At 42.9% G+C, this 144,179-nt stretch overlaps 1 protein-coding gene and 2 long non-coding RNA genes across 31 annotated transcripts; 1 reads left to right on the top strand and 2 right to left on the bottom strand.

Annotated features, from left to right (window-relative positions):
* Window positions 1-10,076: 10,076 nt before the first annotated feature.
* On the bottom strand, window positions 10,077-11,832 carry LOC311604499. The gene is made up of 2 exons (XR_014781522.1): window positions 11,500-11,832; window positions 10,077-10,727 (listed from the first exon to the last, which is right to left on the bottom strand). It is a non-coding gene; the product is annotated as an uncharacterized lncRNA (long non-coding RNA).
* A 56,461-nt stretch (window positions 11,833-68,293) lies between these two features.
* On the top strand, window positions 68,294-84,491 carry LOC311605221. 15 transcript variants are annotated; one of them, XR_014781830.1, is made up of 8 exons: window positions 68,294-68,381; window positions 72,099-72,176; window positions 78,020-78,119; window positions 79,481-79,545; window positions 81,279-81,309; window positions 81,911-81,965; window positions 82,569-82,664; window positions 83,709-84,491. It is a non-coding gene; the product is annotated as an uncharacterized lncRNA (long non-coding RNA). The 15 variants fall into 15 exon arrangements; XR_014781837.1 differs by lacking the exon at window positions 79,481-79,545 and adding an exon at window positions 69,248-69,358 and having other exon boundaries at window positions 68,357-68,481; XR_014781839.1 differs by lacking the exon at window positions 79,481-79,545 and adding an exon at window positions 69,248-69,466 and having other exon boundaries at window positions 68,357-68,481.
* A 2,716-nt stretch (window positions 84,492-87,207) lies between these two features.
* On the bottom strand, window positions 87,208-113,140 carry LOC311604373 (uncharacterized protein). Of its 15 annotated transcripts, XM_084794202.1 has the most exons (8): window positions 113,054-113,140; window positions 109,256-109,333; window positions 103,311-103,410; window positions 101,885-101,949; window positions 100,133-100,163; window positions 99,477-99,531; window positions 98,778-98,873; window positions 96,009-97,731 (listed from the first exon to the last, which is right to left on the bottom strand). In XM_084794202.1, exons 3-8 carry the CDS (start codon window positions 103,321-103,323, stop codon window positions 97,437-97,439), a joined length of 555 nt encoding a protein of 184 aa, XP_084650328.1. In that variant the 5' UTR covers window positions 103,324-103,410; window positions 109,256-109,333; window positions 113,054-113,140; the 3' UTR covers window positions 96,009-97,436. The 15 variants fall into 15 exon arrangements, 14 of the variants coding, with proteins under 14 accessions (XP_084650323.1, XP_084650329.1, XP_084650328.1 ...); XM_084794197.1 differs by lacking the exons at window positions 101,885-101,949; window positions 103,311-103,410; window positions 113,054-113,140 and adding exons at window positions 87,208-87,362; window positions 109,801-110,317 and having other exon boundaries at window positions 97,611-97,731; XM_084794203.1 differs by lacking the exons at window positions 101,885-101,949; window positions 103,311-103,410; window positions 113,054-113,140 and adding exons at window positions 94,647-95,024; window positions 109,801-110,317 and having other exon boundaries at window positions 97,611-97,731.
* Window positions 113,141-144,179: the final 31,039 nt, after the last annotated feature.

Genomic DNA, 144,179 nt, shown 5'->3' with positions numbered 1-144,179 from the left:
CACTAAAGAAGGAGTCTGACCCACAGCTGCACTTGCTCTCAACAGCAAGTGTGCTTGCCATGGAGCAGTTTACTAAATATCTCACAAGCAATTCCTCTTGGTGTAATTTTCATGGGTCAAGTTCTTAGCTGATTTCCTGCCTTGTTGATGAGCTATTGAGTCTGTGACACACAAATCCACATTGGAGGCCTTTGCTCTGGTAGGATTTAATCCCAGTTATGGGTAAAAGTTACAGTGGAAGCAGTAGCTATATTGGTTTCTGTCTCCAAACACTGAAAGACTCCATGGAGAAAAAAAATAGAACAACCCCGGATTTCAAGAATGATATTGTATCCTCAGAGTTTGATAAGCAGAAAAGAAGATGAACCCTGAGGCTCATAGTCTACCTGGGCATCATTTAATGTTAACTCTACGGAGTGTGGACTGTGAATAAGAAGATGAACCCTGGGGCTCATAGTCTAGCTATGGATCATTTGTGTTGTCTCCATGGAGTGTAGCAAGTCAACTAAAAACTTTATGCCAGTTGGAATAGCAATAATTATAGTGGCTGGTGTGAAGGAGACTCAGGTGTTTACTGTAAATATATGGTGGGCTCAAACAATAAATCCGAGGAAGCCAATAGATATAGTTCACACTCTTTCTGTATATCTGAAAGGCTCTTTTTTACCCGGATAAGCGAAGATATGTGAAATAATTCTGAATCCTATGAGCTTAAGGATATAGAGTTCTGGGTAACCAAAGAATCAGAATAAATGTTGATAAGGAGTTGGTCCACCCCATCCAGCAGGATCAGAGTAGGTTGTACAGGAGGAGGTATAGTAACACCTGCGGCTAATACTGGAAGGGAGAGTAGCCACGGTAGAGCTGTGATGAGTACTGGTGTTTGATACTGTGTTATGGCAGGTGGCTTTATAGTAATAATAGTGGTATAAAGTTGATAGCACCTAGGATAGATGAGACACGGGATAGATGTAGGAAGAAGACTGTTAGGTCTACAGATGCTCCTGCATGGGCTAGATTTCCAGCCAAAGAGCGAGATACTCTTCCTGCCCTGGCTTTTTATTTTTCATGATGACAGAAGCAGGAGAAATGAGGAGGTAGGAGTCAGAAAGTTAAATTATTTATTCATGCAAATGCTATATCAGGTACTCCAATTATTAGATGCAGTAATCAGTTTCTGAAGCCTCCAATCATTATAGGTATTACGATGAAGAAAATTATGGCAAATGTGTGTGCAGTAACGATTACATTGTTTATTTCTAATAGGGCTCAGGTTGACCTACTTTGGCTCAAATTAAAATGCTTAGAACTGTTCCTACTATACCTGTGCAAGCCCCAATGGTTAAGTATAGGATTCTAGTGTCGTTATGGTTTGTTGAGAATAGTCATAGATTTAGCTCAATTACAGTGATTGATTTGCATTCAATAGATGTAGGATGGAATCTTACAGTTCTTGTCAGAGTTAAACTGTATGTTTTCTTAGGGTTTTGAAGACTCTTGGACTATTATATCCTAAATTTATATAATTAGCTGAAGTATCAGGGGCAAGGTTTGTGTTACAATAGTTAGGGAAGGTAGGAGGTGGTGCTTTTGAGATTTGTTTGTTAGTGTATAATTTGGAGTTATTATTTGTTGGAAAAAGAGTAGGTGAAGTAGAATAAGCATGTGTAAAAGAATATGTTTAGTAGGAGCATCCTTCTGTTAGCCTTGCTTTCCCGCCTGTGGGCTGACAGCAGTGGAGCAGTCAGTACACAAGATGACCGTGTGCACATGCCTAAAGACCGTGGGGATTCATAGCATCCTGGGCATTCACATCCATAGAGTATGACCTGGGGCTCTGCACCAGGCGCTTTTTCTTGTGTTTCCTCTTCTCTTCTGGAAAGGGATGAAGGAGATAGGTCCCTTGCGAGAGACATGTTCTCCTAGGGAGCTTGTCACCGCCGGAAAGGCAGTTTTTGGTTTTTTGATACAGGGTTTCTTTGTATAGTTCTGGCGGTCCTGGAACTCCCTCTGTAGACCAGCCTCGAACTCAGGGATCCACCTGTCTCTACCTCCCAAGTTCTGGGATTAAAGTGTGCACCACTGCATCCAAATGCCTGTTTGAATTATAATGTGTGATTTTTTTTGTTTTTTTCGAGACAGGGTTTCTCTGTGTAGCCTTGGCTGTCCTGAACTCGCTTTGTAGACGAGGCTGGCCTCAAACTCAGAGCGATCCACCTGCCTCTGTCTCCCGAGTGCTGGGATTAAAGGCGTGCGCCACCACGCCTGGCTGTGAATTTTTTATTTATTAATAAGTAAAAGTTTTGCCCTGTATTCATTTCCAAAGATATCATTGTTAATGAAAGTTGGGATTTATTTTTTTAATGGTAGGGCTGAGAGTAGTTAAGAGCATGTTTTACACTGTGAAGGAATGGATTTGCCAGACCACTAGGGAAGAAGGAAACAGAAAACTGCAAAATCGAAGCTTTGAGCTGTATTGGCAGCTGTCACACGTATTCTACTTGTAAGCATTCACTTGCCTCAAACTAGTGACAATTTAGCCAAATGCAGTGGCCCACGCCTGTAATCCAGCACTCAGGGAGGCAGAGGCAGGAGGATCTCTGTGAGTTTGAGGCTAGCCTGGTCTACAAACCAAGTCCAGAACAGCCAAGGCTACACAGAGAAACCCTGTCTCAAAAAACCCAAAGCGAAACAACAGCAACAGAACTAGTGGCAACCTGAGATAATAACTGCAGAGGACATGAGCCAGGTCCCTTTTAGTCAGGGGAGATGCGCTCCGAGCTCCAAGCTCCCATAGCAGTCCTTGAAGCTGCAGATTGTTCAAAGCCTTAGTTACACTGTTTTTCATATACATTCATGTCGTTGATATGCAGTTAAGCACAGAAAGACATTGACAACAACTAGTAACTAATAAAACTTAAGGAAATTATAATAGAAAGGTATGAATCAATGTATGAGCTCAAGAACTTTTATTTCTCTCATAACTTGATTTTTCTCCTAACATTTCAGACCATGTTGACCACAGGTAAGTGAAACCATGGGGAATGAGCTACGGATGACAGGGAGAGCTACATACCTATTTGTTTTTAAGTCCAAATGCTGGGTCTCTGAAAGCATATAAACTCTATGGTGATGAGCCTTTTAAAAAACAAAAAAGCTCTTTCTAATGTACAGTCCACTGATTCTGTCCATCAGGTGGAAAAGGCCTTGAACTATGCCGAGGCAGCTTTGTCCTTCGTTGCGTGTGGAAACGCAATGGAACAAGGTCCAGTGATCTAACTCTCTATACTTCATGTACTCAGACAGTGGAGCTCATCAGGGAAGCTCTGCTTCCAGCAGGAGGGTGTGTGTGGGGGAAAAGAAAGTAATATACGTGAGTACACACAGGGAATACTAAGTAAGGAACGGCACCCACACTATCAGCCACTGGGAACTATCCCCCAAAATAGGAATGTTGAGTTAGAAATGACAGGATTTTTTCTGAAGCCTCACTGTGAGGGACATAAACTTCTTCTCTTCTACCTCAGCTACCCTACGCCTGACTCTCCTACACTGGCAGATGTTTGAAAAGGGACCACACCGTAAAGTATTTGAAAGAATGTTTCGACTATTTCAAGGTCCTGTTTAGCAAGTTAGAGCACCATGGCTCCTTGTGCTAGGCTCTCTCCCTGACAGAGGCTCCTCTGAGGGGCCTCATCCACCCATTGCCTTGAGGCCAAACCTGCCATCTCTGTTGTCCAGAATCACCCCATTTATGACACACTTGAGGCTTGCAAAGCTTGGAGAACAGGCCTTGAGAGCCTAGCTTATTGGTCCCCCTGCCTTTGTGTCCTTTTCTTTCTTTCTTTCTTTCTTTCTTTCTTTCTTTCTTTCTTTCTTTCTTTCTTTCTCTCTTTATTTATTTATTTATTTATTATTTTGAGATAAGGCTTCTCTGTGTGCCTTTGGCTGTCCTGGACTCACTTTATAGAATAAGCTTTTCTCAAACTCACAGGAGTTTGCCCCTCTCTGCCTTACTGAGTGCCCGAGTGCTGGGCTTATAGGGTGTGCACCACAGAGGCTTTTATTTTTACCACCTCTAAACAAAGAAAATCCAATTATTCTTCCCCAGTATCCCAGGAATCAGTTGGTGGTTTTGGTTTTGGTTATTCAAGACAGGGTTTCTCTGATAGCCCTGGGTGTCCTGGAACTCTCTTTGTAGATCAGTCTAGCCTTGAACTCACAGAGATCTGCCTGGGTCTGCCTCCTGAGTGCTGGGATTAAAGGCGGGTGCCACCACACCCGACTCCTGCAGCTTAACTGTGGGATGAATTGAACCTCTTATTATTTATTAATTTCAGTAGTATGTAAACTCCCCAATTGCTTTTGGTTTTTGTACATTAATGAGTAATGAATAATGAAAACAAGTCAGCTATTTTTTGTGCCATAGTCTCACTAGGTTGCATGTTCCTACATGTCTTGCCCTCCTCTAATACCCCACCCTACCCATCATCTACAAACACATTATAATCCAATAGAGTCCACACGCTTCCCTTGTCTTGTCCCCACAGAGTATGAAAATGGCATCAAGATTTGGAAGAAGCTGGGTATGGTGGTGCACGCCATCTCAGCAAGGCAGAGGCAGACAGATCTCTGTGAATTCAAGGCCATCCTGGTCTTCAAAGTGAGTCCAGGACAGCCAACGCTACACAGAGATACCCTGTCTCAACCTGTTCCCCCACCCCACCCTCAAATTTGGTAAAAGCTCTGCAGCCACAAAATGGCGCAGAATGAAAGTCTACACCTGTGGCACCAAGCCCTCTAGGCACCTGCATTATCTTTTCCTGCTGCTGTGACACTGAGGCCCTAGAGGCACCCAGCTGTTGGCAGTCAATACAGTTCATCCTTCCTTCCTTCCTTTTTTTTTGTTTTTTGTTTTTTTGGGGGTTTTGTTGTTGTTGTTGTTGTTGTTGTTGTTGTTGTTGTTATTTGAGACAGGGTTTCTCTGTGTAGTGTTGGCTGTCCTGAACTCATTTTGTAGACCAAGCTGGCTTCAAATCACAGCGATCTGCTAATTTTTTTCTTTCTACAATAGCTTTCCTACAACTTTTTTTTTTTTGGTCGAATGAAGCCATTGTCTAGAGTGTGCTATCCCTAGATTTGGCTGCTTCTTAGCAGACTGGGAGCCACTAGCTGTTCTGTTTGCCCGGTTCTTGCTTTTCTCATACAGTGTGCATGTGTATTGAGTGTATTTTGTTTTGGAGAATATTTTTCAAGCTTTTTTAACAAGCTGCATACAGTACATTCTTAGGCTGCATCAACCTCATCAGACCATTCCTTACCCATCATCAAGAATCCAACAGCTTGATGTCTTTAAAAATTGGTTGACATCTCTGTCTTAGGTTGGATATGGTCCTGATTGTGCATAATCCCGTCATTGGCTCTGGAGCCCCTGGTGCCCTCTATAACCGTCATTGGGTCCAAAGGTTGCTTTTTGGCCCTTGGCCCTGTCCTAGGCGGGGTCACCTGAGGTACGGCCTGCTATTCATCTGAATAGCCTTGGTCCTCAAGCTCCAGCCTGTGATAATGGGCCTGTATGGGCTTGGCCTGGATGACATCCACTTGCTGTTTTATGAATTTGGTCAGTTATTTAAAAGCCCAGGCCCAAAAGATAAAAGAAGTAACAAACCTATCATGAGTCCTAACAATGAGGGCAAAAGAGTGGTTAGCCAAGGAGTAGTGGAGAACCAGGTTTGGAACCAGTTTTGATCTTGTTCCCTCTGTCTTTTTCTATGCTCCAGGCCTTTTCTATCCTTAGCTGTCGGCGCCGCACTGTCCAGCAGAAATAAGACACCAACAACCAGACTTCTTCTCGAGATCTTTACTCAGGATTAAACTCAGTGGGAATGGCCCCGAAGAAGGGAAGGGCCAAGCTTAAGTACAACTCAAGGGCCAATCAGCTCATGCCAGGTGCCACCTCCTCATAGGTCCGCGTCAGAGAAGGACTGCTTGTCATCAGACCCTTGCACAGCCTTTTGCCATATGAGGACTTGTTTATCTTAGAGAGCGCTCACCGTCGGGATGGCGGAAGGCGGAAGCATGCGCCATGTTAAGGCGCAGCACCTCGCAGCTCTCCACACTTAGCCATGGAGTCCTTGACCACACCCGAGTGGTCCATGCAAAAGCAACACTCTTCTTTAAGAGCTGCACAAAGGCCTCCTTGATGGAGGAGAAGCAAGTCTAAACCTCTTCTATTTTGAAGGACAATCTCAGCAAGCGAAGTAAGGGAATTTTCAAGGTGGGAAATGGCAGATTCCAGCAAGGTCTTCATCGATTGACAGATAGTAATGCTTATTGGAAAGAACAAGAGAGGTTATACCCACCCCGGTTCCCACAGCCTCAAGGCCCAGCAATATCGCAAGGGTGACGGCTGTTATAGGCTCTCTTTTTGTTCTTAAGAGGCCGTGGTCATTTTTTGGATCCCAGGCTAGGGAAAATTGTTCTTCAGAGTAATAAGTTAGCCTGGGAATTAATTGGACCAGGACACAGTACATACTTTGATTTTTCTTAGTCAGATCTCTAGACATGCAAGGTGTCAGTCTGTCACTACAGGCCCACAATATAAGAACCTGTTTTACAAGTCTTTCTGGCAGCCATCTTGCCAATCCAGCTTTTATATCAAACATGCACATTGACCCTCGACCCCATATTAGCATTGGGTCAGGGCCAGACTATTTGTAGGTCAACAGATCTTTCCATAATACTGAGGCGTAATTGTCTTTTGATGAAGGATGTCGAAGATCTGCAGCTGATTTTTCCTTCACATCGAGATTTAAGAAGTTTAGAATAAACAAAACACGAGCAAGAGTACTCCTGGGAGACCCTTTAACAGGGTATGAGTCTCCCCTTTTTATCTTATTGATAGTGTTTTTGAGTGTCTGGTATGCTCTCTCCACAATATCTTGACCTTGAGGGTTATAGGGAATATCAGTGATATGTTTTATTTGTAAAGCAGAACAGAAAATTTGAATTTTTTTTTTACCAATATAGCCAATCCCATTATCTGTTTTAATTGTCCTGGGTTTTCCCATAGTAGCCAGGCAGGTGAGGACATGTGCAATGACGTGCTTACCAGCCTCACCAGTTTGCAGAGTGCCAAAAATAAACCCAATAAACGTATCAACAGTAACATGTAAATATCTGAGGTTTCCAAGTTATGGGATGTGGGTAACATCCATTTGCCAGATTTCATTAAGGAAAAGGCTTCTAGGGTTAACACCTAAATGAGGAGTGGGCAAATAGGTAACACAGGCAGGGCATTTTTTTTTTAACTATTTGATGAGTCTGTTCTCTAGTTATTTTGAACATAACCCTCAAAGTGTGAGCATTGAGATGATGTAAGGAATGTGCCTGTTGGGCCCCTTGTAAGGCTGAGTCAACAACAGGACAGACAGTACGGGTTACAAGGTCTGCAAGTGCGTTTCCTTCTGAAAGAGGATCCAGGAGTCCAGTGTGGGCCCGGAGGTGGCCTATAAAAAAGGGGTGAGATCTAGACCTAATGGCAGCTTGGATTTGTAGCAAGAGTGATATAGCCTTAGTAGAGGGTTTAATGAAGGCCACAGTCTCCAATAAGGGAGCAGAATAAGCAATATAAGCACTGTCTGTATATAAATTAAAAGGAATGTCAGGAAAGGTCTTAAAGACAAAAAACATAACATACAATTCTACAAGCTGAGCTGACATATAGGGAGCAGTCAAAACAGTGGTCTTGCCTTTAGCCATAAAGGCAGCCTTTCCAGTGGAGGAACCATCTGTAAAAATGGTCAGAGCCTCTGGTAGAGGTTCTAGGGAGGTATTCCTGGGAAAAACAAATGTATGGTATTTAATAAACTGAAGGAACTTATTAGCCGTGTAGTGGTTGAATATCTGAACAATAAATAAAGAGCAGGCAATTGGCCAGTCTTCTGTGGTTTGAAAAAGCCAATTAATGTGAGCTTTGGAGTATGGCTGTATAACATCTGGTTCCTTGCCAAAATAACCTCTCCCATGTTCTCTACCCTGAATAATTAGTTCTGCTACTGGAATGTAATAAGGGCTGACAACCGTTTGGGGGGAGGAAGGAAGATGAACCCACAGGAGTGGGCTGGATTGCCAAAACACCCCAGTGCGTGTATGAGGTGTAGCACAATGACAAAAAGAAGAGTTTCTTATAATCTATAAAAGATACAAATTGTTGGCTTATGGCTGTTTCTACTTTTATTAATGCAGCCTGTGCCTCAGGAGTCAGAGACCTGGCAGAATTGGGATCAGAGTCTCCTCTTAGAATGTCAAACAATGGTTTGAGCTCTCCAGCAGGAAGCTTCAAGTATGGTCTTATCCAGTTGATATCCTAATAATTTTTGAAAATCATTTAATGAAGTTAAATGATCAGTCCTTAATTGAGCCATTTGAGTGTTAACTTGGGCACCTCTTAATGTAAAGCCTAAATAGGTATAGGGATCCAGCCCCAATCCCATGTCATCTGTTTTTAATGATTTTTATTAAGTTACGGTTTATCCATAATCTTAAATACTTGTTAATGTTTTTTATCTGGACCCCTCTTTTATATAATTCAGAGCTTTTTGCCCAGAGTTTGGCAATGATTTCCAGTATTTGTCCTAATCCTCCACTGGGTGGAGTCTCTCAAAGAGCATCTATGTTGAGCTAATATCTACTTATAAGTAAATATATAACACCATTGAGATGTAACAAGAATAAATTAATAAAAAAATTTTAAAAATATATAACATTGTTTGCTAGAACACATTTTTTGTACTCTCAAATGTACCCATTTTTTTTACTGGAATGGCTTTGTTCTGAATGTAGGAAAACAGTAACAGCTGAGCAATTTTATCCTCTGCATTAATTTGCCTCTTCTGTTTTACACACCATAATTTTGATGTACACTAAGACCTTGAGAAGTTACATAACAGTTAACAGTAAAATGATAATCATTAAATTAGAGTTTTTTTTACTTTAGCATCAAGATCTATAGGGGTTGGAAACCTTTTTGGTTTCCATATGACATATCATGATAGAATACAACAGTTTTTAAAGAAAATTTATCAGTGATACTAATATATTTAATTTATAATTTATAGAAAAATTTAAAGTTATTAATACTTTATATTGACTGAATGTAATTAATACAAACGAGTCCTATTACATTTGTTTAAGAATGAAGTCATAGAGTATAACCATAACTTTTAGAACTAAAACCAGATTTTTACAGTGCTTTGAATTAGGATTGAATCACATAATATCTGTGTTACAAATGTACATGCACTCATATATTTTAAACAAGAGTTTGAACTTAAATTTTAAACATTATATTTAATAAGCAAATCATTAATCTTTAGATAAAAGTTTACAGATATATGCTGGAGATGCAGTTTTAATACCTTTAAAGTCAATAAGAAACAAACATGTAGTAAAACTGACAAAATGTTTTTTTTAATTTTATAACATAATTTAAAAGGATTTTACACCCAAATGTTTAATGTTTAAAGGCAGAACCTGTGAAAGATAATAGAGAAACTAGGAGTATCTGAGTTGGCATCCTGCCCAGGATGTTTTTACACAAGCCCCTGTTGAAAATGTACAGCTTCTATAGTGAATGTTGTTCAGAGCCTATCACCAAGGAGTCCAAGGAGTGACAAAGACTGAAGAAGACCTTACCAGTGGCTTTATCTGATCATTGCTTACCTTCAAGTTCCTGGAAAGACCCATCATAGTAGCTCTCATTTTTTAGCCACCTAATTTTTGTGTTTGGGTAGTGACCTTGTACTTACCATGTTTGAGGGATTTGGGCTGGTTGGATTTTAGAGCACATCATTAGGAGTTCAGGCAGCCCTAGGATTTCTGCCAGTTTGATCCAGGCAGCCTGGCTCCAAGGACAGATCTAGTCTATCAGTTTTTGTTGTTTCTTTTCTTGAGAATCATTGAAATGAGTTAGAGCTAATGGCCAGCAGATAAAATTTTGTTCTTTTTTCTCCAACAGATTATAATATATAAAACAACATTTAAACACCAGAGAAAGACAAGAGTAAAAATTGACGTTTGTCTTTTTTTACTATGAGGGACAAGTTATGTGCCCTAGTCAGTCTGTCCAGTGGTCTAAGACAACAGTCAAGGCGATTGATTCTTTTTGTCTCATAGTGAGAAAGTCCACACAAATAGACACAAATAAACAAAAACAGAAATTGGCACCAAAAGCCACAAAGTTTGGACTACACCAAAACCAGAATGAAGTGAGCGGTCAGACCCGATGATCAGGCGGGCCAAGAGTGCTCCCCAAATGGAGGGGGATTGACTCCCCCTCCTGGAGGTCAGGAACGTCTTCCAGTATCCTTATCAGGGGGGTACAATATCTCCTGGCACAGGCAAAGAGCAACCTTGACACTGTGAGTAGTTCAAATGTTTGAGGAGCTCCAAAGTGAAACTAATGAACATGGAGGGACAGAGAGACAAAGAAGACAGACAAAGAAGAGTAGCAGCTGCCTTACCTAATTCCTTGACTAGAGTCCGGGTCTTAGAGGGGACTCTTCAGGCAGAGGAGATTTACAGACTTTAGCCTTAATTGTGGTCCTGAAGAGAGAACTGGATAGGCCAGCTTTTACATTTTCCCAGACTTTTTCTAAGTTCTTCTTTAAGAAAATTTTTACCTTCATCTAATACTGATTCGTCCTGTTGTGGTCTTCAATGAGTACCTGTGGAGGGGGCAGACAAATGGGGGGACAGGAGATACAAAGAAATGAGGGCAGGTCTGGATTCTGGACAAACCTCATTTTTTGAAAAATTTCACAGTTTATATAGGCACAGAGGCATGAGTATTTGTGTAAGCAAGGGTTGTTATGGATACCTAACTCTGGAATGCTCCAGCAGGTGTCTACCTTTACAGCTGCTATAATTGCAGAGAGAGAAATTCCAGGAAAGTTGTGAAGGATCTGGTTAGTCAGGAAAAGGTTCCCGGAACTGCTGCTCGCAGGCAGCTGGTCTTTAATCTGATCTTATCAGTAGTCTTACCGGAAAAGGAGTAACTCGGGGGTCTAGAATGACCAGCCCCCACAATAAACCACAACAGGTGTCTAACTGCGGAACCTCGACAAGGTCAGCTGGTTTCTGGTAAATGGCAGACTGCTAGAGAAATAGGAACCTAAGCTCTGATAAGATGGAAGAATATTGGCCATATAGCCCGTCCCCTACATAATACATTTTAATAGCCTCATGAAAGTATCTAACACACAAGATTTCATTAATCAAACTTAGTCATTCAAAGCAACACCCACTCTTTTCCATCTTTTTTCATTTATGGTTCCTTCCTGCGGGAACCAGGGACAAATGTCCTTGAGAAAAAGGAAAAAATGAACTAAATCTTTTTTCTTAACCCTAGTTCTTTGTGCCTTGAGAGAATCTTTAAGTACACCTATGAACTTCTCATGTACACTAATTCCCTGTCCCATAATATCACCATCTGTATACCTCGGATCTTCTTTCACGGAGTGGGCGCTTCTCCGTGGTGATCTCTCTGCAGGTCTTCACTTACAGAGTGGGCGTTTCTCCATGGCGACCTCTTTGCGGGTCTTCACTCACAGAGTAGACTATCTCTGTGGCGACCTCAATGTATGATGCGACTGCAGTCTTCAGACGGTGCTTCTTGCATGATCCCATGTGCCTCAGGCATCACGTCTGGGCACCAATTCTGCCCTGGCCCTGCCCCGGGGTCTTCAAATGGAACCTGGGAGGGGGTGCCGAAGTGAAAGTAAAGGACAGGAGACATGAGGGCAAGTCTGAACACTGATCAAGGCCTGTTTATTGAAAATTCTTACAGGGTTTATATAGGCAATATCTAGGGCAAGGAAAGGCAGGGCTGCTGTGGGAACCTAATGGCAGATATCCAGCCATCCGTCCTTGGTAAGAAGAACTCCAAGATTAGGGATTGAGCTCTGAGGGAACGCAGATACGGAAGCAAGATAAGCAAGCAGCCTCCCAGGATCTTGAAGAGCCCGCTACGTGTCAGGCAGCAGTTCCCAGGGTCCGGATGGAGTGGCCTGGGCTGACCTCATCCTGCTATGTACCAGGCAGAGGTATAGAAAATGGAATCTACAGACAAAGTGGAATTGGGCAATGTTTTAAGCCAAGAGCCGCTAAAGGCAGCTCCCCACAACTGTGCAAGCTCTCTAACACTGAGCTGTATCTCCAGCCCTCACTAATGTTTCAATGTAGCTCCCATGGGATAACATTGCTAAGTTTAATATTTTTTCAATAGAATTGTAGTTCAATTGACCCCACTTGCACGTGCCTGTGCGCATACACACACACACACACACACACACACACACACACACACACACACACACACACACACACACACACTTTCCCCTCTCTCTATTTCGTATTCCAAAGACTGATGATGAGGAAACCAGGAAGTTTCCTGTTAATGACTACGCAGAAGGATGCTTGCCCAAGTAGCATCCCTGAAATGCTGCTCTAATGGACAATCTTCAATGGCATAAGTCAATTCCCTGACTACTTGTGTTAGAGTTTTCCAACTTAAAACAACATATTGGAATAATGTTTGCAGTACTTGCTTAAGGAAGTAAGAGAAGTCTGGATGAAAGAGCAGAAATATTAGAGCGGTGGTCATGACATGACCAAGTGCCTCTGTAGGTGACGGTCCGTCAACCTTATTGTCATTCTTATCTCTCTCCCTCTTCCTTTTCCTTCCCAAGCTATAGACGCAGAAATAACAGAAGTGAAATGACTTCTTGACCTGATGCAGTCTGTGTCCTCAGGGTCAGATATCTTTCCCCACTGACCATCTGACACAATCCACATAGTCTGGAGATAAAACAGATAAGGTTGGACAGTTGAGTTCAGTCCTCATAAACTGAGCAGAGAGCTACAGAATAGGGTAGATGGTTGCGTTCAGTCCTCATAAACTGAGCAGAGAGCTACAGCAAAGGAGCCCACCTGGTCCCCAGAGGTGCCTAGGACAGGGCACTTGTCCTTAGTAGTTCCAGAGACCACTGAGAGGATGCTTTTTCAGAGGTGAGCTAAGAAATGCTCAGCAACTTTCCAAACAAGACATGCCTTTATGTTGGATAACTTGTTGGCAATTCCTTTAGAGTCTTTTCATATGAAAATTGTGTTTTAAAATGCATTACACTTTCAATCAAGCCTAGAACAACTGGAGTCTTTAAAGACATCTTTAATAGGTGGGGGGTGATCACATAAACTGTGTCTCAACTATTTGGATCCAGAATTTGTTTCCTCTGTTTCCTGTTCCCAGAAACAGCACAGAGATGGTCCAATCTGAGAACCCTGTTCTCCTTTTCCACATCACTGTGTGCATCTTCAGACAGGTTAATTTGTTTGCTTGGCATGGCATGATGTGCATTGTAAAACTCTATTCTCAAACTAACTACATCTGACCAATGTTTTGGTTTTTATTACTTAATTGGCACTTTTAACATCAAGGGGTAAATCTGGGGTCAGCTACAGAGGGACCTACAGTCACAGATCTTGGTGGTAATGTTCATCAAGGTGTTAAACCTGTTGTTTGGAAAGCTCAATCGCTTACAGCCAATTTCTGAATCATTTTCCAGTAGACAGAGTGATGTCGACACTGATTATTCATCCCTTAGAGTTCCAGGGCTTCCAATCCAATTCCAAAACGGCCCCATTTGAGAACTGGGTTTTGTTCTTATTTTTGAAGTGTAAATTCCCTAAGTTAGATTTACTATCTCGTCCCTTTAGTAGAGCACTTCCAAGAGACAGTGAGATTTAAGGAAACAAAGCTGCAAAGCAGGAAGTCACTGATGCTGGAGACGCAGAAGGGCAGTAACTGGTCCCTGAGCACTTTCCTGCAGCTACACAAAGCCCTTGCAGAAAGCTGCCCTTCCCGCCTCAGTGGCTCAACATGTCAACTCCCCTGCTTAACAAGCATGCAGGTCACTAGATTGGGATGCACACATTCAGGTCCACTGCTGTCAGTCAGCAGGGTTCAAGCATTACCATATACCAGAAATACAGGGATAGCCCTATAATCCCAGCACTTGCAAACCTGAAGTAAGGGAATTGTGAGTTCAAGACCAGCTTGGGCTCCATAGTGAGTTTAATGTCACCTCAGATACACAGCAAAAGCATTATCATAAGAAGAGGCGAAGGAAATACACTGTTCAGCCATCAGGTGCATGATGAGGAATATAGGACTTTCTGATGGGATTGAGAGTTGACAGCAGGGTAGCCACCACCCCACACTCAAGCCCATAAGAGAACAGCAAGGACATCCAGGGAAGGCAGTTGCTATGGAACTCCGCATGTGTGCTGTCAGGATTAGGAATCCTTTCTGGTTGTAAGCAGTGCTCACCAGAACAGTAAGCTCAGCTCTGGCTTTAGAAATCAGTGGTATCCAGAAAGAAAGGGAAAAAACCAATTTTAGGTTCCTGATCTGACATCTGCCATGAAAACTACCTTAACTACTCAATGCTACAGTTCAGGAATAGTGATGGAACCCAAATCCACAGGCCAGTGTCATACATACCCTGTGCTCTTCCGCTTTTCCCCTGGAGGTGGGGAGACTGAGCTCTCTTTATGTATATCTTACATCTCTAGTGTCTGCCATGGATTGGGTGCAGTGGCTCTGGGAGGCCCATCATCCAGAAAGCTCTGCCATAGGGGACTTGGAAAAGGTAAACTTCTCACAGGGAAGGGGATAGTTTTGTTTAGTGGGCTAGTGGCTGTTCAACATAATCACTTAATTGCAGGTGAAACCTTAGTCGGAGGCAGGAAAGAGAGGAATGCCAACACGCATGAGAACTCACTGCTTTTTACGACAGCCAATGAGACACCAAACACTCTGCTCCGCAGCATCTGGGTGACCCATGCAGATCCAACTTGTACTTCCCATGACTAGGGTCGAAGCCCCAAACACAGGGAGTTTTAGTTCTTCTCAAACATTAATTAGACTCAGGGCCAATGTATCTCCCATGTGTCTCTAAACCAATGCTTTGAGCTTCACCAAAATTTTCAGGAGCCAGTCATGCAGGAGTGGACTTGAGGCAAGCAAGTGAGCTAACTGGAGGTGGCTTGCTGCTGCAGTATCTGTGATGTGTGACCTAGTAAGTGAAGACCCTAGGTAACTCATCTCAAGATTGTTTCTTCTGCTGATTGCCTTTCCAGGCTTGTATTTCCTGTACCATTCATAGAAATATAAATATATGTGTGTATGTACAATATACATAATGCCTGTGCTCTGATGCAAGTGCTTTTCTCTGCCAGGAAGATTCTTGCAGAGACATAATGAGGATGACGTCATTATTCTTGAGAATGAGTCCTAAGTTGATCCAAGTGGCTTTTTCAGCCCCTCATACAGAATAACTAAATCTGCCAGGAATTTTGTGTTTTTCACTTGTCACTGACACATATACTTCACTAGAATAGAGACAGGCCTGAGAGAGGTTTATCACTCAGGTATGCTTTCACTCTAGAGCTATAGATAAAGTCCTCGCTCTCTGTGTGCACAGAAAATAGACAATTAACTAATCTTGGAATGAAAGACAAATAAAATTATTGTCCTGATGTCGATAGAAACTAAGAGATAGCTCCAAAATGTGTAGCCAGATCAATCCTAATTGAAAAGACATATATCTTGTTGTAACTTCTTGGACCCTGTTAACCTTTAGACCTTGTCCACCTTTGTCATTCTGAACTTATTATGAACTTATGTAATGGATACATAGATAAGAAATGTTTAATTTTAATGAAAAACATGTAACCTATTATCCTATTGCACTCATCTGGTTTGTATATGTGTGTGTGTGTGAATAATTGCCTTTTTTGTCTATGAGGTAGTTCCTTTTCTGATGTAGAGAGCTTTTTCTCAGAAATATAAAACTAGTACCACTGGAATTTGCTTCATCATGAGTTGTAAATATGTAAATATGTTTATAGATACGTGAATGTATCTGTCTGATTTTTGTACATGTGTTACATACGTGTATGTTAATTGTCTGTCTGTATGTAAGGAGCTCCTTTTGTATCATCCATTGAGTATATGTATGAATATGTACAGATCTATATGTCTGATCTTTTGTCTATGTGTACATACAGAGTTGAAGTTTTTAACTTCATTTACCTTTCCTCTTGGATGCGAGCATGCGTGCATGTGTGCGTGTGTGTGTCTGTATGTGTGCTCTGTTTTCTATCTCTTATTTTTTAATTCCCTGTAGATTCACAAATAAGTTAACAGACCTAGGGCCTTACCATCAGCCTTCTAAGGCAAGCAGGTCGAAGTTTACTGTAGCCAGCAAGCTCTCTACAGTGGCCTGCTTCTGCACAGGAGCTGACCTCAGATCTAAGAGCCTTTTTATGACCCGCTGCAGTTTGGGGATAGAAGCTGCTTTTACAGCTGTAGCTACAAGAAAAAAATGTGGTCAGTTTAAGTTTTCCTCCTTAGCAGTAGCACATCCATTCCCAAATGGCTAGAGAAGGAAGCCCTGTCTCTCTCCCCTCTCCTTTGTCCTTACTGGGTACTTTTGCATCCTCAAAATTTAAAAGCTTTTGAATTTTGGTACAGAACTCGAGAAAAAGACACCAGTCACAAGCCTGACTGGCCCTAATTAGCAATCTACATTCACCTGCCTCAGTTTCTCCAACTCCCGACAAAGACACAAAGTAAGCATGAAATGCTCAAGAAAGACCTCCTTTCCTCTTTCTAGGAATCCCCTCCCCTGTGTACAAATCACTTTTTCCTCTTTCTTCTTTCTAGGAATCCTTCCATTATGTACAAAATCTGGGTGCTGTGAGGCTAATCTAGACTCGAGTGCTTTCTCTTGCTTATTTGCATTTCTAGCCCAAGATTTAGATGGTCAGTAAATGAGTCCAAGGAAAGATGGAGGACAAAGAAGGTGCAGGAGATGAAAGCAGCTGTGACTTCTCTAATGTTGCAAGAGTAAGGGATATGGGGCTGGAGAGATGGCTCAGAGGTTAAGAGCACATCTGTTCTTCCAAAGGTCCTGAGTTCAATTCCCAGCAACCACATGGTGGCTTACAACTATCTACAGTGAGATCTGGTGCCTTCTTGTGGTGAGCAGGCACATGTGTGGGCAAATATTGTAAAATAATAAATAAATATAAAATAAAAAGAGTAGGAGATATAGTAGATGTCGCTCTCTATATTCCATTTTTGCTTCTAGAAGTCCACTATACACCTTACAAATAGATGACAGTCCACCTTAAATATGTAGGATCTCATTAGTGACTGGCCATCACCATCAGTGCTCCCCCTCCCCTACACCCTCTCCTCACAGCAGATTTGTGCTTGGCTCTCAGCCTGGCCCCTTTCCTCACTGCCCTATGAGCTGTATTGGCAGTTCACTGTCTCCACCAGGTAAAGTGGATGTTACTACAGCAGAGTGCTCTTTCCTTTGCCTGCTCACCATCCTTGTGGGAGTAGGGAGCTGTCAAGCATGTTCCTGGGAGAGCTGAATTTAATAGAAAAGAGACGTTTAATCCCTGCCTTCCCTGAGCTAGAGTCACCTTCCTGTGGGATGTGATGTAATAGAAAAATACAAGTATGGAACTCAAGAGACAATGTTTGCCTAACATGTGTAAGACCCTAGAAGTGATGCTCAATATCACAAAAAATACATAGAAAAAAAGTATTCAGAAAACCAACAATGCATTAGATGTAATCATCCCTCCATTCCATATCCATGACTCAGCTAACTATGGCTCAGTGGTCAAAGTGCTTGTTGCACAGACATGAGGACCCGAGTTCAGATTCCAGCAGTGTGGCCCTTTGTGATGGTCACCCAAGCACTATGAGATTCCAGCAATGTATCCCTGTGTGATGGTCACCCAAGCACTATGCGATTCCAACAGTGTGGCCCTGTATGATGGTCACCCAAGCACTATGAGATTTCAGCAGTGTGGCCTTGTGTGCTGGTCACCCCAGCACTATGAGAGTCCAGCAATGTGGCCTTGTATGCCGGGCAACCCAGCACTATGAGATTCCAGCAGTGTGGCCCTGTGTGCTGGTCAACCCAGCACTGTGGGATTCCAGCAGTGTGGCCCTGTGTGCATGTAACCTCAGCACTAGGGTAAGATGCAGCACCTGCGCTGCAAAAAACCCGACGTATTGAGCGAGGGACTGCGGGATGAAGAATCACTCCAGACAACAGGTCATCCGTTCTAAGAGAATGCCGTTTAATGAAGAAGGGCAAATGCTTTTTACACAGTACAGAGGCAGGTGGAAAAATACAAGACGATGTAGGTGGGAAGTCCCCAGGACAAGAGGAACCATGTAACCAAGGTAACCAGGGTGAAAAACAGGAACTTGTGGTCATCTTAGTGAGGCACAATTTTCACAACAGGAAGGTGCCAGGATAGAGTAACAACTGCATATGGGCCAAGGCATGGTCCCAGGGGGCCCAAGCCTAACAGTTCCCAACAGGTCCCTCCTTTATATAAATTAAATGAGTTTCTGTCTTAGGTTGCCAGGACATTAGCCCTCTGCCTTACCAGTCCTTGGCACGGCTGTCTCAAAACACAATCACTCTGTCTTAGGTTGGCAGGGGCCTCCATGGTCTTAGCAGTCACTGGATACTCATTTATCAAGGCTAAACCAATTTTGGGGCAGTGGAATTATCCAATGACAGGGATGCAAGGACCTGTTTGGTGTAGAACTGTTGAAGGGCCTATTCTTTTTTCATGTAGAAGCATTGGTCACCTTAGCTAGGATAACGCAAGCATGATGATACATAGGATAACAAATAAGCATATGAACATCCCACAAAATATCAATTTGTTCTTGCAACAAGGCTGTCTGCTGATTAAGATTCTGAACAGTCAACTGAATCATGAAGTTCATTGAATTTTGAGTAGAGAGGGCACTAACCACCTCCTCAAAAAGTTTGTCCAACGTCTAAATTCTGAGAGATGGCAATTCTAGCAGCTGTTCCAGTGGTGGTAGCTAACGCGATGGCTCCGATAATGGTGACAGTGATGTCCAAGTCTCTCTTCTCTTGAAAGAGGATCAAGCCACTCTCTCCTGTATGCTCCACCAGAAATGGAAGTACTCCAGGCATGCGTAACTCGTTATCCTCCTGCCTCTGCCTCCTTTAGCAAATCCTACGGGTGTGTGTCACCACAACCAGGATCAGGATCAGGGGATTCTTCACTAGTGCCCGTACTGTCTCCTGAAGGCTGGTGGGCAGATGGATGAGAGACAGGACAAGCCTTAGGCCAAAAATTATGTGAAATTACATCGATATCAGCTCCAGTATCCAAAAGTCCTTTAAACTCTTTGCTGTTGATTGTGAGTATCATCATGGGGTGACTATTCATGGCAGCCACCCAAAAGGCTGCAGGTCCAGTGGAACCAAACCCTTGTCCTTCTCTTGCGTCTTTTAAGAAGGGGTTGGAAGTTTTAAATTGAGGCAACAGGACAAGTTGAGCCACTCGGCAGGGCACTCTGAGGTATATCAAGGACACCCTTAGTGGTTTCCATCATTATTTTTATTTCTCTGATGGTATCAGGATCAATGACTCCTGGTATGACCTTGAGGCCTCTCTTGACTGCCTGTACTTCTTGTCATCCACATGCACAAACAATTACTGAAATGAATCTTGAAACAAAAAAATAAGGGGTAGAGTCTAGTCCAATGGTACTGTCAACAGCAGCAGGAGATACAACTCAGTGTTGTGTCAGTACAACCTGTGGACCCCCAGAGCGTCTATGTGTATTTGTTGCATGCTAGTGTTGCAGGCTAGTGCTAAAGCCTGCATGGCCTTGGAAACCTGACTAGGGTGATGTAGGAATGAAGAAATGACAGATATACAGAACAGCTGGGTCGTGTAGGATGTAGTCACTCTGATGGGAGCACCTACTACAATCAGCACAAGGAGAAGGGGAGAGCTAGTCTCACTAGGAGGGCTCTATTGGGGAGAGGTCATCCTGGAGGAGCAGGAGAAAGCTGTGGTTGCTGGCTTTTTGCACAGGCTGGCCCATCATTCCTAAACAGTTGCACCAGAGGAAGGCTTCATTATTCCTGGGTGTCAGTTGGGGGAAAGCTTTGCCATTTGCATGTTCCTGAGTCATTGGCATCTTTGACATGGCTATGACCATGTCAATAATACACCTATGGCTTCATCTAAGAACTCACATTGTGTGTGTGTGTCTGTGTGTTTCTGTGTATCTGTGTGTGTGTGTGTGTGTGTGTGTGTGTGTGTTCCCCAACAAGTAGTTTCAGGATGACCAGAATAAAGCAGTTAGTATTGATAAAGCAGAGAGATAAGATACCTAAAGTCTCAATAGGATGTCCTCCCCTCTTACCCATTTTCCTGGTCGGTACAGTTTTTCATGGGGACATACACCTTGGACTAGTGTCTCGATATAAGTGAGTATATACCATTTAGCTCTTTTTGCTTCTGTGTGAACTCACTCATTATGACAATTTCTGGTTCAATCGATTTGTCCACAAATTTTAGAAAATCCTTGTTTTTAATAGCTGAGTAAAGGATCCAAGATGGCGGCAAGCAGTGTGGACCGTGTTTGGAAGCTCCAGTGAACAATTCAGGGAACTGCACAGATTTCTGAGCCAGGAACACCAAGGTTCCCACACCACGGCAGCAGAAGTGCTCCACAGTTCGGAGGGACCAGGGTGCGGAGGACCTGCTTGCCCCTGCACACGGGAGGAGCTCTAACTTTCTTGGATCAGAGCAGCAGCAGCAGAGACAGCAGTGTCACCAGTGGCACCAGCGGCGGTGGCTGAGGTTTGCAGCTCAGAGCCTTCCAGTGGAGGTGATTGGTGTGGTGGATGTTGGGAGTTGCTGGGGAGAGGGGAGTATAGACAGGATTTGGGTCTCATGGTGCCTTGGGACCCAAACTGGACTCGGCAGACAGTTCAGCCCCAGAGTCCTGGGTTTGCTCAGTGAGCTGTGCCATGGAGTCACTGGCTCAGCTCAGCAAGCAATTCTGCCCAAGGCACAGCTCCCCTGCTGTGACACAGGCTGAGCCGAGTACTCACTTCCACCCTAGGCACCAGCTCGGCGCAGCCGCAGTTCTCCTGCTGTGACGCAGGCTGGGTGGAGCGCTCACTTCAACCCTAGGCACCAGCTCAGCGCAGCCGCAGTTTTCCTGCTGTGACACAAGCTGGGTGGAGCACTCAGTTCCACCCTAGGCACTTGCTCAGCGCAGTCGCAGTTCTGCTGCTGTGGCAGATGGTTCAGGCCCTGAGAATCTAGCTGAGCTCGATGCGTGGTTCGGGTCCAGTATCCTTGGCTGGACTTGGCAGGGGACCCAAAAGGCTGTGGATACCTTGGCCTGATCCAATGCTCATTCAGAGACCCAGAACGATTGCAGGACCCAGAGCAAAGGGGAGCTGAGGATTACTGGCTGTGAGAGCCCAAAACAACAGGGCTAACCTCCTGCCATCCACACCAGTGAAGTATCAGGGCTTACAGCCTACGGAAATCGTGAGAAAACAAGTGAATCTATCATCAGACTCCCTCCACCCAAATCTGGAAGTTACCCAACAAAAACAGAGACAGTAAGATGTCTAAAGGACAGCGTAAAAGCATACGCAAAAAAAACCCAAAACAGTTTCCAACTATCCGAAAGAAAACAATGCAGAGAACTCAAATACAATGGAAACACAAAAAAATGACCTCAAATCCTTGGTAATGAGGATATAATAAAGGAGACAAATAAAATTCGAAATCAGATGCAGGAAGATGCAGTCAAGCAGGTGCGAGACATAAAAGAATCACATAGAGTGGAACTGGAAAATTTTCAGGAAAATGTAAACAACCAGATGAAAGAAATAAATAAAACGGTTCAAGATCTGAAGACCTATAAAGCGACAATGGGAGAAGCTCAGGAATATACAAAAAGTCAAATGAAAGAAATAAAAAAATCTGTTCAAGATATGAAGATGAAAATGGATTCAATGATAAACACACAGACAGAAGAAAAACGAGAACGTGAGACCTCAGAGAAGAAGACAAATGACACAGTGCTGAGCTTTTCTAACAGAATCCAAGAGATGGAAGAACGAATCTCAAGTCTAGAAGATACAATCACAGATCTTGAAGCAACCAGTAAAGAAAATGCCAAATCTGGAAAACTCCTGACACAAAACATCCAAGAAATTAAGGACACCATGAAAAGAAGAAATCCGAGGAAAATAGGCATTGAAGAAAGAGAAGATATCAGACTCCAAGGCCCAGAAACTATTCTCAACAAAATCATAGAAGAAAATTTCCCCCATCTAAAGAAAGAGATGCCTATAAACATACAAGAGGCATACAGAACACCAAATAGAATTGACCAGAAAAGAAAAACTGCTTGTCACATAATAATCAAAACACAAAACATAGAGAACAAAGAAAAATATTAAAAGCTGCAAGGGAAAAGGGCCAGATAACATTTAATGGCAAACCTATCAAAATTACACCCGACTTCTCAGCAGAGACCATCAAAGCCAGAAGGGCCTGAACAGAGATCCTGCAAACTCTAAGAGACCACAGATGCCAGGCCAGACTACTTTACCCAGCAAAACTATCAATAACCATAGATGGAGAAAACAAAATATTCCATGACAAAACCAAATTCAAACAGTACCTATCCACAAATCCAGCTCTACAGAAGGTACTAGAAGGAAACCTCCATCCCAAAGGGTCAAGCTACAACCAAAAGTACTCAGGAAATAGATAACTATACCATGACAAAAACACAACTACACGCTCGACTGGAACCAACATCAAAATTAAGACTCTTAACAGTAACTGGTCATTAATATCTCTCAACATCAATGGTCTCAATTCTCCAATAAAAAGACACAGACTAACTGAATGTGTGCATAAACAGGATCCAACATTCTTCTGCATTCAAGAAACACATCTCACCCATAATGATAGGCATTACCTCAGGATAAAAGGTTGGAAAAAATATTCCAAGCAAATGGTCACAAGAAGCAAGCAGACGTAGACATTTTAATCTCGAAAAAAATAGTCTTTCAACCAAAATTAATCAAAAGGGATGAGGACAGACACTTCATACTCATCAAAGGTAAAGTCAACCAAGATGACATCACAATTCTGAACATCTATGCTCCCAATACAAGGGCACCCACATTTGTAAAAGATCTGCTAAAAAGGCTTAAACCACACATCGATCCCCACACAATAATAGTGGGAGACTTCAACACCCCACTCTCACTGAAGGACAAGTCATTGAAACAGAAACTAAGCCGAGAAATAACATCATTAACCAATGCCATGGGTCAAATGGATCTAACAGATATCTATAGAAACTTTCACGCAAACAAGAAAGAATATACCTTCCTCTCTGCACGCCATGGAACCTTCTCCAAAATTGATCACATCATAGTTCACAAAGAAAGCCTCAACAGATACAAGAGGATTGAAATAATACCCTGTATCCTATCAGATCATTATGGGCTTAGGCTGCAATTCAACAACAACAGAAATAACAAAAAGCCTACATGTACGTGGAAACTAAACAACTCTCTGCTAAATGACACCTGGGTCAGGGAAGAAATAAAGAAAGAAATCAAGGAGTTTCTGAAATTCAATGAAAATGAAGGAACAACATACCCAAATTTGTGGGATACATTGAAAGCAGTGCTAAGAGGAAAATTCATAGCACTAAGTGCCTTTAAAAAGAAATTGGAAGCATCGCACATAAGCACCTTAATGACACAACTGGAAGCCCTAGAAAAAAAGAAGCAGAAACACCCAAAAGGAGTAGACGTCTGGAAATAATCAAACTCAGAGGTGAAATTAACAAATTAGAAACTAAGAAAACAGTCCAAAGAATCAACAAAACCAAGAGCTGGTTCTTTGAGAAAATCAACAAGATAGATAGACCACATTAGCCAAACTAACTAAAAGGCAGAGAGACAGTATTGAAATCAACAAAATCAGAAATGAAAAGGGAGACTTAACAGACACTGAAGAAATACAAAGAACCATAAGATCCTACTTTGAAGGCATATATGCCACAAAATTTGAAAATCTAAGGGAAATGGATGATTTTCTTGATCAATTTCACTTGCCAAAGTTGAGTGAAGAACAGATAAATAAGCTAACTAGTCCCATTTCCCCTACAGAAATTGAAGCAATCATTGATAGTCTCCCAACCAAATAAAGCCCAGGGCCAGATGGTTTCAGTGCAGAATTCTACCAGACCTTCAAGGGTGAGCTAATACCGATACTCTTCAAGCTACTCCAAAAGATAGAAAGGGATAGAACATTACCAAATTCATTCTATGAGGCCATAGTCTCACAAAGATTCAACAGAGAAAGAGAATTTCAGACCAATTTCCCTTATGAACATCGATGCAAAAATACTAAATAAAATACTTGCAAAATGAATACAAGAACACATCAAAGATATCATTCATCATGACCAAGTAGGCTTCATCCCAGGCATGCAGGAATGGTTTAATATATGGAAATTCATCAATGTAATCCACCATATAAACAAACTGAAAATAAAAAACCACATGATCATCTCTTTAGATGCAGAGAAAGCATTTGATAAAATCCAACATCCATTCATGTTTAAAGTTTTAGAGAGATCGGGAATACAAAGCACTTTCCTCAACATAATAAAGGCTCTATATAGGAAGCCAATAGCCAAAATCAAAGTAAATGGTGAGATACTCAAGGAAATTCCTCTAAAATCAGGAACAAGGCAAGGCTGCCCACTCTCTCCATATCTCTTCAATATAGTACTCGAAGTTCTAGCCAGAGCAATAAGACAACAAAAGGAGATCAAGGGTATTCAAATGGGAAAGGAGGAAGTCAAATTATCCCTATTTGCAGACGATATGATAGTGTACATAAGTGACCCTCAAAATTCCACCAGAGAACTCCTACAGCTGATAAACACCTTCAGCAAATTGGCTGGATACAAAATTAACACAAAAAAGTCTGTAGCCTTCCTATATACAAATGACAAGCTTGCAGAGGAAGAAATTAGGAAAACTACACCCTTCACATTAGCCACAAGCAATATAAAATAATTAGGAGTTACTCTAACTAAGCAAGTGAAGGACTTGTTTGAAAAAAATTTCAAGACTCTAAAGAAAGAGATTGAAGATGACATGAGAAAATGGAATGATCTTCCTTGCTCATGGATTGGGAGAATTAACATAGTAAAAGTGGCCATCCTACCAAAAGCAATCTAGAGATTCAATGCAATCCCTATCAAAATACCTACACAATTTTTTAAAGACATTGAAAGTTCAATTCTGAACCTCATATGGAAAAACAAAAAACCCAGAATAGCTAAAACAATCTTGTACAATAAAAGGTGCTCTGGAGGAGTCTCCATCCCTGATCTCAAACTATACTATAAAGCAATAGTAATTAAAACAGCATGGTACTGGCACAGCAACAGGCTGGTTGATCAGTGGAATTGAATCGAAGACCCAGATATGAATCCACACACATATGGTCACTTGATTTTCGACAAAGAAGCCAAATCCATTCGATTGAAAAGAGATAGCATCTTCAACAAATGCTGCTGGTCTAACTGGATGTCTATGTGTAAAAAATTGAAACTGGACCCATATTTGTCACCTTGTACAAAACTCAAATCCAAGTGGATTAAAGACCTCAGCATAAAACCAGAGACACTATGTCACTTAGAAGAAAAATTGGGGAAGAGCCTGGAACATATTGGCACAGGAGACATCTTCCTGAACAGAACATCAACAACCCAGGCCTTAAGGTCAACAGTTAATAAATGGGACCTCATGAGGCTAAGAAGATTCTGTAAGGTAGGAGACACTGTCAAGAGAACAAAACGACAGCCTACAGACTGAGAAAAGATCTTCACCAACCCTATATCTGACAAAGGCCTAATATCCAAAATATATAAAGAACTCAAGAAATTAAACAGCACCAAACCAAATAACCCAATTGAGAAATGGGACTTGGAACTAAACAGAGAATTCTCAAAAGAGGAATATCAAATGGCTGAGAAACACTTAAAGAAATGCTCAACCTCCTTAGTCATTAGGGAAATGCAAATCAAAACAACTCTGAGACTCCATCTTACACCCATCAGAATGGCTAAGATCAAAAATTCAAGCGACACCACATGCTGGTGAGGATGTGGGGAGAGGAACACTCCTTCATTGCTGGTGGGAATGCAAACTAGTACAACCACTTTGGAAATCTATCTGGTGCTATCTCAGAAAAATGGGAATAGGGCTTCCTCAAGACCCAGCTATTCCACTCCTTGGAATATACCCAGAAGATGCTCCAGCACACAACAAGAAAATTTGCTCAACCATGTTCATAGCAGCCTTATCCATAATAGCCAGAACATGGAAACAGCCTAAGTGTCCATCAGTAGAAGAATGGATAAAGAAACTGTGGTACATATACACTATGGAATATTACTCAGCTATTAAAAACAAGGAATTCCCAAAATGTGTGACCAAATGGGTTGAGCTAGAAATGATCATAATGAGTTAGCTAACCCAGCAGCAAAAAGACTCAAATGGTATATACTCAGTTATATCTGCATATTAGCCCAAGGGGCATGTCCCACGAAAGCCTTCACTTACCAGGAAACTGAGACAGAGGGGAGGACATTCTAGTGGGACTCTAGATGAGAGAAGCATGGGAGAATGGCAAAATAGAAGTATCCAGAGGGTCCTAGAAACCTACAAGTAGAACATTACGATAGGCAGATTTGGGCACAGGGGTCCTGCTCAAACTAAGGCACCAGCCAAGGACAATACAGGCGGTAAACCTTAAACCCCTACCCAGATCTAGCCAATGGACAGAACACTCTCCACAGTAGAGTGGAGAGTGGGATATTACTTTCTCACATACTCTGGTGCCTCACCTTTGATCATGTCCCCTGGAGGAGGAGACCTGGTGGCACTCAGAGGAAGGACAGCAGGTTACCAAGAAGAGACTTGATACCCTATGAACATATACAGGGGGAGGTAATCCCCCTCAGGAACAGTCATAGGGGAGGGGAATAAGGGGAAAAGAGGAGGGAGGGAAGAATGGAAGGATACAAAGGATGGGATAACCATTGAGATGTAACAAGAATAAATTAATAAAGGAGAAAAAACTAAAAATAAAAATAAAAATAAAAAAGTAGCTGAGTAAGCTGAGTAGTATTCCATAATGTAGATGTACCACAGTTTCTTTATCCATTCTTCTACTGAGGGACACGTAGAGGTGTGAGAAGCCTGGGAGAATAAGGAAATAGAAGAATCCAGCGGGTCCTGGAAAATTACAGGTGAGTCTGGGCCCTGGGGTCCTCTGCAAACTATGGCTACAGCCAAGGGAAATATAGGCAGTAAACCTCGAACCCCTACCCAGACTAGCCGATAGACAGGACATTCTCCACTGTTGAGTGGAGAAGGAGATCTGACTTTCACACAAACTATGGTGTCCCATATTTGAACATGTCCCTTGGATGGAGATGCCTGGTGGCACTCAGAGGAAGGATAATAGGTCACCAAGGAGAGACTTGATACCCTATGAGCATATACAGGGGGAGGAGGTCCCCCTCAGACACAGACATAGGGGAGGGGAGTAGGGGGGAAGTAGGAGGAAGGGAGGAATGGGAGGATACAAGGGATGGGCTAACAACTGAGATGTAATATGAATAAATTAATAAAAATACATAAAAAAGAAAGATAAGATACATTTAAAGAGTCAAGTATGGAGAGAAACATGCTGAAGTGACTCAGTAGCAGCTGTATATGTGACTGACAGACTTGAAGCTACTCCTCTTCCTCCTCCTCCTTCTCCTCTTCCTCCTCTTGCTCCTCCTCCTCCTCTCTCTCCTCTTCCTCTGCCTCCTCCTCATCCTCACCCCCTTCTCCTCTTCTCCTTTTTTGGATTTTGTTCCAGACAGGGTTTCTCTGTATAGCCTTGGTGTCCTGGACTTGATTTGTATACCCATCTGTCCTCGAACTCACAGTGATCCATCTATCTCTGCCTCCCTCAATGCTGGGACTAAGCACCTGGCTTGTCCTTTTTCTTTCTTTTTTTTTCTTTTTTCTCTTTTAGGTTTTTGAGACAGGGTTTCTCTGTATAGCCTTGGCTGTCCTGGACTCACTTTGTAGACCAGGCTGGCCTCAAATTCACAGAGATCTGCCTGCCCCTTCCTTGAAAGTACTGGGATTAAAAGTGTGCACCACCACAGCCCAGCAGTCCTTTTTCTTATTCCATAGTAATCTGTCTTTGAAGAGAAGCCTTTTTTAGGCACTTGGTGCTAACTTATACCTGGAGAAGGGAGAGAGCTAGGAGAGATGAAACTCAGGTCGAATGTCAAGTGGCTTAGTCAGTTCTGTTAAAATTCTTTGTGTTACACAACAAGAGACAAAAATTAGAACTAGAGGACAAAAGAGGATCCTTTCCCATTTCTACGAACGCTACATGAGACTCCCTGGACCTGAGGTAGGTCCTGTGCTTGGAGGCAGGATGCTATGGGAGTCTGAGGCAAGAAGGCTTTGGATGCCTAGTTCTTGCTGGGCTTGTGTAAGCCTCATTGTAGGGTTAGCTGTATCAGGCTCTGTGTAAGGCCTGACAGGGATAGTGAATTAGCTGTATCAGGCCCTATGTGTGGCCTGACAGAGATAGTGAGTTAGCTGTATCAGGCCCTATGTGTGGCCTGACAGGGACAGGGAGTTAGTTGTAACAGGCCATATGTGTGGCCTGACTGTGACTCTGTCAGGAATAGAGGGCGGGTCATTTGGAATTTAGGGCTAAATGTGTGTGTGTGTGTGTGTGTGTGTGTGTGTGTGTGTGTGTGTGTGTGTGTGTGTGCATGCGTGCACAGAGAGAAACATGAGCAGAGAAAACATGAGAAACAAGGTGGGTTGAGGCCTCCCAAATATGTAATTCTCTAGCAACTGATGAAGAAGAAAATTTTATTGATGAAATTACTGACAGCAATTTTTAAAAGGTCGGGAGATTGTTGTGGTAAAATGCTTGGTGCTCAAGCATGAGGAGCTGAGATTAGGTCTCCAAATTCTACATAAAAGGCAGACATGGTAGTGAGACTGGAACTCCAGCACTGCTGTGGCAAAGATGAGAGACTTCCAGAGTCACAAATTAGCAGTCTAGTGTGCACTGTGTAAACCAAAATTTCAGTCAAACAAGGTGGAAGGTAAGGACAGCCCCTTAGATTGTCTTTAACCTCCACACGCATACCTAATGCTCCTGTGCTGACACATGAACAGTCACACAGAAAAAAAATTAGAGAAGCTTCTTGTTGCTGTGAGTTAGTGCAGAGACCCCCAGTTCCTCAGAGTGCTGAGAATAAAGGATTACAGGTGCTCACTCATAGGTGGGACATCTGTAGCAATGCCCACTCCCACACGGTTCAGGGAACATTTCACAGGAGGAGGCAAAAAGAGTGTAAGAGGTGGATAATGGGGAGGAGCACTGAGAAATGCATCTTCTGGACTTCACATGGTGGTTGCATTCATGAACTCAACAGCAGCTGCCATTAGCTGCACTAAAAAGCTGCATTTGAGAATCCAGCCCTGATTCTGGCAAGATGGGGAGGTGCTCTCCAAGTCCCATCCCTTACCCAGGGGTTATTGAAGCTGTGGCCACTGATGGATTTCTCATGATTCAGTGGGTGACTCCATACAGAACTGGGTAGCACTTGCAAAGAGTTCAAGGAGCCTGGTTGAGGGCCTGAGTGAAGGTGTTGTTGGCATAAGCTTAGCTATATTAAGGGCCCCATTGGAGTCATCAAGCTCAGAGGGAGGGTAGAGCCCTCCTGGGGGTGCTGAGTGTGAGTGTTAACAGTGCATGCAGAGAATTCTCACTGTGCTTTTCTCCCCCCACCCTTGTTTGTGCCTGAAGACTACCCACCAGAGACTGCTCCTCCTACCAAGAGATTCCAATCCCAGCATTCTGTCTGTGTCTGTGTGTGTTTGTTTTTATCTCATTCTGTTGCTGTGCTCCAGGCAGGTCCCTGGAGCTGTGCACGAGTGCAGCAGTAATTTGACTTAGTATGTAACAAACAAACAAAAATCCTACTGTGTTCTTCCTTATTCTAAGATACATCTTCTTTATGATAACACATTTTAATTTGGGGTGCACCTTAAAATTGATGTTATCTTTGCACCCATCAGATTTTGACACTATTCTTCTTTGTCATTTGTCATAGAGTCCTTCTCTGGTTTCAGCATATAAAAAGGAGGGAAAAGTGACAGTCCCCTGACTAGCATCAGGTGTAAACATTTTCTGTCTCTCATACCAACATCTGTGAAACAGACAGGTCTCCTGCCTTCGCCAGTTCCACCATTCACCTCATACACATGCAGCTACTCTAGACCACATTTTCCCTTCACCTCCACACTCTGGCCCAGTATCCCTTTATTGCCTGCCTTAGGGAGCAGACATTTTCAGTCTGAGCTGGCTTCAGAAGCTCAGGGACTGGTCCCCAGTGGAGACAGGAGACTGACCTTAAAGTGGCTGTGGGAGAGGCAAGTGTGAGGTTTTCAGCCAGACATGGCCCTGAATAGATTTGCTGAGCGACAGACAGGGTCACATTCTAAGAAATGCATTGGCAGGTGACCTCATAACTATGCAGACATCCCCGAGAGTAGGGACAGGACCTAAGCCAGCTGTGCTGCCACTGGGATCATTGTTGAATATGCAGGATTCATTAGCTAGATGGTCCTGCCTCAGCCTCCTGTGCTGAGATTATAGGTGAGGACCATCAGGCCCAGCTTCCACAACATCTTCATGGATCAGTGACAGTGTTCATTTGGTTCAGCTCTTTTCTTGAAATAACTAGAATCTACCTACCTGTGCCTCACTTGCCCTGTTAGTCTAGAGGAAATAGTTTCCAAGATAATGGATGAGACAGCCTAAAAGTGCTAAAGCACTGAGCTTCTGTGGCTTCCAATTGGAGTGTTTTAACAATAATGTCTGATGTGAGAGTCCTAGACTGACAGTGCACACTAGACCAACAGCTATGTGAGCTTCTCCCTGGACCTGTTGTGAGCCTGAGCTGTTCTGCTTCCTGTCTCTCAGCTCTCAAGTTCCTTTTCTGTACTGGTTACCAGTCCCTGGTGATTTTTTTCACTGGATGAATTTATTTTCACTTGGTAATGTATTCCTGGCCCTGAGGACGAGGTGCATTGTGCAGTATTTACAGTGTCCCCAAGATGCTCTGCTGCCTCCTATTGCTGTAGTGCTGCAAACTGTAATCTCTTTAGAAGTCCAGGTTCTCTTTGTATGTCACTTAGAAATGTTTTCAGCCCAAGTCTGATTTTTAGTGGTTCTGGATTGCCGCTTGACAGAGAGGTAACTCTGTATCAGCTTGAGATTATAACATGTTAGCTTATTTTATTTGGTGTGTCTAGTGTGCCTTTTAAATAGCCATGGTAGAGAAATCCATGGGTCTCCTGTTGCTGGTTGCATGATCAGTTGTGTTTATATTCATTTAAGATGACTAGTTGAAGGCAGTTGCAAATGTTTTCGAGACTTCTAGTTGGTGTTGACCTTCAACGCAGGCCCATTCTTTCTGAGCAGAAAAACAAAATATCAATTCTCCTCAGAATCTATGGACTGTCTATGTGTAGATATTAAAGAAAACAATCAACAGTGTTGCTGTGCTTTGAGTTCTAGATTACACCTCTGGAATTTGAAATAGGAAAGTTGGAATAATAACAAGAAGACTGTGTGTTATGTGTATATTCCTGGTGTATCTGATTAGACTTTATACACTGTGCTATTTTATTCTCATATTTCCCTTTTAGGTAACATGAAACAAATTACACCAGGTTCTGGTCAAGAGAAAGCATCTTACTATTTTACTAAAATGAATAGTTTGGTGCAAAGTGCTCGACTGAAACTTTGCCTTCTTAATTCACCTGACTGTTGACATTAGTATTCTTTCTCTATCATTAGAGTTACTAGTGCAGATTCTTGCATGGTAGTCAGATTTACCATTTGGTAGGGAAATAAGAAAGGTAATGTTTCAATTTTTATGGACATGTATTCTCTGCACCGTAGAAGCATAGATAGATAAGTTGATTGACTATTTTTGTTTCTTTAAGGTGAGGTTTCTCTGTGTAGCTTTGGTTGTCCCTAAAGTCACTGTGTAGATCAGTATGGCCTCAAACTCAGAGATCCATCAGCTTCTGCTTCCTGAGTGCTGGGATTATAGGCATGCTCCACCACCACTAGACTGGAAGAAACATTTTTACAGGGATTCTCCCACCCACAGTTTCTCTTCTCTCTGCAGGCCCTCTGGCCTCCAGCAGCCCCCCTCCCCAGGCCTGATAGCCATCCTTATTTTTCTCTCTGCTCCCTCTCCTGTGTTGTTCCCTCTCTTCTACTGCTTCTGCTGTCTATTCTACTTCCTTTTCTGAGTGAGATTTAAATATACTCCCTTGGGTCCTTCTTGTTACTTAGATTGGTGGGGTCCATGAATTATAGTATGTTTATGCTACACTATATGTCTATATGCTTATAAGTGAGTAGATACCATGTATGTCTTTCTGGGTCTTAGTTACCTCATTCAGGATGATATTTTCTAGTTCCATCCATTTGCCTGCAAATTGCATAATTTCCTAGGTTTTGATAGCAGAATAGTATTCTGTTGTATAAATGTACCAGTTTCTTTATCCATTCTTCCATTGAGGGACATCTAGGTTGTTTCCAGTTTCTGGCTATAATAAGTAAAGCTACTATGGTCATAGTTGAGCAGATGTCCTTGTTGTATGGTGGAACATCTTTTGAGTATATGCCCAGAAGTAGTATAGCTGGGTCTTTGTTCTGAGAAAGCACCAGACTGATTACAAAGTGGTTATATAAGTTTGTACTCCCACTTGCAATGGAGGAGTGTTTTCTTTGCTCCATATCCTAACCAGCATGTGCTGTCACTTGTGATCTTGATTTAGCCATTCTGACAGGTGTAAGATGGAATCTCAGAGTTGTTTTGACTTGCATTTCCCTGGTGATTAAGGACATTGAACATTTCTTTATGTGTTTCTCAGCCACTCGAGATTCCTCTTTTGAGAATTATCTGTTTACCCCTGTACCAAGTTTTAAATTAGATTATTTGGATTGTTACTTTTTAATTTCTTGGGTTCTTTATATATTTTGGATATTAGCCCTTTGTCAGATGTAGGGTTGGTGAAGATCTTTTCCCAGTCTGTAGGTTCTCATTTTGTTCTGTTGACAGTGTTAGCAAAGATTTTCAGTTTTCGGAAGTCCCATTTATTAATTGTTGATCTTAGAGCCTGGGCTGTTGGTGTTCTGTTCAGGAAGTTGTTTCCCTTACCAATGAGTTCAAGGCTCTTCCCCACTTTCTCTTCTAATAGATGTAGTGTATGTGCTGTTATGTTGAGGTGTTTGATCCACTTGGACTTGAGTTTTGTGATAGATATGCATCTATTTGCATTATTCTACATGTAGACATCCACTTAGATCAGCACCATTTGTTGAAGATGATTTCTATGCCTGTACCAGGAAGCATTTATTACTATTGTTCTGTAGTACAGCTTGAAGTCAGGCATGGTGACACCTCCAGAAGTTCTTTTATGGTACAGGAATGTTTTAGCTGTTCTGGATTTTTTTGTTTTTTCCTATCAAGTTGAGAATTGTTCTTTCAAGGTCTGTAAAGAATTGTGCTGATATTTTGAAGGAATTGCATTGAATCTGTAGGTTGCATTTGGTAAGATGTCCATTTTTAGTATGTTAATTCTACCGATCCATGAGCATGGGACATCTTTCCGTCTTCTGATAGCTTCTTCAATTTCTTTCTTCAGAGACTCAAAATTCTTGTCATATGGGTCTTTTACTTGCTTGGTTAGAGTTACACCAAGATACTTTATATTATTTGTGGCTATTGTGAAGGGTGTTGTTTCCCTAATTTCTTTCTCAGCTGGTTTGTAGTTTGTATATAGGAGGAATACTGATTCTTTTTAAAAGTTAATTTTGTATCCAGCCACTTTGCTGAAGGTGTTTATCAGCAGTAGGAGTTCTTTGGTAGAATTTATTGAGTCACTTATGTAAACTGTATTAACATCTACAAAATCTACAAATAGCGATACTTTGACTTCTTCCTTTCAAATTTGTATCCCATTGATCTCCTTTTATTGTCTTTTGCTCTGGCTAGGATTTCAAGTACTCTAATGAAGAGATACAGAGAGAGTGGGCAGCCTTGTCTTGTCCCTGACTTCAGTGGAATTGCTTTATGTTTTTCTCAATTTAATTAAGTGTTGGCTATCAGATTCTGCATATCACCTTTATTGTGTTTAGGTGTGTGATTTTTGATTTGTATCCCTGATCTCTCCAAGACTTTTAACATGAAGAGGTATTGGATTTTTTTCAAATGCTTTTACAGAATCTAATGAAATTACCACTTTTTCCTTCAGTTTGTTTATAGGGTAGATTGTGTTGATGGATTTTTGTGTATTGAACCACCCCTGCATCCCTGGAATGAAGCCTACTTGATCATGGTGGATGATATTTTGTATGTCTTCTTGGGTTCAGTTTGTGAATATTTTATTGAGTACTTTTACATCAATGTTCATAAGGGAAATTGGTCTGATATTCTCTTTCTTTGTTGGGTCTTTGTGTGGTTTAGGTATCAGGGTGACTGTGTCATCATAGAATGAGTTTGGCAATGTCCCTTCTGTTTCTATTTTGTGGAATAATTTGAAGAGTATTGGTATTAGCTCTTCTTTAGAATTCTATACTGAAATTATCTGGCCCTGGGCTTTTTGTTGTTGTTGTTGTTCAGAGACCTTTAGTGATGCTTGTGTTCCCTAAAGAGCTATTGGACTATTTAACTTGTTTACCTGATCTTGATTTAACTTTAGTAAGTGGAATCTATCAAGAAAAATGTCCATTTCATTTAGATTTTTCCCATTTTTAGAGCCTAGGGCTTTGAAGTAGGATCAATGATTCTTTTGATTTCCTCAGTATCTGTTGTTTTCATTTCTGATTTTGTTGATTTGGATATTTTCTCTGTAACGAACTAGCTCGTGCCTTCTTTGATTTTTTTTGTATTGTTTTCTTTGTTTCTAAGTTATTGATTTCAGCATTAGTTTGATTACTTCTTTCTATCTACACTTCTTGGGTGTATTCATTTGTTTTTTCCTAGGTCTCTCAGGTGTGCTGTTAAATTCCCAGAATGATATCTTTCCAATTTCTTTATGAAGGCACCTAGTGCTATGAAATTTCCTCTTAGCACTGCTTTCATTGTGTCTCTTAAGTTTGGGTATGCTGTGCTTTCATTTTCATTGAAAATAAGTCTTTAATTTCTTTCTTTCTTTCTTTCTTTCTTTCTTTCTTTCTTTCTTTCTTTTTTCTTTCTTTTTTTCCTGACCCAATGGTCATTGAGTAGGGAGTTGCTCAGTTTCCCTAAGTGTGTAGGCTTTTTGATATTTCTGTTGTTGAAGTCCAGCTTTAGTTCATGGTGGTCTGATAAGATACAAGGGGTTATTTCAGTTTTCTTGTATCAGTTGAGGTTTACTTTGCAACCAACGATGTGGTCAGTTTTAGAGAAGACTCTGTGTGGTGCTGAAAAGAAGCTATATTAAAAAGTTCTGTAGATATCTGTTAGGTCCATTTGATTCATGAAACTGGTTAGTGTCATTATTACTTGATTTACCTTCTGTTTCCTTGACCTCTCCTTTGGTGAAAGGGGGAATGTTGAAGTCTTTCACTATTAGTAGAGATTGATGTGTGCTTTTAGCTTTAATAATGTTTCTTTCACAAATGTGGGTGCTCTTGTATTTGGAGTATAGATATTTGGAATTGGGATGTCATCTTGGTTTTTTCCTCTGGTGAGAATGAAGTGTCTTTCTCCATCTCTTTTGATTAATTTTGGTTGAAAATCTATTTTATTAGATATTAGAGTGGCTACTCTAGCTTGATTCTCGGGTCTTTTTGCTTGGAAAACTTTTTTTCTAGGCCTTTATTCTGAGGTAAAGTATTTTGTTGCCAAGGTGTGTTTCTTGTGTGCATCAGAATGATGGGAGCTGTTTACGCATCCATTCTGTTAGCCTGTGCCTTTTTATTTGGGAATTGAGTCCATTGATGTTGAGAAATATTACTGACCCATGACTGTTAATTCCTTTTAGTTTGAAGTTGTTGGTAGTGTGTTTGTGTGCTTATCTTTTTTTGGTTTTGCTGCAATGGAGTTCTTTATATCCTGGCTGTTTTTTTTGGGGGGGGTGTAGTTAACCTCCTTTGGTTGGAGTTTTCCTTCTAGTATCTTCTGTAGGGCTGGGTGTGTTCATAGATATTGTTTAAAGTTTGGTTTTGCCAAGGAATATCTTGTTTTCTTCATCTATGGTTACTGAAAGCTTTTCTGATGTAGTAGTCTGGGCTGACATCTGTGATCTTCTAGGGTCTGCAAGACACCACCCAGGCCCTTCTGTCTTTTAGAGTCTCTGTCGAAAAGTCAGGTGTGATTCTGCTAGATCTGCCTTTATATATTACTAGGCTTTTCCTATTGCAACTCTTAATGTTTTTTTTCTGTACATTTAGTGTTATGATTATTATGTGACAGGATAAATTTCTTTACTGGTCTAACCTATTTGTTGTTCTATAAGTCTCTTGTATGTTTAAAGGCATCGCTTTAGGTTGCAAAAGTTTTCTGCTATGATTTTGTTAAATATTTTCTGGTCCTTGGAGCCAAGAATAGTCTCTTTTATTTATTCCTATTTTTCTTGTGTTTTGTCTTTTGATTGTGTCCTCAATTTCTTGGATGTCTTGTGTCAGGAATTTTTTAGATTTAATATTTTCTTTGACAGATGTATTAATTTCAATTATATCTTCTATGCCTGAGAGTCTATCCTCCATCTCTTTTACTCTGTTGGTAATATTTACCTCTGTGGTTCCTGTTCTCTTCCCTGAATTTTTCCTATCCAGGGTTTCCTCAGCTTATGTTTTCTTAATTGAATCTATTTCCGTTTTCAGGTTTTGAACTGTTTTATTCATTTCCTTCACCTGTTTGATTGTTCTTACACAATCAACAAAATCCAGCGCAATACGACAATGCGCTGGCATTGGCTGGTTGTTCCTGGTGCCCATTTGACTACTCTGGGATGGTGGGTGGGGCCATGGGTTTGAGGCTGGAACTCAGCAGCTAATAACCCACAACTCTCCTCTGCTGGCTATGTTCCAGCTGGACCTACAGTCAGGGGATTAGGGTGAGGGTGTCTTAACCTGTATGATCCTCAGATCCGGCAGGTCTGCTAATGAATGCTAGTAGAGCCATGGACCATAGGCTGGGACTGGGCATCCCTGGAACCTGGGCAGTGTCCTTGGGAAGGCGGTAAGTGCTGGGCGGCTGAAGGGTGGAGCTACAGATACCTGGAAGCTGGGATCCCTCTTCATGCTGGGGAAACAGGGACACTGGCGTTTTGGAGTCAGCAGCACGGCCATTCACTTGCTCCGAGTCATTAAGCTCCTGCTACCAAGACACCATGTGTGCTAGGTACTGCCATATTGGAGTGAGACCCTGTATGATCCTGTTGTCAAACAGATCTCCTCAGGGAGATGGGTGGAGCCATGAACTGGAGACTGGGACTGTGCATTCCTGGAACTCAGGATCTGTCTTTGGGAAGGCAGGAGGAGCCCGGGGCCTAAGGGTGAATCCAGTGCTTTCCTGGAATGCTGTCCTTGGGGAAAGGAGGGGAGAAGAGTGGGGGTGCCTAACAGCCCTGACTGTCCTGGAACTCTGTAGTCCAGGCTGGCCTTGAGCTCATGGAGATCTTCCTGCCTCTGCCTTGCAAGTGCTGGGATTAAAGGCGTGTGCCACCATTGCCCAAGTAACAAAATCCTCCTTGTGGGAGTCCTGGATCCACGTTTGGTATCTGGAGCTAATGAGGTTCTCTTGATCACACATTTTTATAGCTCACACTTTAGACTATAGAGGTCCACTGACCAGCCTTTTAGTCTACACTGTCTTGGCTCTGGAGGTGTCAGAATGCCTTTATCACACTAAAGAAGGCCAGATCCTGCTCCCTCTTCTGGACCTGGAGCTGGACTCTACCCAGAAAGAAAATGCACCTTCAGGAAGGACTCACTACAGCAGAGAGTGAGGAGTAGCTATACATACTGTCTACACACTGTAGGAGACTTTCTGACCCTGAGGGAAAATGAAACTTTTTGGTGGCTTCCCTGGTCGACATCTTTATTTTTTTAAGATGAGAAAATAAATCACTTTTCTAGGATACTTTAAATATCATATTGCCTGGAGCAAGGGCAATGGCTAAATGTCTTTTCAAGGTCTTCCTTAACCCAAGGGTTTTTATAGCCATGCATCCAGGAAATGTTTTCCAGGGAAATATCTCCCTGCCTGTGAGACTGCAAGACCTTGCTTCCTGTCAAATGTCTGGGATCTAGGGTGTACTAAGGTTCTTCACTGTGAACTACAACAAGTCTCAGACATGTGATGATTCTGTCACCAGTATAAACAAATCACCATGCCCCCCAGCTGTCTAGGTGGTTTCCAGAAACCATCAAATTGACAGGTTCTGTACTGGTTACCAGCTTTGTGTGTGATGTTCCTTGTGAGAAATGAGATGGTTCATTCTGGCCCAAAGGAGCATCAAGTATGGGTGGTGGGCATCTGCCCCTCTTTGGGGCACAAGGTATAAAGGTGGAGATGTAGATGCTGAAGTCATCATGGGCTAGTCACATAGCAACTGGGCACCTTTGTATGAGCTACTGAAACCCTTTAAAATCTGTTGAAAGTTTACTCCTGTCTAGTTTTGACAACAGTACCTCTGTCACAGAAGTAGGGTGATTGATCTGTTGTGCATTCTGTCGTTATCACCGGGCATCACTACAGATGCTTGTTGTATTGTACAAGTTGTCCTTAACTTAGCTTTGATGCTTGCAGAATGAGCAGCCTGGGTGAAGACAATCCCTTTTATCTTTGAGCCTCTGGGAGGCTTTTCTGTGCCGTGGCTTTTTAAAAAAATTCTGCTAATTGTTTCAGCTCTGTCACCTCCCTTCTTCTCCATGGGTTCTCTACAACCTCCCAAGTCAAGAGGCCTGTGGGATGCTGTCTTCCATACTGAATTTCCTCTGACCCCTTCCATCCCACCTGCTGGTCCTGCATTCAATGGAAGATCCTGTCTGGTGTCCAAGTGTGCTTCTTCCTCCCTTCATGCACCTACAGCATCAAGGCCACCTGATAACCAGAAGTCCTGGAGCTGTTCTCCACACTTTACATCGTAGATCATCTTGAATTTTACTTGTACCACAAGTAACCTGGAAAGGAGACTAAAATAGCCCACAGTTCCCTGCTCCTCAAAGTCCAGCATCCCTAATAAAAACTCTCCTAGTTTTTTTTTCCATTTGCGATCCTAATGCTCAAATGAAAATGAAGTTTTGCCTTTGACTTTTCACTCCTTTGTCAGTTTTCCAGTGACTGGCAAGCCCGGGGTGACAGAGTCAAGCCTCAGCAGCTCCTCTCTGTGGAATGTGATGGTGGCAGCTCTTATCACCAGATGTTCAGGCTGCCTGATGTCTTCCCAGGGTCCCTTTGTTAGTGCCCCCAGGATGATCTGACTAAATAGCTTTTAGAGCAGTGAGCTTGGAAGGCTGTCTTCTCAGGAGTGTGCAAGCGCAACCTGATGAGCCAGAGAACTTCAGAAGCCTGGCTTCATGGTGTCTCCTTGCCATATTTACTGTGCCATCAGTCTGATTTAGCTCCCCAATTACTGGGAGAATGCAGTTCTAATAACACCTCATTTATTAAAAGGTACTAATAATTTACTCTACTGAGCTTTCAAGGGCTCATCCATTCCTGAGAAGACCCCTCTCAGCATCTCAAACCCCAGCCAGTGACCACAGCCTGGGCTGAGGCTTAGATCAAGGTATGAGTTAGGACAGGAGGCACACTTGTTTCTATCAGAAGTACAATGTAGAATGTGTTTCATCTCCAGTATGTCACAGTAATGAGTGGTTTCAGGCAGTCTATTGGCTGATTGAGAAAAAGTATTGCTTTTAAAGAGTGTGTCCCTGATGGCTCTCAAACCTTGTAGGCATGCATAGAAGGAGGGCACACACAACACATATACGATACACATACAACACACTCTATGCCACACATACTGCATCTACTCATATACTATATCACACGTTGTACACACCCATACACCATACCCCATACCATACCATCCCACCTCACACTGCACATACCCACATACCACACATACACAATACTACACACACACCAAACACCAAAATTTCCCTTTTAAATTTGTGAGATAATGGTTCCTTTTCATTTTTTACTGAGGCAAATGAGACTTTATTTGACAGACTCAGTTCTCTGTTCTGAATTTAACTTTCTCCCCAGGAGCCATGTGTTTTCTCATCACCATGTTTCTATTTTCTTAGGTCTTCCTCTCTTATCTTACACTTCCTGTCTGTCTTTTCCTGCAGCACCCGCGCTGCAATTACCCCGACGTATCGAGCAAGGAACTACAGATTGAACAATGCTGCAGACAACGGGTCATCCATTCTAAGAGAATGCTGTTTAATGAGGAGGGGCCAAGGCCTTTTATACAGTACAGAGGCAGGTGGAAAAATTCAAGATGATGTAGATGGGAAGTGCCCAGGACAAGAGGAATGTAACTAAGGTAACCAGGGTACAAAACAAGAACTTGTGGTCATCTCAGCGAGGCACAATGTTCACAACAGGAAGCTGCCAGGACAGAATAACAATTGCATCCCGGCCAGGGCATGGCCCCAGGGGTCCCAAGCCTAACAGTTACCAACAGGTCCTACCTTCATATAAATTAAATGAGCTCCTGTCTTAGGTTGCCAGGACATTAGCTCTCTGCCTTACCCATCTCAAAACACAGTCGCTCTGTCTTAGGTTGGCAGGAGCCTCTATGGTCTTAGCAGTCACTGGATACTCATTTATCAAGCTAAACCAATTTTGGAGCAGTGGAATTATCCAATGACAGGGAAGCAAGGACCTGTTTGGTGTAGAACTGCTGAAGGGCCTGTTCTTTTTTCATGTAGAAGCATTGGTCACCTTAGCTAGGATAACGCAAGCATGATGATACATAGGATAACAAATAAGCATATGAACATCCCACAAAATATCAATTTGTTCTTGCAATAAGGCTGTCTGCTGATTAAAATTCTGAATAGTCAATTGAATCATGAAATTCAATGAATTCTGAGTAGATAGGGCATTGGCCACCTCCTCAAAAAAGTTTTTCCAAAGTCTAAATTCTGGGAGATGGCAATTCTAGCAGCTGTCGCAGCGGTGGCAGCTAACATGATGGATCCAGTAATGGTGGCAGTGATATCAAAGTCTCTCTTCTCTTGAAAGAGGATCAAGCCACTCTCTCCTGTATGCTCCACTGGAAATGGAAATGGAAGTACTCCAGGCATTCGTCATGCTCCTGCCTCTGCCTCCTTCAGCAAATCCTACTGGTATGTGCCACCATAGCCAGCATCAAGATCTGTGGATTCTTCACTAGTGCCCATACTGTCTCCTGAAGGCTGGTGGGTAGATGGATGAGAGACAGGACACATACAGCACCCAGGAACCCAAATGGGTACCTCATTTTCCTGTGGGAAAACACAAGCAGATCCTCGGGCCCACACTAAAGAGGATCCAGACCCTTCTGTACACCAGTGGACAGATCCTTTCACTTCACCATTTCTTTATGTCTTGTAGGAGGTCTTTAATGCCTATCTGCATCAGAAGCATCAATAGTTAAAAATTTTTAAATATATAATCTATAGGCTAATTGTGAATGTGGGGTAGTCTTTCCACTATATTCTCCCTTCTTAGCCTTATATAAATAAGCTTTAAGTGTGAGGTGTGCCAGTTCTATAATAGCTTGACTCTGCGGATTATGGGGAATACCAGTCTTACGCAAAATATCGTAGGAAGAGAAAAAGGATACAAGCCCTGCGCTAGTGTAGGCTGGTCTATTATCAGTTTTTAATTGTTGTCTCTCCCCATGTATGAGAAGGCCAGCAATAAATGTGCCTTGAAATCCTTAAATTTTTCTCCTGAATGGGCAGATGCAAAAAGGAGTCCAGAATATGTATCAATGGAAACATGTACAAACTGTAATCTACCAAAACGAGGAACATGAGTAACATCCATTTGACAAATGTGATTAGGCATGAGTCCCTTAGGATTGATTCCAGAATGTAAAGTAGGAAGGAATTCAGCACATGATTATCAATCCTTTACTATTTGGATGGCTTGATTTCTAGTTACTGCAGTATGGTTTCACAAGGATTGAGCATTAAGATGAAACTTGGCATGAAGTTGGCGAGCTCGATCCATACACCAGTTGTTTGAAAACAAAGCATGGGCATTTGAGTTAACTGGTCTGCCCTGCGATTTTCTTCAGCTAAGGGTCCAGGTAAGGAAGAGTGGGCTCGCAAATGCCCAATGAAGATGGGTGAGATTCAATATCAAATCTGTAGTTCCAAAAGCAGAGACTGGTGAAATATATGGACAAGTCTTTACAGGGGCTAAAATTTGAGTTACATACTTACTATCAGAAAAAATATTAAGCGGCTGATCAGGAAAAAGTTGTAAAGCTAATATAACAGCCTATAATTCAGCTAATTGCCCAGACCAAGTGGGTACAGTTACGGACTTGCTTACAGACTCTGATACTATGAAGGCAATACCTTTAGAGGTTCCATCAGTATACACCACTCTGGCCTCAGGAATTATTATTTTATGAAAAATCACAGGATGTAACTTTAAAATGTCACTCAACTTATTAGGAGGATAGTGATTATCAAATTGACTAGAAACAGAGGACAAAAATATGGTCCAATCATCATTATTGTTTTGTATCCATAATAATTGTGCTGCAGAAAGGGGTGTAATAATATGATCTGGGTTTTTACCAAAGGTTTGCATTCTTATTTTACAAGCTTTGAAAAGAAGTGACACCATAGCCTGTGGATATGACATAACTATTTTTGCAGGTGACGCTTGTGAATGAACCCATAAGATGGGCTCAATTTGCCAAAACATCCCTGTGGGGGCATGGGTTGTACAAAAAAATTAGTAACTGTAATGGTTGGTTGTAATCTACATAATTAACATATGCTTTGGTCAATGCCTCTTACACTATCTGGATACATGCACGTCACTCAGGTGTTAATATTCGGGCAGAGGAGGGATCTGGATTACCCTGCAGGATATCAAAAAGAGGCTTCAACTGATCAGAGGAGATTCCTAGGCTAGGCTGGATCCAACTGATGTCTCCTAAGAGCTTTTGAAAATCATTTAAGGTTCTCAAAGAATCTAAATGCAAGGCAATCTTTTGTGGCTTGATGCCATTTTGAAGAAGTTGATGGCCTAAATATTGATAAGGGTATTGTTGTTGAATTTTCTCTGGGGCTATTTGTAACATGGCTTGTTTTAATACTCCTTGTAAGGCTGGTAAGGCATCTAAGGCTTCAGATTCCTGTTGGGTCGCTATCAAGATATCATCTATGTAATGAATGAGATATATTTTGGGATACAGCTTTCTAACTGGTTTGATGGCAGCAGAAACGTACATTTGACACATGGTGGGACTATTGGCCATACCCTGAGGTAAGACTGGCCATTGGTACCTCTTATAAAGCTCCTTAAAGTTTATGGATGGGACACTAAAAGCAAACCTATGAGAATCTTAGGATGCAAAGGGCTGGTAAAAAAGCAATCCTTGAGGTCAGTCACGATCATATGCCAGTCCTTTGGAATGACAACTGGAAGAGGCAATCCAGGTTGAGTAGCCCTCATTATTATCATGGAGAGATTGACTGCATGGAGGTCTTGAAACAGGCTCCATTTACCAGACTTTTTTTAAATAACAAAAATAGGAGTATTCTATGTTGATGTAGAAGGTATAGTATGGCCAGCAGCTAGTTGTTCTTGGGCCAAGACATTAGCAGCCTCCACCTTTTCTTTAGAAAGGGGCCATTGTTCTACCCAAACAGGGTCATCATTTCTCCATGTGATAGGAATAGGAGGAATACGAGGCTACGTTACAATGGCCCCTGTGGAAAATTTCCTAACCCCATTCTATCATAGGGACAATGAGTCTCCTGGGCTAAATCAGTTATGGGTTGAGCATTACCCTGAAGATGCTTTCCCAGGCCTTGGCCAGGGCAGTATCCCTGTTGTTGTAACTTCTTTTGTACTGGGGGTGTAGTTAAAACAGCTCCCATTCGCTCCAGAATATCTCTTCCCCATAAATTAACAGGAATATGATGTAAAACATAGGGCTGAAAAACTCCTGTATGCCCTTCAGGATCTCTCCAAGTTATGAGCTGTATGCTTCGAAGGGGACCAGTAGCCATCCTAATACCCTGCAGATGAGTATCACTTTGTTGCAATGGCCAAGCCTTAGGACAAAAGTTATGTGAAAATACAGTGGTATCAGCTCCAGTATCCAAAATCCTTTAAACTCTTTGCTGTTGATTGTGAGTATCATCTTGGGGCGACTATTCATGGCCCACCCAAAAGGCTGCAGGTCCAGTGGAACCAAATTCTTGTCCTTCTCTTGTGTCTTTTAAGAAGGGGTTGGAAGTTTCAAATTGATGCAACAGGACAAGTTGAGCCACTCGGGCATCCTGAGGTATAACAAGGACACCCTTAGTGGTTTGGTTTCCATCATTAGTTTTATTTCTCCCGTTGTATCAGGATCAATGACTCCTATATGACCTTGAGGCCTCTCATGAGAGCATTACTGAGACCCAGCGGTAAGCCAATTGTCCCTATAGGTAGGGGGCCATTGACCCGTGTACCTACGGCTAGGGGAACCCATCTGTGGAGTCAGTATGACTCTGGAGGAGGTACAGAGGTCCAGTCCTGCACTCTCTGCTGTGCCTCTGATGAGGTCTCTGATAGAAAGGGGTTTCTTTGTGGGATAAAATGTGCATGTGTGTGTGCGGGTGTCTGCAAGGCTCTGTACACCCGATGTGTTGGGGCCCAGAGCAGACCCTGAGACCTGTTTCCCTGTAAAGATCTACCTTGCTTGTCTATTTTAGAGTAGCACTCATTTGCCCAATGATGTCCATGATCACATCAAGGGCACAACCTGGGTTTCCTGGCCCTGTGAGAGGCACTCTAGTGCCTTGACAGCTTTGGGTACATTCTCGCTTGAAATGCCCTTCTTGTCCACATTGGAAACAGGGCTTAGCCCGAACATGGTTTCCCTTGTACAGCGGAAGCAAGTACTTGTCCCATGATATGTGTGGAGTCAATGTCCCAGCAAACTTTTAAATAATCGTTAACACTCTTGCTTTTATGTGGTCACAAGGCATCTTGATGGTATTTGTTGGCATCTTCAAAGGCCAGTTGCTTGATGATACACACACACACACACACACACACACACACACACACACACACACACACTCACTCACTTGATAAATAAGTAAATAATAATAAATTTAGGAAATACAGTACCTGGGAGACTAAGAGCTTGAAATTCTAATCTCAGACTCTGTCAAGGCCTCCACTCTCCTGCTCAACATATCCCTATCTCATGTTTCTTCTATCAAGGAGAGGAAGAGAATAAAAAATGAATTCTCCATCTCAGTTTTCCTTGATAGGTTGGATTACCAAAGAGAGCTTGACAAGTCAGAGGAGAAGGAAGGCAAATTTAGGCCCTTCACAGTCATCTGGGGCCTCACCTTGGTGCTCCACAGCTGTCTCCTGCATCCAGCTGATAAACACCATCTTTCTCCCTGTCAGGCTGCTGACTTAACATGGTGGCCTTGCTTCTCTCTCTCTCAGTTTCATGACAGTGCAAGAGATGCAGTTCCCAGCTCATGAAGCACTGTAATTCACAGTGCTGGCAGCTTCCTGTGGATGAAGCTCAGATATATAAAGTCTGGCTTGGAAACCAAGGCCTCTGGATTCTAATCAGCCAGGCTCAGTCCTGGCCTCCCAGAGGCCAACGCTTGGTGAGATGAGGAAGTTCCTCTTTGTCCACCAACAGGTAAAAAAAAAAAAAAACATGAGGGGTGATTCAGTTTCATAGGCCATAAAGTTACATGTCCACTTCTTCCACTTCTTTTTCTTGTTTATTATGGTGGAAAACTTCCGAATTCACCATCTATATTTTGTCAGAGTATGGAAATTGTTTTATCTTGCAGGTTTCTCCACACCTCCCCCCCGGCACCCCCCCTCCCCGCTCTCTCTCCTCCTTCTGGTCTTGCTGGCTTCTCAGTCTGTCTCTTACCCGAGTCTTTAAATCTAGGCTGGCTACTGGCAGATGGAAGCAATCTGTGGGACAGGCACTGGGAGACATTCTTTCAGGGAGAGTTTTGTGTGGAAGGAAGGTCTGAACGGATAGCCATTTCAGGGCAGAAGGAACTACTTAGCCTCTCCTTCCCATGGGCTCCTCAAGTTTGTGTATATAAACAGAGTTCCCATGGCCAATGTGATAGGACAGCAGCAACACCTAGTTCCAATGTTTGTTACTTCCTTAGTCCTAGAAACCCAGTAAAGAGGCATGTGCCACATTGTCTGTCTTGTTCACAGCCCCCCAAAAAAGTTCCCCTTCTTTATCAGGTGTCTAACGGTCACCATGGCCATGGCTGATTTAACTAGGACTAAGCCTCTAGTCCGAAGTTACCTGACCTAGGATTTACTGAGCGCAATATTAAGACAACTTATGACAGCAGATTCTCCCTGTTGGTGGGCCTTTCCTCACCACTTCGTTGGGAAACTCTTAACCCTTTAGAAAGACTGTAAGAACGATACTTGCATACCAATAAGCCTGTCACTGGATTCTCCAGAGATCATTTCCTGTGCTGTATCACATGACCGCCCTTCTAGTCACCCTCCTGGCCATCTGCCCATACATTTCACTTTTCATTACCGAGGGAATCTGGAACACCATAACTGTTGGCTGGAGAGCCTATTGATGATTGGCAGAAGGACCCAGGGAAGGAGATTCGCCTGGATGAGATCATGACTGGGATGGAGCTGAAAACGTGCTTGCTGAAGAGGAAAGGAACAGGCAGCATCAAGGGAGGCAGAATCTGCAACCAGCTGCTGAGATGCCGACAGCATCTGTTTGGGTTGCTGACCTGAGTCTCATTTTAAATGAATCTTGGCTGAAGAGTTGGACAAAATTTCCAGCAATTTCTGAAGTGGCCATAAACACATTTCTGCCGGTTTCTTGTTTTTATTTATTTTTCTTACATTTAAAGGCTTTTTTATTTTCAATATTTTAGGAAGACTGCATACCTAGATACCTCATACTCCCACACATACACTTTTTTTCTTATTTAATGTAATGAAACAAAGTTAAAAGGCTCGAGTCTTTTATTATATAGTTGATACTATTTCTCCTGATTAATTGTTTGTTTCTCAAAATATCTCAACATTTCTCTTAGCTACTCTAGTCTGAATGTGGTAAGGGTTATTCTTTGCAACTTGCATCAAGTATAAGACCTCAAAGAAAAACAACAACAACAACAACCAAAAAGCATAACAATTAAGGATGAATGTCAACCAAAATATTGTTTTTAAAGTTGCTTGATTATCTCAAGTTATTGTAATTATTTTTATTTGTGTGTGTGGTGTTAGGGATCAAACTATCTAGGCAAGCTCTCTGCCACTGAGCCATGTCAAACCTGTCAAGTTAGAAAAACAAAAATGTTCTGGTACAAGTGGCTGTGAATAGAGCTGTAAAGATTGCTTTTTAAAAAATTATTTTTTAAGAATTTCATATATGAGAATTTACATATTTTCCTTCTTCCTAAATGAGTAATTACATAGTAGTTTCTTATAAAAATTTATATAATTTTCCTCCTCCTCTTCCCTCTCACTCCTTTCCTGCCTCCTCCTTACTACTTCTAGAATTTATGGTGTTTTATTCACTAATATTATTACATATATTCACATATACATTTATAAATACCATTTGTTGAGTTCATTTAATGTTGACCATATGTATATGTGTATAGAGTGGGCCACATGTGACTTCATAGCCTACTATTGAATTCATTCAGGGACTAGGCTGTCTTAATTATTTTTATATTGCTGTGCTTAGACACCATGGCTAAGGCAACTTATAAAAGAAAGTGTTTATTTCGGGCTTAAGTTTTCAGAGGTTAGCACTCGGGACTATGAAAGTGGGGAACATAGTAGTAGGTAGCCAGAAATGCACTGGAGCAGTTAGCTGAGAGCTCCTGTCTTGTGGGGCAGTCAGGAAGCAGAGAGGACTAACTAGGAATGCTGTGGGCTTTTGAAACCTCAGAGCCTGCTCCCTAGTGGCACAGCTTCCTTCAGTTAGGCCACACCTCCTAATCCTTCCCTAACAGTTCCATCAGCTGGTACCAAGTATTCAAATATGTGAGCCTGTGAGGGCCATTTTCATTCAAATAATCACGGGAGCCTTATGAGATTTCTTCCAACCATGTTGGCGTGGTAAATGGTGTTGTTACTTTTCAGCTGTTCTTTAGGTAGCCATATTGTTGAGATTTCATGGGTGTTCTTTCCTGTCATCTATAGAAGAGACTTTCTTTTCTTTTTTAAAAGATTTATTTATTTATTATGTATACAATGCTCTGCCTGCATTAGGCCTGCAGGCTAGAAGATGGCACCAGATCTCATTATAGATGGATGTGAGCCACCATGTGGTTGCTGGGAATTGAACTCAGAACCAACGGAAGAGCAGACAGTGCCCTTAACCACTGAGCCATCTTTCCAGCCCAGAAGAAACTGTCTTGCATTAGCCACCCTGGTCCATTAGCTCTTACAGTTGTTCCACACCTGTCTCCCTCTTTTGTGATGCTCCCAGAGCCTTTGTTGTAGATGTGTCATTTGGGGTTAGGAACCTCACAATCTCTTGTTCTCTGCATTTGAAGCTGTGGCTTTCTGTAATGGTCTTTGACTGCTATGAAAGGAAACTTCTCTGATAATGGGTTGTAGCTACACTGACTTACCTGTGGATATAAGGATAAATGGTTAGAACGCAGCTAGAAATCATACTGGTTTAGTGAAGTGGCTGTAGTAGGTTCTTTCGGGGCCATTGCTTCATCTGCAATGGCTAGATCTATAGGACCAGGCCTGTATTTCTTCCTGTTAAGTGCAACTTAACCTGATTGTATGGCTATTTGTTACCCCAAGATAGAAATAAGTGTGACTATTAAACCTTTGGAGACATCTTCCCATCTCACTCATTATTGGGGTTTGTAGACAACACATCTAGGTAGGACTATCAGTTTCCCACTTGGCAGCAAATCATAGTCAGCTGCTATGGACAATCTGAAGCAGCCCCGTTCCCCTCCTGGGAATAAAACAAAGATATATTCCCATAACAGTTTTGTGTTTTTAAAGAAACCAAAAATTCTCACTACAGAGGAAAAGGATTGTTTTATCTTACAGCTTATAGCCCACCATCTAGGGAGTCAGGGCAAGAACGCCAGCCAAGAACCTGGAGCCAGGAGCTGATACAGAAGCCACAGAGGAGGGCTCCCTGCCCCCTTGCTCATGGTGGCTTGCGCTCCCAGGGCCACTGGGGTAGGGGTGGTACAGCTCACAGTGAGTGAGCCCACTCACACCAGTCATCGGTTAATAAAACTCCACCATAGGTTGCCTACAGGAGAGTCTGGTTGGAACATTTTCACAGTCTGTCTTCCCAGATGACTCTTATTTGTGTTCAGTTGATGGAAACTAGAACACACAGTAGTCCAGCTGCCAACTTAGCAAACTTTGTTTTCACTCATCAGGAAAGAGGAAAGTTGTTCATATGCACACTCTGTGAGCAAACCCATGCCTGCCTTATCTCTGAGCTGTATTGACACTCCCATGTCTTTATGATGTAATCTGAGAGACTTGGGCATATCTCAGGGTGTCACAGTCTAATGCACCAGTGGTGTACCGATTAGACGGTGCCAGAAAAGCAACCACCATTCTGGAGGTCTTCACAAAATAATGCACGCCAGAGGGTAGGAGACGAACTCCACAAAGATAAGGCGACTATCCACTTCATAAGAGTTTATAGTGACAAGGAGTGGATCAGGCAGAAGCACACATTCTAGTATCTCACATCCCAGTTATAAATAAGGAAACATAGTGCTTTGTAAGTCTTTTAATTTGGTAAAGGATACATTTCACACCTAAGTGTGCCCCTTCTTTCCATGTCCTGGGGGTATGGAGTGATGCCAACTCTGAATATGGCTATAACAGGCAGGATCTGTACAAGTAGATCCAAGCTGGGTGAGAACAGAGCTTCTTCTGGGACCTAGTGACCTCATGGACACAGTGGTGTTGGAGGTGTAGGAAGATGCACATTTGGGGTCCTTGGCCATCCCTGCAGGGAGAATCATAGTACAGGGTCAGAGATCATGGAGGTGGGCCCTGGCAAACACAAGCAGGAAGGATATACCTTTCCATAGGAAGTTCCTGAGATACTAGTGAGTCCTGAGATACTAGCTGTGTCACACCATGGGACATCTAATGACCATACATCACTAATTGGGTTCAGCCAGACTCACTGGGTCACTAAGTTTGGTGGACTAACATAAATCATCAGTAAGAAAGGAAATGGAGTAACCAAGATGGAGCCTCAGCCACCGAGAGGATGACAGCACACTGTGTGAGCAGGTAGAGAACCAGCCTGGTACTTCGGAGGTTGTAGGTTCAAGCCTCGGTTCTAGAACCAAACCAATCACTTTAATTTTGGAATCGCTTCAGAGTCCAGAAAAGGAGCAAAGGCACTCCAGTCTAGCTTTGTCAACATCCAGATGTGGCACACTTAGCATAACTGAGGAAATAATGGCATAATATTAACAAAATGTCATACTTTAGATGGATCTTATTAATTTATGCTCAAGGTCCCTTTTCTGTCCAAGCATCCCATGCATAATGGCAGTCTACCAATGTTTCCACACCTAGAGGTTATGAAAGTTTTTTTTTTCTGTCTGTATTTGTGTCAGTGTTTTTGATGACAGCTCAGAGGTCAGTTACTTTGCAGACTGCATCAGTTAGGATGGATAGGTTCTCACTGTGTAACCCAGGCTAGCCTCAGCCTTGCCAGTGTTGGATTAGAGGTGTGTAGCAAGCTCTGTGCCTGGCTGTAGGATTTGTCTCTACATTGTCACATCAGAGCAAGGATGTTTGTTGTGTTAGTACCCTTGACCATGTTGCCGAGTGGCTTCTCTCAAGTCATTTTCCTCTTTGCATGGTATACTCTATAATTGCTAAGGAACCAATCCTCTACCCTTCCCACCAAGCGGGGTTTCGTAGCTCAGTCTGGCTGCAAAGGCTCTTTAAGTAGCAATGCCCCTGAACTCCCCATCCTCCTCCCTCTACATTCTGTGTCCTGGGTTTGCAGACATGTCTCACCACACCAGGTTTAGGTGGTGGTGCCAGGGACTGAACCTATGGCTTCACACATAATAGACAGCCACTGTACCAACTGAGCTATGTGCCTAGCCAGACACCCTGCTCTGAAGTGGGTAGAATTTCATTCTGAATTACACCTTAGCTCCTCGAGAATATATGGTATTGACATAAATTGGAGTTCTGCATTCAAGATTGCCCCTCCCACCCACTTATTGAATCACTTGTATCAGCATGAACTCATTCTCTGGGCTGTTACCTAATATTGTTTACTCTGTCACCTGTTCATCCCAGCATTGGCAATTGAGTTCTTCTCAGCTGTCCCCTGTGTGTGTCTCTCATGCTATCTCCATCATTTTGTTTTTGCTTGCTTGCTTTCTGGAACAAGATGACCCAGGCTCATTTTGTATGTTCCCCTCTTAATCCTAAAATTAGCCATGTCTTCATCAAAAATGCATGCAAGGAGTGATGAGTGCCATTCGGATGCTAGTTTCAAACCAAATGCAGGGAGAAGCAGCTGTGTTTCCACTTCCCAGGGTCTGTGTTGGAGAAGGTCACAGAGGAGCCAACCAAATGACTAACCTACCAAAGTCTGATCGTCAGCGCCTCCAGTGTGACACTAGTCATGTGCTCAGTAACTAATGTTTAAAACAAGTTCAAGTGGGATTGCAGTTTCACTCTGGACATTCTGCTGTCTGGGGCATTTTCCAGTGTCACCCCCCCCCCATAACCAATACTGATTCCTTGGGCCTAGTTTTCACAGCTCGTGATGATCTTATGGCTGTTGTAACCTCTGCAGAGAGCCCCGATGTGCAGTTGTTCCTGTCTCAGCTGAAACATCCAGTGAGCTATGTGTGTGGCACAGTGATGGCCAGTAAGAAAAGAGACAAAGCCAGACATGGTGGTGAAGGGATTTAATCCCAGGATTGAATCATTAGGCAGAGGCAGAAACTACAATCTTAGGGCTAGCCTGGTTTCCATAGTAACTTCATGGCCAGCCAGGACTACATAGTGAGACCTGTCTAAAAAGGGGTTAAGCAGAACCCATGTGGACTAAGAGTGGCAGGTTTATAAACGGTTTGGGGTGTGGTTTATGAGTGACAGTCTTACTATGCAGCCCACAGCTGGTCTGAATCTTGCTATATAGTTGAGGCTAGCCTGGGCTTGTGGTCCTTCTGTCTCTGCCTCCTGAGTCTTCACTCGTTTTGCAGGTGTGTACCCCCATGCCAAGCTTACTTAGTGTGGATTTAAAGAAGAGAAATGAAGAAAACCTCGCTGTAGTTTTTATAGAATAATGTGGATTTCTAGGGAGAAGGCAGATCTCTCAGAACAAGGACAGTAGAGGAGGAGAGGAAACAGTGAGTTCAGGAGAAAGCCACTGCACCGTGTCAACACAGCCAACAGGGCAATACGACATTTGCCAAGGAGCCATGGAGATGTAGGTGTGCATGCCTATTTTTAAAAAAATTATCTGTATTATTCGTATTCCCAATATGCCCGGCTAGTATTAAATTAAGACACACTTGTTATATTTTAAAATAGCCTTAGTTAACTTGGGGCAGGGAAGACATTAATCCTCTAAACTACTTCCCATTGTGGGGCAGGTATGTGATACCTGCCCGAATCCCATGCCATCTGTTTCTAAAGAACTTCTATCAAGCCACCTCCCATCCATAATCCCAAATTCTTTTAAAGTTCTCCATCTGTGTCGGATCTCCATCCATGCCTGCCACATGTTTCTCCTCCATCTAACCCATGGCAGCCTTCCTTTCCTCCTAGGGTCTTTTTCTTTCCTCTTCTTTTACTTCTTCCCAGAATTCCCCCCTCCCTCTCTCTCCAGGTGGGGTGGCTTTTTATTAAGCAAAAGGTGGGTCATAGAGACAGCAAGCAGTAATTAGCACCAGAATACATCAGACCATCCCCAGCAATCCCCTCCTCTGCCCTGGCTTCTCCTCCCTTCTCCTCCCCTTTCCTATCCCTCTTTTTCTGAGCTCATAGGTGTTTTGCTAAGTCCATTCTTTCTGAAGGATGCAGTGGAGAGAAAGACATTCTCAGGAGTCTGTGGTTTCCCAGCATAGCAGCATGACTCCAGTGGGTCTGAGACCAGAGTAACTGTGAGCTAAAGGGTGTATTGTGAAAACACAAAACTGGGCATGTTAGCTTATACCTATAACTCCAGCACTATAGAGGTTGAGGCAGGAGGATCACTGCAAGTTCAAGGCCAGCCTGGTCCACAAAGAGAGTCCCATTCTAAACCAGGCAGGCCTAATTAGTGAGATTGTATCTCAAAAACAAAACAATAGCTGGTGTGGCAGCACACGCCTTTAATCCCAGCACTGGGGAAGCAGAGGCAGGCAGATCTCTGTGAGTTCGAGGCCAGCCTGGTCTACAAAACAAGTCTAGGACAGCCAGAGCTACACAGAGAAACCCTGTCTCAAAAAACCAAATAAAACCCCACCACTACCAACCAACCAACCAACAAACAAATCCCCAAGGCCCAAAACAACAAATAACAACAAAAAAATCTCCTCTCACACAGTCTGATATATTAAAAATGACTAGAAAACATGAAAATTCCAGTATGGCATGATTAATGATCAAAGAGATGGAAATATTTACTATCTCAATTTGATTATTACACTCTATGTATGAATTGAATTGCAATAACATACTTCATGATACAAATAACCCTCAATAAAGAAAAAAAAAGAAATATTGTACTGGTCGTTACAAACATTCTATTGATACCACTCGCATTTCTTTTGTTTTGTTTGTTCATTTATTTTTGGGGGACAAGGCTTCTCTGTGTAGCCTTGGCTGTCCTGGACTTGCTTCGTATGTAGACCAGGCTTGGCCTCGAACTCAGGGTGATTGGCCAGCCTTTGCTGGGATTAAAGATGTGCCCCACCACACCCGACTGCAGTGCTTCTTTTACTACTGCAAAAGCTGAGCAAACTGGTGAATCCGGGTGCTGGAAGCATTCTTTATGCACTAAAGGTTTTCATGCCTTGATTTCCCTTCCTTTCCCTTGTCATGCTCTGTGCCCTCAGAGACTGTACAGGTACACTCTTCCTGTATCTAACATTGGGGATTTTCCACCAAGAACACCAGATATCCTCACTGCAGAATTCTTGCAAAATTTATGTAAGTAATAAAGCTTCTGTGACACACTGCACATGTGGAACAGCCAAGGGGAAATTTCTCTGTTGTGATCCGAGGTCAGCATTGCCATGATGCCAAATCAGGGTAAGATATTACAAGAACAATGACAACAGACAGAACGATGTCCACATGAATTAGGTCACAAAAGTATTCAGTTTTAAGTGTAAGACTCCAGGTGGCCTGGGCTTAGCCATCATAACAATAGCATTGTTAGCTGAGCAAAGCAAGCTAAGAATTACAGGCTGATAACAAGGGCAAACAAAGTAACAGTAAACTGAGAAGGACAATTTAAAAATTCTCCATTAACCCCCATCTCAACCCTGCCCCCAGAATTTACTGCCCATCTCTCACCCTACTTAGAACTTACTACCTCAGACCCCCATTTACCTAAAAGGTCACCTCTTGTTACCCTATCACTCGTTAACCATTGTTGCGAAGTTCTGCATCTGAATATGGTATATTAATCTGACTCTTGCAGAATGGGGTCTTCCCTCTCCTCAGAGCTTGGTGGACCCTGGTCGGTGAGCTCAATAAAATTCCTTTGCTTTTGCATTGACTCTGGACTCTGACTGTCAATTGGGCTTCCAGGAATAGAATCCCGCAATCTGAGTCTAGCATAAGCAAGTGGAATATAAACATAGAAACACATATACAAAGCCGGATGTGGTGGCACACACCTTTAATTCCAGCAGAGGCAGGCAGATCTCTGTGGGCTTGAGGCCAGCCTGCTCTACAAAGTGAGCCCAGGACAGCCAGGACCACACAGAGAAACCTTGTCTGGAAAAACAAAAACAAAAAGCAAACCCAAAAAGAAACAAGTATTCATGCATCATGACAAAGTAGAAATTGTCCAAGGAATGAATGCAGGACTACCAAGACACTTATTTCTAAAATCAATGTAAATAAATTTTTAAAAACTTTCTATGAGGAGCACAATAGAAGGTATGGCTTGATCATCTGAGGGGGCATTTATGAGCAGATCTGTGGACCTCAAGCTTAAAGAAAAACACTTTCCCTACCATTTTAGGACCCGGCCTGGTTGGTCTATTGTCACTTCTGTAAGCATTGTGCTGGAGTTCATAGTCAGTGTTAAAAGCAAGAAAAAGAACAGGTATGCAGATTGGAAAGAAGAAAAATCCACAAAGATCATGTAATGATTTATGTAGACATTCTAAGAAAAATGTCTACTAGAAAGAGCGGGTTTAACAGTGTACCTTGTCAACATAAAATAAATTGTATTTCTGTATAGTAACAGTGAACAACAGGAAATCAACATTCTTAGGCTGGACTGTAGTTCAGTGGGTTCAGCGCTTGACAGGATGCATGAACCCTGGGCTTGATCCCTAGAGCTGTCTGCAAGCCCAGCTCCTATGAGTGGAGGCAGAGGGATCAGAAGACAAGATCATCCTCAATATACAGTAAGTCATAGTGTCAGCAACTTGTTCTCAAAGTGTTCATCTAAAAAGAAATATGTTTGGGCTAGTTCTAGCTAAGAGCTACATAACCGCTAAGAGCACTTTTTAAAACATAAGGACCAGAGTTCAAAGTCCCAGAAAGATATATAACCTAGAAGTGACTGTGTACTGCCCTGTGGTGGGTGAACAGCAGAGTCAGGAGGCTCGCCATAAAGACACTCTCCAAGTGGCGAGGGATAGAACAAAACACACATATGCTACACATACATGTGCGGTGTTTGTGGGTCTTCAAGCTCACTGTAACAATCTCCTGTAACCCAGGCCACAGACTTGAAGTTGAGGGGACAGGGAGTGCCACACCCATTCCGCTAGAGTCTGTGTGACATGAGACCTTATCGGCTCAGAGGATGCTCAGACATTGATCAGGTGATGGGCAACCAGATTCTCGAGGGTCCCTGGCAGAAGCCCAGGGATTTGTTGAGGTGAGCATCCCGAGTCCTGGGTGTACAGAGCCTGGCTATTGGCCTACTTCTGCTTTTCCTCCTTCCTTGTTCTATAATCACTCACGCATTCTTATTAAGTTCACCTCCAGGGCAAGGTCGTTCTTACCCTCTGAACATCTCAGTAACTGAGAAACCTGATGTGAGCCCATTGGGAAATGAACCAATGGTGGCCGTGGATGAAGTAGTTCCGCAGAAAACTGAACGTCTCATATTAAACATTACCAGAAACATGACTGTAAATGAAATTACACCTTGGGGGTGAAGGTGTTTGTGCAGTTGATACAGAAAGAAAATGAGACTGTGCAGGAGACACTTGACAAATGGCAACAGCTGGAGTATAGGCAATAGAATTCTAGAAAGAGAAGGCATATCCAGGAATGTGAGGATAGCGAGGAGAATGAAGCAGTCCCAGGAGTTACCAGGAAAACAGAAAATGGGACAACTTATGACTGGATTGAAGGGAAATGGTAGAAGAGACCCAAATACAGAGAGCCATATGCTCTAAGAACCACTCCCTACCGTCCATTACCATATATAGGAGTGTAGATGAGGATTTAACATGATGGGTTACTAAGGATGGTAAAAGGATAAGATATTAGGACCTGAATCCCTGGGAAAGAATCTTGAGGGCCAGACCTCCATGGTGCACTTTAACTGCAGCAGAGAAAAATGACATAATTACACAACTCACCAAGGTGGTAGTAAAGTATGGCACCTCGTGGAATTGTTTTGGTTTACAATGTATGGGACTACGAGAAATGTTAAGATGTGTAAAGGAATATAACAACTTTATCTAAGTATGGGCTGCAGACATGCAGACTTGCACTTCTCTCATGGGTAAAAGGCATAATAACATGCCTGAGAAAGGAGCCAGCTTCGCCTGGCTGACTGCGAATTCTAAGAAAAGCTCATGCCACCTTCTGAGGTGATTAACCGCAGTCTGTCTCTGGCTCTTATGCATAGCCAGAGGACCTTGTTATACTTTTAGTTTCTGATTATTGCTGTACTTTGCACTTTGTAACCTGATCTGTATCTCTTAAACTGTGGTTTGTAGCTAGCCGAAGTTCCTGTCATGACTGTATAAACCACTGAGCTCAAGTAAAGATTTTGGCAGCAACACTGAACCTCCCTTGTGTTTATGTCTGTCTGTCGTGCCGAATCTGTCCCCACCTGATATCCTAGGGCCCTTGTTCTCCACAGCTAGAAGCCCCCTCGGTGGTACGTAGCAAGGGAGGAACACTTATTGACTGTGACAGTGACTGCAGAAAAGCTGAGGCTCAGGTGTTATCAGCGGAGCTGACTGAGGCAGTCCCCAGCCCTGCCTGGTTAAACACTTCAGAGAGGTCAGAGAAGTCTCCACCTTTGCCTGGCAATGCTTCAGTTGTAAGATGCCATGAAAAGAAGCACACAGCTGGGCTGGGGACAAAGTGCTTGCCTTGCAAACATGAGGATCTGTTGATTGCAGCATAAAGGCTGGACATGGTGGTGAACATTTGCAGTTCTGCTACTAGAGAGACGGAGACAGGGGACCCTGGGGCTCTCTGGCCACCCGGCCAACTCTCAGTGGCAGGCTGCTAGCCAAGCCTATGTTGGAAATCCAGGTGGGCCCTAGGGAGACAACTCAGGAGGTGAGAGAACTTGGATCTCTGTGAAGCCCGAGGATCTGAAGTCCACCTAAGAGTTGGGCATGGCCGTTCCTTGTGGCAGAAAAAGGCAGATCCTGGGAGCCTGCTGTGTAGCCAGGCTTCCTAGCTCAAACAGTCCAGTTCAGTGAGAGAGCCTGTCTCAGAAAAATAAAAATAAAAACAAAAACAAACCCCAAAACAACAATAGCAACAACAAACCCAAAAACCAACCTCCACAAACAAACAAACAAACAAACAAGCAGAAAAAGCATCTCATATCCTCTGTTCCATGCACATGCATGCATGGGTATATGTTTTCACACACCTGTTCATACACTTTACATCTCCTCCATATAAACATGGTCTCTAAAGGGGCTCTTGCCTCAACATTCATACAACACACACACACACACACACACACACACACACACACACACACACACACAGGCAGAAAACAAAGTTAGGTGCACATTTGAAACCCTTGGCTTGAGGCAATGTTGACAATTCATGAAAATTTTGGGAGAGCAAAGAAAAGGTCTGGATATAGGGAGCTCCATCAAAATACCTACACAATTTTTAAAAAAACATTGAAAGTTCAATTCTGAACTTCAAATGGAAAAACAAAAAATCCAGAATAGCTAAAACAATAAAAGATCATCCAGAGGAATCTCCATACCTGATCTCGGGCTATACTATAAATCAGCAGTAATTAAAACAGCATAATACTGGCACAGCAACAGGCTGGTTTATCAGTGGAATTGAATTGAAGACCCAGATATGAATCTACACACATATAGTCACTTGATTTTTGACAAAGAAGCCAAATCCATTCGATGGAAAAAGGATAGCATCTTCAACAAATGGTGCTGGTCTAACTGGATGTCTATGTGTAAAAAAATGCAACTGGATCCATATTTGTTACCTTGTACAAAACTCAAATCTAAGTGGATCAAAGACCTCAACATAAAACCAGAGACACTAAGTCACTTAGAAGAAAAATTGGGGAAGAGCCTGGAACACATTGGCACAGGAGACAACTTCCTGAACAGAACACCAACAGCCCAGGCCTTAAGGTCAACAATTAATAAATGGGACCTCATGAGGCTGAGAAGCTTCTGTAAGGCAGGAGACACTGTCAAGAGAACAAAACAACAGCCTACAGACTGAGAAAAGATCTTCACCAACCCTATATCTGACAAAGGTCTAATATCCAAAATATATAAAGAACTCAAGAAATTAAACAGCACCAAACCAAATAACCCAATTGAGAAATGGGGCTCAGAACTAAACAGATAATTCTCAACAGAGGAATATCAAATGGCTGAGAAACACTTAAAGAAATGCTCAACCTCCTTAGTCATTAGGGAAATGCAAATCAAAACAACTCTGAGACTCCATCTTACACCCATCAGAATGGCTAAGATCAAAAATTCAAGAGGCACCACATGCTGGCCAGGATGTGGAGAGAGAGGAACACTCCTTCATTGCTGGTGGGAATGCAAACTAGTATAGCCACTTTGGAAATCTGTCTGGTGCTATCTCAGAAAAATGGGAATAGGGCTTCCTTAAGACCCCGCTATTCCACTCCTTGGAATATACCCAGAAGATGCTCCAGCACACAACAAGAAAATTTGCTCAACCATGTTCATAGCAGCCTTATTCATAATAGCCAGATCATGGAAACAGCCTAAGTGTCCCTCAGTAGAAGAATGGATAAAGAAACTGTGGTACATTTACAACATGAAATACTACTCAGCTATTAAAAACAAGGAATTCCCAAAATTTGTGGACAAATGGATTGAGCTAGAAATGATCATAAGGAGTGAGTTAACCCGGAAGCAGAAAAAGACAAACGGTATGTACTCACTTAATGTGCATACTAGCTCAAGGGGCATGTCCAATGAAAGTCTTCACTTACCATGAAACTGGAACAGAGGGGAGGACATTGTATTGGGACTCTGGATGAGAGAAGCATGGGAGAATAGCAAAGTAGAAGGATCCAGAGGGTCCTAGAAACCTACAAGTAGAACATTATGATAGGCAGATTTGGGCCTAGGGGTCCCACTCAAACTAAGGCACCAGCCAAGGACAATACAGGCCGTAAACTTCAAACCCCTACCCAGATCTAGCCAATGGGCAGGACATTCTCCACAGTTTAGTGGAGAGTGGGGTATGACTTTCACAGGAACTCTGGTGCCTCATATTTGACCAAGTCCCCTAGAGAGGGAGACCTGGTGGCACTCAGAGGAAGGATAACAGGCTACCAAGAAGAGACTTGATACTCTATGAGCATATAAAGGAGGAGGAAGTCCCCCTCAGTCAGAGTCATAGGGGAGGGGAGTAAGGGGAAAATGGGAGGGAGGGAGGAATGGGGGGATACAAGGGATGGGATAACCACTGAGATGTAATAAGAATAAATTAACAAAAAAAGGTCTGGATTTAGGGAGCTTTCTTTCACTTTACCCTAGGAAAGGCTTGAACATGGAAGAGCAAAAAAAAAAAAAAAAGGTCTGGAACTGGGAATGTCCTTCCATTTTTACCCAATTGCTGGCAATAATTAAAACAGTTAAGTTTTAGATCTGTCCAAGTTTGGTTGCAGAGGCATGTAAGCATAGAAGCCCTTAGTGTGGGCATAGGGTTTTGAGATTCTCTAAAAGACATCCCAAATGCATGTCAGGAGGAACGGACAACTGGACATTTCCCATGGGGACATGAGGTCAATAATCTGTTATGCCAGCCCTCAAAATGGGTAGTGACCAAAAGAACAGGTGCACAGACTGTTCCAGTGACTCCTCAGTACTGGACAGGGACCAAAGAGCACAGCTCCCTGGCTGAGCTGGCCTGGGGCACAGTCATCTACCTAGTGCATTAGGAATTTTTCTGAGGCCAAGCAGCAGCAGTGGCAGCCTGGGGGTGCAACTGAGCCTGTTCTCACCCAGTGGAAAGTGTCCTAGTTGGAGGTCAGTGAAGAGGTTGGGTACCTCCACTCCCAATGAACCAGAGAGGTGTCAACAGTCTCTTGGACAAAGTGAAGCATTTACATGATGAGGAAGGAATAATTCAGCTGGTGTTGGGTACAGAAAGGTGGCAATTGGGTAGTTAGGGAAAGGGGAGTCCCAAAACCCGTGAAGAGGGGGAGGAATGCCACCCTCAGAGATAGACATTGGTGAGAAACTTAGCTTTTGACTGACAGTGCTTATCTGGATTTCATTTGACCTGAGAGGTGGAGTTTCTGTAGCTACAAGAATCCTTCTAAGTTCATAAAGGGAGATAAATTTAGCATAATCACTGTTTGAAATCTGCAGGGAAATACACATTGTTAGACATGTACACAGTGTAGGAAAAGGCAGTAGACATGCAGCACAGCAGAAGCCTGGGAAAAGAAGTTTGTGTTAAAGTGTGAATAGTACCATGAGAGACACTTTAAGAAAGAGACAAACACCCCTACCCAGATCTAGCCAATGGACAGGCCATTCTCCACAGTTGAGGGGAGAGTGAGGTCTGACTTTCACACGAACTCTGGTGCCTCATATTTGACCATGTCCCCTGGATGGGGAGGCCTGGTGGCACTCAGAGGAAGTATAGCAGGCTACCAAGAAGAAACTTGATACCCTATGAGCATATATGGAGGAGGTAATCCCCCTCAGTCACAGTCATAGGGGAGGGGAGTAAGGGGAAAATGGGAGGGAGGGAGGAATGGGAGGATACAGGGATGGGAAAACAACTGAGATGTAATATGAATAAATTAATAAAATACATTTTAAAAAATTTAGAAAAAGAAAGAGACAAATAAAAGGGAATTTAAAATCTTGGAACTATGATAGGATGGTATAGTGGAAAGTTTTACCATAATTAGATTAAGGAATTAGAGCTCCATTGATCAGTGTCAACCCTCTGAACAGTTAATACAGCAATAGCATAGCAACAGGAAGAAATAAAGCATCTTTTAGACATGTTGACCTCCATAACTCACATTTACCAACTTAAAACACATTCATAGACCTTCTAACATTCATAAAATGTCTTTCTGGAAGCTCTAAAACATAGATGAGATTGCTGTAAGGAGTCACTGCCCTTTAGCTAAAAGAATGGTAACAAGGTAGACTGTATCCAGACCTGACAGTTAAAGTTTGGTCTCCTGCATATAAAGAGGGCTGGGAAGGTACCTGAAGTCTCCCATGATAGAAGCTGGCCATGTGACTACTTAGCCTGAGTATGAGTTTAAAACAGATCTGTAGCATTACCCTCCCTGTTTGGCAAGGCTGCTGAATCTAAGAGCCATTTGTACTCCACCAGGTCAAGGAGCTTCAAGGCTGGAAGTGTGTAAAGCTCTTGTGCTGCTTGAACCTGCAGTGGCTTGGCACAGAGAACAAGCCTGTGTGAGAGCAGTGACATCCATAGGACAAATTTGCCAACAGGCTAGGCTGTGGGACCAGTGTCTCATTCTGCTTGCAGCTGTCTCCTTTTGGCTGCCTCTGAAACAAGTCCCTGGCAGAGCTGACTCAGGCTGGACCCCAGCGGGAAGGGGCATTGTAGACCTATATTTTTCCTGAGGGGCCTGGAGTATAGTTGGCTGTAACTGAACCAGTTGGGAAGGCTCCTCTTGGGTTTTAAAGATTTTACCAGTTCCTATAATGGGGGATCAGGAAACATCCTTAGCCTTTTAATTAAGAAGGCAATGAGATGGCAGTTTCATTTATCTTAAGAATATTTAAATAGGCAAACTCTGAGTATAGCTTATCTTAATACTTAAAGACTAAGACTTTAGGTTTTATCTCTGTTAAGTTGGAACATTAAAAACAAAAGTACAGTCCAAAGGGAGCAGAACAGTTTTGTATGATCCATAACCCTACATGTAGAATTTTAGGCTAACCATGGTTTAAGGCAGTGATTTAAATTTTAACATTGTAAATAAATGAATGTGAATACAGTAGAACATTATAAAAACCTTATCAAACCCATTAGCCAGGAAGCCTGTAGTTGAATCCAGGTTAGCTGATGACAGGAGGAACAGCATTTATCTTGTTAATTTGAATAGACCTTCTATAACTCTGAAATAAGAAACATTTAGAACCAGGGTACAATAAAATGTTTTTTTAATATAAAAGGAAATTTACAGTTTAAGTTTTAAATAATCTAAACATCACACCCCAGAAACAATCATATACCCAATAAACAATCTTTATTAAAGAGTTGGAAAATATAGTCTTAGAGAAAGCAAAGCTGCCCTGTCTGAGGTCCAGAGGCTTGGAGCCAGTCATTGTGTGCAGGTGATTGACCCTGCCCCTAGCCTTCCTTAGTGCACCTTTGCCAGGCTGGGCTCAGGGGCTGTGCATGAGCATCTTCAGTGAATCTCTGGCATATCTGTGGTGAGAAGGGGGAGGGGCTAGGGCTGTGGCAGGAAGCTAGCGGTCACGTGGACAGACCATGTGTAATAACTTCTTTAATGGAAGAGAACAGACAGTCCTCAAGCACCCCAGAAATGGTTTGGGGTCACTCTGGAACAGCACGGTTGCACAAGTTGTTCATGAAGTGGGGATTGGTGGTAGCAGGCACCATCTGGTTGCCCCAAGCCCACCCTATGGGGTACAATCTCTTTTCCCACCAGCCTCAAATGAACCATGCAATGTAGCAGTGCTGCAGCATTTTTTTTAACCTGGCTGGGCTTAGATCTAAGACCTTCCCCATGTGCAGGCAGGAAGGACAGGAAGCCTAGTGCCCGACTGCTCTAGGGGCCAAGTTTAGGGCTTTTGGGGGGCGGGGGCAAACCAAGAGAGTATCTGTTTACCTCAGTGGTAGTCTTGAAAGCTGGTCAGAAAGACTTCTCCACAAGTGGCCTGGGGTAAGTGGCTAGGTTAGTATGAGACAGCCAGGAAATAAGAGAGTACTCAGAAATTTGTTATGGACAGTAAAGGGAGATGGGCTTCCATTGTGAAGACAATAGAATGGACCTCCAGTTTAGTAACTGAGTCATGGGCACCAATGTTATATTTAATAATTAGATAGTAAGGTAATAAGATGCCAGGCAACAAATATTATGTTGTAGAGGGGTTTAGTAGATGAACATGGGGGGAGAAGGAAAGGGAGAAAGGGGTACCCCAGAAAGAGACAGAGACAGAGAGAGAGAGAGGAAGAGTAAGAACAGAGAAGAAGTAGAGAGAGGAAAAGTAGTAGAGAGGAAAAAGAGAGAGGAAAAGTAAGAAGAGACCATGAGGAGAGTTTATTCTTTTATATGGCCCTGGGTAGGGCCATGCCCCCATGGCAGGTAAGCAGTGACATCACAGGTAGGCAGACTGAAGCAGAATGCTAGCAGGTTGCCTATCTGATGGCTCAGGCAACTGCTCAGGATTGAAAGAAGAAAGAGGGAAAGAAACCCAGGGTTCCTTCTCTAGAGACTGGCTGTACTGTGGCCAAGGAGGAAAACTTAAACTGACTACAATTTTTTCTACAGCTGAGGCTGTAAAAGCAGCTTCTAGCCAGAAACCTCACAGGGGTCTTAAAAGGAGGCTCTTTGATACCTAGATTGGTCTCTTTGCAGTGATCTCCAGTAAGCTAGTGTAAACTTGGGCCTGACAGCCCTAGAAGGCTAATGGTAAAGCCCAGAGTCTGATAACCTATTTGCAAATCTACAGGGAGATAAGGAACAAGAGAAAGATAGAAAAATGACCCACCCATATACACATACATTCAAGAGAAAACATGGATAAAGTTAGGTATCTTAACTTCAACTGGATGAAGTTAAACTTCCTAATTTCAACACCGATTATTGTTGGTAACTGTATTTATATTTCTGAGAAAAGGAAATTAATTACCTTACAGTCCAAAAAGGGGCAATTAATTTAAAAAAAGATGAATTCTAAAATACATGTTTTAAAAGTAAACATTTCTTATCTATGTATCCATTACATAAGTTCATAGTAAGTTCAGAGTGACGAAGATTGACGAGGCCTAAAGGTTAACAGCGTCTAAAACTTACAAGGATATATGATTTTCAAAGGACTGACACAGCTAAACATTTTCCAGCTATATTAGTTCATAATGAATTCATGACAAGTTTATCTGTCTTTCATTCTAAGACACAGAGTAAATTTAAAATGACTATATATGATGCCACAAATTGACAAGGTATAAGGAACTATAAGAGAAAAGTTTGTATATTTAGACATTAAGGTTCATGTCTAATTTAGACATTTCTAGGTAGCCCCATTATATCTTGGATTCATGGGAAGTTTAAACTAACTTGTCTATATTTACTGTGAATACCAGGAGTCATGGTGCCATCTGGAATGAAGTCTTATCTGAGGGCACAAGTCGGCTTCAAAGTCATCCCCTAATGAGACATCTGGGCCTTTAAAATGATTTGAATCAAATCAGGAATTCCAGAGTTGGGCATTAAGTCACCTGAACAATAGTAAATACTCAAGAAGTTCCTGTAGGAAGTTTGCTCAATCTGAGCTGCTCAATACCCAGAAGGTGACATTTCACACCAACTCCAGAAAGTTTTCCTTTTTGGTTTTTTTGAGACAGGATTTCTCTCTGTAACTTTGCATTTCTTGGACTAACTTTGTAGACCAGACTGGCCTTGAATGTAGCCTTGGCTATCCTGGACTCGCTTTGTAGACTAGGCTGGCCTTAGACTCACAGAGATCTACCTGCCTCTGCTTCCCTGAATGTTGGGACTAAAGGCATGTGCCATGATGCCTGGCTTTAATGCCAGATTTTAGAGACATGCAGCAGTGCACAATTGATGGGTTTGTCAGAGGTTGGAAGCACTTTTGGGGTGCACCACGGCACAGACCTTGCAAAGTTCCTGATCCTTTCCAGAGATCTCATGCCTACTGAACTTCCACAAATCAATGGCTCTTGACATTGTGTCAGAGACTAGAACAATCCTCGGAGTGTACCAAGATGTACCAAGAACTCAACCTCATGTGAAAACTTCAGAGCTAAATGCAGGGCCACCATTAGAATGTATAAATTTTTTTGAGTTGACCACATAGCCAGAGAGGCAAGGGATGAAGCCAGAGTTGATAGTACAAGAGTCTCAGTTTCAAGGTATAAAACATGTTACAGGGAATCAAGGACACAGATAGCAAATGCAGAATCAATGAGATTGACTTCTGGAATATACTTAGAACACACAGATCATTCTGAGTTGATCAGAAGAGACCACAGGCCCAAGGTATAGGATCTTCTGAATTGATCCAAGGACAGCATTTGGGATATATAAAAGCTGTGGAGAAGGTCTCAAAGCATGAAGAGCTGACAGCTGTGGAGATAACATCAGGGCCACATTTGGGAGCTGTGAAATCCATGCAGTTAAGGTCAAGGTCAAAGCTGGGACATGTCCAGCCTACGCTGTCAAAACTAGGGATGCAAGCACGTGATAGGAAACTTGAGGAGCTGCCTCCATGCTCCAGGTCAGAAGACATAAAACCTGAGTTTCTACCTTCAAGGCAAAAGTTAGAAGATTGGGAATCTGTGACCTTAACCCCAGGACAATGTCTAGAGAGGAAAAAAAATCTAAAGTGGTATTCCCAAGAACTTCCCAGGCCATAGATATAAAATCTATGAAGTTGCCTCCAGGTTCAAGGATTCAAGACTTGAAAACTGTGGGTTTCTTTGGGGATATACAGGCTCAAGATGCAAATGCCATGAGTTTGAAACTTGAACCAAAAAAGCAAGGGGAGCATCCTGTGACCTTTGTACCAGGGGTGCTGTTTCAAGAGAATCCTATGGAGGGCATTTGACTTTTATTTTCATTAAAAAATAATAAATTTTTAGGTTAACAAAAATAATTGGTTTCACCAGAATGTTTCCAAACACACATAAAATCAAACTTTATACTCCGTGGTGGCTGTCCCACTGTTCCCCCCTGTGGCCCCACCCCTTGCTACCTGCTTTCTTTCCTTTCCCAAGACAATGCGCATTCTACTTATCACTTGTAAGTCATCACCTCTTTCTCCTCCTCCATAAAGATCTCTGCCTCCCTTCTCCTGATCCCCCTTTTAGTTTCAAGACACTTGAATGTTTAATCTCTAATCTAGACCAATCTCCCCCTACAATTAAGAAAATGAAGATAACAGCAAAATCTGATAGCTAGTTTTATGTTAACTTGATACTCACTAAAGTCATCTGAGGCAGAAATCTTAAAACAAAACAAACAAACAAACAAAAAAAGCCAGGCATCATAACACATGCCTTTAATCCCAACCCTTGGGAGGCAGAGGCAGGCAGATCACTGTAAGTTCAAGGCCAGCCTGATCTACAAAGTGAGTCCAGGACAGGCACAGCTACACAGGGAGACCCTGTCTTGAGGAGGAATAAAGGCCTCCATAAGATCAGATTGTAAGCAAGCCTGTAAGGCATTTTCTCAATTAGTGATTGATAGGGGAGGGCTCAGCCCATAGTGGGTGGGGCTGCCCCTGTGTTCTCTATGAAAGTAGGCTGAGCAAGCCATGAGGAAGCCGCTAAGTAGCACTTTTCATGGCTTCTGCATCAGCTCCTGCCTCAAGGTTCCTGTTTTGCTTGAGTTCCTGTCCTAATTTCTTTTGATGGTGAACAGTGATATGGAAGCATAAGCCAAGTTAAACTCTTTCCTCTGGTTGCTTTGGTCATGGTGTTTCTTCACAGCAATAGATACCCTAAGACAGTGTAAGTAACAGAGAGGTGACTTTAAGATAGGCAGAGGGTGTGCATATGTTACGTAAAGATTATACAGTTTTTATATATTGATTTGAAACAGGACTGCACAATATATCCCCACCTGGCCTTGAACTCTGAGAACTGCTTGCCTCTGCCAGAATTAAAGCATTTGGCTGGACATCATCTTTATGTGTCTGGAACATCTGCAGAATGTACTCTGATCCTGGGATCAGCCCTCTGCAGAAACTGAGTGGTCACTGTATTGATGTGGGGCAGCAGAGGCACCCACCGGGAAAGATTCCATCAAAGGCCATGGTTGGCTTACAGTTTTGGCATGACTGGTCCTTATACTCAGATTCAGAAACTCCCTAGAACAGAGACTCTAGTACACTTAGTACACTAAGTGCAGACCAACGCTGGGGCCTGTCAAAAACACCCCAAACTCCTGCAGGCACCCAGGTTACACCTGACCATCAGGACCCTAAGACTCAGTCCTCCTGGCCCCTGTAATGACATCAGTGTGCATTGTCATCTCCAGATTCCACTTGAGGAATCCCAACTGCCAATGGTTTCCCAACAGCCCAAGGCTTCTCAACTGCCCACATCAGTCCCTGGCCAGGCAGCGGTGGGCAGGGCGAGCCGCAGAGCCAGAGTGGTGAGGAGCGCTGTGGTTCTGCTATTGGGCTTGCAGATCTGAGGGACAGGCTGGCTAGGTGCATAAGGACACTGGAATCAGCAGCCCTGGCAGAGTGAGGGTGATGGAGGCCTCTGACCTTTGATTGTATTTTGAAAGTAGTAAGGAAGCTTGGGTCCCAATGAAGGATGGTTAGCTTGGATACCAAATCTGCTTCCCCTGACAGGGATCCAGAACCTGCAGGGGAGGAGAGTGTTGCCTCCTAGCTGCACTGTTTAAGGGGATGCCCATGGAGTGTTAGATTCAGAAAAATGTTGCTGGGTATAGCCTGGAAGTCTGTATTTCCATCACTAGAGCATAGTAACCTGGTGGGTTGTAAGGGGACTTGTACTGGCTGCCCTGGATCCTATGTTGTTTTTGTTTTAAATTTCTGTTAATGTCATGTCCATTTTCTTAGAGAAGCCTATTTTTCTTGTCTTTTTTTTTAAAATAGTACCTTTCCATGTGTTCTATCTGCTGCATGTTAACTATTAAACTTCCTCTCAGATGGGAAGGGAAAGGAAGCAGTGACTTGAGGCTTTTCCTAGATGAATTTAGATGCCTATTCTTTCTTGTTTTCTTCTTTTAACAAGTGGAAGCTGTTGGTTAAGAATCTCCAAGTTCAGGTAACATTGACAGGGAAGAGATTAGAAGCGCGGACTTCTATTCTCCCAAGTGCAGAAGGCCTGCTAACCAGTGCCATGCACTTAGCAGATCTCAGTAAATATTTATTAGTGTTTTAATATGTAGCATGGTCCTGTACTTTTATGTACCTTAGTGTATGTGTTAACAGAGCTTTTGATGAAAATTAACATTTGTTGACTATGTTCCAACTCTGTTTTAAACAGCAAAGAGACATGGAAATATAGCTCAGCTGGTGCTATAGAAAACAGCTCTATTCCCAGAACCCCTGCAAAAAGCTGAGCCTGAGTTCACCCAGAAGTAAAAAGAGTTAAATGGTATATACTCATTTATATCAAGACACTAGCCCAAAGGGCAGGCACCATGAAAAACTTTACTTACCAGGAAAGTGGGTCAGAGGAGAGGACATCCTATTGAGACTTTAGGTGAGAGAAGCCTGAGAGAATGAGGAAATAGAAGGATCCCGAGGGTCCTGGAAACCTACAAGAGGAACTTTATGACAGGCGGATCTGGGTCCTGGGGTCCTCCTCAAACTATGGCACCAGCCAAGGAAAATATAGGCAGTAAACTTGGAACCCTGACCCAGACTAGCCAATGGACCAGACATTCTCCACCATTGAGTGGAGAAGGAGATCTAACTTTCACACAAACTCTGGTGCCCCATCTCTGACCACATCCCCTGGATAGGGAGGCATGGTGGCACTCAGAGGCAGGATAGCAAGTTACCAAGAAGAGACTTGATACCTTAAGAGCATATAGGGGGGAGGGCCCCCTCAGTCACAGACATAGGGGAGGGGAGTAGGGGGGAAGCAGGAAGGAGGGAGGAATGGGAGGATACAAGGGATGGGCTAACAATTTAGATGTACTATGAATAAATTAATAAAACACTATTTTTTTAAAAAAGCTGAGCCTGGTGGCACAGGCTTTTAATCCCAATGATGGGCAAGCTGTGACAGGAGGATCCTTGGGGCTCACTGACCAAGTAGCCTGATTAATCAGCAAACCCCAGGTCCCGAGAGAGATTTTATCTCAGAAAGAAAGATGGGTGGCCACTGAAGAATGACACCCACATGCTTAATTGAAATTTCTTTTCTATGTAATTTTTGGCTTTCTATGATGATAAATGTAAGACAGTTTTGAAATTTGCTTAATATTTTAAATAAAACTAACCACTTTTATTTACTATTTTTAAAATTATGCTATCAAAGTTAACATATTATGTAGAAAGAGACATGAGGAAAATGATGAATGAGCATATTAGGTAATTTCAGATCCTAGGAGACCTTGAAGACTGGCATGGGGCTTTGCAATACAGTGACTGTCACTGCAAGTAGTTGAATTGAATATAAACAAGGGTCATTGAGAAATCTAAAGTTTCCCATATAGGAAGGGGTTAGGGATGAGCTGGTGTAAAAGTCCTTATTGTGTAAGCGTGGGTGACCTGAGTTCAGTCCCCAGAGCTTATGGTAGAAAGAGAGAACAAATTTCCAAAAGTTATCAGCTGATACAGGGCACACACACACACACATACATACACACACACATACATATACACAGTCAATGGGAGATGGACTAAAAGAAAAGAAATACTGGAAATAATCTCTTTCTTCCTCCAAAGACTAAAAACCTCTCAAGTTGAAAAAGGCTTAATAAGGGCCGAAGAGATAGCTCAGCAATTAAAAGCACTTGCGACTCTTGCAGAAGACCGGCATTCAGCCTTACACCAACACCAGATTGTGCAGCTCACAGCTGTCTGTGTCTCAGCTCCAGGGGATTTGATATGCTCTTCTGTATTCTGTCGGCACCTGCACACACATGTGCATATATCCATAGACATACACATATACACATAACTAAAGAGAAAGTAGAAATTTAAAAACAAGACCGCTCATGTGGAGTTTACTTATTTAAAACATACAATTCACTGATTTCCAGGTCATGCACAGAGCTATGAAACCATTATTGTTATCAGTTATGGGACATTTTCATCATCCCCCAAAGCAAAACAAAACAACAACAACAACAACAACAACAACAACAACAAAAACATGGCAATTACCAGGCTCGCCCTATTTCCCCAAACCATTATCCACTTCCTGCCTCTAGGGACTTAACCAATTCTGGTTATTTCATCTCATTGTGGCATGTATCAGCATATTTTTCATATTGTAGAAATATATTCCTTTCTATGGATGTAATACATCTTATTCATCCATCTGGGTTTTTGGATATTGGTACTAAAGATAATGATAATGTAGACTTGAAGAGTTAGGCCCTGAATGAAATATGGCTTTAATATTTTGGTTCTTTGTCACTGCCCTGGGAAAATGATGGTGAGATGCACAGAGCCAGATGTCAGCCGGACAGTCATATTAGCTCATTTGGGACATGTTGAATGAGATGATGGCGGATATTGGAGTACAGTCCATCTGGCAGATGCTTAGACATGTAGATCTGGTCCTGGGCTGGAGGCAAGGCTAGATGTGGAGGTTTTAGTGGTGTGAATGTGTAAGGCTGGGACAGGTCTCTGGAAGACAAGAGCTCAGGGACTGACAATAAAATTGAAAATACATCCACATTTAGTATGAAGGTAACAAGTGAAATTTTTTCTTTAAAATTTTCACCCATGACCTGGTTGGTGGTACACACCTTTAATCCCAGTACTAGGGAGGCAGAGGCATGCCACTCTCTGTGAGTCTGAGGCCAGCCTGATCTCCATAGTGAATTCAAAGACAGTTAGGAGCAAGTCTCTCTCAAAACAAACCAATCCTCACTTTTTATACTTGTTTTAGGTACATCAGAGGTTTGTTTTCCTTTTGTCTTTTGGAGAGTTGTTTTATTTCTGGGATAGGGTCTCATGTGGCTGAGGCTGGCCTTGATCTCTTGATGCTTCTGTTTCTCCTTCTCAAGGGCTAGAGTTTCAAGCATCCATTTACATGCATTTGAAAACACTTTACTTTTCATTGAGTTGACCAATGAAACTCTGATGAAGAAATTGTTCATTTCCCACATCTCTCCAGTATATATTGCTAAATATGTGCATTTTTGTCTTCCTAGAGCTGTATTATAAAGCACTTCTGTGAGAAGAGATTTGTGCCTAAATACCTGGCAACAATCGGATTGACCATGGAGTCAGTAAGTATTGTTCCTCTGGCCTGTACATGACACTGATACTCAGTGTGTCCTTAGATAGTCTGCATCTACATCAGAGTGTGTGTGTGGGTTAAGCTGAGAGAGAGGCTTGGGAGATAAACTGGAAAAGATGGGGCTAAGGGACAACACAAATCCTAACTGGCAGACGGGGCACCTGGGACAGATGTCTGTGTAAGCAGGTCTGACCAGCAAGTGTGTTCTTAGACTGTTTGGTCTTTTGTTGGCTTATGATCTTGACAGTTGTTTTGCATTCCAGCAAATAGATCTGAGAAGGGTCAAGTTGGAGATAAGTGGGGATTTATTTGGAGGTAAACTGGGAATGGTTGGAGAAAGGATTAAAGCAGCAAGAAAATCACCACAAAAAGGTTGAGTTAGGTAAACAGCACATTCCTTAAACATGGCATTTCAGTCCTTTGGCACCCCTGTTCAGTCTCTCCCCTCAGGGTATCCAGGTACTGTTGTGCACTGGGCTGAGCTGGACTGGGCTGGAGAGAACGAAGCTTAGCTGGGGCAGATGGGCTAGTTGTTGTTGGTGGTGCCTTCTCTGAGGTCTTTTTTTCAGTGAAATAGCTCTCTTTATTGAGGGGTGAATAAGGACTGTTTAAACCAAGGGGAGGCCAAGCAGTGGTGGCACAAATCTTTAATCTTAGCACTCCTGTGGCAGAGGCAAGCAAATCTCTGTGAGTTTGAGGCCAGCCAAGTCTACAGTGTGAGTTCCAGGACAGCCAGGGCTAAACATTGTCTCAAAAACCCAAAATAAACAAACAAACCTTGGGGAGTGGGTAGGGGTTCACAGGGTGAATGCACATCATTGACTGGGGTGGAGGTGCTGGGAATGCTCATCTGCATGGAGAGGAATTCCACATGCTTGCTGAACATGTTCTTATAAGGAGGGGAAGTCTAACCAGAAACCTACCAGGCTACACGACACCTTGTTGCAGGATATTTGACTCAATTTCTAGATCTTCTGCAGAGCCTACTTTTCAATCTTCCCTGTAATTTCTACTCCTGCAGCTGCATCTTCATCCCTCTATCGTCATTCTTGAACACCTTAAACTTGCAGTTTCTTTTTAAAGATCCATTTACTAATTATTTATACACTGTTCTGCCTGCATGTACACCGGCATGCCAGAAGAGGGCACCAGATCTCATTATCAATGGTTGTGAGCCACCATATGGTTGCTAGGAATTGAACTCAAGACCTCTGGAAGAGAAGACAGTGCTCCTAACCTCTGAGCCATCTCTCTAGGCCCCTCTTCTTTTGTTTTGTTTTGTTTTGTTTTGTTTTGTTTTGTTTTGTTTTTCATGACAAGGTATCTCTGCATAGCTTTGACTTTCCTGGAACTCACTCCATAGACCAACTAGCCTTGAACTCAGAGATTTGCCTGCCTCCTGAGTGCTGGGAATAAAGGCGTGCACCACCACTTTTGGGTACATTCTGGATTTTCTATTTTGTTCCACTGGTTGGTCTGTTGATATGCTGATGCCGTGAGCTTAATTACAGAGGATTTATGGCATAGGCTTCAGCCCTCACGGGAATAGAATAAAGTTGAAAGGGTTGTCATCAGATGGTCTGCTTTTTGGTGTCTGGTTTCCTATCATGTTTTCTGTTTTATAGTATGGCTCCTTTACCCTGGTGCTCTCGCAGCCACTAACTCCTGATGTGTAGTTCCAGGGTAGGCTAAGTACCAAATGGGTTTTGAATACAGTGAGCAATGGAGCCCATGTGCTGCTGGGGAAGATCCTACAGAACCACATGCTGGACCTCCGCATTGCCAACTCCAAGCTCTTTTGAAGGGCATTGGCCATGTTGCAGGTGGGAGCGTGATAGGAGGCTCCAAAACCTAGACTGTCACAGAAAGTATTTTTGCAAAGTCAGGAAGGGGTGTAGAGTTAACGGCTTTTTTCTCCATGGGTGTATCTTTCTTGGAAATATCCTCTGGTCTGCATGCATGCACACACAGGTACATTGAGGGGGTCCCAGCAGGTGTCACACAGGAAGTGAACCAGGTGAAGAGATAAGAATGAAATGCTGGTGCAGATCTACTTCATGAGCATGGATCGGACATGGGGAGTCCAGTGCCAGGCAGTTTGTTGTCAGCTATTTGAAACACAGTACAATCTGAGGAAAGGTTTCCAGGCAACAATCATTGCACTTCCAGGTGCACACTAAAGCTTAAGATGCGTCTACATAGAAACTCCTTTACAGGCATTATGAGAGTGGTTCTACAGCTAAAAGGCCTAGAAACTAATGTGGTCTCTGGCCAATAGCATAGAGGTTAGCAAGCCATGAAGTACTTGTGACATCTCTTTTAAGGATGGGTAATGGAAGCGGGGTACAATATTACATTCCTGTAACCCAGCACTTGGGGAAACAGAGGCAAGCAGATCTCCGAGTTTTAGGCCAGCAGGGTCAGAAAAGTGAGTCCAGGACAGCCTGGAGAGCCAAGAAAAAAAAAAAAAGGTCTGGGCTGGACTGTTTTCACTTTTAGTGGTGTCTTTTGATTTCAGCAATAAAACTAAATGTCTTGTTTTGAAACCTAACCTCCAAAAAGTCAGTAATAAAACTCAGTACCTGGAAAAAAGGAAATTGGGGGCTTCATGTATTCCAGGCAAGAGAGAAGCTGTGTTCCAGATAGTATTCGTGAGAGAAAGACAATGCCAGTTAGACAGCCTCCTTGGGACTAGAATGAGTGCCACATCCACTCAGAGACCAGCGAGCAGAGGGCTTTGGTTACACCCTCCCCTGGTGTTTGCAAGAAAGAGTATAAGGAAGTCTGGCAGTGCTGGGTACCCTTTGGTGGTTGGACCCAACAAACACTAGGAAGGTGTCTGAACAGCCTTAGACTTAAGTTCTCATAAGTTTTGATATATCAAAGGCACCCGAATTCATCCCCATCCAGTCTTCAGGTGTCTACAACCAAGGCTCTCACTGTTGAGATCTGGCTCCCCCTAGTGGCAGAGAAATAGCCAACAAAGAGATGCCCCAGGACCTCCCCCATGGAGTTACAGGAACTTTTAGTGGTTAGGACTATCTTGGAATATTACAAAGGGAGGTCGAGAATCTAGGACAACAAAGGAAAAATTAGACAAATAAAACTTGGAACTGTTTAAAAACTTACAGAGGTTATACAGAGTGAATAATAGAGAGTTAAGTCTTTGTCAGGAGATTCAAAAATGTCCCGACCCGCCGGGGTTCGACTAATGCTCGGGAGAAGAATTTTCCTGTATAGGGACAGAACACAAGACACGAAGAAGGGGGCAAGTCTGGATTCTGATCAAACTCCGTTTATTGAAAAATTTCACGAAGTTTTCATAGGCACAGAGGCATGGGTATTTGTGTAAGCAAGGGTTGCTATGAATACCTAACTCTGGAATGTTCCAGAAGGTGTCTACCTTTACAGCTGCTATCATTGCAGAAGAGAGAAATTCCAGAGAGAAAAAGAAGTTGTGAAAATCTGGTTAGTCAGGAAAAAGTTCCCGGAACTGCTGCTCACAGGCAGCTGCTTTAATCTGATCTTACCAGTAGTCTTACTGGAAAAGCTAGTTTATAGCCTTAGTCATCAGAGAAATGCAAATCAAAATGACACTGAGATTCCATCTTACACCCATCAGAATGGCTAAGATCAATAACTCAACTGACACCTCATGCTGGCGAGGGTGTGGAGAAAGAGGAACACTCCTGCATTGCTGGTGGGAATGCAAACTAGTACAACCACTTTGGAAAGCTATCTGGTGCTTTCTCAGAAAAATGGGAATAGGGCTTCCTCAAGACCCAGCTATTCCACTCCTTGGAATATACCCAGAGGATGTACTACTACACAACAGGGACATATGCTCAACCATGTTCATAGCTGCCTTATTCATAATAGCCAGAACTTGGAAACAACCTACGTGTCCCTCAACAGAAGAATGGATAAAGAAACTGTGGTACATTTACACTATGGAATATTACTCAGCTATTAAAAACAAGGAATTTCCAAAATTTGTGGACAAATGGATTGAACTAGAAATTGTCATAATGAGTGAGTTCACACAGAAGCAAAAAGAGCTAAATGGTATATACTCACTTATATCGAGACACTAGTCCAAGGTGTACGTCCCCATGAAAAACTGTACCTACCAGAATAGTGGGTAAGAGGGGAGGACATCCTATTGAAACTTTAGGTGTGAGAAGCCTGGGAGAAAGAGGAAATGGAAGGACCCAGTGGGTCCTGGAAAACTACAGGCGAGTCTGGGCCCTGGGGCCCTCCGCAAACTGTGGCAACAGCCAAGGAAAAAATAGGCAGTAAAAACCTTGAACCCCTACCCGGACTAGCCGATGGACATTCTCCACTGTTGAGTGGAGAAGGAGATCTAACTTTCACACAAACTCTGGTGCCCCATATTTGAACATGTCCCTTGGACGGAGTTGCCTGGTGGCACTCAGAGGAAAGATAATAGGTCACCAAGGAGAGACTTGATACCGTATGAGCATATTCAGGGGGAGGAGGTCCCCCTCAGACACAGACTTAGGGGAGGGGAGGGGAGTAGGGGGGAAGTGGGAGGAAGGGAGGAGTGGGAGGATACATGGGATGGGCTAACAACTGAGATGTAATATGTATAAATTAATAAAAATGTATTTAAAAAAAAAAGAAAAACAAAAAACAAAAAAAAAAAAACAAAAAAAAAAGAAAGTAGCTCGGGGGTCTAAAAATGACCAGCTCCCACAATAAACCACAACAGGTGTCTACCTGCCAAACTACGACAGGGTCAGCAGGTTTCTGGTAAATGGCAGACTGCTGGAGAAATAGGAACCTAGGCTCTAACAAGATGGAAGAACATTGTCCTTATAGCCCGTCCCCTACATAAAAGAGCTAAAGAAGTTCAGAAATTTGTTAGAATGGAATAAGGTGTGGAGGCATGCACCTCTGATCCCTTCACATGGAAGGATGTGGTAGGAGATTGAATTGGAGGCTATCCAGCAAGATTTTCTCCCTGTTAAAAAATTCCTCAGAGACAAACGGGCTACAGCGTGCTTCTCAATACTAGCACTCTCTGGAGAAACCAAACATCTGAGGGGATGAAAACATCAAGAGCGTAGGCAGTGATGATGACACAATGACGACAGGGAGCTGACCCTGAAGACTCCAGGACTGAAGAAGATAAAGGAAGTGATCTCTCTGATATCCATTTGCTGGATCAAAACCAAGAGGACTTAGGGTAGGAGACAGTTGGATACTGAACATGTTTGAAACCTAATATATTAAAAATGGAACTCATGATCCATTGTTATTTTCACAACTTAGGCCAGCTAGCATGGATCTTGAATATTCTACAGAGTGTGTAAGGTCAAAGAAGGGAGTTTGAACCTGGTAGGGGATGAAAGTACCAACCTGATTTCACATATGGTCTCAACACACACAGTTAAATGCCCAATGTCCCACTTAAACTCAAGGCAGGGTTTGTCAACATGGATTAAATCTAGTGTGGCATATAGAAACTAGTTATAAAACACTCCCCTCATGGGAGAGGGAAGAACTGGTCTCTTTTCAGCTGGTGACTGACTCCAAAAATGAGCTCTGTTTTATAGGGTCCCCAAACTACACAGTGATGGCATATATCCAAATCAAGCAGGCAGAAGAACTTACCACAGAAAAAAACTGGAAAAAAAAATGGAGCACTAAGACGAATAATGACAATAATGAGCCGTAATACAAAGCACAAGAGAAATATGCACACATTCAAAGCAGTAAATATAATCGAACAAAGAATGAGGAGAAAGGAAGGCTAATGTTTTGTGCACAGGAACTTCAAGTAATATGTGTGTTATATTGTTCCTCCAGGACATGGGGACTCAGTCACGCTAGCCCCTGTACCCCCAACAGGAGATCTACAGACCGCTTCCAGGAACAAAGTATGAACAAAGGGAAATGGTAACGCCAGGTAGAGAAATGCATCACGCACTGGCCTAAAAAGTACTTGGCACTGGGGTCACAAATTGATAGCCTATCAGTCTTGGTATGCTGGAATGCGAAGGACGGGTACCACTGCTGTGTGTTCCCCATCCCCATCCACCCCAAACACATAATCTCAGTCTAAACATAAAGAGAACACCACACACACTCAAATTTAGGGCCTATTTTTTCTTTTCTTTTTCTTAATTTCTTAATTTCTTTTCTTTTTGAAGTTATAAATCCTAGGACTCAGAGGACTCTGGGCTTGATGTTCACCAGCATGGTACTATGGATTAGATACTGAACATTTGTGGAGAAATACAAAATCCAAATAACAGCTGGATTTTACTTAATATAAAGGCACTGATTTTTTTTTTAAACATAGGATTTGTTAGCTCAAACTGGCTTTGGCTTTGCAGTGGAGCCAAGGATGACTTTGAATTCTGGATCCTCCCACCTCCATCTCCCATGTTAGTCTCGTGGTTTTTACAAGTATGCTAGAGTTATATAATGGGGCTGGGGAGATGTCTCAGTGGTTAAGAGCACTGGCTGCTCTTGCAGAGGACTTGAGCCTTGTCCTAGCGCCCCCTAGTGGCTTACAACTGTCTGCAACTCCAGTTCCAGGGGATCTGATGCCCTCTTTGGCTCTCAGGCATGCATGTGGTGCACGCAGGTGCAGGCAAAATACCCATGTTAAGGATTCTTGAACAAAGGTCAATGGGATTTTCTGTACTATTGTTTCAGCTTTTGGTTATTCCAAAATAAAAAATATAAACGCGGCAGTGAGACAGTAGGTCCTAAGAGAGGGTGCTCCTCGAAGGCCACTACTCACAGTGATGTGTCTCAGGGTGACAGAAACTAGAGAACATGGAGACCCGTGGTCTTACAAAACCAAGCGCCTCGAAGTCTATGTGGGTTCCCACCTCAGCTGTCCTAACTCTCTCCGATTCTACATGACTCTGTGTGCTAAGCTGCAGTGTGAAATTTATGGCAGTGTACTCAGTCCAAACTTAGGACAGTGGCCGGCTCCAAAGAAAATGGGAGTCAGAACAAGCCATTTTGGATGCCCTTTGAAACTTTGCCTCATCACTCCTCCCTTAATAACAGTTTGTGTAGCTAGGCCCCAGAAGATTCCTGGATGGATTCTTCCCTGATCTTTGGCTATCAGACATCTCAGTACAGAGGGCAACCACAGGAAAGACTGTGTGCCAGTTGTGATGTCATGGAATCTCAGCCTGGAGACAGAATCTCTCCAGTTGAGAGAGGAATAGGCTTGAGAAATGGTACTAGTTTGGGAGCTGGGTATCCCACTGCCTGCCAGTTTCAGCTTTATAATTTTCGTTTTGTTAGTTAGTGGAATTTGGGAGTTGTTTTCTTGGAGCCAGAGCCAGAAGCAGGTGGCACCCAAGACAAAGGTAGGTAATAGCCACTCTATCCTGGACCTCACTTCTCCACATGCTGGACCCCTGTAGGTTTGTATAAATGCTTAGCCTCTGGGCCATAGGAGGAAATGACTGGAGGGAAAGGGAGAGTTGAGACAGCATGTCTCTCTCTCTCTTAATTCACTTTAGAAGCTTTAGGCTGAGCATGGTAGTGCATTCCTTTTATCCCAGCACTTGGGAGACAGAGGCAGGAGAGTCTTTCGTTCTCTGTACTAGGGGCCCTAGCCAGGACAGAAGAACATGGGGGAATGAGAGTCCTAAGGCTGGAAAGGAAAAATGAAACTTTATCTGGAGATAACATTTGGGTGTAGAATTTTTATCTTGGAATTAACATATGAGCTAAGCAAACTTGAGTGACAACAGCATAGGGAAAAGTCAGTTGTATTTCTTGACACCATCGACAATCAATTAAAGAACCAAGCTTCTGTGAAGATGCCACCCAAAATAGCAGCACATAGGGTAAAGCGCTTTACCTAGTGTGTGCAAGAGCGTGGGGTTCAATCCCCAACCCAACATAAAGATAAAGAAATATTAAATGACCAAGCATAGATATAAATAACACAAGAGATGTGTAAGATATTTATGCAAAAGCCTATTAGTGTATTAAAAGGAAGATAAAACAGAGAGGAGTCATGTTTATGGATCGAAAGATTCATTAAGAAAACCTAGGTTTTCTCTTAAGGTTCTGTCTTATCTCTTCTTTAAACAGCCCCAAATTGAGCAATTTAAGCACTATTTCAAGCATAACACATGATGTCTATTGGCTAAGGATAAATTAAAACATAGTAAAAAACAGAAACATTATATAACACTGAAAACATTACTTTCACTGAATGAAGGAATGTATACTAAATGATTATTATTTAAAATTCAAAATCACAAAATAACACATGTGCTAAGTGATAAAAGAAAAGTATTTATGATGAAAATCAAAATTGTTTAACTATGAAGAAAGAAAAAAAGGCAAGTGGGAAGAAGCACAGAGCACTCCTAGTGTGCTGAAAGTGTTTGTGTATGATGTGTGTGTGTGATGTGTGTGTGTGCGCGTGCGTGTGTGTGTGTGTGTGTGTGTGTGTGTGTGTGTGTGTGTGTGTGTGTGTACACACATGTGTGCATGTCATGGGGCAGGTAGAAGTAGAGGACAACCTGCAAGGGTCAGTTCTTTCCATCTGCCTTGAAGGTCCTAGGAATTCAATGTAGGCTGCCAAGGCTTGGCAGCAGGCACCTTAACCCACTGACCACTGTTTAAGTGGCTGTTTCCCTTGTTAATGCAAGTCTCTAGAGTATGTGGCTCATATTTACTTTAGAGTTAGTACTCCACACAATAATATAGAACTTAGTTTTAAAAAACAACTTATATGTATGTGTGTGCATGTATGCACAGATGCCATGGCATGCATGGGGAGGTGAGAGCACATCATGTGGAAATTGCTTCTCTCCTTTTACTATGTGAGCTCCAGAGATGGAACTCAAGTCATCAGACATGGTGTCACAGATATTATCTTGCTGATATCTTAGTATATTTAATAAATTATTCACAAATAAATAAATGAGATGGTAACTAATGATATGGCTAGGGAAGACAACTGAGTTGATACTTGATGTGGGACATAAGAATATCCATAGATGAGATGAGATGTATTGTCAATAAAATCTCCAACCTAGAATGTAAACCTGACTTAGTGTTTCTTTCTGTGTTTCTCTAGGCTTCGAAGCAACAGACCCAGAAGCTCACAGGTCAGAACAGTTCTACCCCTTTTTGCTACCTCAAGGCTGATGGCAGATCTGCTTTAACATTCTAGTCTTTAACAGCATGTGGAAGAAAGTGGGGAAAGGGGATGTGACTGGAGAGTATACCATCTTTCTAACACCTTCCAAAGTCATGCGAACAGCCCATATACCCCCTTACCTCCCTTTCTCATGCTTCTCTGTCCATGTATTTTTATGTAAAGCCCAAAGTGTGGGAAGGAAATTCAGTGGGTCAGGAGAATGGATGAAGATAATCCCCAAGAGTTTGATGAAGGATGTCTGTTACCTGTATTCTTCTAGCATAGATTTGTGGTAGACATCTTTGAGGGAAAAATGTATCAGAATCTCTGTGTCCCCCACTGCCATGTACTTCCCAGTCCCGTGCTTCTAATGGGATGCTTACAGTACATGATGGAGAGAGCATAGCATGGACTTTGAAAAGACTTGATAGCTGTGCTGGGCCACTAATTGGCTCCATGATAAGCACAACTTCACCTTTGCCCTCATGGTTGTTAAATGAAGGGGGTTCTCTTAGAATGACATCAACAGGCACTATGCTAAATAGCATCTTCTTTACTCCTATTACCAGCTTCACAGGTGGAAGAAGCCAGGCTACATTTTATTAGTGGTGACGAAGTGACGGGGTAAGCAGAGTCTGACTTCAGTCTGTCCTCCTGTCAAAATGCCTGTGCTGGCTTGGTTCATGCCAACCTGATATAAGCCAGTGTTGTGTTGAAGAGGGCACCTCGACTGCCCCTTCCAGATTGCCCAGTGGGCAAGACAGGGTGCGTTTTCTTAATTGATGACTGGTATGGTAAGGTCTGGCTCACTGTGGGTGGTGCCACCCTGGACTGGTGGTTGTAGGTGGTATAAGAAGGCAGGGTGAGCAAGCCATGAAAGCAAGCCAGTAAACAAGAGTTCCTCCATGGCTTCTGCATCAGCACCTGCCTCACAGATCCTGACCTGAGTTTCTACTCTGGCTTCCCTCAGCAGTGGAATATGATCTGAGAATAGTAAGATAAAACATATCGTTTCCCCACTAGTTGTTTATGGTCACGGTGTTTAATCACAGTGATAGAAACCCGAATGAAGGTACCATCTTAATTGTAAATGCTATAAGTAAAATATTTGTACTTCATTTACTATAAGAGCAATTATCTCCTTCCTAGATTAACTATTTCTACTGGGTTAGCTTACTGGTACTTTAATATCACTTCAATTCCATTGGCATTCTTTGCTGTGTCCAGTATTACAGGATTTCATATCAAGTGGACCCAGGATTATGCACTATGGGCAATATACAAGCATCTTGAACAGATCTTACGACAACTAGAAAATGCAAGGTCAGGAAACAGAGTTTCTGGGTGGAGGGTAGAGAAAGATTTAAAATAAAGGAAGGAAGAAGAAAACAGAATCAAAAAAGAGAGATAAAGAGAAAAGTTTGAATAATAGAAATTTTTAGATGTATTTATGTTTTATGTGTATGAATGTTTTGCCTGCATGTATGTCTGTGTACCACAGGCATGCCTGCTGCACACAGCATCCAGAAGATTGTATGTATCTCCTGGTACTGGAGTTACAGAAATTTGTGAACCAACATGTGTGTGTTGGGAATCAAACTTGGGTCCTCTGGAAGAGAAATCATTGCTCTTAACTGATGAGCCATTTATCCAGCTCCCACAGCAATGAGGTTTTGTTTGTTTGTTTATTAAAAGTATATTTATATTACACACATTTTTTCTTTTGTGTGTGTGTGTGTGTGTGTGTGTGTGTGTGTGTGTGTGTGTGTGTGTGTGCATGTGTGCACATCTGTCCCATATCATGCATGTGGAAGCCAGAGGGCAATCCAAGGCAATCAGTTCTCTTCTCCAACATGTGTGTCTTAGTGATCAAACTCAGGTCTTCTGGCTTAATGGCAAGCACAGGTGTGTGTGTGTGTGTGTGTGTGTGTGTGTGTGTGTGTGTGTGTGTGTGTAAAATGAGTGTGTCACTTCTTTGGTGCCATCCACCTTGCTTACTGAGATAGAGTCTCCCACTTGGATTCACTGATTGGCTATGGCTGGCCAGTTCGTGAGCCTATGGATGCACTCGTCTCTGTTTCCCCAGCACCAGGGCACCCTGTCCTTTCATTATCATGTGGGTTATGGGCATGGACCTCAGCTTTTCTAATTGTGTGGCATGCACTTGACTGACTGACTTGTCTATCTTGCTCTTGATGGAGGAATTCTTCATGCACATAATTGATGTTTGTGAACGCAACTCCTTATCCCCATCACATCTCCCTTAGACCAAGCATATTTTGGATTTGAAATGACTATTCCCTTTCTTCTTCCTAATTTTCCTTTACTGGCTCCTATGAAAATGAAAACATTTCTCTTGTTTTTCAGGGTGATACTTGTGGGACAAAGTTTACATGAGTCCCACATTGTGTCTTCTTCCTCTGTCTCTGAATTGTGGCTCAGGAGGCTGTCTCACCTGGCTCCTACTGTAAAAAGGGAAAGCATTATAGTGAGTACAGCACATCCTCTGGATCCTCCAACAACAGCTCAAGCCTGTCTTATCTCCCTGCCCTTTCTGAAGGAACAACTTTGCAATCCCACAGCAATAGTGGACCTGTTTCCCTGCCAAAGACACCCTCTATGTCCAGGAACCAAGGCACACCTCAGAGTACTTTTAAGATGACAGATCCTGAAAAATCAGTTGTTTTTTTTTCAGGATTTGTCAGTTCTTCCTCCCTTACATGGGCCAAATTCTATTTTGAATGAGAGCCGGGGACCCCTAGTATGGTCTCCACTCCAGCTCTCTCCTTCTGTCAGAGGAGACCTGGAAGGGCATATATCTTGGAAGGTTTCTGCTTTGCGGAAACACCTAGTACCTCTGCCTGTAAAGAAATCCTGGGACATGCTCAATGATCTGGCAGAGGTACCAGGGGTCTCTGAACAAGGAGACCCAAGACTCAGTTGCCTATACCCATTCCTCAGAGCGATGAGGAAAATACATACAGATCTTCAGGTGTTTCATCACTTCATTCACTGAAAAAGGATCCAAAGCACCTGTCAGAACAGAGTATAGAACAGAGGGTCATAGATCTTCCAGAAAAATGGGTACAGCCACAAAAGGCACGAGTACCTAACATGGAGCTGGCACCCAAAATGCCATGTTCAGCCAAGGCCAGCATAAAAGTCACACCACTGCCATTGCTTCAGGTTATGACTTAATGGGACTCAGCCCAGAAGCACACTCAAGGGTGACCACATCTGTGAGATTTTCCCCAAAGCCATCTACTCCAGGACAACCTCATCAGAACATGGACCCTTCAAAATTCACCCCATGGTGCAAAGAATTGGGCTATTCAGAGGTGAGCTCAAGGCAAAGTCACAAAGTGATGAAGACTGCAGTGTTGGCCTCCAGGACCTGGCCACAAATGAAGACTACTCTAGAGATGACACCATCAAATCACGAAGATGTGAGAACAACTGGAGGGGCACCAGATAAAGGGGCAGCACCTATAGGAATGAGCCAGCAGCATCCAGTTATAGAATCCAAAGTAGTGCCAGCTACACCGCCACTTCAAGAAATGGGATATTTGGGAGGACACACAATCCCACAACCTAAGCTCATGGATTCAGTGAACTCGCCCTGGGACTCACAGGATATAAAATATGAGAACCCAGTCCTGGATCCAAAATTGCCAAGTATGAAATCTGTGGACATACCCACAGATTTAGTCCCAGAAAGGGCAAAACATAGACTGTTGACCTCAATGATGGTATCTACCAATTTGGCCCCAGAACTTTATCAGCAGAATGTACACCCTGAGGAATTAACCCCCGTTCCACAATCACAACATAAGGATTTCATACCATCAGCCCCAGAGTCTCAGCTTCAAGGTGTGAAGTCGGGTTCTGTTCCATCAGACCCAAAGTCTCAGCTTCAAGGTGTGAAGTCGAGTTCTGTTCCATCAGCCCCAGTGTCTCAGCTTCAAAGTATGAAGTCATGTTCTGAGCCATCAGCCCCAGAGCCTCGGCTTCAAGGTGTGAAGTAGCATTCTGTGCCATCAGCCCCAGAGCCTCGGCTTCAAAGTGTGAAGTCTCGTTCTGTGCATGTCTCTGTGCGGGTGTCTGCAAGGCTCCATACACCCACTGTGTTGGGGCCTGGAGCAGACCCTGAGACCCGTTTCCCCGTAAAGGTCTACCTTGCTTGTCCATTTTAGATTGGCACTCATTTGCCCAGTGATGTCCATGATTTACATCGAGGGCACAACCCAGGTTTGCCTGGCCCTGTGGGAGGTAATCTAGTGCCTTAACAGCCTTGGGTACATTCCTGCTTGAAATCCTCTTCTTGTTGTCATTGGAAACAGGTCTTAGGCCTAGCTCCACCGGAATATGCTTTCCCTTCTACAGTGGAAGCAAGGACTTGTCCCATGATATGTGTGGAGTTAATGTCCCGGGCAAATTTTTAAATAATCACCAACACTCTTGCTTTTATGTGGTCACAAGGCATCTTGACAGTATTTGTTAGCATTTTCAAGGGCCAATTGCTTGATAATAGGCATGGTTCCTTCTACATCCCCAAATATCTGACCAGCTAACTGCATAAGGCGATCTACAAATTCCTGAAATGGTTCAGAGGGCCCTTGAATTACCTTGGACAATTGTTCTCCTGCCCCATTGTTAGGTAAATATTTCCATGCCCGGTGGGCACAAGTAGCAATTTGAGCATACACAGCTGGGTCATAATGAATTTGAGCTTTCAAAGCGGCGTATTGCCCCATGCCTGCAAGCATATCTACATTCCTTTGAGGAAAGCGGGCTGCAGCATTCTGAGTGGCAGTTTGTATGCATTGCTCCTGATAATCGCTGCACCAAAGCAGGTAGTTGCTACTGGCAAAGATGGCCCAACACATTTGTTGCCAATCACTGGGTGTCAGGTATTGAGTATTAAGAGATTCAAAAATTGCTACAGTAAAAGGGGCATGAGGGCTATAAGCCATAACTGCATCTTTCAATTGTTTTATGTCCTTAAATTGAGGAGCCTCATGCTGTCTTTGAGCCTGTCCTGGATTATTGGGGTTAGGCACTTTTATCACAGGAAAAATAACTCCTTTTGGAGGTGCAGAGGCCTCAGGCAAAGAGAATTGACTCTGAAAATAAGGATTATAGGGTGGGGGTCAATCCTTGTCTCTTTTACTATCTGTCCCACCCTCTATAGTCACTTTGTGTAAAGGCTGTTTCAAAGTCTTGATATCTGCTCTTAATAAACTTTCCTCACCCTCGGACTCCAAGGAGAAAGTGTCCATTGTATCTAAGCCTGTGACTTCAGAAATTCCTGTTCTTATACCTCATTTAAAGTTTCATTCAAGGCCCCTAACTGTTCTTTTATTTTTTTCATTGGTACTATGTAGGGCATCTTGAACGAGGCGCCATAAAGAAAAGGTAGGTATAGGGACCTTTTCTGAGCCCTCCCTCTGTAACATCTGTTGTAAATCACTTTTTACCTGTCCAAGTCTTGTAAGTTTAATCTCCCCGATACCAGAAACCAGGGGCTGCTTTGTTCTATATTTTTAATAAATTCATTAGCTGTCTTATGTTTAATCCTGTTGCCCTGTTCCTTTAATAACTTAGTTAATTGGCCCACCATGATGGCAGCAGATGTAGTGGCATCCATTTTCCAATACACCCGTATCTTACCTTCCTTGGGTGCTGGCCAACTTCCTGGGGCAACCTGTCTGTATCCTCCCTTCTTTCTTGATCTTGGTGAAACCACCATTTGTAGCACCCGCACTGCAAATACCCCGACATATCAAGCGAGGGACAACGGGTTGAAGAATCACTCCAGACAGTGGATCATCCATTCTAAGAGAATGCTGTTTAATGAGGAGGGGCCAAGGACTTTTATAGAGTATAGAGGCAGGTGGAAAAATACAAGACAATGTAGATGGGAAGTCCCCAGGACAAGAGGAACCATGTAACCAATGTAACCAGGGTGCAAAACAGGAACTTGTGGTCAGCTCAGCAAGGCACAATGTTCACAACAGGAAGCTGCCAGGACAGAATAACAATTGCATACTGGCCAGGGCATGGCCCCAGGGGACCCAATCCTAACAGTTCCCAACAAAGATGGATGTGTTAACTTAGCTCTACTGACTAACAGCACTATGAAGTCTTTTTTGTGGTTATTAAGCTTGAGATTACTTATTAATAAATGTAAAGGTAAGTTGTATATGTGCACTGTTCAAAATAAAAATTTACAAAAGCATAGGATAAAAGCACCATCTCCTTTGCTTTTAAGGTGATAGTATTTTACATTTGTTATTTGAGACTTCATACATGTACACAATGTGTTTGGATCACACCTGCTCCCTGTCCCCTACTCCGAAGCCCTCTGGGTTCCTCCCCATATCCCCCTCCCAACTTCTTATTTCTTTTCCTTAACCCTGAGCCTATTGATTCCCATATGTGCACTGGCATAGGGCATATTCCACCTACCAGGGTCAGCAACCTCAAAGAAAACCGACTCTCCCCTCCCCAGCATCCGTCATCTCACCAGCTGTCAACAGCCTCTCTCCCACCCATGCACGAATGACTGACCAGTCTGAGCTTGTGCAGATCTTGTGGAGGCAATTTCTACATTTCATTTCTTTTCCTTTTTAAAAGCTTTTATTTTTTTTAAAGAAAGGTCACAAATACTGCAAATATTTAATGAATATAGAAACATAAAAAGGAGAATATATGGTTTCTTCAAACTCAGCATCATATCTCACCCTAAACTTTCATTCCAAAAGATGCTTAGGAGTGAGTGCAGTAACTGTGAGAAACCCTGTATGTTCCTGGTCACAACACAAAACCTGAAGCCTGGGTCCTAATGTCCATCAGTCTTAGAGAGAGGTGGGACTTCACACACTGTGGGTTTTAATTTCCATCAATCTTATAGAGAAGCAGGACTTCACACACTGTGGGTCCTAATGTCCAACAGTCTTAGAGAGAGGCGGGACTCCACAAACAGTGGGTCCTAATGTTTATCAGTATTAGAGAAGAGAGATGGGACTTCCACACACTGTGGGTCCTAATGTCCATTGGTATTAGAGAAGAGAGGCGGGATTTCACATACTTTCTAAAAGTGAGCACTCTTTTAAAATGTCACACACTGCTCTTAGAAGGCTAGGCAGGTGATCTGCCACTGAGGTCCACTTCCAGCCCCACCCCTTCATGCCCACAAGCATTACTTCCCTCTAGAAGTGCCACACTGTGACTTTAAGTCACTGACTTCATGTCTCATGATTCAACTGAAATTGACTTTAAGATCTGAAATTTTATTTCAATTAAAACACCCTGCTAGGATCAATCACTGTGAGCCATGTGCTTATCTGCCTGGCCATACATGATTTATCACCTCACTCCCCTTCACATCTAACCTCTGGAGCGCTAGTAAGATTCTCTCCTTTAAGACACAAGCCTCCTACCGTTTTCACCAGCAAAGAAATTTCAGACACCTTCTGACTGAAACCCCAGTTGGTGTGGGAAACCTGCAGTCCATCTTTTCTTCTCTTGGATCAGTTCCACTTTCTCTTACAGGCAGTCATGTAGACAAGATGAGATACCTCTAAAGTTTGTTAGACAACTGAGTGGCACACAGGCCAAGATGCTTCTGAATTTATCTGCTATTCATAGGACACTGGCATTCAGAATAGCCACAGTGAGAACTTGAAAATTTATGTATAATGAGAGCACACTTGTGGAATGCCTGTGCAGCCCAGAAGACTGAGCTGAAGTGGTACAAAAAGTTTCTCTCGTTTCTTCCTTCCCTCCCACATTTATTTTCTGACTCTTTTGTTTCTATGGCGTGGAAGTTCCTATCCAGGAGCCCTCTCTCAGCTTTGCTCTTGGTCATCTCCCTTGAATCTTCACTCACTCCTTGATTTTGGATCTTGTACCCATCCAAACACACACTGGAGCACCTTGAACTGTGGTTAAAGGCACAGGTTTGTTCTGGTTTCTGTTAAAGATTCAAGCCTGTCTCTGGTAACCTTTGGAAAATATACAAAAGTGAGTCTTTGAAAAGAACCCTTGGCTTAGATCATGTCAGCCATGTTGAGCTGCTATACAAGTTTCAAGGGCTGCTCTTGGAACCTTATACTGCCACCAAGCATCCTGATCCTAGCACAGCCCCTTGTGACTAGATGCTTACCTTAGGGAAGCTCTCCTGGCTGTCTGCAGCTACCAGCTCACCCACCAGTAGTACACCTTAGAAAACCACATCTATTTCCTTACTCATCTGATCAACTTCCCTTCTCAGCTCAGGCCAGCTGGCTTCCTACCCCTCCCTTCTTTGGGGGCCAGTACACTCTAATACAAGTCTGAACACATCTGCCCTTTCAGCCCCCCCCCTTTCTCATAACCCCATCCAATCTCCTTCAGCTCTGATTCTTCTGGTAGGTACAAGTTCAGCCCACTCTATGGCTAAGTGAACATCTCTGGTATGATATGCTCTGAACAAAACTTTGACCCTCCAGCCCTTTTCTGGATGCTAACGGCTGCCATACAATTTGCTGAATCTAAATATCCCAGGGACCGCTGTGTAGCCTTGCCACTGTAGCTCCCAAGCACAAATTAAGTCCTTCCATTTTTTCCTCTTTACTCCTGTTATTGTTACTCTGTACAGGGACTCTCTTTTGCTCATCTGGCTCAAATGAACATTTCTGATAGTCTCAGAAAGGCCCAACCACACATTTATTTTTGTTACTACTTTATAACTGTTAATTTTTCTACTGAGCGGTCTCTTAGCTCCTGAGATCATTGGAAATATGTGTTTTCCAAAAGTTGAGACCCAAAGGTTGAGAACCACTGATTTAGTTCTTTCTTCACAAGTAACAGCATCTCGCTCTTGTTGTTTATCTGCCCTGACTTCCTTCCTGCTGACCTTTGACCCTGTCTTGGAGCTCAAGAAACTTGCTATTTGACCTGGAATGTCTACTGATAGGTGGGTGTTCTATCTACCTCCTTGGTCTTGTATTAGTATATGCAATGTTGGGGATAGAAGAGGACTGTGCCTGCCAGGTAAGCTGAGTCACAGCCCTAGCTCTTTGCCCCTGTAACTGGCTGAGTATCTGATACACCAGCCACTCTCTTTCATGTGTATGTATATATACATGTGTATATATACATGTATACATACATACATGATATAGATGATGAAGGATTCTAATGGTAAGCCAACCCTGTAAGTGAGCTCGTGAGGACACACACACACACACACACACACACACACACACACACACACACACACACACGAGGGGGGCGTAAGACACTTTTCAAAAATGAGAGAGGGGTGGGGAGGTGGGAGAAGGAAAAGGGAAAGAAAGAGGGAGAGGGAGGACACTTTCCAAAAATAATAGTTTTAAATTCAGATATTACTAATGTTTTTTTAAAATTAAATTGATGCTGAGTGCGGCAATCTAAAACTATTGTAAATGGACTAAGTTAACGCAGCGTCCTGGCTGAATCACATGTCCTTGGTCCTTTGTCTCATCTGAGTGACACTGTAAGGCATCTGTTCTGACTCCCTCAGATTTTATGTTTTACTTTCTCTATTTTCTTTCCTCATTTACTCCAACCCTAGGAAGCAATTTCTAAGATCTTTCTAGCTTGTATTAGTTCAAACTCCACCATCCTTAAATCCCTTCCTTAACCCAGACCTAGCCCTGACTGTTCGCTCCGATACCCCACCATTGCACATGCAACACTGACATCAAGCTACTGACACCAAGCCAATGGGGATGGCTGGAAAACACAGCCTTCTATGCTGAGGCCCACTGTCATCTCTGACCTGGGTTTCAGTTGCTCTCCCCTTCAAAAACCTGCAGTTTTCAGATTCACAATCTAGCGGCTATAAAAAATAAGTATTCTTCCGTAAAGAGTGTGTATGAGTGCTTGTTTGTGTGTTTGTGTACACTGAGGCCAGAAGTCAATGTTGGTGTTTTTTTCCGTCACATTCAGCACTATTTATCTTTAGATTTTCCCTTTTATTTACTTACTTTATTGTTGTGTGGTTGTGTATATGTGGGGCAGTGGTGTGGTGAGGGGCATGCATGTGGGCAATCATGTAGAGGTCAGAAGGTAACTTGCCTGAATTGGTTCTCCTCAACCTTGTAGGTCCTGGGAATTAGACTTGGGTCATTAGGCTGGATGACTAATGCCTTTATCAATTGGGCTTCTTTGCTGATTCTTTTTATATTATTTTGGGAATCCCTTGTGATTTACTACTGTGACAAAATGAAGCACTCAGAAGTCAGCTGGGGAAAATCCAACTACATCTGTAATTCATTCTGAGAAGGGAAAGGCACACACACACAAAAAGACTGCATTCATCATCAAAGGATGTTGCATGGCTGCAGAGAATTACTCAGGATTCTCCTTAAGAGAACACACTGTCTCACACTCAGCAGCATCTGCCTGTCTACTTCCTGTGGGAAAGCAAGCTGTTGATTTAAGGGTGGGACAGTATCAGTGACAACTGTCAGTCACAATTCTCTTCCCTATTGTTGAGGATGCTTCCAGCCCACTCGTAGTAAAAAGGCTTTGCAGCGGGAAGAGTACACGTCTTCCAAGCTTTAAGAATCATTATAAAGTCCCATAACAGTATTGACAGGAAGTGCATGCTCATCATTGCCATAACAAAGAAGAGAGCTCTTAGGTGGCACTTGGAGAGTGGAGCTGCTGTTAATACTGTGTGCAAATAGCAGAAACCTTGCTTCTGAGTTTGAGATGTCATTTAAATAACTAAGTGTGTATTTATGGTTATGTCTGTTATTCATCTACAGTGCCCCGCTGTCTAGAACTGTTTAGCTTCACACGGTCCCCAAATCTGCACATCACCTGTCTACTCCTTCCTTCTCAAAGCTAGCTGCCTAGTCAATGTTTTATTTACCCTTTTAGAGACTTTCAGTGCACCGAGGAATTGTTTAAGTCATTCAATAATACCAATTTAACAATACAACACTTAATGTTAATACACCACTTAGTATTATTGTGTGTATTTAATACCATGATTTAATTATTTGACACTTCCTAGTAAGTAACCTTAACTGACCCCAATACTAACAGCAGGACTCACAAATGCCATTGCTATTTGCTCCTTCAGTCTGTTTTGATGAGTTCTTTCTGAGTCTGTATTCAGAGCTTTTCCTTGCTCAGCTCCATGGCCTTGCAGGATACCAGTGCACTATGCACCCCTGCACTGCTGCACTGTGCTCTGTGCACTGTGCACTGCTGCACTGCCACACTGTGCGCTGTTGCACTGTACACTGCTGCATTGTGCATTGCTGCACTGCCATGGGCCCATACTCAAGTATTTCTTAAGCAATGCTTTGAGCAAGAACTTTGTACAATGTCACCGTTGTACATGTGTAAGGACATCCCTGGGATAAATCTGTGGGAGGAGGACAACTTTTCCTTAGAAAGATCAGAGCTCATTCAAAGCATGTGAACATCTCTGATTTCTCATAGCCATTTCCAAATTTCTATGCTGGGAAGTTGCATTAATTTATAATGTGTAGGAGATTTATCTGTCTTTCTCACATTTTTGACAAAAGTCTTTGGGTGTCTCTAATTTAGTAAGAGAAAAGTAGTATTAAAATCATTTTCCTTTGAAGTACAGCATATTTTCTTATTTTAAAGAGCCATTTATTGCTCTTTTAAAATGAATATCTACTAAATTCTTTGGTGTATGTATGTATTTTTCTCAGTTATTTCTAGGAGTATCTTATATTTTGGGACATGCATTGTAAGTATTTCTCCCACTTGTCACTAGCCTTTCCCTTTATTATATTTTGGCTAAAAAGGAACTTACCTAAAATATAAAACTCATTCATAATATTCATAAAAACTTATTTTATGTTCTTTGGGGATGTTTCAGGATTAGGAAGTTTTAACTTGAGCACTTTATACATTAATTATTTAATTTAAAAATCTGACCATTTAGTCATTTAGAATTTCATAGTGTTAGTTTCTGAGGCAGTTTTCTTCCTCAGGCAGCTACTTACACCAATTTTTATCTTAATTTTTAATCTGATAGCTATAGAGACAAATATTTCTCCAAAATTTTGAGGATAGTTTAGATAAAGAAGGTAACTCTGATGTAGGTTGCCTCCTCTTAGCTGGAGCTGTTGAAGCTCACATGTGCTATGGAGCTTTCTGGTCTACCCACTCTACCTATGCTGAAGCGTACATTTACATTTTTTCACTAGAAAATATAACTCTGAACCAAGGATTTTTGTGGTTAAGTCATGTTTCATAGTCCTTAATTATGTATGCATAAACTGGTGGCAGAGTCATTTGGCCAGTAGGTCTGCTGGTTTATGTCATTGTTGTTGCTATAGTGTTGTTCTGTGGAGACACGACTGTCTCACAGCGCTGTCCAGAGGCCACTTCCACACCAGGTGCTCAGTGCTGCTCTTCCAATTGGTAACTGTAAAGTGTACTGTGAAGTGAGCTCACCTGTATTTAATGATCTTAAGGTACAGTTACTGGCAGAGTTATGACTCTCTTTCTGACAGCTGTCCCTAGTCTGCTCTTGGTTGTTGTAAAGTCTGGGAAAATGGTCCGTGCAGGATGGAGTCAATCTTTGGCATCCGGATTTGCTGTCTTAAGCCCCCACTTTACCTTTCACATTTCCAGCAGACATAAAGAAGCTACACTGTGAAAATCAAAACCTGCTGCTTTACTTGCTGACCAACCTCCCCAATCTAACGCATGAAATCACGGCTCACTCTGTCCACACTTCTCTCTTATACAGAAGTGCAGGCCTCACTTCTGCCTTTTATCTTTATGAGTCCACATTAAAACTTTCTGCTGTTTCTTAAGTCCTGAGTCTTGGGTGCATTTTCTAATTCTTTTCTTTTCAATTTCATTGATTCATGTTTTTTGCTTTCTTTCCTTCTGCTTTTGTTTGGTTTACTTCTAGGCTCTGTAACATGCCATTAACTCTTCCTACACTCATCTTATACTTTCTTAAGGTCATAGAAGTTTTCTGAGACAAAAGCAGTTAGTAGGATATCAATCTTTGTCTTCTTAAAATATAATTATAAAAGTGCTCACGCTTTGCGTTTTCTAGAACATGGTAAGGCACTGACCACATAGCATGAGTATTTCTATACACTGCTGCAATTACCTGCGGAAGCCTCAATATATTTTTGTTTTCTTTGACTTACACTATTTACAAAATGTTTCTATTAGATTTGTTTTAAAAAGTGGTTGCCTTTACTTTTTTGTGTCTACTGTTAATATCTATTTTTATCGCATCAAGAGTGATAAAAAAAAAAAAGAGGCCATGAATTTGAAGGAGAGTAAGAATGGGTATGTGCAAGAGTTTGGAGGTGGAAAAGGGAAAAGAGAAATGCTGTTATTAGAACACAATCTCAAAAACAAACAAACAATCAAAAATATCTGAGGATATGGTTGTATTCTATTACCATTTTAGAATAGGTAATTTTTATAATTATCTCTATCTCTTTCCTCCTGGGGATGACAGAATGGTAGATGTTCTGGTCAAATGTCAAAGCATACAAGGAAGGGGAAATGGGACAGAAGTGTTAGAAAGAAGTGTTAACTGAAACATGTCCGTGTCTGTATCATGCACTCCACCACCACAGTCTGGTTCCTTGACAACGTGTAGGATATGCTGTGCTGCCCTTTGCAGATGATTGCCTAATCATGAGAAGAAGAAAAAATAAAAAGGAAAAACTCATTTAACTCTCATCATAGCAACTGGCCACACTTCTGTTACAGTTCTGAGTCACCTCTCTGCCAGGAAAACCCAGCATCTTCTCAGTGGTCATATCCTGTCTCCATTCTCTGCTGTAACATCCAGAGGAGCTAAAAGGGTTAACTTTGGGAAGCTTTATCACATACTCTATGAGGTGTAAAAAAATCAGTTATTTTATTTGCAACACTGGATTTCATTGTCAGAAAAATATATACATCCTTCCTACTACCAAACTTAAGTGACAGAACTTTAAGACTAACTATAGTGATTTTTAAAAAAAATTTAAAGCTTTCTTCATACAAGAGGTAGATTAATAAGAATTTGTCACATTGCTTTAGCTGCATTACAGTGATTGTAAGCACAGTAAAAGCTCACTGAAAACACAATTAGCACTATTGATATCCCCTTGCAACTCCTGTGGTGCTGCTGAATGAATGTGTTCCATACCTTGAGATTGTGAACCACAAATCAAATTTACTGATTTATTTGTAACTGTGAATCTGGGGCCAACCCATCAGATTGTACATGTTGGGGTTGTGCTCCAATTGTCAGCTGGCCTGACATCCCATCTTGAAGCTGAGATTCTGGGGCTGATGGAACAGAACCTGACTTCACACCTTGAAGCCGAGGCTCTGGGGCTGATGGCACAGAACCCGACTTCACACCTTGAAGCTGAGACACTGGGGCTGATGGCACAGAACCCGACTTCACACCTTGAAGCCGAGACTCTGGGGCTGATGGAACAGAACCTGACTTCACACCTTGAAGCTGAGACACTGGGGCTGATGGCACAGAACCCGACTTCACACCTTGAAGCTGAGACTCTGAGGCTGATGGCACAGAACCAGACTTCACACCTTGAAGCCAAGACACTGGGGCTGATGACACAGAACCCAACTTCACACCTTGAAGCCGAGACTCTGGGACTGATTGCACAGAACGAGACTTCACACTTTGAAGCCGAGGCTCTGGGGCTGATGGCACAGAATGCTACTTCACACCTTGAAGCCGAGGCTCTGGGGCTGATGGCTCAGAACATGACTTCATACTTTGAAGCTGAGACACTGGGGCTGATGGAACAGAACTCGACTTCACACCTTGAAGCTGAGACTTTGGGTCTGATGGAACAGAACCCGACTTCACACCTTGAAGCTGAGACTCTGGGGCTGATGGTATGAAATCCTTATGTTGTGATTGTGGAACGGGGGTTAATTCCTCAGGGTGTACATTCTGCTGATAAAGTTCTGGGGCCAAATTGGTAGATACCATCATTGAGGTCAACAGTCTATGTTTTGCCCTTTCTGGGACTAAATCTGTGGGTATGTCCACAGATTTCATACTTGGCAATTTTGGATCCAGGACTGGGTTCTCATATTTTATATCCTGTGAGTCCCAGGGCGAGTTCACTGAATCCATGAGCTTAGGTTGTGGGATTGTGTGTCCTCCCAAATATCCCATTTCTTGAAGTGGCGGTGTAGCTGGCACTACTTTGGATTCTATAACTGGATGCTGCTGGCTCATTCCTATAGGTGCTGCCCCTTTATCTGGTGCCCCTCCGGTTGTTCTCACATCTTCATGATTTGATGGTGTCATCTCTAGAGTAGTCTTCATTTGTGGCCAGGTCCTGGAGGCCAACACTGCAGTCTTCATCACTTTGTGACTTTGCCTTGAGCTCACCTCTGAATAGCCCAATTCTTTGCACCATGGGGTGAATTTTGAAGGGTCCATGTTCTGATGAGGTTGTCCTGGAGTAGATGGCTTTGGGGAAAATCTCACAGATGTGGTCATCCTCGAGTGTGCTTCTGGGCTGAGTCCCATTAAGTCATAACCTGAAGCAATGGCAGTGGTGTGACCTTTATGCTGGCCTTGGCTGAACATGGCATTTTGGGTGCCAGCTCCATGTTAGGTACTCGTGCCTTTTGTGGCTGTACCCATTTTTCTGGAAGATCTATGACCCTCTGTTCTATACTCTGTTCTGACAGGTGCTTTGGATCCTTTTTCAGTGAATGAAGTGATGAAACACCTGAAGATCTGTATGTATTTTCCTCATCGCTCTGAGGAATGGGTATAGGCAACTGAGTCTTGGGTCTCCTTGTTCAGAGACCCCTGGTACCTCTGCCAGATCATTGAGCATGTCCCAGGATTTCTTTACAGGCAGAGGTACTAGGTGTTTCCGCAAAGCAGAAACCTTCCAAGATATATGCCCTTCCAGGTCTCCTCTGACAGAAGGAGAGAGCTGGAGTGGAGACCATACTAGGGGTCCCCGGCTCTCATTCAAAATAGAATTTGGCCCATGTAAGGGAGGAAGAACTGACAAATCCTGAAAAAAAAACCAACTGATTTTTCAGGATCTGTCATCTTAAAAGTACTCTGAGGTGTGCCTTGGTTCCTGGACATAGAGGGTGTCTTTGGCAGGGAAACAGGTCCACTATTGCTGTGGGATTGCAAAGTTGTTCCTTCAGAAAGGGTAGGGAGATAAGACAGGCTTGAGCTGTTGTTGGAGGATCCAGAGGATGTGCTGTACTCACTATAATGCTTTCCCTTTTTACAGTAGGAGCCAGGTGAGACAGCCTCCTGAGCCACAATTCAGAGACAGAGGAAGAAGACACAATGTGGGACTCATGTAAACTTTGTCCCACAAGTATCACCCTGAAAAACAAGAGAAATGTTTTCATTTTCATAGGAGCCAGTAAAGGAAAATTAGGAAGAAGAAAGGGAATAGTCATTTCAAATCCAAAATATGCTTGGTCTAAGGGAGATGTGATGGGGATAAGGAGTTGCGTTCACAAACATCAATTATGTGCATGAAGAATTCCTCCATCAAGAGCAAGATAGACAAGTCAGTCAGTCAAGTGCATGCCACACAATTAGAAAAGCTGAGGTCCATGCCCATAACCCACATGATAATGAAAGGACAGGGTGCCCTGGTGCTGGGGAAACAGAGACGAGTGCATCCATAGGCTCACGAACTGGCCAGCCATAGCCAATCAGTGAATCCAAGTGGGAGACTCTATCCCAGTAAGCAAGGTGGATGGCACCAAAGAAGTGACACACTCATTTTACACACACACACACACACACACACACACACTCACACACACACACACACACACACACACCTGTGCTTGCCATTAAGCCAGAAGACCTGAGTTTGATCACTAAGACACACATGTTGGAGAAGAGAACTGATTGCCTTGGATTGCCCTCTGGCTTCCACATGCATGATATGGGACAGATGTGCACACATGCACACACACACACACACACACACACACACACACACACACACACACAAAAGAAAAAATGTGTGTAATATAAATATACTTTTAATAAACAAACAAACAAAACCTCATTGCTGTGGGAGCTGGATAAATGGCTCATCAGTTAAGAGCAATGATTTCTCTTCCAGAGGACCCAAGTTTGATTCCCAACACACACATGTTGGTTCACAAATTTCTGTAACTCCAGTACCAGGAGATACATACAATCTTCTGGATGCTGTGTGCAGCAGGCATGCCTGTGGTACACAGACATACATGCAGGCAAAACATTCATACACATAAAACATAAATACATCTAAAAATTTCTATTATTCAAACTTTTCTCTTTATCTCTCTTTTTTGATTCTGTTTTCTTCTTCCTTCCTTTATTTTAAATCTTTCTCTACCCTCCACCCAGAAACTCTGTTTCCTGACCTTGCATTTTCTAGTTGTCGTAAGATCTGTTCAAGATGCTTGTATATTGCCCATAGTGCATAATCCTGGGTCCACTTGATATGAAATCCTGTAATACTGGACACAGCAAAGAATGCCAATGGAATTGAAGTGATATTAAAGTACCAGTAAGCTAACCCAGTAGAAATAGTTAATCTAGGAAGGAGATAATTGCTCTTATAGTAAATGAAGTACAAATATTTTACTTATAGCATTTACAATTAAGATGGTACCTTCATTCGGGTTTCTATCACTGTGATTAAACACCGTGACCATAAACAACTAGTGGGGAAACGATATGTTTTATCTTACTATTCTCAGATCATATTCCACTGCTGAGGGAAGCCAGAGTAGAAACTCAGGTCAGGATCTGTGAGGCAGGTGCTGATGCAGAAGCCATGGAGGAACTCTTGTTTACTGGCTTGCTTTCATGGCTTGCTCACCCTGCCTTCTTATACCACCTACAACCACCAGTCCAGGGTGGCACCACCCACAGTGAGCCAGACCTTACCATACCAGTCATCAATTAAGAAAACGCACCCTGTCTTGCCCACTGGGCAATCTGGAAGGGGCAGTCGAGGTGCCCTCTTCAACACAACACTGGCTTATATCAGGTTGGCATGAACCAAGCCAGCACAGGCATTTTGACAGGAGGACAGACTGAAGTCAGACTCTGCTTACCCCGTCACTTCGTCACCACTAATAAAATGTAGCCTGGCTTCTTCCACCTGTGAAGCTGGTAATAGGAGTAAAGAAGATGCTATTTAGCATAGTGCCTGTTGATGTCATTCTAAGAGAACCCCCTTCATTTAACAACCATGAGGGCAAAGGTGAAGTTGTGCTTATCATGGAGCCAATTAGTGGCCCAGCACAGCTATCAAGTCTTTTCAAAGTCCATGCTATGCTCTCTCCATCATGTACTGTAAGCATCCCATTAGAAGCACGGGACTGGGAAGTACATGGCAGTGGGGGACACAGAGATTCTGATACATTTTTCCCTCAAAGATGTCTACCACAAATCTATGCTAGAAGAATACAGGTAACAGACATCCTTCATCAAACTCTTGGGGATTATCTTCATCCATTCTCCTGACCCACTGAATTTCCTTCCCACACTTTGGGCTTTACATAAAAATACATGGACAGAGAAGCATGAGAAAGGGAGGTAAGGGGGTATATGGGCTGTTCGCATGACTTTGGAAGGTGTTAGAAAGATGGTATACTCTCCAGTCACATCCCCTTTCCCCACTTTCTTCCACATGCTGTTAAAGACTAGAATGTTAAAGCAGATCTGCCATCAGCCTTGAGGTAGCAAAAAGGGGTAGAACTGTTCTGACCTGTGAGCTTCTGGGTCTGTTGCTTCGAAGCCTAGAGAAACACAGAAAGAAACACTAAGTCAGGTTTACATTCTAGGTTGGAGATTTTATTGACAATACATCTCATCTCATCTATGGATATTCTTATGTCCCACATCAAGTATCAACTCAGTTGTCTTCCCTAGCCATATCATTAGTTACCATCTCATTTATTTATTTGTGAATAATTTATTAAATATACTAAGATATCAGCAAGATAATATCTGTGACACCATGTCTGATGACTTGAGTTCCATCTCTGGAGCTCACATAGTAAAAGGAGAGAAGCAATTTCCACATGATGTGCTCTCACCTCCCCATGCATGCCATGGCATCTGTGCATACATGCACACACATACATATAAGTTGTTTTTTAAAACTAAGTTCTATATTATTGTGTGGAGTACTAACTCTAAAGTAAATATGAGCCACATACTCTAGAGACTTGCATTAACAAGGGAAACAGCCACTTAAACAGTGGTCAGTGGGTTAAGGTGCCTGCTGCCAAGCCTTGGCAGCCTACATTGAATTCCTAGGACCTTCAAGGCAGATGGAAAGAACTGACCCTTGCAGGTTGTCCTCTACTTCTACCTGCCCCATGACATGCACACATGTGTGTACACACACACACACACACACACACACACACACACACACGCACGCGCACACACACACATCACACACACACATCATACACAAACACTTTCAGCACACTAGGAGTGCTCTGTGCTTCTTCCCACTTGCCTTTTTTTCTTTCTTCATAGTTAAACAATTTTGATTTTCATCATAAATACTTTTCTTTTATCACTTAGCACATGTGTTATTTTGTGATTTTGAATTTTAAATAATAATCATTTAGTATACATTCCTTCATTCAGTGAAAGTAATGTTTTCAGTGTTATATAATGTTTCTGTTTTTTACTATGTTTTAATTTATCCTTAGCCAATAGACATCATGTGTTATGCTTGAAATAGTGCTTAAATTGCTCAATTTGGGGCTGTTTAAAGAAGAGATAAGACAGAACCTTAAGAGAAAACCTAGGTTTTCTTAATGAATCTTTCGATCCATAAACATGACTCCTCTCTGTTTTATCTTCCTTTTAATACACTAATAGGCTTTTGCATAAATATCTTACACATCTCTTGTGTTATTTATATCTATGCTTGGTCATTTAATATTTCTTTATCTTTATGTTGGGTTGGGGATTGAACCCCACGCTCTTGCACACACTAGGTAAAGCGCTTTACCCTATGTGCTGCTATTTTGGGTGGCATCTTCACAGAAGCTTGGTTCTTTAATTGATTGTCGATGGTGTCAAGAAATACAACTGACTTTTCCCTATGCTGTTGTCACTCAAGTTTGCTTAGCTCATATGTTAATTCCAAGATAAAAATTCTACACCCAAATGTTATCTCCAGATAAAGTTTCATTTTTCCTTTCCAGCCTTAGGACTCTCATTCCCCCATGTTCTTCTGTCCTGGCTAGGGCCCCTAGTACAGAGAACGAAAGACTCTCCTGCCTCTGTCTCCCAAGTGCTGGGATAAAAGGAATGCACTACCATGCTCAGCCTAAAGCTTCTAAAGTGAATTAAGAGAGAGAGAGACATGCTGTCTCAACTCTCCCTTTCCCTCCAGTCATTTCCTCCTATGGCCCAGAGGCTAAGCATTTATACAAACCTACAGGGGTCCAGCATGTGGAGAAGTGAGGTCCAGGATAGAGTGGCTATTACCTACCTTTGTCTTGGGTGCCACCTGCTTCTGGCTCTGGCTCCAAGAAAACAACTCCCAAATTCCACTAACTAACAAAACGAAAATTATAAAGCTGAAACTGGCAGGCAGTGGGATACCCAGCTCCCAAACTAGTACCATTTCTCAAGCCTATTCCTCTCTCAACTGGAGAGATTCTGTCTCCAGGCTGAGATTCCATGACATCACAACTGGCACACAGTCTTTCCTGTGGTTGCCCTCTGTACTGAGATGTCTGATAGCCAAAGATCAGGGAAGAATCCATCCAGGAATCTTCTGGGGCCTAGCTACACAAACTGTTATTAAGGGAGGAGTGATGAGGCAAAGTTTCAAAGGGCATCCAAAATGGCTTGTTCTGACTCCCATTTTCTTTGGAGCCGGCCACTGTCCTAAGTTTGGACTGAGTACACTGCCATAAATTTCACACTGCAGCTTAGCACACAGAGTCATGTAGAATCGGAGAGAGTTAGGACAGCTGAGGTGGGAACCCACATAGACTTCGAGGCGCTTGGTTTTGTAAGACCACGGGTCTCCATGTTCTCTAGTTTCTGTCACCCTGAGACACATCACTGTGAGTAGTGGCCTTCGAGGAGCACCCTCTCTTAGGACCTACTGTCTCACTGCCGCGTTTATATTTTTTATTTTGGAATAACCAAAAGCTGAAACAATAGTACAGAAAATCCCATTGACCTTTGTTCAAGAATCCTTAACATGGGTATTTTGCCTGCACCTGCGTGCACCACATGCATGCCTGAGAGCCAAAGAGGGCATCAGATCCCCTGGAACTGGAGTTGCAGACAGTTGTAAGCCACTAGGGGGCGCTAGGACAAGGCTCAAGTCCTCTGCAAGAGCAGCCAGTGCTCTTAACCACTGAGACATCTCCCCAGCCCCATTATATAACTCTAGCATACTTGTAAAAACCACGAGACTAACATGGGAGATGGAGGTGGGAGGATCCAGAATTCAAAGTCATCCTTGGCTCCACTGCAAAGCCAAAGCCAGTTTGAGCTAACAAATCCTATGTTTAAAAAAAAAATCAGTGCCTTTATATTAAGTAAAATCCAGCTGTTATTTGGATTTTGTATTTCTCCACAAATGTTCAGTATCTAATCCATAGTACCATGCTGGTGAACATCAAGCCCAGAGTCCTCTGAGTCCTAGGATTTATAACTTCAAAAAGAAAAGAAATTAAGAAATTAAGAAAAAGAAAAGAAAAAATAGGCCCTAAATTTGAGTGTGTGTGGTGTTCTCTTTATGTTTAGACTGAGATTATGTGTTTGGGGTGGATGGGGATGGGGAACACACAGCAGTGGTACCCGTCCTTCGCATTCCAGCATACCAAGACTGATAGGCTATCAATTTGTGACCCCAGTGCCAAGTACTTTTTAGGCCAGTGCGTGATGCATTTCTCTACCTGGCGTTACCATTTCCCTTTGTTCATACTTTGTTCCTGGAAGCGGTCTGTAGATCTCCTGTTGGGGGTACAGGGGCTAGCGTGACTGAGTCCCCATGTCCTGGAGGAACAATATAACACACATATTACTTGAAGTTCCTGTGCACAAAACATTAGCCTTCCTTTCTCCTCATTCTTTGTTCGATTATATTTACTGCTTTGAATGTGTGCATATTTCTCTTGTGCTTTGTATTACGGCTCATTATTGTCATTATTCGTCTTAGTGCTCCATTTTTTTTTCCAGTTTTTTTCTGTGGTAAGTTCTTCTGCCTGCTTGATTTGGATATATGCCATCACTGTGTAGTTTGGGGACCCTATAAAACAGAGCTCATTTTTGGAGTCAGTCACCAGCTGAAAAGAGACCAGTTCTTCCCTCTCCCATGAGGGGAGTGTTTTATAACTAGTTTCTATATGCCACACTAGATTTAATCCATGTTGACAAACCCTGCCTTGAGTTTAAGTGGGACATTGGGCATTTAACTGTGTGTGTTGAGACCATATGTGAAATCAGGTTGGTACTTTCATCCCCTACCAGGTTCAAACTCCCTTCTTTGACCTTACACACTCTGTAGAATATTCAAGATCCATGCTAGCTGGCCTAAGTTGTGAAAATAACAATGGATCATGAGTTCCATTTTTAATATATTAGGTTTCAAACATGTTCAGTATCCAACTGTCTCCTACCCTAAGTCCTCTTGGTTTTGATCCAGCAAATGGATATCAGAGAGATCACTTCCTTTATCTTCTTCAGTCCTGGAGTCTTCAGGGTCAGCTCCCTGTCGTCATTGTGTCATCATCACTGCCTACACTCTTGATGTTTTCATCCCCTCAGATGTTTGGTTTCTCCAGAGAGTGCTAGTATTGAGAAGCACGCTGTAGCCCGTTTGTCTCTGAGGAATTTTTTAACAGGGAGAAAATCTTGCTGGATAGCCTCCAATTCAATCTCCTACCACATCCTTCCATGTGAAGGGATCAGAGGTGCATGCCTCCACACCTTATTCCATTCTAACAAATTTCTGAACTTCTTTAGCTCTTTTATGTAGGGGACGGGCTATAAGGACAATGTTCTTCCATCTTGTTAGAGCCTAGGTTCCTATTTCTCCAGCAGTCTGCCATTTACCAGAAACCTGCTGACCCTGTCGTAGTTTGGCAGGTAGACACCTGTTGTGGTTTATTGTGGGAGCTGGTCATTTTTAGACCCCCGAGCTACTTTCTTTTTTTTTTGTTTTTTGTTTTTTGTTTTTTTTTTGTTTTTCTTTTTTTTTAAATACATTTTTATTAATTTATACATATTACATCTCAGTTGTTAGCCCATCCCATGTATCCTCCCACTCCTCCCTTCCTCCCACTTCCCCCCTACTCCCCTCCCCTCCCCTAAGTCTGTGTCTGAGGGGGACCTCCTCCCCCTGAATATGCTCATACGGTATCAAGTCTCTCCTTGGTGACCTATTATCTTTCCTCTGAGTGCCACCAGGCAACTCCGTCCAAGGGACATGTTCAAATATGGGGCACCAGAGTTTGTGTGAAAGTTAGATCTCCTTCTCCACTCAACAGTGGAGAATGTCCATCGGCTAGTCCGGGTAGGGGTTCAAGGTTTTTACTGCCTATTTTTTCCTTGGCTGTTGCCACAGTTTGCGGAGGGCCCCAGGGCCCAGACTCGCCTGTAGTTTTCCAGGACCCACTGGGTCCTTCCATTTCCTCTTTCTCCCAGGCTTCTCACACCTAAAGTTTCAATAGGATGTCCTCCCCTCTTACCCACTATTCTGGTAGGTACAGTTTTTCATGGGGACGTACACCTTGGACTAGTGTCTCGATATAAGTGAGTATATACCATTTAGCTCTTTTTGCTTCTGTGTGAACTCACTCATTATGACAATTTCTAGTTCAATCCATTTGTCCACAAATTTTGGAAATTCCTTGTTTTTAATAGCTGAGTAATATTCCATAGTGTAAATGTACCACAGTTTCTTTATCCATTCTTCTGTTGAGGGACACGTAGGTTGTTTCCAAGTTCTGGCTATTATGAATAAGGCAGCTATGAACATGGTTGAGCATATGTCCCTGTTGTGTAGTAGTACATCCTCTGGGTATATTCCAAGGAGTGGAATAGCTGGGTCTTGAGGAAGCCCTATTCCCATTTTTCTGAGAAAGCACCAGATAGCTTTCCAAAGTGGTTGTACTAGTTTGCATTCCCACCAGCAATGCAGGAGTGTTCCTCTTTCTCCACACCCTCGCCAGCATGAGGTGTCAGTTGAGTTATTGATCTTAGCCATTCTGATGGGTGTAAGATGGAATCTCAGTGTCATTTTGATTTGCATTTCTCTGATGACTAAGGCTATAAACTAGCTTTTCCAGTAAGACTACTGGTAAGATCAGATTAAAGCAGCTGCCTGTGAGCAGCAGTTCCGGGAACTTTTTCCTGACTAACCAGATTTTCACAACTTCTTTTTCTCTCTGGAATTTCTCTCTTCTGCAATGATAGCAGCTGTAAAGGTAGACACCTTCTGGAACATTCCAGAGTTAGGTATTCATAGCAACCCTTGCTTACACAAATACCCATGCCTCTGTGCCTATGAAAACTTCGTGAAATTTTTCAATAAACGGAGTTTGATCAGAATCCAGACTTGCCCCCTTCTTCGTGTCTTGTGTTCTGTCCCTATACAGGAAAATTCTTCTCCCGAGCATTAGTCGAACCCCGGCGGGTCGGGACATTTTTGAATCTCCTGACAAAGACTTAACTCTCTATTATTCACTCTGTATAACCTCTGTAAGTTTTTAAACAGTTCCAAGTTTTATTTGTCTAATTTTTCCTTTGTTGTCCTAGATTCTCGACCTCCCTTTGTAATATTCCAAGATAGTCCTAACCACTAAAAGTTCCTGTAACTCCATGGGGGAGGTCCTGGGGCATCTCTTTGTTGGCTATTTCTCTGCCACTAGGGGGAGCCAGATCTCAACAGTGAGAGCCTTGGTTGTAGACACCTGAAGACTGGATGGGGATGAATTCGGGTGCCTTTGATATATCAAAACTTATGAGAACTTAAGTCTAAGGCTGTTCAGACACCTTCCTAGTGTTTGTTGGGTCCAACCACCAAAGGGTACCCAGCACTGCCAGACTTCCTTATACTCTTTCTTGCAAACACCAGGGGAGGGTGTAACCAAAGCCCTCTGCTCGCTGGTCTCTGAGTGGATGTGGCACTCATTCTAGTCCCAAGGAGGCTGTCTAACTGGCATTGTCTTTCTCTCACGAATACTATCTGGAACACAGCTTCTCTCTTGCCTGGAATACATGAAGCCCCCAATTTCCTTTTTTCCAGGTACTGAGTTTTATTACTGACTTTTTGGAGGTTAGGTTTCAAAACAAGACATTTAGTTTTATTGCTGAAATCAAAAGACACCACTAAAAGTGAAAACAGTCCAGCCCAGACCTTTTTTTTTTTTCTTGGCTCTCCAGGCTGTCCTGGACTCACTTTTCTGACCCTGCTGGCCTAAAACTCGGAGATCTGCTTGCCTCTGTTTCCCCAAGTGCTGGGTTACAGGAATGTAATATTGTACCCCGCTTCCATTACCCATCCTTAAAAGAGATGTCACAAGTACTTCATGGCTTGCTAACCTCTATGCTATTGGCCAGAGACCACATTAGTTTCTAGGCCTTTTAGCTGTAGAACCACTCTCATAATGCCTGTAAAGGAGTTTCTATGTAGACGCATCTTAAGCTTTAGTGTGCACCTGGAAGTGCAATGATTGTTGCCTGGAAACCTTTCCTCAGATTGTACTGTGTTTCAAATAGCTGACAACAAACTGCCTGGCACTGGACTCCCCATGTCCGATCCATGCTCATGAAGTAGATCTGCACCAGCATTTCATTCTTATCTCTTCACCTGGTTCACTTCCTGTGTGACACCTGCTGGGACCCCCTCAATGTACCTGTGTGTGCATGCATGCAGACCAGAGGATATTTCCAAGAAAGATACACCCATGGAGAAAAAAGCCGTTAACTCTACACCCCTTCCTGACTTTGCAAAAATACTTTCTGTGACAGTCTAGGTTTTGGAGCCTCCTATCACGCTCCCACCTGCAACATGGCCAATGCCCTTCAAAAGAGCTTGGAGTTGGCAATGCGGAGGTCCAGCATGTGGTTCTGTAGGATCTTCCCCAGCAGCACATGGGCTCCATTGCTCACTGTATTCAAAACCCATTTGGTACTTAGCCTACCCTGGAACTACACATCAGGAGTTAGTGGCTGCGAGAGCACCAGGGTAAAGGAGCCATACTATAAAACAGAAAACATGATAGGAAACCAGACACCAAAAAGCAGACCATCTGATGACAACCCTTTCAACTTTATTCTATTCCCGTGAGGGCTGAAGCCTATGCCATAAATCCTCTGTAATTAAGCTCACGGCATCAGCATATCAACAGACCAACCAGTGGAACAAAATAGAAAATCCAGAATGTACCCAAAAGTGGTGGTGCACGCCTTTATTCCCAGCACTCAGGAGGCAGGCAAATCTCTGAGTTCAAGGCTAGTTGGTCTATGGAGTGAGTTCCAGGAAAGTCAAAGCTATGCAGAGATACCTTGTCATGAAAAACAAAACAAAACAAAACAAAACAAAACAAAACAAAACAAAAGAAGAGGGGCCTAGAGAGATGGCTCAGAGGTTAGGAGCACTGTCTTCTCTTCCAGAGGTCTTGAGTTCAATTCCTAGCAACCATATGGTGGCTCACAACCATTGATAATGAGATCTGGTGCCCTCTTCTGGCATGCCGGTGTACATGCAGGCAGAACAGTGTATAAATAATTAGTAAATGGATCTTTAAAAAGAAACTGCAAGTTTAAGGTGTTCAAGAATGACGATAGAGGGATGAAGATGCAGCTGCAGGAGTAGAAATTACAGGGAAGATTGAAAAGTAGGCTCTGCAGAAGATCTAGAAATTGAGTCAAATATCCTGCAACAAGGTGTCGTGTAGCCTGGTAGGTTTCTGGTTAGACTTCCCCTCCTTATAAGAACATGTTCAGCAAGCATGTGGAATTCCTCTCCATGCAGATGAGCATTCCCAGCACCTCCACCCCAGTCAATGATGTGCATTCACCCTGTGAACCCCTACCCACTCCCCAAGGTTTGTTTGTTTATTTTGGGTTTTTGAGACAATGTTTAGCCCTGGCTGTCCTGGAACTCACACTGTAGACTTGGCTGGCCTCAAACTCACAGAGATTTGCTTGCCTCTGCCACAGGAGTGCTAAGATTAAAGATTTGTGCCACCACTGCTTGGCCTCCCCTTGGTTTAAACAGTCCTTATTCACCCCTCAATAAAGAGAGCTATTTCACTGAAAAAAAGACCTCAGAGAAGGCACCACCAACAACAACTAGCCCATCTGCCCCAGCTAAGCTTCGTTCTCTCCAGCCCAGTCCAGCTCAGCCCAGTGCACAACAGTACCTGGATACCCTGAGGGGAGAGACTGAACAGGGGTGCCAAAGGACTGAAATGCCATGTTTAAGGAATGTGCTGTTTACCTAACTCAACCTTTTTGTGGTGATTTTCTTGCTGCTTTAATCCTTTCTCCAACCATTCCCAGTTTACCTCCAAATAAATCCCCACTTATCTCCAACTTGACCCTTCTCAGATCTATTTGCTGGAATGCAAAACAACTGTCAAGATCATAAGCCAACAAAAGACCAAACAGTCTAAGAACACACTTGCTGGTCAGACCTGCTTACACAGACATCTGTCCCAGGTGCCCCGTCTGCCAGTTAGGATTTGTGTTGTCCCTTAGCCCCATCTTTTCCAGTTTATCTCCCAAGCCTCTCTCTCAGCTTAACCCACACACACACTCTGATGTAGATGCAGACTATCTAAGGACACACTGAGTATCAGTGTCATGTACAGGCCAGAGGAACAATACTTACTGACTCCATGGTCAATCCGATTGTTGCCAGGTATTTAGGCACAAATCTCTTCTCACAGAAGTGCTTTATAATACAGCTCTAGGAAGACAAAAATGCACATATTTAGCAATATATACTGGAGAGATGTGGGAAATGAACAATTTCTTCATCAGAGTTTCATTGGTCAACTCAATGAAAAGTAAAGTGTTTTCAAATGCATGTAAATGGATGCTTGAAACTCTAGCCCTTGAGAAGGAGAAACAGAAGCATCAAGAGATCAAGGCCAGCCTCAGCCACATGAGACCCTATCCCAGAAATAAAACAACTCTCCAAAAGACAAAAGGAAAACAAACCTCTGATGTACCTAAAACAAGTATAAAAAGTGAGGATTGGTTTGTTTTGAGAGAGACTTGCTCCTAACTGTCTTTGAATTCACTATGGAGATCAGGCTGGCCTCAGACTCACAGAGAGTGGCATGCCTCTGCCTCCCTAGTACTGGGATTAAAGGTGTGTACCACCAACCAGGTCATGGGTGAAAATTTTAAAGAAAAAATTTCACTTGTTACCTTCATACTAAATGTGGATGTATTTTCAATTTTATTGTCAGTCCCTGAGCTCTTGTCTTCCAGAGACCTGTCCCAGCCTTACACATTCACACCACTAAAACCTCCACATCTAGCCTTGCCTCCAGCCCAGGACCAGATCTACATGTCTAAGCATCTGCCAGATGGACTGTACTCCAATATCCGCCATCATCTCATTCAACATGTCCCAAATGAGCTAATATGACTGTCCGGCTGACATCTGGCTCTGTGCATCTCACCATCATTTTCCCAGGGCAGTGACAAAGAACCAAAATATTAAAGCCATATTTCATTCAGGGCCTAACTCTTCAAGTCTACATTATCATTATCTTTAGTACCAATATCCAAAAACCCAGATGGATGAATAAGATGTATTACATCCATAGAAAGGAATATATTTCTACAATATGAAAAATATGCTGATACATGCCACAATGAGATGAAATAACCAGAATTGGTTAAGTCCCTAGAGGCAGGAAGTGGATAATGGTTTGGGGAAATAGGGCGAGCCTGGTAATTGCCATGTTTTTGTTGTTGTTGTTGTTGTTGTTGTTGTTGTTGTTGTTTTGTTTTGCTTTGGGGGATGATGAAAATGTCCCATAACTGATAACAATAATGGTTTCATAGCTCTGTGCATGACCTGGAAATCAGTGAATTGTATGTTTTAAATAAGTAAACTCCACATGAGCGGTCTTGTTTTTAAATTTCTACTTTCTCTTTAGTTATGTGTATATGTGTATGTCTATGGATATATGCACATGTGTGTGCAGGTGCCGACAGAATACAGAAGAGCATATCAAATCCCCTGGAGCTGAGACACAGACAGCTGTGAGCTGCACAATCTGGTGTTGGTGTAAGGCTGAATGCCGGTCTTCTGCAAGAGTCGCAAGTGCTTTTAATTGCTGAGCTATCTCTTCGGCCCTTATTAAGCCTTTTTCAACTTGAGAGGTTTTTAGTCTTTGGAGGAAGAAAGAGATTATTTCCAGTATTTCTTTTCTTTTAGTCCATCTCCCATTGACTGTGTATATGTATGTGTGTGTGTATGTATGTGTGTGTGTGTGTGCCCTGTATCAGCTGATAACTTTTGGAAATTTGTTCTCTCTTTCTACCATAAGCTCTGGGGACTGAACTCAGGTCACCCACGCTTACACAATAAGGACTTTTACACCAGCTCATCCCTAACCCCTTCCTATATGGGAAACTTTAGATTTCTCAATGACCCTTGTTTATATTCAATTCAACTACTTGCAGTGACAGTCACTGTATTGCAAAGCCCCATGCCAGTCTTCAAGGTCTCCTAGGATCTGAAATTACCTAATATGCTCATTCATCATTTTCCTCATGTCTCTTTCTACATAATATGTTAACTTTGATAGCATAATTTTAAAAATAGTAAATAAAAGTGGTTAGTTTTATTTAAAATATTAAGCAAATTTCAAAACTGTCTTACATTTATCATCATAGAAAGCCAAAAATTACATAGAAAAGAAATTTCAATTAAGCATGTGGGTGTCATTCTTCAGTGGCCACCCATCTTTCTTTCTGAGATAAAATCTCTCTCGGGACCTGGGGTTTGCTGATTAATCAGGCTACTTGGTCAGTGAGCCCCAAGGATCCTCCTGTCACAGCTTGCCCATCATTGGGATTAAAAGCCTGTGCCACCAGGCTCAGCTTTTTTAAAAAAATAGTGTTTTATTAATTTATTCATAGTACATCTAAATTGTTAGCCCATCCCTTGTATCCTCCCATTCCTCCCTCCTTCCTGCTTCCCCCCTACTCCCCTCCCCTATGTCTGTGACTGAGGGGGCCCTCCCCCCTATATGCTCTTAAGGTATCAAGTCTCTTCTTGGTAACTTGCTATCCTGCCTCTGAGTGCCACCATGCCTCCCTATCCAGGGGATGTGGTCAGAGATGGGGCACCAGAGTTTGTGTGAAAGTTAGATCTCCTTCTCCACTCAATGGTGGAGAATGTCTGGTCCATTGGCTAGTCTGGGTCAGGGTTCCAAGTTTACTGCCTATATTTTCCTTGGCTGGTGCCATAGTTTGAGGAGGACCCCAGGACCCAGATCCGCCTGTCATAAAGTTCCTCTTGTAGGTTTCCAGGACCCTCGGGATCCTTCTATTTCCTCATTCTCTCAGGCTTCTCTCACCTAAAGTCTCAATAGGATGTCCTCTCCTCTGACCCACTTTCCTGGTAAGTAAAGTTTTTCATGGTGCCTGCCCTTTGGGCTAGTGTCTTGATATAAATGAGTATATACCATTTAACTCTTTTTACTTCTGGGTGAACTCAGGCTCAGCTTTTTGCAGGGGTTCTGGGAATAGAGCTGTTTTCTATAGCACCAGCTGAGCTATATTTCCATGTCTCTTTGCTGTTTAAAACAGAGTTGGAACATAGTCAACAAATGTTAATTTTCATCAAAAGCTCTGTTAACACATACACTAAGGTACATAAAAGTACAGGACCATGCTACATATTAAAACACTAATAAATATTTACTGAGATCTGCTAAGTGCATGGCACTGGTTAGCAGGCCTTCTGCACTTGGGAGAATAGAAGTCCGCGCTTCTAATCTCTTCCCTGTCAATGTTACCTGAACTTGGAGATTCTTAACCAACAGCTTCCACTTGTTAAAAGAAGAAAACAAGAAAGAATAGGCATCTAAATTCATCTAGGAAAAGCCTCAAGTCACTGCTTCCTTTCCCTTCCCATCTGAGAGGAAGTTTAATAGTTAACATGCAGCAGATAGAACACATGGAAAGGTACTATTTTAAAAAAAAAGACAAGAAAAATAGGCTTCTCTAAGAAAATGGACATGACATTAACAGAAATTTAAAACAAAAACAACATAGGATCCAGGGCAGCCAGTACAAGTCCCCTTACAACCCACCAGGTTACTATGCTCTAGTGATGGAAATACAGACTTCCAGGCTATACCCAGCAACATTTTTCTGAATCTAACACTCCATGGGCATCCCCTTAAACAGTGCAGCTAGGAGGCAACACTCTCCTCCCCTGCAGGTTCTGGATCCCTGTCAGGGGAAGCAGATTTGGTATCCAAGCTAACCATCCTTCATTGGGACCCAAGCTTCCTTACTACTTTCAAAATACAATCAAAGGTCAGAGGCCTCCATCACCCTCACTCTGCCAGGGCTGCTGATTCCAGTGTCCTTATGCACCTAGCCAGCCTGTCCCTCAGATCTGCAAGCCCAATAGCAGAACCACAGCGCTCCTCACCACTCTGGCTCTGCGGCTCGCCCTGCCCACCGCTGCCTGGCCAGGGACTGATGTGGGCAGTTGAGAAGCCTTGGGCTGTTGGGAAACCATTGGCAGTTGGGATTCCTCAAGTGGAATCTGGAGATGACAATGCACACTGATGTCATTACAGGGGCCAGGAGGACTGAGTCTTAGGGTCCTGATGGTCAGGTGTAACCTGGGTGCCTGCAGGAGTTTGGGGTGTTTTTGACAGGCCCCAGCGTTGGTCTGCACTTAGTGTACTAAGTGTACTAGAGTCTCTGTTCTAGGGAGTTTCTGAATCTGAGTATAAGGACCAGTCATGCCAAAACTGTAAGCCAACCATGGCCTTTGATGGAATCTTTCCCGGTGGGTGCCTCTGCTGCCCCACATCAATACAGTGACCACTCAGTTTCTGCAGAGGGCTGATCCCAGGATCAGAGTACATTCTGCAGATGTTCCAGACACATAAAGATGATGTCCAGCCAAATGCTTTAATTCTGGCAGAGGCAAGCAGTTCTCAGAGTTCAAGGCCAGGTGGGGATATATTGTGCAGTCCTGTTTCAAATCAATATATAAAAACTGTATAATCTTTACGTAACATATGCACACCCTCTGCCTATCTTAAAGTCACCTCTCTGTTACTTACACTGTCTTAGGGTATCTATTGCTGTGAAGAAACACCATGACCAAAGCAACCAGAGGAAAGAGTTTAACTTGGCTTATGCTTCCATATCACTGTTCACCATCAAAAGAAATTAGGACAGGAACTCAAGCAAAACAGGAACCTTGAGGCAGGAGCTGATGCAGAAGCCATGAAAAGTGCTACTTAGCGGCTTCCTCATGGCTTGCTCAGCCTACTTTCATAGAGAACACAGGGGCAGCCCCACCCACTATGGGCTGAGCCCTCCCCTATCAATCACTAATTGAGAAAATGCCTTACAGGCTTGCTTACAATCTGATCTTATGGAGGCCTTTATTCCTCCTCAAGACAGGGTCTCCCTGTGTAGCTGTGCCTGTCCTGGACTCACTTTGTAGATCAGGCTGGCCTTGAACTTACAGTGATCTGCCTGCCTCTGCCTCCCAAGGGTTGGGATTAAAGGCATGTGTTATGATGCCTGGCTTTTTTTGTTTGTTTGTTTGTTTTGTTTTAAGATTTCTGCCTCAGATGACTTTAGTGAGTATCAAGTTAACATAAAACTAGCTATCAGATTTTGCTGTTATCTTCATTTTCTTAATTGTAGGGGGAGATTGGTCTAGATTAGAGATTAAACATTCAAGTGTCTTGAAACTAAAAGGGGGATCAGGAGAAGGGAGGCAGAGATCTTTATGGAGGAGGAGAAAGAGGTGATGACTTACAAGTGATAAGTAGAATGCGCATTGTCTTGGGAAAGGAAAGAAAGCAGGTAGCAAGGGGTGGGGCCACAGGGGGGAACAGTGGGACAGCCACCACGGAGTATAAAGTTTGATTTTATGTGTGTTTGGAAACATTCTGGTGAAACCAATTATTTTTGTTAACCTAAAAATTTATTATTTTTTAATGAAAATAAAAGTCAAATGCCCTCCATAGGATTCTCTTGAAACAGCACCCCTGGTACAAAGGTCACAGGATGCTCCCCTTGCTTTTTTGGTTCAAGTTTCAAACTCATGGCATTTGCATCTTGAGCCTGTATATCCCCAAAGAAACCCACAGTTTTCAAGTCTTGAATCCTTGAACCTGGAGGCAACTTCATAGATTTTATATCTATGGCCTGGGAAGTTCTTGGGAATACCACTTTAGATTTTTTTTCCTCTCTAGACATTGTCCTGGGGTTAAGGTCACAGATTCCCAATCTTCTAACTTTTGCCTTGAAGGTAGAAACTCAGGTTTTATGTCTTCTGACCTGGAGCATGGAGGCAGCTCCTCAAGTTTCCTATCACGTGCTTGCATCCCTAGTTTTGACAGCGTAGGCTGGACATGTCCCAGCTTTGACCTTGACCTTAACTGCATGGATTTCACAGCTCCCAAATGTGGCCCTGATGTTATCTCCACAGCTGTCAGCTCTTCATGCTTTGAGACCTTCTCCACAGCTTTTATATATCCCAAATGCTGTCCTTGGATCAATTCAGAAGATCCTATACCTTGGGCCTGTGGTCTCTTCTGATCAACTCAGAATGATCTGTGTGTTCTAAGTATATTCCAGAAGTCAATCTCATTGATTCTGCATTTGCTATCTGTGTCCTTGATTCCCTGTAACATGTTTTATACCTTGAAACTGAGACTCTTGTACTATCAACTCTGGCTTCATCCCTTGCCTCTCTGGCTATGTGGTCAACTCAAAAAAATTTATACATTCTAATGGTGGCCCTGCATTTAGCTCTGAAGTTTTCACATGAGGTTGAGTTCTTGGTACATCTTGGTACACTCCGAGGATTGTTCTAGTCTCTGACACAATGTCAAGAGCCATTGATTTGTGGAAGTTCAGTAGGCATGAGATCTCTGGAAAGGATCAGGAACTTTGCAAGGTCTGTGCCGTGGTGCACCCCAAAAGTGCTTCCAACCTCTGACAAACCCATCAATTGTGCACTGCTGCATGTCTCTAAAATCTGGCATTAAAGCCAGGCATCATGGCACATGCCTTTAGTCCCAACATTCAGGGAAGCAGAGGCAGGTAGATCTCTGTGAGTCTAAGGCCAGCCTAGTCTACAAAGCGAGTCCAGGATAGCCAAGGCTACATTCAAGGCCAGTCTGGTCTACAAAGTTAGTCCAAGAAATGCAAAGTTACAGAGAGAAATCCTGTCTCAAAAAAACCAAAAAGGAAAACTTTCTGGAGTTGGTGTGAAATGTCACCTTCTGGGTATTGAGCAGCTCAGATTGAGCAAACTTCCTACAGGAACTTCTTGAGTATTTACTATTGTTCAGGTGACTTAATGCCCAACTCTGGAATTCCTGATTTGATTCAAATCATTTTAAAGGCCCAGATGTCTCATTAGGGGATGACTTTGAAGCCGACTTGTGCCCTCAGATAAGACTTCATTCCAGATGGCACCATGACTCCTGGTATTCACAGTAAATATAGACAAGTTAGTTTAAACTTCCCATGAATCCAAGATATAATGGGGCTACCTAGAAATGTCTAAATTAGACATGAACCTTAATGTCTAAATATACAAACTTTTCTCTTATAGTTCCTTATACCTTGTCAATTTGTGGCATCATATATAGTCATTTTAAATTTACTCTGTGTCTTAGAATGAAAGACAGATAAACTTGTCATGAATTCATTATGAACTAATATAGCTGGAAAATGTTTAGCTGTGTCAGTCCTTTGAAAATCATATATCCTTGTAAGTTTTAGACGCTGTTAACCTTTAGGCCTCGTCAATCTTCGTCACTCTGAACTTACTATGAACTTATGTAATGGATACATAGATAAGAAATGTTTACTTTTAAAACATGTATTTTAGAATTCATCTTTTTTTAAATTAATTGCCCCTTTTTGGACTGTAAGGTAATTAATTTCCTTTTCTCAGAAATATAAATACAGTTACCAACAATAATCGGTGTTGAAATTAGGAAGTTTAACTTCATCCAGTTGAAGTTAAGATACCTAACTTTATCCATGTTTTCTCTTGAATGTATGTGTATATGGGTGGGTCATTTTTCTATCTTTCTCTTGTTCCTTATCTCCCTGTAGATTTGCAAATAGGTTATCAGACTCTGGGCTTTACCATTAGCCTTCTAGGGCTGTCAGGCCCAAGTTTACACTAGCTTACTGGAGATCACTGCAAAGAGACCAATCTAGGTATCAAAGAGCCTCCTTTTAAGACCCCTGTGAGGTTTCTGGCTAGAAGCTGCTTTTACAGCCTCAGCTGTAGAAAAAATTGTAGTCAGTTTAAGTTTTCCTCCTTGGCCACAGTACAGCCAGTCTCTAGAGAAGGAACCCTGGGTTTCTTTCCCTCTTTCTTCTTTCAATCCTGAGCAGTTGCCTGAGCCATCAGATAGGCAACCTGCTAGCATTCTGCTTCAGTCTGCCTACCTGTGATGTCACTGCTTACCTGCCATGGGGGCATGGCCCTACCCAGGGCCATATAAAAGAATAAACTCTCCTCATGGTCTCTTCTTACTTTTCCTCTCTCTTTTTCCTCTCTACTACTTTTCCTCTCTCTACTTCTTCTCTGTTCTTACTCTTCCTCTCTCTCTCTCTGTCTCTGTCTCTTTCTGGGGTACCCCTTTCTCCCTTTCCTTCTCCCCCCATGTTCATCTACTAAACCCCTCTACAACATAATATTTGTTGCCTGGCATCTTATTACCTTACTATCTAATTATTAAATATAACATTGGTGCCCATGACTCAGTTACTAAACTGGAGGTCCATTCTATTGTCTTCACAATGGAAGCCCATCTCCCTTTACTGTCCATAACAAATTTCTGAGTACTCTCTTATTTCCTGGCTGTCTCATACTAACCTAGCCACTTACCCCAGGCCACTTGTGGAGAAGTCTTTCTGACCAGCTTTCAAGACTACCACTGAGGTAAACAGATACTCTCTTGGTTTGCCCCCGCCCCCCAAAAGCCCTAAACTTGGCCCCTAGAGCAGTCGGGCACTAGGCTTCCTGTCCTTCCTGCCTGCACATGGGGAAGGTCTTAGATCTAAGCCCAGCCAGGTTAAAAAAAATGCTGCAGCACTGCTACATTGCATGGTTCATTTGAGGCTGGTGGGAAAAGAGATTGTACCCCATAGGGTGGGCTTGGGGCAACCAGATGGTGCCTGCTACCACCAATCCCCACTTCATGAACAACTTGTGCAACCGTGCTGTTCCAGAGTGACCCCAAACCATTTCTGGGGTGCTTGAGGACTGTCTGTTCTCTTCCATTAAAGAAGTTATTACACATGGTCTGTCCACGTGACCGCTAGCTTCCTGCCACAGCCCTAGCCCCTCCCCCTTCTCACCACAGATATGCCAGAGATTCACTGAAGATGCTCATGCACAGCCCCTGAGCCCAGCCTGGCAAAGGTGCACTAAGGAAGGCTAGGGGCAGGGTCAATCACCTGCACACAATGACTGGCTCCAAGCCTCTGGACCTCAGACAGGGCAGCTTTGCTTTCTCTAAGACTATATTTTCCAACTCTTTAATAAAGATTGTTTATTGGGTATATGATTGTTTCTGGGGTGTGATGTTTAGATTATTTAAAACTTAAACTGTAAATTTCCTTTTATATTAAAAAAACATTTTATTGTACCCTGGTTCTAAATGTTTCTTATTTCAGAGTTATAGAAGGTCTATTCAAATTAACAAGATAAATGCTGTTCCTCCTGTCATCAGCTAACCTGGATTCAACTACAGGCTTCCTGGCTAATGGGTTTGATAAGGTTTTTATAATGTTCTACTGTATTCACATTCATTTATTTACAATGTTAAAATTTAAATCACTGCCTTAAACCATGGTTAGCCTAAAATTCTACATGTAGGGTTATGGATCATACAAAACTGTTCTGCTCCCTTTGGACTGTACTTTTGTTTTTAATGTTCCAACTTAACAGAGATAAAACCTAAAGTCTTAGTCTTTAAGTATTAAGATAAGCTATACTCAGAGTTTGCCTATTTAAATATTCTTAAGATAAACGAAACTGCCATCTCATTGCCTTCTTAATTAAAAGGCTAAGGATGTTTCCTGATCCCCCATTATAGGAACTGGTAAAATCTTTAAAACCCAAGAGGAGCCTTCCCAACTGGTTCAGTTACAGCCAACTATACTCCAGGCCCCTCAGGAAAAATATAGGTCTACAATGCCCCTTCCCGCTGGGGTCCAGCCTGAGTCAGCTCTGCCAGGGACTTGTTTCAGAGGCAGCCAAAAGGAGACAGCTGCAAGCAGAATGAGACACTGGTCCCACAGCCTAGCCTGTTGGCAAATTTGTCCTATGGATGTCACTGCTCTCACACAGGCTTGTTCTCTGTGCCAAGCCACTGCAGGTTCAAGCAGCACAAGAGCTTTACACACTTCCAGCCTTGAAGCTCCTTGACCTGGTGGAGTACAAATGGCTCTTAGATTCAGCAGCCTTGCCAAACAGGGAGGGTAATGCTACAGATCTGTTTTAAACTCATACTCAGGCTAAGTAGTCACATGGCCAGCTTCTATCATGGGAGACTTCAGGTACCTTCCCAGCCCTCTTTATATGCAGGAGACCAAACTTTAACTGTCAGGTCTGGATACAGTCTACCTTGTTACCATTCTTTTAGCTAAAGGGCAGTGACTCCTTACAGCAATCTCATCTATGTTTTAGAGCTTCCAGAAAGACATTTTATGAATGTTAGAAGGTCTATGAATGTGTTTTAAGTTGGTAAATGTGAGTTATGGAGGTCAACATGTCTAAAAGATGCTTTATTTCTTCCTGTTGCTATGCTATTGCTGTATTAACTGTTCAGAGGGTTGACACTGATCAATGGAGCTCTAATTCCTTAATCTAATTATGGTAAAACTTTCCACTATACCATCCTATCATAGTTCCAAGATTTTAAATTCCCTTTTATTTGTCTCTTTCTTTTTCTAAATTTTTTAAAATGTATTTTATTAATTTATTCATATTACATCTCAGTTGTTTTCCCATCCCTGTATCCTCCCATTCCTCCCTCCCTCCCATTTTCCCCTTACTCCCCTGCCCTATGACTGTGACTGAGGGGGATTACCTCCTCCATATATGCTCATAGGGTATCAAGTTTCTTCTTGGTAGCCTGCTATACTTCCTCTGAGTGCCACCAGGCCTCCCCATCCAGGGGACATGGTCAAATATGAGGCACCAGAGTTCGTGTGAAAGTCAGACCTCACTCTCCCCTCAACTGTGGAGAATGGCCTGTCCATTGGCTAGATCTGGGTAGGGGTGTTTGTCTCTTTCTTAAAGTGTCTCTCATGGTACTATTCACACTTTAACACAAACTTCTTTTCCCAGGCTTCTGCTGTGCTGCATGTCTACTGCCTTTTCCTACACTGTGTACATGTCTAACAATGTGTATTTCCCTGCAGATTTCAAACAGTGATTATGCTAAATTTATCTCCCTTTATGAACTTAGAAGGATTCTTGTAGCTACAGAAACTCCACCTCTCAGGTCAAATGAAATCCAGATAAGCACTGTCAGTCAAAAGCTAAGTTTCTCACCAATGTCTATCTCTGAGGGTGGCATTCCTCCCCCTCTTCACGGGTTTTGGGACTCCCCTTTCCCTAACTACCCAATTGCCACCTTTCTGTACCCAACACCAGCTGAATTATTCCTTCCTCATCATGTAAATGCTTCACTTTGTCCAAGAGACTGTTGACACCTCTCTGGTTCATTGGGAGTGGAGGTACCCAACCTCTTCACTGACCTCCAACTAGGACACTTTCCACTGGGTGAGAACAGGCTCAGTTGCACCCCCAGGCTGCCACTGCTGCTGCTTGGCCTCAGAAAAATTCCTAATGCACTAGGTAGATGACTGTGCCCCAGGCCAGCTCAGCCAGGGAGCTGTGCTCTTTGGTCCCTGTCCAGTACTGAGGAGTCACTGGAACAGTCTGTGCACCTGTTCTTTTGGTCACTACCCATTTTGAGGGCTGGCATAACAGATTATTGACCTCATGTCCCCATGGGAAATGTCCAGTTGTCCGTTCCTCCTGACATGCATTTGGGATGTCTTTTAGAGAATCTCAAAACCCTATGCCCACACTAAGGGCTTCTATGCTTACATGCCTCTGCAACCAAACTTGGACAGATCTAAAACTTAACTGTTTTAATTATTGCCAGCAATTGGGTAAAAATGGAAGGACATTCCCAGTTCCAGACCTTTTTTTTTTTTTTTTGCTCTTCCATGTTCAAGCCTTTCCTAGGGTAAAGTGAAAGAAAGCTCCCTAAATCCAGACCTTTTTTTGTTAATTTATTCTTATTACATCTCAGTGGTTATCCCATCCCTTGTATCCCCCCATTCCTCCCTCCCTCCCATTTTCCCCTTACTCCCCTCCCCTATGACTCTGACTGAGGGGGACTTCCTCCTCCTTTATATGCTCATAGAGTATCAAGTCTCTTCTTGGTAGCCTGTTATCCTTCCTCTGAGTGCCACCAGGTCTCCCTCTCTAGGGGACTTGGTCAAATATGAGGCACCAGAGTTCCTGTGAAAGTCATACCCCACTCTCCACTAAACTGTGGAGAATGTCCTGCCCATTGGCTAGATCTGGGTAGGGGTTTGAAGTTTACGGCCTGTATTGTCCTTGGCTGGTGCCTTAGTTTGAGTGGGACCCCTAGGCCCAAATCTGCCTATCATAATGTTCTACTTGTAGGTTTCTAGGACCCTCTGGATCCTTCTACTTTGCTATTCTCCCATGCTTCTCTCATCCAGAGTCCCAATACAATGTCCTCCCCTCTGTTCCAGTTTCATGGTAAGTGAAGACTTTCATTGGACATGCCCCTTGAGCTAGTATGCACATTAAGTGAGTACATACCGTTTGTCTTTTTCTGCTTCCGGGTTAACTCACTCCTTATGATCATTTCTAGCTCAATCCATTTGTCCACAAATTTTGGGAATTCCTTGTTTTTAATAGCTGAGTAGTATTTCATGTTGTAAATGTACCACAGTTTCTTTATCCATTCTTCTACTGAGGGACACTTAGGCTGTTTCCATGATCTGGCTATTATGAATAAGGCTGCTATGAACATGGTTGAGCAAATTTTCTTGTTGTGTGCTGGAGCATCTTCTGGGTATATTCCAAGGAGTGGAATAGCGGGGTCTTAAGGAAGCCCTATTCCCATTTTTCTGAGATAGCACCAGACAGATTTCCAAAGTGGCTATACTAGTTTGCATTCCCACCAGCAATGAAGGAGTGTTCCTCTCTCTCCACATCCTGGCCAGCATGTGGTGCCTCTTGAATTTTTGATCTTAGCCATTCTGATGGGTGTAAGATGGAGTCTCAGAGTTGTTTTGATTTGCATTTCCCTAATGACTAAGGAGGTTGAGCATTTCTTTAAGTGTTTCTCAGCCATTTGATATTCCTCTGTTGAGAATTATCTGTTTAGTTCTGAGCCCCATTTCTCAATTGGGTTATTTGGTTTGGTGCTGTTTAATTTCTTGAGTTCTTTATATATTTTGGATATTAGACCTTTGTCAGATATAGGGTTGGTGAAGATCTTTTCTCAGTCTGTAGGCTGTTGTTTTGTTCTCTTGACAGTGTCTCCTGCCTTACAGAAGCTTCTCAGCCTCATGAGGTCCCATTTATTAATTGTTGACCTTAAGGCCTGGGCTGTTGGTGTTCTGTTCAGGAAGTTGTCTCCTGTGCCAATGTGTTCCAGGCTCTTCCCCAATTTTTCTTCTAAGTGACTTAGTGTCTCTGGTTTTATGTTGAGGTCTTTGATCCACTTAGATTTGAGTTTTGTACAAGGTAACAAATATGGATCCAGTTGCATTTTTTTACACATAGACATCCAGTTAGACCAGCACCATTTGTTGAAGATGCTATCCTTTTTCCATCGAATGGATTTGGCTTCTTTGTCAAAAATCAAGTGACTATATGTGTGTAGATTCATATCTGGGTCTTCAATTCAATTCCACTGATAAACCAGCCTGTTGCTGTGCCAGTATTATGCTGTTTTAATTACTGCTGATTTATAGTATAGCCCGAGATCAGGTATGGAGATTCCTCTGGATGATCTTTTATTGTTTTAGCTATTCTGGATTTTTTGTTTTTCCATTTGAAGTTCAGAATTGAACTTTCAATGTTTTTTTAAAAATTGTGTAGGTATTTTGATGGAGCTCCCTATATCCAGACCTTTTCTTTGCTCTCCCAAAATTTTCATGAATTGTCAACATTGCCTCAAGCCAAGGGTTTCAAATGTGCACCTAACTTTGTTTTCTGCCTGTGTGTGTGTGTGTGTGTGTGTGTGTGTGTGTGTGTGTGTTGTATGAATGTTGAGGCAAGAGCCCCTTTAGAGACCATGTTTATATGGAGGAGATGTAAAGTGTATGAACAGGTGTGTGAAAACATATACCCATGCATGCATGTGCATGGAACAGAGGATATGAGATGCTTTTTCTGCTTGTTTGTTTGTTTGTTTGTTTGTGGAGGTTGGTTTTTGGGTTTGTTGTTGCTATTGTTGTTTTGGGGTTTGTTTTTGTTTTTATTTTTATTTTTCTGAGACAGGCTCTCTCACTGAACTGGACTGTTTGAGCTAGGAAGCCTGGCTACACAGCAGGCTCCCAGGATCTGCCTTTTTCTGCCACAAGGAACGGCCATGCCCAACTCTTAGGTGGACTTCAGATCCTCGGGCTTCACAGAGATCCAAGTTCTCTCACCTCCTGAGTTGTCTCCCTAGGGCCCACCTGGATTTCCAACATAGGCTTGGCTAGCAGCCTGCCACTGAGAGTTGGCCGGGTGGCCAGAGAGCCCCAGGGTCCCCTGTCTCCGTCTCTCTAGTAGCAGAACTGCAAATGTTCACCACCATGTCCAGCCTTTATGCTGCAATCAACAGATCCTCATGTTTGCAAGGCAAGCACTTTGTCCCCAGCCCAGCTGTGTGCTTCTTTTCATGGCATCTTACAACTGAAGCATTGCCAGGCAAAGGTGGAGACTTCTCTGACCTCTCTGAAGTGTTTAACCAGGCAGGGCTGGGGACTGCCTCAGTCAGCTCCGCTGATAACACCTGAGCCTCAGCTTTTCTGCAGTCACTGTCACAGTCAATAAGTGTTCCTCCCTTGCTACGTACCACCGAGGGGGCTTCTAGCTGTGGAGAACAAGGGCCCTAGGATATCAGGTGGGGACAGATTCGGCACGACAGACAGACATAAACACAAGGGAGGTTCAGTGTTGCTGCCAAAATCTTTACTTGAGCTCAGTGGTTTATACAGTCATGACAGGAACTTCGGCTAGCTACAAACCACAGTTTAAGAGATACAGATCAGGTTACAAAGTGCAAAGTACAGCAATAATCAGAAACTAAAAGTATAACAAGGTCCTCTGGCTATGCATAAGAGCCAGAGACAGACTGCGGTTAATCACCTCAGAAGGTGGCATGAGCTTTTCTTAGAATTCGCAGTCAGCCAGGCGAAGCTGGCTCCTTTCTCAGGCATGTTATTATGCCTTTTACCCATGAGAGAAGTGCAAGTCTGCATGTCTGCAGCCCATACTTAGATAAAGTTGTTATATTCCTTTACACATCTTAACATTTCTCGTAGTCCCATACATTGTAAACCAAAACAATTCCACGAGGTGCCATACTTTACTACCACCTTGGTGAGTTGTGTAATTATGTCATTTTTCTCTGCTGCAGTTAAAGTGCACCATGGAGGTCTGGCCCTCAAGATTCTTTCCCAGGGATTCAGGTCCTAATATCTTATCCTTTTACCATCCTTAGTAACCCATCATGTTAAATCCTCATCTACACTCCTATATATGGTAATGGACGGTAGGGAGTGGTTCTTAGAGCATATGGCTCTCTGTATTTGGGTCTCTTCTACCATTTCCCTTCAATCCAGTCATAAGTTGTCCCATTTTCTGTTTTCCTGGTAACTCCTGGGACTGCTTCATTCTCCTCGCTATCCTCACATTCCTGGATATGCCTTCTCTTTCTAGAATTCTATTGCCTATACTCCAGCTGTTGCCATTTGTCAAGTGTCTCCTGCACAGTCTCATTTTCTTTCTGTATCAACTGCACAAACACCTTCACCCCCAAGGTGTAATTTCATTTACAGTCATGTTTCTGGTAATGTTTAATATGAGACGTTCAGTTTTCTGCGGAACTACTTCATCCACGGCCACCATTGGTTCATTTCCCAATGGGCTCACATCAGGTTTCTCAGTTACTGAGATGTTCAGAGGGTAAGAACGACCTTGCCCTGGAGGTGAACTTAATAAGAATGCGTGAGTGATTATAGAACAAGGAAGGAGGAAAAGCAGAAGTAGGCCAATAGCCAGGCTCTGTACACCCAGGACTCGGGATGCTCACCTCAACAAATCCCTGGGCTTCTGCCAGGGACCCTCGAGAATCTGGTTGCCCATCACCTGATCAATGTCTGAGCATCCTCTGAGCCGATAAGGTCTCATGTCACACAGACTCTAGCGGAATGGGTGTGGCACTCCCTGTCCCCTCAACTTCAAGTCTGTGGCCTGGGTTACAGGAGATTGTTACAGTGAGCTTGAAGACCCACAAACACCGCACATGTATGTGTAGCATATGTGTGTTTTGTTCTATCCCTCGCCACTTGGAGAGTGTCTTTATGGCGAGCCTCCTGACTCTGCTGTTCACCCACCACAGGGCAGTACACAGTCACTTCTAGGTTATATATCTTTCTGGGACTTTGAACTCTGGTCCTTATGTTTTAAAAAGTGCTCTTAGCGGTTATGTAGCTCTTAGCTAGAACTAGCCCAAACATATTTCTTTTTAGATGAACACTTTGAGAACAAGTTGCTGACACTATGACTTACTGTATATTGAGGATGATCTTGTCTTCTGATCCCTCTGCCTCCACTCATAGGAGCTGGGCTTGCAGACAGCTCTAGGGATCAAGCCCAGGGTTCATGCATCCTGTCAAGCGCTGAACCCACTGAACTACAGTCCAGCCTAAGAATGTTGATTTCCTGTTGTTCACTGTTACTATACAGAAATACAATTTATTTTATGTTGACAAGGTACACTGTTAAACCCGCTCTTTCTAGTAGACATTTTTCTTAGAATGTCTACATAAATCATTACATGATCTTTGTGGATTTTTCTTCTTTCCAATCTGCATACCTGTTCTTTTTCTTGCTTTTAACACTGACTATGAACTCCAGCACAATGCTTACAGAAGTGACAATAGACCAACCAGGCCGGGTCCTAAAATGGTAGGGAAAGTGTTTTTCTTTAAGCTTGAGGTCCACAGATCTGCTCATAAATGCCCCCTCAGATGATCAAGCCATACCTTCTATTGTGCTCCTCATAGAAAGTTTTTAAAAATTTATTTACATTGATTTTAGAAATAAGTGTCTTGGTAGTCCTGCATTCATTCCTTGGACAATTTCTACTTTGTCATGATGCATGAATACTTGTTTCTTTTTGGGTTTGCTTTTTGTTTTTGTTTTTCCAGACAAGGTTTCTCTGTGTGGTCCTGGCTGTCCTGGGCTCACTTTGTAGAGCAGGCTGGCCTCAAGCCCACAGAGATCTGCCTGCCTCTGCTGGAATTAAAGGTGTGTGCCACCACATCCGGCTTTGTATATGTGTTTCTATGTTTATATTCCACTTGCTTATGCTAGACTCAGATTGCGGGATTCTATTCCTGGAAGCCCAATTGACAGTCAGAGTCCAGAGTCAATGCAAAAGCAAAGGAATTTTATTGAGCTCACCGACCAGGGTCCACCAAGCTCTGAGGAGAGGGAAGACCCCATTCTGCAAGAGTCAGATTAATATACCATATTCAGATGCAGAACTTCGCAACAATGGTTAACGAGTGATAGGGTAACAAGAGGTGACCTTTTAGGTAAATGGGGGTCTGAGGTAGTAAGTTCTAAGTAGGGTGAGAGATGGGCAGTAAATTCTGGGGGCAGGGTTGAGATGGGGGTTAATGGAGAATTTTTAAATTGTCCTTCTCAGTTTACTGTTACTTTGTTTGCCCTTGTTATCAGCCTGTAATTCTTAGCTTGCTTTGCTCAGCTAACAATGCTATTGTTATGATGGCTAAGCCCAGGCCACCTGGAGTCTTACACTTAAAACTGAATACTTTTGTGACCTAATTCATGTGGACATCGTTCTGTCTGTTGTCATTGTTCTTGTAATATCTTACCCTGATTTGGCATCATGGCAATGCTGACCTCGGATCACAACAGAGAAATTTCCCCTTGGCTGTTCCACATGTGCAGTGTGTCACAGAAGCTTTATTACTTACATAAATTTTGCAAGAATTCTGCAGTGAGGATATCTGGTGTTCTTGGTGGAAAATCCCCAATGTTAGATACAGGAAGAGTGTACCTGTACAGTCTCTGAGGGCACAGAGCATGACAAGGGAAAGGAAGGGAAATCAAGGCATGAAAACCTTTAGTGCATAAAGAATGCTTCCAGCACCCGGATTCACCAGTTTGCTCAGCTTTTGCAGTAGTAAAAGAAGCACTGCAGTCGGGTGTGGTGGGGCACATCTTTAATCCCAGCAAAGGCTGGCCAATCACCCTGAGTTCGAGGCCAAGCCTGGTCTACATACGAAGCAAGTCCAGGACAGCCAAGGCTACACAGAGAAGCCTTGTCCCCCAAAAATAAATGAACAAACAAAACAAAAGAAATGCGAGTGGTATCAATAGAATGTTTGTAACGACCAGTACAATATTTCTTTTTTTTTCTTTATTGAGGGTTATTTGTATCATGAAGTATGTTATTGCAATTCAATTCATACATAGAGTGTAATAATCAAATTGAGATAGTAAATATTTCCATCTCTTTGATCATTAATCATGCCATACTGGAATTTTCATGTTTTCTAGTCATTTTTAATATATCAGACTGTGTGAGAGGAGATTTTTTTGTTGTTATTTGTTGTTTTGGGCCTTGGGGATTTGTTTGTTGGTTGGTTGGTTGGTAGTGGTGGGGTTTTATTTGGTTTTTTGAGACAGGGTTTCTCTGTGTAGCTCTGGCTGTCCTAGACTTGTTTTGTAGACCAGGCTGGCCTCGAACTCACAGAGATCTGCCTGCCTCTGCTTCCCCAGTGCTGGGATTAAAGGCGTGTGCTGCCACACCAGCTATTGTTTTGTTTTTGAGATACAATCTCACTAATTAGGCCTGCCTGGTTTAGAATGGGACTCTCTTTGTGGACCAGGCTGGCCTTGAACTTGCAGTGATCCTCCTGCCTCAACCTCTATAGTGCTGGAGTTATAGGTATAAGCTAACATGCCCAGTTTTGTGTTTTCACAATACACCCTTTAGCTCACAGTTACTCTGGTCTCAGACCCACTGGAGTCATGCTGCTATGCTGGGAAACCACAGACTCCTGAGAATGTCTTTCTCTCCACTGCATCCTTCAGAAAGAATGGACTTAGCAAAACACCTATGAGCTCAGAAAAAGAGGGATAGGAAAGGGGAGGAGAAGGGAGGAGAAGCCAGGGCAGAGGAGGGGATGTGCTGGGGATGGTCTGATGTATTCTGGTGCTAATTACTGCTTGCTGTCTCTATGACCCACCTTTTGCTTAATAAAAAGCCATCCCACCTGGAGAGAGAGGGAGGGGGGAATTCTGGGAAGAAGTAAAAGAAGAGGAAAGAAAAAGACCCTAGGAGGAAAGGAAGGCTGCCATGGGTTAGATGGAGGAGAAACATGTGGCAGGCATGGATGGAGATCCGACACAGATGGAGAACTTTAAAAGAATTTGGGATTATGGATGGGAGGTGGCTTGATAGAAGTTCTTTAGAAACAGATGGCATGGGATTCGGGCAGGTATCACATACCTGCCCCACAATGGGAAGTAGTTTAGAGGATTAATGTCTTCCCTGCCCCAAGTTAACTAAGGCTATTTTAAAATATAACAAGTGTGTCTTAATTTAATACTAGCCGGGCATATTGGGAATACGAATAATACAGATAATTTTTTTAAAAATAGGCATGCACACCTACATCTCCATGGCTCCTTGGCAAATGTCGTATTGCCCTGTTGGCTGTGTTGACACGGTGCAGTGGCTTTCTCCTGAACTCACTGTTTCCTCTCCTCCTCTACTGTCCTTGTTCTGAGAGATCTGCCTTCTCCCTAGAAATCCACATTATTCTATAAAAACTACAGCGAGGTTTTCTTCATTTCTCTTCTTTAAATCCACACTAAGTAAGCTTGGCATGGGGGTACACACCTGCAAAACGAGTGAAGACTCAGGAGGCAGAGACAGAAGGACCACAAGCCCAGGCTAGCCTCAACTATATAGCAAGATTCAGACCAGCTGTGGGCTGCATAGTAAGACTGTCACTCATAAACCACACCCCAAACCGTTTATAAACCTGCCACTCTTAGTCCACATGGGTTCTGCTTAACCCCTTTTTAGACAGGTCTCACTATGTAGTCCTGGCTGGCCATGAAGTTACTATGGAAACCAGGCTAGCCCTAAGATTGTAGTTTCTGCCTCTGCCTAATGATTCAATCCTGGGATTAAATCCCTTCACCACCATGTCTGGCTTTGTCTCTTTTCTTACTGGCCATCACTGTGCCACACACATAGCTCACTGGATGTTTCAGCTGAGACAGGAACAACTGCACATCGGGGCTCTCTGCAGAGGTTACAACAGCCATAAGATCATCACGAGCTGTGAAAACTAGGCCCAAGGAATCAGTATTGGTTATGGGGGGGGGGTGACACTGGAAAATGCCCCAGACAGCAGAATGTCCAGAGTGAAACTGCAATCCCACTTGAACTTGTTTTAAACATTAGTTACTGAGCACATGACTAGTGTCACACTGGAGGCGCTGACGATCAGACTTTGGTAGGTTAGTCATTTGGTTGGCTCCTCTGTGACCTTCTCCAACACAGACCCTGGGAAGTGGAAACACAGCTGCTTCTCCCTGCATTTGGTTTGAAACTAGCATCCGAATGGCACTCATCACTCCTTGCATGCATTTTTGATGAAGACATGGCTAATTTTAGGATTAAGAGGGGAACATACAAAATGAGCCTGGGTCATCTTGTTCCAGAAAGCAAGCAAGCAAAAACAAAATGATGGAGATAGCATGAGAGACACACACAGGGGACAGCTGAGAAGAACTCAATTGCCAATGCTGGGATGAACAGGTGACAGAGTAAACAATATTAGGTAACAGCCCAGAGAATGAGTTCATGCTGATACAAGTGATTCAATAAGTGGGTGGGAGGGGCAATCTTGAATGCAGAACTCCAATTTATGTCAATACCATATATTCTCGAGGAGCTAAGGTGTAATTCAGAATGAAATTCTACCCACTTCAGAGCAGGGTGTCTGGCTAGGCACATAGCTCAGTTGGTACAGTGGCTGTCTATTATGTGTGAAGCCATAGGTTCAGTCCCTGGCACCACCACCTAAACCTGGTGTGGTGAGACATGTCTGCAAACCCAGGACACAGAATGTAGAGGGAGGAGGATGGGGAGTTCAGGGGCATTGCTACTTAAAGAGCCTTTGCAGCCAGACTGAGCTACGAAACCCCGCTTGGTGGGAAGGGTAGAGGATTGGTTCCTTAGCAATTATAGAGTATACCATGCAAAGAGGAAAATGACTTGAGAGAAGCCACTCGGCAACATGGTCAAGGGTACTAACACAACAAACATCCTTGCTCTGATGTGACAATGTAGAGACAAATCCTACAGCCAGGCACAGAGCTTGCTACACACCTCTAATCCAACACTGGCAAGGCTGAGGCTAGCCTGGGTTACACAGTGAGAACCTATCCATCCTAACTGATGCAGTCTGCAAAGTAACTGACCTCTGAGCTGTCATCAAAAACACTGACACAAATACAGACAGAAAAAAAAAACTTTCATAACCTCTAGGTGTGGAAACATTGGTAGACTGCCATTATGCATGGGATGCTTGGACAGAAAAGGGACCTTGAGCATAAATTAATAAGATCCATCTAAAGTATGACATTTTGTTAATATTATGCCATTATTTCCTCAGTTATGCTAAGTGTGCCACATCTGGATGTTGACAAAGCTAGACTGGAGTGCCTTTGCTCCTTTTCTGGACTCTGAAGCGATTCCAAAATTAAAGTGATTGGTTTGGTTCTAGAACCGAGGCTTGAACCTACAACCTCCGAAGTACCAGGCTGGTTCTCTACCTGCTCACACAGTGTGCTGTCATCCTCTCGGTGGCTGAGGCTCCATCTTGGTTACTCCATTTCCTTTCTTACTGATGATTTATGTTAGTCCACCAAACTTAGTGACCCAGTGAGTCTGGCTGAACCCAATTAGTGATGTATGGTCATTAGATGTCCCATGGTGTGACACAGCTAGTATCTCAGGACTCACTAGTATCTCAGGAACTTCCTATGGAAAGGTATATCCTTCCTGCTTGTGTTTGCCAGGGCCCACCTCCATGATCTCTGACCCTGTACTATGATTCTCCCTGCAGGGATGGCCAAGGACCCCAAATGTGCATCTTCCTACACCTCCAACACCACTGTGTCCATGAGGTCACTAGGTCCCAGAAGAAGCTCTGTTCTCACCCAGCTTGGATCTACTTGTACAGATCCTGCCTGTTATAGCCATATTCAGAGTTGGCATCACTCCATACCCCCAGGACATGGAAAGAAGGGGCACACTTAGGTGTGAAATGTATCCTTTACCAAATTAAAAGACTTACAAAGCACTATGTTTCCTTATTTATAACTGGGATGTGAGATACTAGAATGTGTGCTTCTGCCTGATCCACTCCTTGTCACTATAAACTCTTATGAAGTGGATAGTCGCCTTATCTTTGTGGAGTTCGTCTCCTACCCTCTGGCGTGCATTATTTTGTGAAGACCTCCAGAATGGTGGTTGCTTTTCTGGCACCGTCTAATCGGTACACCACTGGTGCATTAGACTGTGACACCCTGAGATATGCCCAAGTCTCTCAGATTACATCATAAAGACATGGGAGTGTCAATACAGCTCAGAGATAAGGCAGACATGGGTTTGCTCACAGAGTGTGCATATGAACAACTTTCCTCTTTCCTGATGAGTGAAAACAAAGTTTGCTAAGTTGGCAGCTGGACTACTGTGTGTTCTAGTTTCCATCAACTGAACACAAATAAGAGTCATCTGGGAAGACAGACTGTGAAAATGTTCCAACCAGACTCTCCTGTAGGCAACCTATGGTGGAGTTTTATTAACCGATGACTGGTGTGAGTGGGCTCACTCACTGTGAGCTGTACCACCCCTACCCCAGTGGCCCTGGGAGCGCAAGCCACCATGAGCAAGGGGGCAGGGAGCCCTCCTCTGTGGCTTCTGTATCAGCTCCTGGCTCCAGGTTCTTGGCTGGCGTTCTTGCCCTGACTCCCTAGATGGTGGGCTATAAGCTGTAAGATAAAACAATCCTTTTCCTCTGTAGTGAGAATTTTTGGTTTCTTTAAAAACACAAAACTGTTATGGGAATATATCTTTGTTTTATTCCCAGGAGGGGAACGGGGCTGCTTCAGATTGTCCATAGCAGCTGACTATGATTTGCTGCCAAGTGGGAAACTGATAGTCCTACCTAGATGTGTTGTCTACAAACCCCAATAATGAGTGAGATGGGAAGATGTCTCCAAAGGTTTAATAGTCACACTTATTTCTATCTTGGGGTAACAAATAGCCATACAATCAGGTTAAGTTGCACTTAACAGGAAGAAATACAGGCCTGGTCCTATAGATCTAGCCATTGCAGATGAAGCAATGGCCCCGAAAGAACCTACTACAGCCACTTCACTAAACCAGTATGATTTCTAGCTGCGTTCTAACCATTTATCCTTATATCCACAGGTAAGTCAGTGTAGCTACAACCCATTATCAGAGAAGTTTCCTTTCATAGCAGTCAAAGACCATTACAGAAAGCCACAGCTTCAAATGCAGAGAACAAGAGATTGTGAGGTTCCTAACCCCAAATGACACATCTACAACAAAGGCTCTGGGAGCATCACAAAAGAGGGAGACAGGTGTGGAACAACTGTAAGAGCTAATGGACCAGGGTGGCTAATGCAAGACAGTTTCTTCTGGGCTGGAAAGATGGCTCAGTGGTTAAGGGCACTGTCTGCTCTTCCGTTGGTTCTGAGTTCAATTCCCAGCAACCACATGGTGGCTCACATCCATCTATAATGAGATCTGGTGCCATCTTCTAGCCTGCAGGCCTAATGCAGGCAGAGCATTGTATACATAATAAATAAATAAATCTTTTAAAAAAGAAAAGAAAGTCTCTTCTATAGATGACAGGAAAGAACACCCATGAAATCTCAACAATATGGCTACCTAAAGAACAGCTGAAAAGTAACAACACCATTTACCACGCCAACATGGTTGGAAGAAATCTCATAAGGCTCCCGTGATTATTTGAATGAAAATGGCCCTCACAGGCTCACATATTTGAATACTTGGTACCAGCTGATGGAACTGTTAGGGAAGGATTAGGAGGTGTGGCCTAACTGAAGGAAGCTGTGCCACTAGGGAGCAGGCTCTGAGGTTTCAAAAGCCCACAGCATTCCTAGTTAGTCCTCTCTGCTTCCTGACTGCCCCACAAGACAGGAGCTCTCAGCTAACTGCTCCAGTGCATTTCTGGCTACCTACTACTATGTTCCCCACTTTCATAGTCCCGAGTGCTAACCTCTGAAAACTTAAGCCCGAAATAAACACTTTCTTTTATAAGTTGCCTTAGCCATGGTGTCTAAGCACAGCAATATAAAAATAATTAAGACAGCCTAGTCCCTGAATGAATTCAATAGTAGGCTATGAAGTCACATGTGGCCCACTCTATACACATATACATATGGTCAACATTAAATGAACTCAACAAATGGTATTTATAAATGTATATGTGAATATATGTAATAATATTAGTGAATAAAACACCATAAATTCTAGAAGTAGTAAGGAGGAGGCAGGAAAGGAGTGAGAGGGAAGAGGAGGAGGAAAATTATATAAATTTTTATAAGAAACTACTATGTAATTACTCATTTAGGAAGAAGGAAAATATGTAAATTCTCATATATGAAATTCTTAAAAAATAATTTTTTAAAAAGCAATCTTTACAGCTCTATTCACAGCCACTTGTACCAGAACATTTTTGTTTTTCTAACTTGACAGGTTTGACATGGCTCAGTGGCAGAGAGCTTGCCTAGATAGTTTGATCCCTAACACCACACACACAAATAAAAATAATTACAATAACTTGAGATAATCAAGCAACTTTAAAAACAATATTTTGGTTGACATTCATCCTTAATTGTTATGCTTTTTGGTTGTTGTTGTTGTTGTTTTTCTTTGAGGTCTTATACTTGATGCAAGTTGCAAAGAATAACCCTTACCACATTCAGACTAGAGTAGCTAAGAGAAATGTTGAGATATTTTGAGAAACAAACAATTAATCAGGAGAAATAGTATCAACTATATAATAAAAGACTCGAGCCTTTTAACTTTGTTTCATTACATTAAATAAGAAAAAAAGTGTATGTGTGGGAGTATGAGGTATCTAGGTATGCAGTCTTCCTAAAATATTGAAAATAAAAAAGCCTTTAAATGTAAGAAAAATAAATAAAAACAAGAAACCGGCAGAAATGTGTTTATGGCCACTTCAGAAATTGCTGGAAATTTTGTCCAACTCTTCAGCCAAGATTCATTTAAAATGAGACTCAGGTCAGCAACCCAAACAGATGCTGTCGGCATCTCAGCAGCTGGTTGCAGATTCTGCCTCCCTTGATGCTGCCTGTTCCTTTCCTCTTCAGCAAGCACGTTTTCAGCTCCATCCCAGTCATGATCTCATCCAGGCGAATCTCCTTCCCTGGGTCCTTCTGCCAATCATCAATAGGCTCTCCAGCCAACAGTTATGGTGTTCCAGATTCCCTCGGTAATGAAAAGTGAAATGTATGGGCAGATGGCCAGGAGGGTGACTAGAAGGGCGGTCATGTGATACAGCACAGGAAATGATCTCTGGAGAATCCAGTGACAGGCTTATTGGTATGCAAGTATCGTTCTTACAGTCTTTCTAAAGGGTTAAGAGTTTCCCAACGAAGTGGTGAGGAAAGGCCCACCAACAGGGAGAATCTGCTGTCATAAGTTGTCTTAATATTGCGCTCAGTAAATCCTAGGTCAGGTAACTTCGGACTAGAGGCTTAGTCCTAGTTAAATCAGCCATGGCCATGGTGACCGTTAGACACCTGATAAAGAAGGGGAACTTTTTTGGGGGGCTGTGAACAAGACAGACAATGTGGCACATGCCTCTTTACTGGGTTTCTAGGACTAAGGAAGTAACAAACATTGGAACTAGGTGTTGCTGCTGTCCTATCACATTGGCCATGGGAACTCTGTTTATATACACAAACTTGAGGAGCCCATGGGAAGGAGAGGCTAAGTAGTTCCTTCTGCCCTGAAATGGCTATCCGTTCAGACCTTCCTTCCACACAAAACTCTCCCTGAAAGAATGTCTCCCAGTGCCTGTCCCACAGATTGCTTCCATCTGCCAGTAGCCAGCCTAGATTTAAAGACTCGGGTAAGAGACAGACTGAGAAGCCAGCAAGACCAGAAGGAGGAGAGAGAGCGGGGAGGGGGGGTGCCGGGGGGGAGGTGTGGAGAAACCTGCAAGATAAAACAATTTCCATACTCTGACAAAATATAGATGGTGAATTCGGAAGTTTTCCACCATAATAAACAAGAAAAAGAAGTGGAAGAAGTGGACATGTAACTTTATGGCCTATGAAACTGAATCACCCCTCATGTTTTTTTTTTTTTTTACCTGTTGGTGGACAAAGAGGAACTTCCTCATCTCACCAAGCGTTGGCCTCTGGGAGGCCAGGACTGAGCCTGGCTGATTAGAATCCAGAGGCCTTGGTTTCCAAGCCAGACTTTATATATCTGAGCTTCATCCACAGGAAGCTGCCAGCACTGTGAATTACAGTGCTTCATGAGCTGGGAACTGCATCTCTTGCACTGTCATGAAACTGAGAGAGAGAGAAGCAAGGCCACCATGTTAAGTCAGCAGCCTGACAGAGAGAAAGATGGTGTTTATCAGCTGGATGCAGGAGACAGCTGTGGAGCACCAAGGTGAGGCCCCAGATGACTGTGAAGGGCCTAAATTTGCCTTCCTTCTCCTCTGACTTGTCAAGCTCTCTTTGGTAATCCAACCTATCAAGGAAAACTGAGATGGAGAATTCATTTTTTATTCTCTTCCTCTCCTTGATAGAAGAAACATGAGATAGGGATATGTTGAGCAGGAGAGTGGAGGCCTTGACAGAGTCTGAGATTAGAATTTCAAGCTCTTAGTCTCCCAGGTACTGTATTTCCTAAATTTATTATTATTTACTTATTTATCAAGTGAGTGAGTGTGTGTGTGTGTGTGTGTGTGTGTGTGTGTGTGTGTGTGTGTGTGTGTGTATCATCAAGCAACTGGCCTTTGAAGATGCCAACAAATACCATCAAGATGCCTTGTGACCACATAAAAGCAAGAGTGTTAACGATTATTTAAAAGTTTGCTGGGACATTGACTCCACACATATCATGGGACAAGTACTTGCTTCCGCTGTACAAGGGAAACCATGTTCGGGCTAAGCCCTGTTTCCAATGTGGACAAGAAGGGCATTTCAAGCGAGAATGTACCCAAAGCTGTCAAGGCACTAGAGTGCCTCTCACAGGGCCAGGAAACCCAGGTTGTGCCCTTGATGTGATCATGGACATCATTGGGCAAATGAGTGCTACTCTAAAATAGACAAGCAAGGTAGATCTTTACAGGGAAACAGGTCTCAGGGTCTGCTCTGGGCCCCAACACATCGGGTGTACAGAGCCTTGCAGACACCCGCACACACACATGCACATTTTATCCCACAAAGAAACCCCTTTCTATCAGAGACCTCATCAGAGGCACAGCAGAGAGTGCAGGACTGGACCTCTGTACCTCCTCCAGAGTCATACTGACTCCACAGATGGGTTCCCCTAGCCGTAGGTACACGGGTCAATGGCCCCCTACCTATAGGGACAATTGGCTTACCGCTGGGTCTCAGTAATGCTCTCATGAGAGGCCTCAAGGTCATATAGGAGTCATTGATCCTGATACAACGGGAGAAATAAAACTAATGATGGAAACCAAACCACTAAGGGTGTCCTTGTTATACCTCAGGATGCCCGAGTGGCTCAACTTGTCCTGTTGCATCAATTTGAAACTTCCAACCCCTTCTTAAAAGACACAAGAGAAGGACAAGAATTTGGTTCCACTGGACCTGCAGCCTTTTGGGTGGGCCATGAATAGTCGCCCCAAGATGATACTCACAATCAACAGCAAAGAGTTTAAAGGATTTTGGATACTGGAGCTGATACCACTGTATTTTCACATAACTTTTGTCCTAAGGCTTGGCCATTGCAACAAAGTGATACTCATCTGCAGGGTATTAGGATGGCTACTGGTCCCCTTCGAAGCATACAGCTCATAACTTGGAGAGATCCTGAAGGGCATACAGGAGTTTTTCAGCCCTATGTTTTACATCATATTCCTGTTAATTTATGGGGAAGAGATATTCTGGAGCGAATGGGAGCTGTTTTAACTACACCCCCAGTACAAAAGAAGTTACAACAACAGGGATACTGCCCTGGCCAAGGCCTGGGAAAGCATCTTCAGGGTAATGCTCAACCCATAACTGATTTAGCCCAGGAGACTCATTGTCCCTATGATAGAATGGGGTTAGGAAATTTTCCACAGGGGCCATTGTAACGTAGCCTCGTATTCCTCCTATTCCTATCACATGGAGAAATGATGACCCTGTTTGGGTAGAACAATGGCCCCTTTCTAAAGAAAAGGTGGAGGCTGCTAATGTCTTGGCCCAAGAACAACTAGCTGCTGGCCATACTATACCTTCTACATCAACATAGAATACTCCTATTTTTGTTATTTAAAAAAAGTCTGGTAAATGGAGCCTGTTTCAAGACCTCCATGCAGTCAATCTCTCCATGATAATAATGAGGGCTACTCAACCTGGATTGCCTCTTCCAGTTGTCATTCCAAAGGACTGGCATATGATCGTGACTGACCTCAAGGATTGCTTTTTTACCAGCCCTTTGCATCCTAAGATTCTCATAGGTTTGCTTTTAGTGTCCCATCCATAAACTTTAAGGAGCTTTATAAGAGGTACCAATGGCCAGTCTTACCTCAGGGTATGGCCAATAGTCCCACCATGTGTCAAATGTACGTTTCTGCTGCCATCAAACCAGTTAGAAAGCTGTATCCCAAAATATATCTCATTCATTACATAGATGATATCTTGATAGCGACCCAACAGGAATCTGAAGCCTTAGATGCCTTACCAGCCTTACAAGGAGTATTAAAACAAGCCATGTTACAAATAGCCCCAGAGAAAATTCAACAACAATACCCTTATCAATATTTAGGCCATCAACTTCTTCAAAATGGCATCAAGCCACAAAAGATTGCCTTGCATTTAGATTCTTTGAGAACCTTAAATGATTTTCAAAAGCTCTTAGGAGACATCAGTTGGATCCAGCCTAGCCTAGGAATCTCCTCTGATCAGTTGAAGCCTCTTTTTGATATCCTGCAGGGTAATCCAGATCCCTCCTCTGCCCGAATATTAACACCTGAGTGACGTGCATGTATCCAGATAGTGTAAGAGGCATTGACCAAAGCATATGTTAATTATGTAGATTACAACCAACCATTACAGTTACTAATTTTTTTGTACAACCCATGCCCCCACAGGGATGTTTTGGCAAATTGAGCCCATCTTATGGGTTCATTCACAAGCGTCACCTGCAAAAATAGTTATGTCATATCCACAGGCTATGGTGTCACTTCTTTTCAAAGCTTGTAAAATAAGAATGCAAACCTTTGGTAAAAACCCAGATCATATTATTACACCCCTTTCTGCAGCACAATTATTATGGATACAAAACAATAATGATGATTGGACCATATTTTTGTCCTCTGTTTCTAGTCAATTTGATAATCACTATCCTCCTAATAAGTTGAGTGACATTTTAAAGTTACATCCTGTGATTTTTCATAAAATAATAATTCCTGAGGCCAGAGTGGTGTATACTGATGGAACCTCTAAAGGTATTGCCTTCATAGTATCAGAGTCTGTAAGCAAGTCCGTAACTGTACCCACTTGGTCTGGGCAATTAGCTGAATTATAGGCTGTTATATTAGCTTTACAACTTTTTCCTGATCAGCCGCTTAATATTTTTTCTGATAGTAAGTATGTAACTCAAATTTTAGCCCCTGTAAAGACTTGTCCATATATTTCACCAGTCTCTGCTTTTGGAACTACAGATTTGATATTGAATCTCACCCATCTTCATTGGGCATTTGCGAGCCCACTCTTCCTTACCTGGACCCTTAGCTGAAGAAAATCGCAGGGCAGACCAGTTAACTCAAATGCCCATGCTTTGTTTTCAAACAACTGGTGTATGGATCGAGCTCGCCAACTTCATGCCAAGTTTCATCTTAATGCTCAATCCTTGTGAAACCATACTGCAGTAACTAGAAATCAAGCCATCCAAATAGTAAAGGATTGATAATCATGTGCTGAATTCCTTCCTACTTTACATTCTGGAATCAATCCTAAGGGACTCATGCCTAATCACATTTGTCAAATGGATGTTACTCATGTTCCTCGTTTTGGTAGATTACAGTTTGTACATGTTTCCATTGATACATATTCTGGACTCCTTTTTGCATCTGCCCATTCAGGAGAAAAATTTAAGGATTTCAAGGCACATTTATTGCTGGCCTTCTCATACATGGGGAGAGACAACAATTAAAAACTGATAATAGACCAGCCTACACTAGCGCAGGGCTTGTATCCTTTTTCTCTTCCTACGATATTTTGCGTAAGACTGGTATTCCCCATAATCCGCAGAGTCAAGCTATTATAGAACTGGCACACCTCACACTTAAAGCTTATTTATATAAGGCTAAGAAGGGAGAATATAGTGGAAAGACTACCCCACATTCACAATTAGCCTATAGATTATATATTTAAAAATTTTTAACTATTGATGCTTCTGATGCAGATAGGCATTAAAGACCTCCTACAAGACATAAAGAAATGGTGAAGTGAAAGGATCTGTCCACTGGTGTACAGAAGGGTCTGGATCCTCTTTAGTGTGGGCCCAAGGATCTGCTTGTGTTTTCCCACAGGAAAATGAGGTACCCATTTGGGTTCCTGGGTGCTGTATGTGTCCTGTCTCTCATCCATCTACCCACCAGCCTTCAGGAGACAGTATGGGCACTAGTGAAGAATCCACAGATCTTGATGCTGGCTATGGTGGCACATACCAGTAGGATTTGCTGAAGGAGGCAGAGGCAGGAGCATGACGAATGCCTGGAGTACTTCCATTTCCATTTCCAGTGGAGCATACAGGAGAGAGTGGCTTGATCCTCTTTCAAGAGAAGAGAGACTTTGATATCACTGCCACCATTACTGGATCCATCATGTTAGCTGCCACCGCTGCGACAGCTGCTAGAATTGCCATCTCCCAGAATTTAGACTTTGGAAAAACTTTTTTGAGGAGGTGGCCAATGCCCTATCTACTCAGAATTCATTGAATTTCATGATTCAATTGACTATTCAGAATTTTAATCAGCAGACAGCCTTATTGCAAGAACAAATTGATATTTTGTGGGATGTTCATATGCTTATTTGTTATCCTATGTATCATCATGCTTGCGTTATCCTAGCTAAGGTGACCAATGCTTCTACATGAAAAAAGAACAGGCCCTTCAGCAGTTCTACACCAAACAGGTCCTTGCTTCCCTGTCATTGGATAATTCCACTGCTCCAAAATTGGTTTAGCTTGATAAATGAGTATCCAGTGACTGCTAAGACCATAGAGGCTCCTGCCAACCTAAGACAGAGCGACTGTGTTTTGAGATGGGTAAGGCAGAGAGCTAATGTCCTGGCAACCTAAGACAGGAGCTCATTTAATTTATATGAAGGTAGGACCTGTTGGTAACTGTTAGGCTTGGGACCCCTGGGGCCATGCCCTGGCCGGGATGCAATTGTTATTCTGTCCTGGCAGCTTCCTGTTGTGAACATTGTGCCTCGCTGAGATGACCACAAGTTCTTGTTTTGTACCCTGGTTACCTTAGTTACATTCCTCTTGTCCTGGGCACTTCCCATCTACATCATCTTGAATTTTTCCACCTGCCTCTGTACTGTATAAAAGGCCTTGGCCCCTCCTCATTAAACAGCATTCTCTTAGAATGGATGACCCGTTGTCTGCAGCATTGTTCAATCTGTAGTTCCTTGCTCGATACGTCGGGGTAATTGCAGCGCGGGTGCTGCAGGAAAAGACAGACAGGAAGTGTAAGATAAGAGAGGAAGACCTAAGAAAATAGAAACATGGTGATGAGAAAACACATGGCTCCTGGGGAGAAAGTTAAATTCAGAACAGAGAACTGAGTCTGTCAAATAAAGTCTCATTTGCCTCAGTAAAAAATGAAAAGGAACCATTATCTCACAAATTTAAAAGGGAAATTTTGGTGTTTGGTGTGTGTGTAGTATTGTGTATGTGTGGTATGTGGGTATGTGCAGTGTGAGGTGGGATGGTATGGTATGGGGTATGGTGTATGGGTGTGTACAACGTGTGATATAGTATATGAGTAGATGCAGTATGTGTGGCATAGAGTGTGTTGTATGTGTATCGTATATGTGTTGTGTGTGCCCTCCTTCTATGCATGCCTACAAGGTTTGAGAGCCATCAGGGACACACTCTTTAAAAGCAATACTTTTTCTCAATCAGCCAATAGACTGCCTGAAACCACTCATTACTGTGACATACTGGAGATGAAACACATTCTACATTGTACTTCTGATAGAAACAAGTGTGCCTCCTGTCCTAACTCATACCTTGATCTAAGCCTCAGCCCAGGCTGTGGTCACTGGCTGGGGTTTGAGATGCTGAGAGGGGTCTTCTCAGGAATGGATGAGCCCTTGAAAGCTCAGTAGAGTAAATTATTAGTACCTTTTAATAAATGAGGTGTTATTAGAACTGCATTCTCCCAGTAATTGGGGAGCTAAATCAGACTGATGGCACAGTAAATATGGCAAGGAGACACCATGAAGCCAGGCTTCTGAAGTTCTCTGGCTCATCAGGTTGCGCTTGCACACTCCTGAGAAGACAGCCTTCCAAGCTCACTGCTCTAAAAGCTATTTAGTCAGATCATCCTGGGGGCACTAACAAAGGGACCCTGGGAAGACATCAGGCAGCCTGAACATCTGGTGATAAGAGCTGCCACCATCACATTCCACAGAGAGGAGCTGCTGAGGCTTGACTCTGTCACCCCGGGCTTGCCAGTCACTGGAAAACTGACAAAGGAGTGAAAAGTCAAAGGCAAAACTTCATTTTCATTTGAGCATTAGGATCGCAAATGGAAAAAAAAACTAGGAGAGTTTTTATTAGGGATGCTGGACTTTGAGGAGCAGGGAACTGTGGGCTATTTTAGTCTCCTTTCCAGGTTACTTGTGGTACAAGTAAAATTCAAGATGATCTACGATGTAAAGTGTGGAGAACAGCTCCAGGACTTCTGGTTATCAGGTGGCCTTGATGCTGTAGGTGCATGAAGGGAGGAAGAAGCACACTTGGACACCAGACAGGATCTTCCATTGAATGCAGGACCAGCAGGTGGGATGGAAGGGGTCAGAGGAAATTCAGTATGGAAGACAGCATCCCACAGGCCTCTTGACTTGGGAGGTTGTAGAGAACCCATGGAGAAGAAGGGAGGTGACAGAGCTGAAACAATTAGCAGAATTTTTTTAAAAAGCCACGGCACAGAAAAGCCTCCCAGAGGCTCAAAGATAAAAGGGATTGTCTTCACCCAGGCTGCTCATTCTGCAAGCATCAAAGCTAAGTTAAGGACAACTTGTACAATACAACAAGCATCTGTAGTGATGCCCGGTGATAACGACAGAATGCACAACAGATCAATCACCCTACTTCTGTGACAGAGGTACTGTTGTCAAAACTAGACAGGAGTAAACTTTCAACAGATTTTAAAGGGTTTCAGTAGCTCATACAAAGGTGCCCAGTTGCTATGTGACTAGCCCATGATGACTTCAGCATCTACATCTCCACCTTTATACCTTGTGCCCCAAAGAGGGGCAGATGCCCACCACCCATACTTGATGCTCCTTTGGGCCAGAATGAACCATCTCATTTCTCACAAGGAACATCACACACAAAGCTGGTAACCAGTACAGAACCTGTCAATTTGATGGTTTCTGGAAACCACCTAGACAGCTGGGGGGCATGGTGATTTGTTTATACTGGTGACAGAATCATCACATGTCTGAGACTTGTTGTAGTTCACAGTGAAGAACCTTAGTACACCCTAGATCCCAGACATTTGACAGGAAGCAAGGTCTTGCAGTCTCACAGGCAGGGAGATATTTCCCTGGAAAACATTTCCTGGATGCATGGCTATAAAAACCCTTGGGTTAAGGAAGACCTTGAAAAGACATTTAGCCATTGCCCTTGCTCCAGGCAATATGATATTTAAAGTATCCTAGAAAAGTGATTTATTTTCTCATCTTAAAAAAATAAAGATGTCGACCAGGGAAGCCACCAAAAAGTTTCATTTTCCCTCAGGGTCAGAAAGTCTCCTACAGTGTGTAGACAGTATGTATAGCTACTCCTCACTCTCTGCTGTAGTGAGTCCTTCCTGAAGGTGCATTTTCTTTCTGGGTAGAGTCCAGCTCCAGGTCCAGAAGAGGGAGCAGGATCTGGCCTTCTTTAGTGTGATAAAGGCATTCTGACACCTCCAGAGCCAAGACAGTGTAGACTAAAAGGCTGGTCAGTGGACCTCTATAGTCTAAAGTGTGAGCTATAAAAATGTGTGATCAAGAGAACCTCATTAGCTCCAGATACCAAACGTGGATCCAGGACTCCCACAAGGAGGATTTTGTTACTTGGGCAATGGTGGCACACGCCTTTAATCCCAGCACTTGCAAGGCAGAGGCAGGAAGATCTCCATGAGCTCAAGGCCAGCCTGGACTACAGAGTTCCAGGACAGTCAGGGCTGTTAGGCACCCCCACTCTTCTCCCCTCCTTTCCCCAAGGACAGCATTCCAGGAAAGCACTGGATTCACCCTTAGGCCCCGGGCTCCTCCTGCCTTCCCAAAGACAGATCCTGAGTTCCAGGAATGCACAGTCCCAGTCTCCAGTTCATGGCTCCACCCATCTCCCTGAGGAGATCTGTTTGACAACAGGATCATACAGGGTCTCACTCCAATATGGCAGTACCTAGCACACATGGTGTCTTGGTAGCAGGAGCTTAATGACTCGGAGCAAGTGAATGGCCGTGCTGCTGACTCCAAAACGCCAGTGTCCCTGTTTCCCCAGCATGAAGAGGGATCCCAGCTTCCAGGTATCTGTAGCTCCACCCTTCAGCCGCCCAGCACTTACCGCCTTCCCAAGGACACTGCCCAGGTTCCAGGGATGCCCAGTCCCAGCCTATGGTCCATGGCTCTACTAGCTTTCATTAGCAGACCTGCCGGATCT

The sequence above is a fragment of the Acomys minous genome (assembly GCF_964271855.1).
Source record: "Acomys minous genome assembly, chromosome: 9".
Classification (NCBI taxonomy): domain Eukaryota; kingdom Metazoa; phylum Chordata; class Mammalia; order Rodentia; family Muridae; genus Acomys; species Acomys minous.
This window is presented reverse-complemented; position numbering and strand designations above follow the sequence as displayed.

What these genes read in the sequence shown, in the direction of transcription:
- LOC311604373 (XM_084794192.1), bottom strand. An exon ending in TCGGATTGACCATGGAGTCA is followed by an intron (nt 100,164 to 109,255) that starts GTAAGTATTGTT and finishes GTGTTTCTCTAG; the next exon opens with GCTTCGAAGCAACAGACCCA. An exon ending in AGTGGTGACGAAGTGACGGG is followed by an intron (nt 98,874 to 99,476) that starts GTAAGCAGAGTC and finishes TGCTGTGTCCAG; the next exon opens with TATTACAGGATTTCATATCA.